The following is a 144,179-nucleotide window of genomic DNA, read 5'->3' as shown; positions in this document are numbered from 1 at the left end:
AATTTTTTTTAGGACACAATGCTAGGTAAGGGGAGGGTATGGAAAAGGGTTTATTTTCAATTGGTATAATAAATGCCAATTCATCCAATTACCAACTCATCGACTATAATTTGGTCTACCATCAGTTCGTCCACTATCCACAGGGTCTGATTGACAAGTTTTGTTCACACACCATTAACCAGTTAGCCTAATAGCCATTTAGTCCACATACCAATTGGTCTTGTATAAAGAGATATTTGGGCAAAATGAATGAAAAGTAAATAATAATACATGTAATAATAATAATAGCCAATTTTTATAGAACGTTTTTCCCAGAATGGCTCAAAGCGTGTTACAGCATACTACTACTTAGTCATTGGATTCATTTCAATCCAGCACGAAAAGTGCACAATTTCCACTCCCTGGGGAGCATTCCTTGCATTCATCGCAGCCTCAATATGGCGCTGGCAAAATCAAACATACAATATCTTTCGCATCCTACCGGGTACCCATTTAGCACCTGGGTCGAGAGTGGCAAAGTGTGGATTAACACCTTGCCAAAGGACGCTAGACCGTGGTGGGATTCGAACACACGACCCTCTGTTTACAAGGCGAGAGTCAGAACCACTACACCACGGCTCTTCCACTAGGTAAAGTAAAGACCAACTGGATATGAGACAAAAAGGTCACAGATGAAACTGGTGAGAAGACGATGTGATTATTGAACCAAATGGTTGGTAGACGAAACTTTGATGGCTGGAATGGCACTAGACTAAATGAAGGTAGACCATTTGATGAGTGGACAAGTTCGCAATAGACATATAAGTAATTCACCTGGAGCAGGTGGGTGTTTCATAAAGCTGTTTGTAAAGTTACGAACGACTTTACGCACGACTGGAACATGTTCTTAGGTCATAACTCAATAACATAGGGATAACACATAGCATAAGAGAGGATCACCAGTCGTGCGTAAAGTCATTCGTATCTTACGAACAGCTTTATGAAACACCCACCAGGACACCATGGTCGGGGAAAGCACAAGGTCAAAGGCAAAGAGGAAGACAAAGAAATAAATGGTAGTTAGACGTTACTAACGAAAATGCCAAATCGTTGGACACATTGTTTGGTCAGAGTATGGAACAAAACATCATGCTCTGGGATAGTACAAGGTCACAGGAAAAGAGGAAGAATAAGAAATAGATGGAAGGGAGGGGTTGACACTGCCCCCCCCAAAAAAAAATTAAAACATTGATCAAGACCAGGGTCCGGTAACACAAAGGCTATTGATTGATTGTACGCTTGATTTTTAGGATTGATTGTACATTTATGTCAATGCAATCAAATGTAGAAAAATGTTATACTATCATTGCTAAGTTTTGTGTTACAGCCCCAGGGTTCACTGTGATGGTCATATCAGTAGTAACTCTTTTAACGACCCCACTGAATATTCACTTGCGTGACAGTGAAAAGTATCATATAATATTTAATCCTGATTACTTTGAAGCTTTATGTACAAGATATTTAATACCCATGTGAAACGTGTTATACATAAAATACAGGGTTTACTGAATCTATCAACTGGAATAGTACTCCTGTCTGAAAGGTGCCATAGACGAAGTACAAGGTTCATTTGCCTTGTATTTATGAACTAGAATGATAAATAACGTATATCATTCCAGTCTGAAAGATGCCAAAAGCAAATACAGGATTCATTTTCCTAGTGTCTCAAATGGAATAGTTAAATAACTCATATTATACTTGTGAGAAAGGTGCTATAGACAATGTGCAGGGTTCATTCGCCCTTGTACCTTTCAACTAGAATAATCAATAGTTTGTCTAATTCCTGTGTGAAAGATGCCATAGATCATATAACGTTAATTTGACCTTGTACCTGTCAACTAGAACAATCAATACAAACCACCTGGCCCATCAACAATGAGAACACAAACCTGTGACCAAGTTTTCAAAATTTTCAATAACAATTGATGGAATCTTGTCTCATCCCATAAAAATACAGGTCATCAGTAGCTTTTCACAGTAACTTATAACAGCAGCTTGTAACCTAGCAAGACCTTGGTTCAAGACGTCAGGTGGCTGGGACCTGGGATCGCAGAAATTTACACTTATCACGACCTACTGCATAAATCTGCATCGTTAAAACTGCAGTGAATTAGGATATTCCAGGGGACTTATTTTCATTTTCTGGGAGTCTTTCAATCATTTGGGGTAAGTGTTCCCTGAAATTTTTTGTAAGAAATGGTTGTCTGTCTGGGATAATATTGACAACCATCATCTCTGAATCTCAATCAATCAATCAGAACTTATATTTTTAACAAATCATGTTGAAACTTCAAATAATAAACTAAGGCAGTAAAAAGAAATTGCAACCAATAGCAATTAAATTTTGGGTATTACAGAATGCAGTAGTGAAGAGTATTATTACCAACCATTAAGAGCTAAATTAGTGAGTCCCTGGAACAAGCCGATGCCGAAACCAAGACGGGATTGAAGACCACTTGCCCTTTCTAACTCCTGCCTAAAGAGGGCAGCCTCCTGATCCTCCATGGCAAAGGCTCGGACTGTTCTCATGTTTGCCAGAGCTTCGTCGGCCACAGACATAGCCCTCGAAGTCTGGGTAAGGGGATGACACATGGACAAAATCAAAAGGAAATTCGTAAATTAGCTAGATTGTTTCTTAAAAGAATATTCTTGTAGGCTTGCCAACATTTGAAAATGAAAAGGAGTCCTAATCGCACGCCACAAATTTTTCTGCTCGATGTCAGGTGTGTCCCCCTCAATATTAAAAAAAAATAAGACAAGTTTAAAGCATTCTTCTATTCAAACACTTAGAATTTAGAAGTGTCGAAAAACTACACGTATTACTCTTACATCAATACACACACCCATACCAAACACACAAATACAGACATGGGCTGATTATTTTTTATCTTACAGTTTAATACATGGAAAAACAGAGTGCTCCTCTTTTGGGTTGATAAAAAATGTTGAAAACAGGGCAACTCCTGGAAAAAAAAGGAGTAATTGGCGGGCCTGTTCTTGATGTGTGGTTTCAATTTAAACAGGACATAAAAACAGCCAAGACAATGCTTTATTTTTCTAAATAAGTCTTTAATCAAAACTTCTCCACAAAGTATATGACTTACACAAAATGCTTGTTATACAATACATACAGTATTATGCATGTATAGAATTCAACATTTTGAATAGAGCTTGGTGTGTCTCTCTCTATCAAATAAACTTATTTTGTTCCATGTTCATATTGCACTGAAATATCATCTCATGCTGATATTTTAACCTCTTTTAAAATGATGAAAATTATAAAAAAGGAAGAGTGGTTACCTGTTCTTGGGCATCCCTGGATAGCTTCCTCAACACAGCACCTATGGCAGCACCAGCTAAGACTATGACTGGTAAAGTGATAACCAGTACACCGGTCAGCTTTGGTGATAGGCTGTACATACAGATCACTGACCCTGCTATCTGCATGCAACATAAAAGGATGACAACATGAAGGGTGGGGTTTCACAAAGCTGTTTGCGAGTTACGAACAAATTAACAAATGACTTTACGAAGGGTCTACCAAGTGGTGGTCCCTTCTTGACTCGATTATGATGCGCTTTAGCACCTCCGCGATCTCGCTACGTAAGTTTTGAACATGTTCAAAATTTTGTGGCGACCAGGAAGATGGTGGCGATCCTTGCTGCTTCAGAAAAGATAAAGGTACGACGGAGAAGATTGAAAAGATCAAGCCAAGTTCAAGCTACGATATACCACGCTTTGTCGATTTTTGACGATCGCAGCGGAATCGCCATCTAGTGAGATGGGGGTATTAGAGGGTGACAAATACAAGGGAAATTCTCTAGGATAAGCTTAATGTTAATTTAGTGGAGATACCAAAGATCTCCTGATAAAAAGCAAAGCTTATCTGCTCAAAACATCGAAAAAACAGTTCTTCTCAGAACTATAATCAGAAAGTCCTTTTCAGGGGAGCATTTCATGAAAGGACTTGTCAGACGTTTTATCCGACAGTTACTATAGTAACAGTGCATCTCAACCAATCAGAATCCAGGAAAGTTGTCAGATCTGACAACTTGTCGGACGAAAATATTGATGAAACGCCCCAAGGACTAACCTACATGGTGTAACCACAAAACTCTCTTTTAAAAAAAAAAATATTTCTTGGTAGACCAATAATAGCCGCGTTCAGACTCAGGCCTATATAATTCTCTTGCGGGCAATATATTTGATATTCCCCTCAAGGCCAGTAAATATTATATAATCATATACAAGGATAAAGGAATGTGCTTACTTGTGTTGTTCCTCTTAATCCCTGAGAGACGCATAACTTGAATGAACTCTTGAAATCTTGTACATCAGCTGATAACCTAAACAATACATAATATTATTAAAAATCTGGTCATTTATAATGTGCTAAATAGCATAAATATGATGTATACACAGAAAGCCATCACGGTACCTCAATTCACAAAGCAAAATCAATACCATTTTCCATTCTTTGACATGATATATTTATATAATATTGACTGGCCTTGAGGGGAACATCAAATATATTGCCAGCAAATGAATCATATTGGCCCGCGTCTTTAGACGAGGGCAATATGGGTCATTTAAGGGCAATATATTTGATGTTCCCCGAAAGAACAGCCAGTCAATATTTTTATTATCATCCAAATCAGATATCTAGAGCAAAAATCATGAAAATGGGGATGTTTCTTTTAAAAATAGAGTTCTATTGTGTCATGTTAATATCGGTCTAGGCTCTGCACTTTACCGTTATGACGTACTTGCAAGCGCTCGGATCCAGCGTTGTCTTTATTATGACGTATATGGTTGGTGCGCGGATCCTTATGAAGCGCATCTCTTTATACGCATCCTCAAATGCCCGGATGTGAGACCAGGGAAAATACAAAGGTATATTTTGCGTCGTCTCTGCATGCAAAGTAAATACGCGCATTGAGACCGAGGAAAATACAAACAATACAGTTTTGTAAATGACCAGCACAGATGTCTGATACGGGTGATAATATGTGATATGCGCTATATAAGATCTTTATTACTATTAATATTATTATAAGTATTAATATTAATATCATTATAATTCTTCTCAGCATGTTCTTATCACCATTCCCTGATTTCAACATAGACAAGGCGATGTGGCTGTAAGAACAGGGACCTGTTGCACAGAGTTGCGTTTATAAAATGCAAGTCAAAATATCAAGCGCAAGTCCTGAATACAGGCAGAGATGCCCAGTTCAAAGACCAGCTATGCATGAGATTTTCTGTGAATCTGAGTGAGATCACAGACATTGTGTACAATGTATATGGGGATAGGCTTTGATAGTTGCGTGAGACAGAAATTTGAGGGGATGAACAAGAGTCCAAAATGCTTGAGTCTCACGCATAATGCGTGAGACTTGGTAGCTCTGTACAGGTGCTTCATCGGCTGAAAGTCAAGTTGCACAAGATTTTTTGATTTGCGTTTAATTCAAATCTTTCTGCAACAGTGGTATTTCAGAGGCCTTTTTTTACAGCGACTAAATTTCTCAGCTTTGATAAAAAGATACAGCTCTGACTACTGTGAAGGTGCCACAACAAAGAGTGCCTTTTTGCTTTACTTGCACTCAGCGTGTTTTCTCTGGTTATTCCTCAGTTTTTTAGACAAGGCACCATGGCTGCAGGAACGGTGCTGTGGAAAATGTGCAGCGTCTCTATACGTGTGGTCCAGTAGTTACAGCATTGGACTCATAATCGCAAGGTTGTGAGTTCGAATCCCCACTCTGCCATTGTCTCCACTTTGATAAAAAGGCCTGAGAGGGCGAGAGTAATATCTGTCGTCTAGAAGGTCAGCCACTGTGACTGAGTAACCTAGACGTAAAATATTTTGTAGGTAATTGGTTATATACCAGGTTGGCGTTTACCAGCAAAATGCTGTCCTGCCGAGTTCCTACGGGAGTTACCATAAAATAGAAAACATATATAGTGTGATTCAAAGAGCTGATTTTTGCAAAGGTACCTCTCTAATACCCCTTTCATAAACCCAATTATGCGGCTAATAGCAGCATAATTTGGTCGTAAAATTGGAGGAGGACCAGAGTTATCCGCATTATTTTGATGCTATTATGCGCATAATAGCAGCATCGGGACAAGATTTTGAGTTTATAAACGCATTTCCAAATAATGCAGATAATTGCCATGGTGCGGTCACAAGGTCACCCTTTTCCAACACAACCTGATCGGAGGGGGCGTGTCCAGTTGTCATGACGATTATTCGCCTTTTTCAGGACGGGCGCTCATAAAAGAATAATGCGGCTTATTTTTGGAGTTTGTGAACGCAATTTTTATTGAACTATCCGCATTACTCTTAGACGGCTAATTGGAGGATGGGTTTATGAACAGGGTATAAGTGTCAGTGAAAGGTGCTTAGAGGTATTCCTGCTAAAGACATAGATCTGTCTATTGTAAAAAAAATCTTCAAAAATGTGTCTTTTGGCAGGAATTCTATAATCAAAATGTTTTAAAAGACCCTTTGATGCAGCACCTGTTTTAGTCAGAGCTGTGCATTTTAGCAGGAATCACATCCTGCATCCCCTCACTGAAATCTAAAGGCCACCGCACACCTTACGACTGTTCGCGATCCGATTTTGGAACAAATCGCATTTTGCTCATTTTCTGAAAAAGTGAATGGAACATATCATTTTATTTGAGGTTAAAATTAATTGAAAGAATACTAATATAACAATTTTGAAAGATTGCAAGGCATTATTTAGGAGTAAGGGCCAAATTAGTTTCAAATCATAGCCAATCGTACAACTGCTATGACGTCATTACGACTAGATATTAGATTCGCTTTTATTATAAGAAGGATGACAGCATAGTCACTGATTTGAACATAGATATTCGCACGATGACGACTTAGAACATTACACAGTAAGAATATCCAAGTCGCAATAATAGCATCAAATTCTACTACATTTTATTCGGAAATCGGGTCGCAGACCAAACGTAAGGTGTGCGGTCGGCTTAATTTGGCACGTGCGACCTTTAATACCTGTTCACTAATTCACCCGTATGATGTATGTCAAAGAAGGCTATGTCTTGTTTGAGGAGAGAGCTAAAGAGAGCTGTTCGGAGCCTGGATGCCAACCTTTCTCCGACGGAGGAGAGGATAGCAATGTAACTACAGGTACATACTGCCTACACAAAATGAAGCAAAACAGGGAGAAAAGGGAGGAAAATGAGTTAGAAATGGATTAAAACGAAAAAAAGCATGAGAAATATAGGTTCAAAGTTAATAATAATAATAATAAATAACAGTTACATTTATATGTGTTGGGGCTTTATAAGCATGTTTCTAAGAGTTTTACATTGTTATTATCACCACAGTCTTCCTGTTCTGCCCAACACACAAAGTATGCACTTTCTCCCCTTCTGGGGAGTATTCCAACAAAAGTTCCAGAACCCAATTGCTCGGCATACTAAAACACCTGGGTGGAGAGTGGCTGACTGTGGATTGATGCCTTGCCAAAGGACACAAGGCAGTAGTGGTATTCGAACACACAACCCTCCGATTTCATTGAGTAATATAGTGTATGCAAGAGGCATATTATAATCAGGGGGTATATTAGTGTTATCCTGATTCAAATAGGGTTGGTATAATTCCATTGTTTGTTTGAACATCAATTTTAAATCCATTGTACTGATTAGAAATACTCAATTCCCAAAACACTTTTTTTATTAAAAAAAGCAATTCATGACAACTCCAATTCAAACCTGGATGCCATAAGCTGACGTAAGACGGAGGGCTGGCCGAGCAACGGCTTCGAGATAGTTCCCAGCATGCTCTCTGCCAGTGAACTCTGACACGACCTGCACGAGGTCACCAAGAAGCAAGGGAATCTGAACGTTGATGAAGGCAGCTAACATAGCGCTCTGTGATCACAGGGAATAATGAGAACAGGGATATCCGGATTTAGAAGCAGTACCAATAGTCTCGCTCTGCTGTGCAAGCGAGATACAAAATGAAATAACTTGTCAACTTTAATCAAAATAACCCAAAGAAATACTTCATTGAATGCAGACAAAACTAATGTAGAGTTTCAAAAAAGGGAAAATATCTTTTGAAGTTTGGGATTCACTCAAGCATGACTACGTGCACATGGAGCAGTTTCTGTCAAACTTCAAGACAGTTCCCGAAAACTTGTGTCAAAACTCTTTTATCTTGGTTTCTAATCAACATTAAATTTTGATGTTAGGGAGGTGAAGAGTAAATGAGGGCCCCGTTTCATAAGGCTTGTTAGAATAACAAATTTTCATAGCAGTTAAAAGCCACTGAAATCCTTCAATATGATTGGCTGATAGTGAATTTTGCATTTTTTGTTATTATAACAAGTCTTCATGAAACAGGAACAAAGTATTTTTTTTGCTTTATGAAGACCATAAATGACTAATTTTGGCTTTTATAGAGCTTTTCCTGGTGACTTTTTGTTGCTTTTGGGTGCCTCTTCACATATAAACCAAGAGTTTATTTCTAAAAGAACGAAATGATATCAACTTGAAGACAAAAATAATGAAAAGGATAAAACTGTTTGATACACAGAACATGTTTCAAGGTTAACATCTCATCATCAGCCTAAAATAAAAAAAACAGTCATTGGTATTTATACATTTTGGATATCAATGACATCAGAATAATGTAGAACTTGTAAGTTTACAAGAATACAATGGTATTTAACCTCACCCCTACTGACCTATCACCAACATAGTTTTACTTTCACTCTTTCTTTTCAATTAACCATGTTCAACATACCTTTGTATTCATGTAACTATATTCATAAAATTTTTCCAGATATCCAAAATGTATATATACTAGTGACGCTGTTTTATATTATAGGCTGATGATGAAGTGCGAACTTTGAAACATGTTCCGTTTATTAAAAATGTTGTGTACATGTACAGTACTCTTCATTATTTGTGTCTTCAAACCAAGAGTCCTGGCGCAACCAATGGGACACTTACTGCAACAGCTAACAGGAGATACAGAACGTCTTCCCTCAAGAACTTGAGGACCTCCCAGAAGTGCTCCCCGCCGTTGGTCTCCAGGTCGGATCCTTTGGTCTCCTTCTCCAGGAGCCTTGTGGCTCCAGTTGCTTTAAATTTACATTCTGCCTGATGTATTCTAGAACCAGTATGCAGAGCTACCCCGGCTCCTACCCCGAAGGCCAGGGTCCGAGAAGGCGTCCATGTCCCTGTTCAGATAACAAAATAAATTGAAGAACAGGTTGTTTGCTATGAACCAAAATCAATCAGAATTGCATTACTTGCTGAGCCTGATAACCAAGAACCAGCCAGCATGTAGAGCTACCCCGGCTCTGGCCCTAAATGCTTATGCCCCAGAAGACGTACATGTCCCTGTGCAGATCATGAAAACAAATTGAACAAATGTGCGGGTGAATCCAACCCCCCCCCCTTAACTTTCTGCAAATTTTCCCACGCGCAAAATTTTTAAACAGCGCCGCTCATTGACTTTTTACTCTCAAGTCCTGCACATTCTTCAAGACCAAATTTGCAACACGGGGGGTTCATAGTTCTGAAATTATGTAATATTAAGTATAAGTAAGAGCACATGAGACCCAAAATTGCTCCAAAGCATGATTTCATGAACAAAGTCAATGCAAATTCAATTCTTCTCATCTTATTCATAAAGATATGATTACTTCTACTTCCGTCAGCCAGGTGAAACTAATTAATATTAGCATGATTGTGCTTAAAAATGGTTCTGCAATAAATCTAGCGAAACAAAGATAAACAATTCATATTGAGAAATTAAAACATTTTTTTCAAACACAATTTTAAGGAATGCCACAAAGAATAAACATCAAAAAATTTTGGAAGCGTTATTTCTCAAATATGAACAAAATGTTTAATTTATCCATAAATTAGTTCAATTCAATTCAATTCAGGTTTATTGCAAAAAAACATGATTGGCAGTCACAGACTGAATTGTACATGTTTACACAATACCCATATATGAAAATAATCAAAATTAGTAAGCTTAACAATGAATATGTGCAGTTAAAAATGGAGTTAAAATTGATAAATTTAAACAAATCAACAGACGCCATATTCAAATATTGTGCCTAGCAGAATGTATGCATATCAATCAATAAAAACCTATTTGTTTCCAAAAATTCCACACACTACTATTATGCCCACTTTTGCAGAGCTTGCGCAAACGTTGGCTGATATCCTCCCCCCCCCCCCCCCGGGACAAGAAACAGTTGAAAAAATGTCCAGCCTGATTTATAGGGTTAACTCATGATCTTGCTAACCTTTAATTCCTCTCTCGCCCTTCAAGATACACCCTTGACCCTGAATCCTACGCACGCAATGTCTTAAGAGATGGCGGAAGGAAGGCGGTGTTGATCGAGCAGGCAGCGCCCTCAATTGGTGAAGAAGTGAAAACCTAAGCCTTGAGAGAAATCAAAGAGAGAGAATTACAGAATTATCATGTTAAGACTTTTCATAATGATACTGCATTCTCCAAATCATTTTACTTAATGAAAACATTTTTCTGAAAACCCAGCTATATGAGAAAAATTCCACAAATGCATCTGCCAATAAGCACGATCGTATCAAATTGACCAAGTAACTTTACCTTTTGTTACAAATATTAAATATTGTTATAGAGAGATATACTGGGGATAAAAACAATAAAATGTGATAACTTTTTTCAGGGGCTCGCAACACAAGGTTTAGTAATGATTGCAGAACAAAGCATAAATTTGTCCATTGTTCAGTTGGTTTAACCTAACACGGATCGGGGGGGGGGGGCAGAAAGAGAAACAAGAACTTCTTTTGAAAAAGAGGAAATAGTGGAAAGAGCAAAAGTAAAGATAGAAAGGGGAACAAAAGGGGGAGAAAGAGAGAGAATCAAAAGAAACATAAAGAAAAGCGGGAGAGACATGTATGGAACATTTAAAAGTTACAGAAACAGATCCTGATGCCTGAAGGGCCTACCTCCCCCCCCCCAATCTTCAATTCTGTTTTTTCTCTCCCCTCTTTTTTTCTTCGGAAGGGGAGGGTAAGAACAAGGCCATACCAGCCCCCTAGATCTGACTTCTCTGTTTCATCCTGTTTTTTCCATTTGTTTTATTTAAATTTTACTTTTATTCTTTTTTTATGTCTTTCCCCCTTTTTTTCTGGGGGGGGGGGGCAGCCAAGCCAAGGCCCCTCTGACCCCCTTAATCAAATTCTCTATCGGTTCTTTCTTCTCTCCCATTTTTCTTTTCCTCTTCTTCTTTTCTTCTTATCTGTCCGCCTATCTCATTTTTTTTGGGGGGGGGCCTTCCAAAGTTCCAGCCCCCTAGCTAGATCAGTTGTCCATCTTTATTTTTGTTCTTTCCCCTATTTCCCCCTTATCTTTATTTTCTTCTTCTCCCCCCCCCCCCCTCCCTCTTGTGGTGGGGGGGGGTGCAAGGACCCTCTGACCCCCATGGATTTGTGCTAGGTCAAACCAACTGGACAATTGACAAATTTCTTTGAAGGACACGAAAGGAAAATTGGCTGGCTCGCTAGTTTCCACTCCACTTACAAATTTACTTACACCATAACCCAGGAACCCTCCAAAAAAAAGAAAAGTTAGACATCTATGTCGCGTTTGTTTTGGTATCAATTGGCCACTTTGTTTTCAATTTTAACAGAAGGAGAAAGAACGAGACAGAACTTTTCCTTTTCTTGAGGGTCCAGTTTGTGCCTCGATGTCAGGATTCTGTGTCACGATAGACCTCATCCATACAATTTATTTTTCCCCCTTTTATTTGGAGTGCTATTGCGACCCCATTCGACCCCATTTTTAGAATATATGTTTGAATAGTATTACACAGACGAGTTCTGGGTTCCGGCCGGTAAAGCGGGCCGGAGCTCCCTGGGTTACTTACACCAGGTCTCGAAATTAGCAGTGGCCCAGGGCAACCAGTCAGGCCAGCCAAAATTTTAATAAATTGTAACATTTCTATTGTTTTAGGGCCACCAAAAATATGAAATTTATATCTTTATGATTTTGGTGGACTGATTGGGCCACCAAGATAAAAGTTAGTATGGAGCCATGCTTACACGGCCGTTTAATTTTTGCCCACCACAGTGCCCAGGCGGCATGGGTATAGAAATTTACCAGAAACTTACGGGCAAGGCTTCTAGCTTACTCAGCGTTTTAATCAAGCCTGGTCTTATCGGGAATTAGTCACCTCTCTTCGCGTGTGTGTGCACTCGTGTACAAAGTCAATGACAATGTCAAAGTTGAAGGGGGGTTACTCGACCAAAAAAGTAGTAGGTCTGTGCCGTGGGCGAGACGAAAAACAGGGGGCCTCGGAGTGGGCTTATCGTAAAAAGGAGGGTCTTCGGAACGGGCTTCAGAACTACAAATGTTTGTGAAAACGGGGGTCCCTGGTACGGGTCGCCTGCGTGTGAGTGCGTACATGTATGCATCCATATGGAACATCAACGTACTACATGCAGAGATGCCAAGTTCAAAGACCAGCTATGCGTGAGATTTTTCTGTAAATATGAGTGAGATCACAGACATTGTGTACAATGTATATGGGGATAGGCTGTGATAGTTGCGTGAGACAGAGATTTGAGGGGATGAACAAGAGTCCAAAATGCTTGAGTCTCACGCATAATGCGTGAGACTTGGTAGCTCTGTACATGCAGTTAGCCCGGCGGCACGGGCGCCAGGTGTGCTAGCGCGAAGGCGATGGTTAGAACGCGCTCTGGGCTGATTTTCACCAAAATTGCGGCTCATTGTAGCAGATCAATGCGGCCGGAACAGCGTAACAGAAAATATGCGAAGCTTTGGAATTTGGAGCGGATTTCTTTTTTCTCAATAAGAAGAAAATGCTAGTAAAGTAGTATAGTTTGGAGCAGATTTCTTTGTTCTTTTTCTCAATAAGACAAAAATGCTATGCCTTGGAACGGAAATTTGAGTGTAAAAATGGTCCCCTCCGCGGCACATACCCACAACTGAGTGCCCCCCCCCCCCGAGTCACCAGCCCTGACGCCGAATTAAATGGCAGTGATGGACTGTCCGACTGGTCACTGCCATGGACGGTGTCTGCACGTACACGTCTGTGACTTAAACCAGGAAAGATAAATAAATAAAAAGGGCGCCCAGTGACAGGGTAATCAACACCCGTCCAGTGTAAGTAAACTTTTTTTTTCAACTTTGCCATAATAATCAACACTTTTGATTGTGGGCATCAACGGAAAGATAAGAGGCTGTACTGCCTGGCGTAAATGCAGTTTCGCATCCCCCGACGAAACAATGTTCACATCCCGCTAGCCTACCCGCCTGGCGCTGGGCACGTTCAGCTCTACGAGTACAAGTTCAGAAGTGAGGATGCGAAAACGAACGAAGGTTCGTGCAGTGTCTGTCAGTAACTGATCGACTTACATGGTAACGTTTTTGTTGTTCTGTCCAATATCCAAGCCACAGAATTGCCTACTTTTTGGTAAATCTGTCATCCACTTCCATCCTGCCCTAAATGTTCTCGGTATTACCGATGGCGGCTTGAGTTTTCCGGCAAAGTACAGCATAATTCTTCGCTCTAAAAATGCCGAAGTCGTCGGCGGCATTAACTCAGATGTATGGAGCGCCAAATTGAACTAGATTAATTATTGATTTAGCTCAATCTATCTAGTCAAAACGATCATCGTGCGAAAAAAGGGTGATACAAAACTAAATTTGTTACAAAATACGTTTTGTCATTAAATTATAAATGATAATATATAATAATATTCCGCATTTATATAGCGCTTAATATATCAGAACGACGTCTCAAAGCGCTTTACAGACATATTATTACCCCGGTCATCGGATCCTTCATGCCCGCATACAATGTATGCACCTTCTCCACTCCCTAGGGAGTATTCCAACAAGAGTTCCAAGACTCAATTGCTAGGCATACTACATATAGGCTTTCACATCCTAACGGGTACCCATTTAACACCAGGGTGGAGAGTGGCAAAGTGTGGATTAACGCCTTGCCAAAGGACGCTAGGCCGGCCATGGTGGGATTCGAACACACGACCCTCTGCATTACAAGGCGAGAGTCAGAACCGCTACACCACGACGCTTCCATAATGCATTTATAAATGCAATTATAAATGCATAATTTTCTGAAAAATCTTCCATATTAATTATGTAAGAGAATTGTACTGTATGTACAAGATAGATGAGAGAAGGCCTCAATGCAGTCAAACTATGACCTGAACAGAAATATTTCATTAAAAATAAAAATATTTTACTTAGCATTTTGTAACAAGAGCGACCCTATTGAAAAATAATCATAACCAAAAGAATCACATTTTGTAACCATTCTTTTATGTAATGACGCCAACAACAAAATGAAAATTGTCTCCATTTCTTTTTGTATATTGCAAGGAATCTTGGATGCTAAAGCAGCCCTGATATTTGCAAATTAATAATCAAAACTTTCACTTTGCTCATCGATCATTATGTTCTTTGTCAGTAACCAGGGGATTAGTAAAAAGACATATAGTTTGTTTTCTCAGAAGATAATAATGATTTCATTGTAGTCCATATATTGGACTTTTATGAAATAACAATTAATATCATTAGGAAGTAAGAAGGGCCTAGCTAAGTAAGTAAATAAGTAAGTAAGCAAGAAAATAAGTAAGTATAGGTCAGTAAGTCAGTAAGTAAGAATTAGTAATTATGTAAGTAAGTCAGTCGACTAAGTAAGTAAGAAAGTAAGTTAGAAAGTTAAGTAAGTATTCAAGTAAGTAAGTAATTAATTAATGAAGTAAGTAAGTAATATCGGTCCACATCAGAGAAGCGTTGCATGAAGAATCAAACCGAGATTGGTTTAATGAAAGGTGTTAGGCCTCTATATGATAGATAGATAGATAACTGGTTTATTGATAAAAAACATCATTGCGACAGAGTCGAATTGCGATGAGTTTACAAAGGTATTTTAAAAAAAAAGGCATTACAAAATCATAATAATCCAAACAAAGTAAATAAAAATATTAGTTAAGAAAAAAATATCACATAATCATACATTCGTAATTTCATGAAAGTAATACATTTTAGACACAATTTAGATGCCAAATTGGTGTTAGCCTTACAAACGCCACACTGTTTTTTCAACAGCTTTCAGTTGTGGACCGGCCTACCAGTCTGGTGTAAGTTATCACCAGCGTCCAGTACTCCATGTTCATTTTCCAGTCCCTCATGATAGGCATGCATATGGCTAGTCAACAGCTGTCATTAACAGCGCTTCCCATTTGATAAAATGCTTCATTTATATCATAATAAAGGATCTCATGCCAAGACTGGTTACTTAATCTTTCAATTTTTTTTACTGGGGATGCTGACAAGCAAGAGACAAGTTTATTGTCTCTACAAAATAAAAGGTCATTTGGTTACATTTCTATATTTGTTTCCACATATTCCAGGAGGTGTTGCCCTGCCTTTGCACCCCCGCTCAGGGGCCGCAGAACCGGGGGCAGGGGGGCTTTAGCCCCCCCTCCAACACAAACACTTTTTTTTCCAAAAATGAGTACAAAAACGTAAAAATGACCATATGATTTTGATATTTTGCATGGTCAGCCCACCCCCCTTACTTTTGGCTCAGCCCCCCACCATATTTAGAAACTAGTATATAGCGCACTTTCCATCTTGATTAGATGCTCAAGGCGCTTCAGAGCAGAACAACAAAAACTATATTTACATACACATGTAATACATGAACAATAAGTCTATGTCTACGGATCGAAAAACACTTTTATTTACAGGTATGTTTTCAGGTTGCCCTTGAAGGTGATCACTGAAGTCTGGGTTTTCAGATAAAGGCCCGCTCCCCGAAAGATTTCTTAGCAACTGGAATTTGTAAGAGATTAGATGATGAGGATAGTAAATTTCTTGAGGGTTGGTATCATGATGCATCAAAGACCTATTGTAACTGGTTGAAGTTCCATTGCACTGTATGAAATTTCAAAAGAAGGATTTTAAAGACGATGCGTTCCTTCAGGGGCGACCAATGAAGAGTTTTATAGGTGTGATGTGGCTGCGCTTGCTATTTAGAGTTACAAAACTCGCAGCTGCATTTTGCAACCTTTGCAATTTTCCAAGTTGAGAATCTGGTAAGTTGTAAAGGAGGCTATTACGAATATCGAATCATGAAGAAATGAGTGAATGTACCAGTTTCTCTGTTGCTGAGCGAGTGAGATATTTTCTTATGAAGCCAATATTGCGCAATTGATGACGAACTGATCTGCAAATGTGTTATTTGGTTGGACATGGAAGCATAAAAAATAACTCCAAGATTGCGACATACAAAAGCAATGTTTAATTGAGATCAGTATATTGTTTTGAAGAAATATATTCGTGAATCAATAGTATATATTGTAAATATTAGAAAGAAATATTCTATTATGATAATATTGTTAATAATATAGCACAGAAACTATTTCTATATTCTACTGCGCTGCAGGCTTCCCAGTTGCTGTATACTGCTGAGAATTTTAATTTATGTAAAGTTGCTGAATTCCTTATGTCGAGGGGAAGTTTGTACCATAATTGTGGGTCTGATATAAGAAATTACCTCTTATATTGTTCCTTTGTACGTCTTGTGTGGGGGTACTTGCAGTATGTATTTTGTAAGCTATAATTATACGAAGGTGATGGTCATGAGATCGGGATTGTAATTTCAAGAGATCAGGGCCCGTCTTACGAAGAGTTGCGATTGATCCAATATGGACGGCCAGCAAAGTCAACAATCATATAGAATGCATGTTTGTTAAAAAAAATCTAGATATGATTGTATATCCATAAATTCATTGATTTCTGGACAATTTGGTGTGTACTCCTTTCTTTAACAAAGGACAGTTTGCAAATTTCCTGCTTCAGAAAAAAATATGACATTGATGGATTTCCATAGAGTTACGATTGATTGGATCAATTGTAACTTTTTGTAAAACGGGGACCAGGGGCTCGTCTTACAAAGAGTTGCGATTGATCCGATCAATCGCAACTATGGACGGCCTGCAACGTCAACATCTATTATGCATGTTTATTTTAAAGATTTTCTAGCTATGATGTATTGATAGTCTCATACATTTATTGTTTTCACTGTGCTTCAACCTAAAGAAAAACTTGTAAGGACAAAGAAAAATCACACAAGTTGATAGGTGAAAGTTTGAACAATATCGGACAAACAATAAGACAGTTATGATTTTTTAAAAGTTGTAAAAATAGGTAATCACTATACCCATGGAGACTTCAAATTGGCCACATATGTGATGTCATAGTGATGTAAGGCAATGACTACTCATCCATGTACTCCATTACATTCAAATGGCTAAAATGTCTTTTTTTTCAAAAGTTTTACTTCAAATTATATTTTTCTTTTATGAGGATATAAAACAATATAATACTTGGGTTATATTTAGATTACGACCCCCAGGGGAATGGTTACTTAGGAGAAAACCACAAATCCCTGATAAATTAAGTGCATGGCCTATGGGAAAGTAGTCCTTGCCTCTTGTCATAATTTACTTACCAAGTCCTAATTTACTTACCCAGTTGCCAATTTGAAATCTACATGGTATTAGTGATCTCAATTTTAAAGCACCTGTAACTTTCTTTTTGCTTACATGTCCGATTTCTTTCAAACTCTTACCATTCTGTTTTATTTATTTTTCTCCTTTCCCAAACAACATTTTATGACCAAGGTTGGATTCCCCTTTAACAAAGGACATTGTGCAAATTTCCTGTAGAAAAAAATTATGGCATAATGGATTTCCATGGAGTTTCAGATTGATTGAATCGATCGAAACTCTTTGTAAGAGTAGTTTTATATTGAAACTAAGTGAGGGGCTTGCCTCCTGTACAAGCTTTGCTTTTTTCGGCAAGTCCCTCCGTTTTACTTTCAAATACAAATGTCATTTTAGATGAATTTATTTACTCAATTGTGTTCTTTAAATTTATGATTATTTATATATATTTCGTAGTATTTTCGACCTTGTTTTGTTATGTTTATTATATTATTGTTAGGATTATATTATTGTGAAACGGAAATAAATAAATCAAATCAAATCAAGACTGGGCCCTGATATAATATAACCTAGGGCCTGACCATTACCGGGGGTTGGGGCAGTCAAATATATATTTGTAAACATGCGTGACCAAAAAAAGGGGAGTTATAAAGGGGGACTTTTTTAGTTTTGGACGTGGGCCGCGCGTATAAAAAGACCACCGACTTTTTTCTTTAAAAAAAAGTGGTTTTGAAAGACTGGGAAATGGTCAATCGCTGGGTCAACGTGTTTAGGGTATGTTTTTTCCCCAAGCTTTTTCCCCTGGGATTTTTCCTCCTCGTTTCTGTACATTGTATTCCTTTGTGGTATATTAACCCTATAATTGCACTATAGGGGGGCATGCAATACCCATGAATATTGTCTTGAATATATTCAAGCTTATTGTTAACAATTTATAGTCAAAAATTGTTTAGGGTGCATACAGTATTCTGGCGGCAACTTGTGTAGCAGCCAAAATGTGTAAATGAAGCCGCGAAAAATTAATTGTTTAAGGGGATACTTTTCACAAAGAGAAAAAAACTAGTTTTTTTTTTTTTTTGGGGGGGTGTTTGGAAATAATTTATAGTCACGCAAATACAGCAATACATTTGACCTAGCCCCCCCCCCCCCGGGAACCATTAAGACCTTTTTTGTAATTCCTTGCCGGACACTGTAACCAGTAATTCCCCTATAGTAATGCATGGGATATGACTGGAGATAATTTACAAAGACAATGATGAATGCAATACAGTGCAATGTAACAAAGATAAGTATGGTTTTGAAGAAACTATAGGTGAATTAAAGGGTGTATGTGTGTATGTGTAAATAAATTATGTTTATATAGATATTTATCTATTAATCATTTAATCATATTAATCTTTTTATCTATTAAAGCAGGTCTTTGCGCCCATCCTCTTCTGGCTTCCCTGTTATTCCAAAAGTTTAAAAAACCTGGGGGAAAGGCCATTTGCTTTTGCTCACCCCACCTTTTGGAATGGCCTTCCTGAAGACATAAAAATACACCTCTGTCGAAACTTTCAAAAATCTGCTAAAAACTTTTTTTATATTTCACTCTAGACTTAGCTCTTTATGCGCCTTGAGCACTCCACAGAGTGGATTTGGCGCTTTATAAGTCACATTATTATTATTATTATCATTATCATTATTATTGTTATTATCATCATTATTATTATTATTATTGATAACTTGATATTTATCAATATTAATATGTCGGCTCTATGTGAGTTTCAAATCAGGAAATGATAATGACAAAAGTAAAGAAAATATTGAATCATCATGAAATTGTAATTTCCACGACCTTTCAGCGAAACGTCAGCAGAACGTGCAGAGATAACGATAAGGCGTGAAAGACCCTGTATTTTAGAAAAAAATATTTCGCACAAAAAATATTGTTCTAACGGAAAAGCGGCGGATGTTTGTTATTGATTCTTTCTTTCTTCTGTGTGTGTGTGTTTACAAAAATGATGACATTACCCTGCTATTGTCTCAAATACCCGTCCTTCAGCGTTGACAAAACAACAGATTGAAGGAGACACACTCCCATGATAATTTTATTGTTGAAGTGTAATCGTCGATAATTTGACGGTAAAATTCGCTGATCCAGTTTTGTCTTCCAATAGAACAAAAGGATACGCCCCTTTCCCACGACACGCGAGTGTCGCTATAATCGAGTTGTTGATACACTTTATAGGATTGTTTAACAAATGTCTAATTTGTCACGATTTGCAAGGCCCATCAACCCTAATACATTAAATTATCGTCTCTTGTTTTTCAGAGTTTCGATCTATTTAATTAAGTTTTTTCTCTTTAACAGCAGACCTGGGATTACTATTTGAAAAAAATCATTACCATTTCTAATTTTGAAAGTACGTTTGATTTCTACTCTGTCCGTGAAAGGGGTTTGTGTTGCGTAACAGAGACGTAATGGAGATCTTCAATTAAAATCTATTTTCAATCAGTCATAGAAAATATATATAAATATATACAGATTTGGAAAACATGGGATTAGGTTAGGAGCCTCTGGAAGTTTTAAGAAAAAAACGGCCACGGGCGATGTAGCTATTCTCATTTGAATGATACGCGCCTCAAACCCCAAATAAACATCAACATCTGACTTCAAATCTTCGATGTCCTTAACTTGCCCCCCGCCCTCAAAACTAAAGATCCTGAGTGTATACGTCGATCTCTTGCATCATTTCAATGTATGTTTGTGTGTGTGTGGGGGGGGGGGGTGGATGAGGTCAGTGATGTTGAGACGGTTCAGACCTGTACAGACGAGGATCCAGCCTTCGCCAAGGGGGAGGGGCGGATATTTTTTTCATCTATATTTTCCCCTATCGGCCGCTCGAAATTGTTTTTTTTTTTTGAAGGGGCAGTCCTAATAATCACTTAGTTCTATTCTTATAAGTAAACATAAATTTGTAATAATCTTACAATCCTCATTTAAATAGTGAGAACGCGAAGCGCGAACCGATTTTTAAAAATGTATTTTGTCCTTAAAAAAATTGAGCATTCTGGGCAATGTTTGTGACCCTGAACAAGATGTATGCAACTAAATAACATTATTGCGAGCGCGAGCAGAAAATTTTAATTTACGTTTTGAACTGACCGAAGTCCTGTTAACGTGATTAAAGGACAAGTCCACCCAGAATTTTTTTATTTAAATAAATCGAACAAGCGTTATGCTGAAAATTTCGTCAAAGTCGGAAGTAAACTACATGTATAGGAACGTTTTAAAGTTTCGCATATTTTTCACAAAACGGTGATATGCAGAACTCAGTGACATGCAAATGCATTGCATGATGCCCCTCACTCACTGTTCCTTATTGTTTGGACTATACAATATTTCAATTTTTACAGATTTGATAATAAGAACCAACTTGATTGAACCAAATTAAACAACAATAATAATAATATAGGATATTTATATTGCGCACATATCCACCTCGTTAGGTGCTCAAGGCGCTCCTATATTACCCGGCTAAGCTAATTGCACATGTTCAGTGATGAAGTAATCGTTGTTTCACATGACAACAGGGAGAAAATTTGAATATTTCATATTCCATATGATAAAATACAAAAGAAATAGTGAGTGAGTGATGTCATCAGTCTCCTATTTGCATACCAACAAGGGTGTGAATATAACTGTTTTGTGAAATTAAGCGAAACTTTAAAATGTCATATCTTTCTTATTTAACATCCGATTTTGATGAAATTTTCAGTGTTATGCTTGTTAGATTTTTCCTCTATTTGTTCAAATCGACCGTTTGTTGGGGTGGACTTGTCCTTTAAGGACTACTTGCAGTTAGCCATGAAGACATTTCGTATGTCATTGAGAGCGCGAAGCGCGAGCTGCCATTGTTGACATTTCTGCCAAAAAATGGAAACTCTAAGCACTTTTTGTAATTGTGAACAGGATAGGTATATATTGACCTAAAAAGGGACACTCTATTCATGTTTTGTAAATCATGAAAAGGATGAGCGATTGGTGATCTTCCAATTTTGGTAATGCGAGCGCAAAGGGCGAGCAGAAAATGATTGATATTCTGATCTGAAACTGGATAATGATTTAGATAGAAAACAAGCTGCGTATGTGAATAAACATGCACGCACGTGTTTCAGATTTAGACCTAAATCTGGGCATTTTAAATACATTTATCATGAAAATCAATACAGCAAGCGCGAAGCGCGAGCTTGAAATATTTGGTATTGTGATCTGAAAAGGGTCAATCAAAGCTCTTTATTTAAAGCAGGTTGTAGTTAAATTGTAAGGTGGATATGGATCGCATAAACATGATAGAGAGTTGAAATTTCTCATTATTATTTACTTTGAGTTTTGACATAGGACCGGGACATCTTATAAGGACATAATGTCATCATATGAAAATGGTGAGTATATCTCCCTATTCCTCTTCATAACTGCGAGATGAAACTTGTCGATATTCCATTCTAAAAAAGGGACAACTTAATTAATAATTGATAACTCATCTAATTTATTAATCTAATAAGCCTAATGAGTGGACCGGTACAGCAGATCGTCCACCAAGATCGTCCGAAGATTCGGACCTGAAGAAAAATTGCAAATATGTCTTTTGTCCAAAATCCAGGTCGACACTAATGTTTTGATTCACCGATTTCTACAAAGGATGTTTTGTCATTGAAGGGCTTAAAAAAATCTCTGCGTTATAGAAGCGTAGTTATATACTGCGACAGTGTTCTAATTATCTCTGACGCGGGGCGGGGGCCGGGGGGGGGCATGAGCGGGAAACTTTCCACAAAGGTAGGGGGACCACGGGCGGATCCAGGATTCCCCCCGGAAAATTTGGCAAGCAAAAAAAGAAATGTAAAAAAGGTAATCACCCAAAATGTAAGGTCATTTCGTCATTTTCGAATGATACTTTGTTTTCCATCATTAAAAAACCACAAATGATAGGTAGGTCATTTTATATTTTGTCCCCCCCCCCGTTTGGGCCCTTTCCAAATGGTATATAGTAGAGACGCGCTCCCCTGGCATTTCCGCTCATGCGCAGGTACCAAGGGTCAACGTTCTCATTTTTAAAATCAAGAATTGAGGCAAGGTTTGTAGATTCAAAGGCCCGTTTTCTGCAACTTATACAATAAGTCTGTGCCGAAATTATGGGAGCCAAAATTCTAACATTCTGTTTATATTGTATGTTTCTTACGTTTACTATTTTGTTTCATTTTGCTTTCATAATGATGAAAAATACTTCAAAATACTTCAGTCATCATTCCTAGACAATTTGGGTGTTAATAAATTGGATGTGCGCTGTTATGGATTTGTGTCCCATTTGGCGCTCTTCATAAACCACAACTTTTAACCAGGGTTTAATTTAAATCCGAGTTCAGAATACGGGCCATTGCCTAAAAAGAGAGAGTTATTTTTTTTTCGTAAGTGCGTGCTTGGGGAAAAATACGCTTTCTGCACACCATTCCCCAAAGTCATACCCGCAGCTATTGGCTAAACCTGGCCCTGATCCAGCCAGTCATGATCAGCTATTGGCTACACCTGGCCTCGAACCAGCCAATCGCGATCGACCGTGTCAAAGCTGGTGGCAGTAACCCACCAATCAGATGCCGAGTTAGCAAAAGTGGAGACGCCCCGTGACACTTTCCCGCTCCCGTTCCTTTGTTATATCATATACCACTTCTCACGGAATCTTTCAGTTCACTGTTATTATCCTGAGAGACAACAGTGATAGATTGAAGCTGATTTTTCAAGTTCAGGAGTGAACCTCTCCGAATCAAAACGAATATGTGGAAGCTTGTTGGGCTTCTCGCCCTTGCGGCCTTGTTCGTCGACACTAATGCAAGTGTTCTCAATATCGGTAAGTAGTTTTTTTAATCTAGTAATCTTTATAGAAAAGTTTACATCATGTTAAAAGTAAAAATCATGGATTTTGCCTAAAATATATGGGACAAAATTTAACACAATTAACATACCCGATCTTATTTTTGTGCAAGCCCATCGAAGATAGTTTTGTTAAATTTTTCTTTACAATCTAAAGCTAAATGCCAATGACCAATTAACTTCCTCGTTGCTGCCCACTTTCTTTAAAATACTTACCAGGAACCAATCAGAGGAGTTGTTCCATTTTTTATTGATTTGATAGCATTTATTTCATTCATCATAAAAACAAACACAAGGCACATACAAAGTTTACATAAATTACATGGGAAAATTGCAGATATTACAATAATAAAATCTGGGAAACAGTTGAATAAAAAGGGTTAGGGTTATTATCGGTGCATTAATTCAAAAGTGCTATTGAATACACTACTTATCATAAAACGGAAATTCTCTCAAGAAACCAGTATTTTGTTCTGTGTGCTTTACGCTTAAAGATTGTTCCGATTTCAAGACTCCTCGCATACATTATTTGTAAATGTTTCCATTACTTGTGGAACATGATGATTTGATTATTTTCTGTTCGTAGTATTTCGTTTGCGAGTTTGACTTTTTAAAAAGGTATTATGTGTTTTTATGAATATTTTAAAGTTGTGACAATATCTCTGCCTCTTATACACAAACATTTGTGTAAATGGTCGTTACTTACTAACCTTTGATAATAACGTTATACTTAAAACTACAATTCCATAATTATATTGTTGATCCTCGATCTTGCTTACATTTTTCAATTTGTCTTTAGCTCATGGACAGGTTATACAGGTTCCCTAATAATAATTATAATAATTGGATAGCGCTTTTTCCAGAGGATACAAAGCGCTGTTAATTGCATAAGACAAGTTAAGGTTTATGGTTATATAAGTGTGTTTTGAGATGTTTTTTGAAGAGGTTAAGAGAAGAGAGGTTTCGAAGAGATGGAGGGAGTTTGTTCCAAAGACGGGGGCAAGAGATTGAAAGGAGTTGAAACCGGTCTGTTTTCAGGACTTTGGAATTACATAGGACCATTCATATACATAGGACTTTAGAATTACATAGGACCTAGACCATTCCTATTTTTAAGGCAGGAGATAGATTGAATATTAACAATTATTGATCCATATCCCTACTATACATGTCTTTCTAGAATTCTGGGGAAAAACTCGTTTATAGCCGAACAATTATTTTTTGTGTGTGATGATAACATTCTTTCAAATATTAAGTTTGGATTTAGAAAAAAATCCAGTACAATTCATGCCTTATCCTTTGTTGATAAATTGGTCATGCTGTCGATAAATGTTTACATTATGGTGGGTATTTTCCTGGACTTCTCCAAGGTATTCGAAACTATTATTCACATTCTACTCCATAAATTATCGCATTATGGCCATAGGCGGCGGAAGCGGGGGGGGGGGGGGGGGACGTGTCCCCCCTAATTTTTTTGTCTTCCGCCGCCAATGATTATGGCAAACGTGGAAAGGCCTTTGGAGTGGTTCAGGAATTACCTCTCTAACAGAAAACATTTTGTTTCTCGAAATAACAATTCCTCTGATTTATCTTATATTAATTGTGGTGTGCCGGAAGGGAGTATCCTGGGACCCTTTCGTTTATTTCATGTATGAATTATGTTAAAAAAGCATCAAATATTTTATCTTTCATTCTATTTGCTGATGACACAAATCTATGTTTTTCTCACAATGATCTTCTTACACAGTCTTGTAAAAATAATAAACTCCGAATTAACTAAAATTTTGAATTGGATCAGAGCTTACAAATTATCAATTAACCTTCATAAAACTAAATACAAATTATTCATTAATACTATAGATTCGTTGCCTTTTGACATTTGGATTGAAGATTTAAGTGTCTCGTCGATAAAATTCATATCGATAACAAACTCTCCTGGAAATGCGATATTGATAATTAATTGCAAAACAATATCTCGTCGTTTAGGAATCATAAACAGATTAAAAACATTTATTCCTGTTACTTCTCTACTTATATACATTTCTATTCTTCTCTTATATTACCATGTATCATCCATAATAGCTCCATGTTTCATCTATGGGAACCTTGTTTGGGGGCAATTAATACCCACCAAAATTTACTGAACAAAATATTATTACAAAAGGAAGCTCTATTATTTCATGTCCATCCCCGTTCTCACACTTATCCGCTTTTCCTTGATTATAAAATTAAAAAAGGAAGACTATTATACCAATTCCAGCTCTTACACTGTAAAAACTGTGGTGATAAAACTGACACCAATTGGTGTTAATAGAGGACCACACCCTGAGGTGTTAAAATGACACCCTAGAGATTGAACATAACACCAAAGAGTGTAAATGTAACAACCATAGGTGTTGTAATAGCACCTATACGTGTAAAACTAACACAACCAATTTAACACCGGTGTAAAATAACTGGTGTGGTCCTCTATGTAGACCGGTTAACACCACATTTTTGCTGTGTATGTACATGGATAAGAATTATGATTCCTTTTGCATTTCATGATATGTTTTTTCTTTCCTTCAAAATAACAATTATCATATACATGTACACAGCAAAAACTGTGGTGGTAACCGGTGTACATAGGAACCACACTAGTTATTTAACACCGGTGTTAAATTGGTGGTATTAGTTTTACACCTATAGGTGTTATTACAACACCTATGGTTGTTACACTCTTTGGTGTTATGTTCAATCTCTAGGGTGTTATTTTAACACCTCAGGGTGTGGTCCTCTATTAACACCAATTGGTGTCAGTTTTAACACCACAGGGTTTACAGTGTAAGTATCGGCTGCGAGACACGGCGATAACTTTCATCAGGCTATGCTAATTAACTCGTTTTGCTCAAAGTTTTTCACCGTCCAAGAATTTTGGAATCCCCCATAAAGATATTCAACAGGCCCCCTCCATGAAATCATGAAGAGAAAGCCAAAACAATATTTGTGTTACTGTCTTACCGAATTAAGTAGTTTGTATGTTTTTGTATCATCTAAGCAATCTATGAGCCACGCTTTCAGCCTTTTATCCACGCGTTGCACTCGCCGTGTTCCCCCTCTCCAGTAACGTACCTAGGATATGCCAGGGGGGGAGGGCAAAATCGCCCGCCAAAAAATTTGACAAGCAAAAAAAGGTCCTCAACAGGATAGAAAGGACATCTCGCACCAGAAAAAAAATGACAAGCAAAAAAAGGTCTTCAATCTCAAACTCGTCAGGGGGACTGCCAGTCTGCCCCCCGTTGGTATGCTAGTTTCCCTCTCTATTCCTCACCTTTCTCTGTATATTGCCGTTCTCTCCCCCCCCCCCCCCCCCCCCTCTGTCTGATCTCGCTCAGACTCACTCTCTTGCCCCCCCCTCCCTCCCCTGTATTCTTCGTCATATCTTTGTTTTCTTGATGTAGGCCTATCATATGTTTCACTTGTATTTCTTGATGGAATATAACGGGGCGCTTGAACTTTTATGCAAAAAAAAATACGACATGTACTTTTATCACGATCAAACTGTGTAGGGCCTATATGACATTCAGAAAAAAATAGATAAATATTATGGATAAATAAACATATTTCATGTCACTTTAATATGACTACATTGTATTGCCCGTTTAATGAGATGCATATCTTGCTCAAGATGCTTATAATGGAGGTCAAAACATTCAGTTTAGAAGCTCAATATACAAATCACATTTCAGCTCGGATGTCGAACCTTCATTATTTTGATTGATTTTAAAAGGTGCTCAGTAATGTCCCTTTCATACGTCACAATAGCAACAATTTTAAACTCGCATAATATTAAATAGGAACTTAATTATTACCCATGCATCCTTTTATGATGACAAAATGTACTAGAAATGCCCCTTCTTCGTCACTATATATATATATGCAATAAACGAGCTAATAATGTCATATATCTTCCCATATGTTATTTTGATATTTTTTATTACCCATTATATACGTATGATTTTTATAATTCATCAAATCCGTCATTTATTTTGTTACCTTATAGCCCATATGGCTAAATGGCATTTTCTTGTATTAGATAAGGTATATTTCATCCGTACAACTACCCAAATGTAGAGGAATAATTACAAAGCAATATAGCGATATGAAGATGATTGCTATACCTGTACAGTATATATATAGCAATCATCTCAATATCGCTACATATAACGTGCAGCTGGTATCGTCTAATATCCAAGAACTACAAGACGATGAAATCAATCTACTTTTTGGCTAATAAAAAGGCTCTTGGTACATTTATAGGACAAGTCCAACCCAACGAAAAGTTGATTCGAATAAAAAGAGAAAAATCCAAGAAACATAACATTAATATTTTTTTCAAAATCGCATGTAAGAAAAGAAAATTATGACATTTTAAATTTTCGCTTAATTTCACAAAACAGTTATATGCACATCCTGATCGGTATGCAAATGAGGAAACTGATGACGTCATCCACTCACTATTTCTTTTGTATTTTATTATATGAAATATTCTAATTTTCTCCTCATTGTCAAGTGAAACAACGAATAATCATCCCTGAACATTTAGTCAAGTTGGTCCTTCTTGTCAAATCTGTAAAAAAAACCGAAATATTGTATAATTCAAACAATACAAAACAAAAGAAATGGTAAGAGAGGGACACCATCGATTGTCTCATTTGCACGTGACCAAATTGTGCATATACCGGTAACTCTTTTGTGAAAAATAAGCGAAATCTAAAAATGTCATAACTTTCTTCTTTTACATCCAATTTTGATGAAATTTTCAGCATTATGCTCGCATGATTTTTCTCTATTGATTCAAATCTACATTTTTTTTACTGCCAGCCCTTCTTTGTGGAATAGCCTTCATGAATACATAAAATATGTACCTCTGTCGAAACTTAATGAAATAATAATAATGATAATTATAATAGTACTACTACTACTAATAATAATGATAATAAGATAATAATAGCAATAATAATAATGATGATAATAATAATAATAATAATGTGAATTATAAAGCGCCAAATCCACTCTGTAGAGTGCTCAAGGCGCATAAAGAGCTAAGAGTGAAACAAAAAAAAGTTTTTAGCAGATTTTTGAAAGTTTCGACAGAGGTGCAGTTTTATGTCTTCAGAAAAGCTATTCCACAACTGGGGCAAGCGAAAGAAAATGATCTTTCCCCATGCAGGTTTTTTGTAACTTTTGGAATAACAAGAAAGCCAGAAGTGGCTGACCGCAAAAACCTGCTTGGTCTGTATAGTGATTGATAAATGAAAGACTGTATGTGGTGCTGATCCAAGAATACTATATGAAAAGCGCAGGGTGACCACTGCAGAGAAAAAAGACCATCAAATAGATAAAAATGTGATTTTGGGGGGTTTGGGCGGCCATTTTGGATTTTGACCCGGCACACTTTGTTTTCTCGGACAAGATAAACAATATTGTCATTTCATGTTGAGATAAGGTAAACGGAACACACTATAACCAAAAGCCCACTCCTAGTGTATAGTCCTTTGCCAGGACTTCTATTTTTCATTTGATCAATAACATAATCCACGACCTCTACGTCCGAAATGAAAAACAGCCACACGATTTCCTACCCTCATCACCCTCATCACTGATCTCTCCCCTGGAGAGATCAGTGACCCTCATCCACTGATCTAGGGGAGGATCAGTGCCCTCATCCAGACTCGTCATATACCCCCTCGCGCGCCATCCCCTCGTTCACTGTTAAAAATACCCTGATTTTACAGAAAAAAGAAAGACTATTTTGCAAAGAGCAATCACAGAATCATTCTGTAAATTCATATAACAGGAATTTTTCTGCAATTTAACAGATCAGGTCTTTTTAAATAGGGGAAAAGTGTGTTATATTAAAGGAAATTTGTAAGGTTCCATACACCTAATACCAATTTCCTGTAAGATTACGCTATTTGGTAAGATTACAGGTGTTCTCGAGACTCTGCTGCAGGAACTTCTTTTATTTTAAGGACAAATTTTCTAACAGTGTTGGTGAGGGGCGTGAAAGAGGGCAATGACAATGAATTTTATTCTTGAACGGCCCCGCCAGGGGGCATGGAAGAATAACAAACAATTAAGGTCTTGATCACCTCATCCCCCTCAACAACTAGCTTGCAAAGAATCCTCCCCTCTGAGGGGATAGCGCGATCACTGGAGATGGCGCGCAGGGGAGAGAAATAACAAGTACACCGACGTCTAGAATCTAGACTAAGTGCATGCTAGCTTGACGCAATTGGTCGCTTTTTAAGGGGATGGTCCGGGCTGAAAATATTTATACCTCAATAAATAGAGTAAAATTCACAGAGCAAAATGCTGAAAATTTCATCAAAATCGGATAACAAATAATGAAGTTATTGAATTTTAAAACTTATCGTATTTTGTGAAAACAGTTACATCCCAGAAGGAAAAACCAGTTAGACCAGTATTTTTTTTTTACTGGTTTCCAGTATAATTTTACTGGTTTCCAGTATATTTTTACTGGGCCAGTTGATTTTTAACTGGACCAGTAAAAATCAACTGGAGACCAGTTCCAACAATTGCATTCCAGTTGAAGCAATTAGTAATACCAGTTAAATTGTTTTTCATTAATCTGGTGTTACTGGTCCAATAAATGGTTTCCAGTAGAATTTTACTGGTTTCTAGTATATGTTTACTGGACCAGTGAAAATGAACTGGAGACCAGTTCAAACGATTGCATTCTGGTTACTGGTCCAATAAATTTTCAAGTCAGATCATTTAACAAATTATGAAAAATGAATCTTGCAATTCAGAGAGTTATCATCGTTATCATTTATTGTTGTCACCATTGCTCTTATGATTATTACAATTATTGTTATTATGATCATTCTTGTAATCATTCTTATAACTGTTATTGTTATTGATATTGTAATTATTATTATTAATATTATCATAATTATCAATTATTGATATTATCATTAAAATAATTATTTCCTCTAATTATGATTAAGATCAAAGCAAGATGTATTCCTCTGATATATAATCAACTGGTCTAAAGTAATTCAATGTTTGAAATTAAACTGGTCAAGACCAGTAATACCAGTAATTCTGATGATGCTGATCACGTGGTTTACCTCATTTGCATATTTCCTGTTTTTTTAAAGAAAAATCAGGATTTATAATGGAATATCTTTGCAATAGCACTCATTGTTGTTTGAAAACCTTCAAAATAATTGTGTGAACTAATTCACAATGAAAATGTGTAATTTTATACATCACATTCAAAATAAAAGCAGAAAGATTAATTAACTAACCATCTTTTCCATCACATTTCACTGGCCATGGTATATAACAAACCAAATGCATGTAATAAATTGATCCAGTAAGACCAGTACGAGGACCAGTTCGACCAGTTTGAGGACCAATTAAACCAGTATGAAGACCAATTAGACCAGTATCAACCACCAGAAACAAGACCAGTATACTTCAAGACCAGTTTAATTTTTAACTGGACCAGTAAAATGTCATCTGGACCAGTAAGACCAGTAAACCGATGTTCCAATTTCCAGAGTTACCAGTTAAAATTATACTGGTCTAACTGGTCCAGTGGAACTGGTTTTTCCTTCTGGGATGCACATCGTCATGAATATTCATTAGGTGGGCTGATGATGTCACATCCTCACTTTCCGTTTTCTTATGTCATATAAAATCATATCTTCATTTTTTCATACATGCGTAAATGATGTGTCTCCATTATGATGAAATAAGTTGCGACAATGAATAACTAATGCACTTAATCACTTCTCAATTCAACTGTTTTAGTTAGTTGGTAATTTTTTTTAATAAACCAATACCGGTAATTTCATATAATAAAATACAAAAATTCATGTCATCAGCCCACCTAATGAATATTCATAAAGACATGCCTAGAACTGTTTCACCCGAATATATAATGAACTTCAAAATTCAATAACTTTGTTATTTGTTATCCAATTTTGATCAAACTTTCAACATTTTGCTCTGTGAATTTTACTCTATTTATTGAGCTATAATATTTCCATCCTCGACCATCCCTTTAAAGATACCTTACGGTACGCGGTTTATCTGAAACTAAAATGTAAATCCCTAAAATATCGGATCCGCGGATGGCAGAACTCAAAAGGAGCATTTTTGAAGTGGGAAGTGGCATTTTAGGTGAAAAATTAAAACCCAGCCCGAGGCGAGGCAGTCGGTCGACGACAGTCACCGGGGACATGCACCGGCTGCCAGTGAGTAGAACTAGAACTTAAGTTTAGAAGACATGGCCCCTACGCTACGGCTAACCCAGGGAACTGTCGAAAGGTAAAGGGTGGGTGTCGAAAGGTAAAGGTAATAGTCTGGTCTGTTAGCGTCAAAAATGCCCTACTTGTGGACACGGTGGACAAAAGCATGATTTTTTCTCTAGACCTTTGTTTATGTATAAGAATTAAGAATGGGGTATGCTCCAAAAAATCTGGCTGCAGGAACAGTGAAAAAAATGGGTGAAAATGTCAGAATTTATGAGTTCAGATTTGTCTGATATATAGACTAGCGCTAGTGCAAAACTCAATAGCAGTGCATTATTTTGCATTGGATTAGTTCTTGAATTCAGACCCTTTTTGAACAGATCTTCTGTTTGTCCTCGCATCTCAATGCACCAAATATCTGAATGAAGATGCTAACCAAGCCGATCAGGGTGACGGTGGAGGGGGTTGAATGTTGGTGTGTGTGTACATATTTTGGTCTTGGGGGTAAAGGTATGCAAGACACATTTTCTGCATGTGTTGGAAATTGTGTTGCCATGGTAACAGTGTATTATTGCAAAAATAAGGTAAAAATCTTGCAGTTAGAACCACTTCCTCTGTTTTTAACCGATTCTCATGAAATTTGGCACACACATTGGTCTTGAGGTGAAGATGTCTAAGACACACTTTTGTGTGTCTTTCAGAAATCTTGTTGCCATGGTAACAACATATTATCTGGTGAAAATTGGGGAAAAAACCTTACAATTCAAACTGTTTCATCAGTTTTCAATCAATTTTCATGGAATTTGGCACACACATTGGTATTGAAGTAAAGATGTAAAAAGCACTTTTTGTGTGTGTTTCCAAAATTGTGTTGCCATGGGAACAACATATTATATGGCAAAATTTAGGTAAAAACCTTGCAATTTGAACTACTTCATCAGTTTTTTTTTAGTTCCACCTCCCCAAGATGTGCACCCCTCCCCATACCACTTTTAGTTCTACTTCCCCATGCTCAAACCAGTCTACACCTTTGTCCCTCAGGGGTCAATGCATTTTTAAAGCTAGACATTACTCTTTTTTGGGGGGGTGGGGTCTTTAGAAAATGACCTCATTAAAATTACAGTTAAAGGATTATGACTAGGAACTTAACCCCCCCCCCCCGAAAAAATAGGGGGCTGACAATACTTTTTAGCAGAAAATCCCCCCCCCCCCCTTCAAAGGTAAGAAGAGTCCTTTGCACTTCAGACCATTCATTTGAAGCTTAATGCATTCTGATATGATAAAAAAATTGTTTACAGTACCCAATTAACCATTGTTTATTTATATTCTCCTACTCAGTCTTTTATTCATATTCATATTCCGTTCCTACTCTTTCTTTTTAACTTTCACATCACTCCTGATTTTGAGCTTCACCATGCCATCTCCTTCTGTTTCCTGTCTCTCTCTAAGTATATTTTTTTCTGACATATTTTAAAGTGTACCTTTAATCATGCAACTAATTATTATAGAAATATAAATATATACAAAAATATCTGCACTTGTTTTAGAAATTCACTTGCAAATCCATGACTCAGTAACATACCATATCAAAAATACACCTATGTGCACAATAGATTTTAGCCTTATATTTTCTTTCATTTAATTTTTTCAGTATATTTCTGTGACAGCCCCTGCTTCATGCTTCAAATAAAACATTGATTAATTGGACACCGGAAACTTTTTTTTTCAAAGCAGAATGTTTGAGGCTTTAAATTAATATGCTGAAGTGTAAAGGATTTCCCTTTTTTTTTTTGGGGGGGGGTTAAGTTCCTAGTCGTTATAATTTCATTTTAATCTTTATGTGGCAATTTTCTAAAGCCCCCCCCCAAATAAAAAATGTAAGGGGTGTTTTTTTAAGAGTGTTTAAGTTCCTCATGGTCATGGCCTTTAACTTCTATTTTTTATTTTTTTTATGTTGTCAGTTTTTAAGGACCTTCTCCGCCCCCCCCAAAAAAGCCTATAAATATTATTGAAGGTGATTAATACCCTGCGCTATTATATGACGTTATAAAGGGGAATCAAACCCAAATAAACACTTGTTTTTAGAGGAAAATGAAAAATCAGTCAAGTTTGTAGGTCAAAGTTTGAACAATATCAGACAAACCATAACAAAGTTGTGAACATATTAAAGTTATAAACATTGGTAATCACTATACCCATGAAGACTTCAAATTGACCGCTGTGATGTCACAGTGATTTAAGAAGGCAAGGACCACTCTTCCATGTACTGGAATAATTAATTAGCTAAAATTTCTTTTTTCAAAAGTTTTACTTCAAATTATATCTTTCTTTCATGAGGACATAAAACATACTACCGGGGTTTATATTACGGCCCCAATGGAATAGGGATTTAGGAGAAAACCAAAAATCCTGATAACTACTAGTCCTATGGGAAAGTTGTCCTTGCGGCCCCACCCCTTGTCATATTTACTTACCCTGTTGCCAATTTGAATTCTACATACTAGTAGCCTTAGGGATCTTAATTTTAAAGCAGCCATAACTATATTTTGCTTGTCCGATTTCTTTAAAACTTTCACCATTCTTATTTTTCTCCTTTTCCATGCACACAACATTATGACCAAGGCTTGATTCCCTTTTAATACTGAATATGAATCTTTACCCAAAATGAATATTTGTGTCAACTTTTATGAGCACAGGCTGAAAACTGAGAAGTAGACTGATCCACAATGAGTTTTCCCCATATTTCTGGCTAAATGTGGTTACCAAGGCAATGCACTCTCTGACAAAAGGTTCTTGCACATCTTTACCTCAAGGCCAATGTGTGAGCCATAATTATTTCATGAGAATTGGTTCAAAACAACAAAAAACTGATGAAGTAGTTCAAATTGCAAGGTTTTTACCTAAATTTTGCCATATAATATGTTGTTCCCATGGCAACACAATTTTGGAAACAACACACAAAAGTGCTTTTTACATCTTTACTTCAATACCAATGTGTGTGCCAAATTCCATGAAAATTGATTGAAAACTGATGAAACAGTTTGAATTGTAAGGTTTTTTCCCCAATTTTCACCAGATAATATGTTGTTACCATGGCAACAAGATTTCTGAAAGACACACAAAAGTGTGTCTTAGACATCTTCACCTCAAGACCAATGTGTGTGCCAAATTTCATGAGAATCGGTTAAAAACAGAGGAAGTGGTTCTAACTGCAAGATTTTTACCTTATTTTTGCAATAATACACTGTTACCATGGCAACACAATTTCCAACACATGCAAAAAATGTGTCTTGCACACCTTTACCCCAAGACCAAAATATGTACACACACACCAACATTCAACCCCCTCCACCATCACCCTTCGGCTTGGTTAGCATCTTCATTCAGATATTTGGTGCATTGAGATGTGAGGACAAACAGAAGATCTGTTCAAAAAGGGTCTGAATTCAAGAACTAATCCAATGCAAAATAATGCACTGCTATTGAGTTTTGCACTAGCGCTAGTCTATATATCAGACAAATCTGAACTCATAAATTCTGACATTTTCACCCATTTTTTCACTGTTCCTGCAGCCAGATTTTTTGGAGCATACCCATTCTTAATTCTTATACATAAACAAAGGTCTGGAGAAAAAATCACGCTTTTGTCCACCGTGTCCACATAATTCCGCTAACTGACCAGACTATAAAGGGTGGGTGCTGTCGCGTTAGGGTGCGTCAACGCGAGAACGCGAAGAATCGTCCAAAGCCCCCCCCCCCCCCCCCCCCCGATTTAGCCGAAAGGGTGCGTCGGGAGCTCCACGTCGCGTTCACTGGAACGGCCCTTTCGTCCAAAGCCCCCCCGGTTTGGACGAAAGGGTGTGTTTAATAATAATGAAAATAAATAAATAAAAATACAAATATTTATAAGAAAGCTGAATAGAAGGTATTTTGCCAATTTCCACGTAAAATAGTGAATTTTCAATCATTTAAAGCATTGACAATTTGAGGAAAAGAAAGAAAAGTTCAACTAATAATAATGATGATAATAATAATAATGATAATAATAATTATTATGATAATAAAATCAGATACCCACCCTTGCAATAAGCCACTTGGTGCCAATTTTTCACTCCAAATTCATTTCCATAAATTCACTCTTTGGGGTGAAAATTATTATTATTATAATGATAATAATAATAATAATTATGATAATAAAATCAGATACCCACCCTTGCAAAAAACCACTTGGCGCCAATTTTTCACTCCAAATTCATTTCCATAAATTCACTCTTTGGGGTGAAAATTATTATTATCATGATTATTATTATTATCATTATTATTATTAGTTGAACTTTTCTTTCTTTTCCTCAAATTGTCAATGCTTTAAATGATTGAAAATCCACTATTTTACGTGCAAATTGGCAAAATACCTTATATTCAGCTTTCTTATAAATATTTTTATTATGCATTTATTCATTATTATTATAAACACACCCTTTCGTCCAAACCGGGGGGGGGGGGCTTTTGACGAAAGAGCGCGTTCCAGTGAACGCGACGCGATGTGGAGCTCCCGACGCACCTTTTCGGCTAAACCGGGGGGCTTTGGACGAATCTTCGCGTTCGCGCGTTGACGCACCCTAACGCGACAGCACCCACCCTTTCGAAATAAGCCTTTCATAAAGCTGTTCGTAAGATAAGAGCGACTTTAAGAACGACTGGCGAACCTTTCTTACGCGCTTAACCATCGCCAATGTACATACCATTTACCACAAGAAAGGATCACCAGTCGTTCTCATAGTCGCTCTTACGTTTACGAACAGCTTTATGAAACACCCACCAGGTCAGGACCTTAATTTTTAAGCATGTTACGTGTAATTGACCATACTCACCTGACTAGCGTGAAGTATGGTCAAAATATTAATTCTCCGAATAAATCGTTAAAACAGAAATCAAGCACTTACCACGATTACATGGATGAAGGTCTAACGAGTGGCAGTTTCCTGACATCTGGGCACAAACTGAAACCTCAAAAAAACACGAAAAGTCTTGATCGGCCATTTTGTTACGATTCATAACAAAAATGGCCGATCGAGACGGGGGTAGGAGGAGAGAACTTTTCGTTTTTTTTAGTTCCCTGGGTTACGCTACGGCACGCTACGGTACGGTAACCCAGGGTCAGGGAGCCCATGTCGGGGGCTTACCAGTCATGTATTTGACCATACTCACGGGACTAGCGTGATTTATGGTATAAATATTTCTCCAATTGAATTGTGAAAATAGAAATTATGCACTTACCACGATTATAAGGATGAAGGTCTAACGAGTGGCAGTTTTCCTGACATCTGGGCACAAGCTCCCTGGGTTACTTCTACATACATGTAGCCAGGAGGCTTCTAGAGAGTAAAATTCATTTAATTTACTAATGTAAGGAAGGTTACTCTCATACGAAGCCAGGGATCCTATCTCATAGACCCACACAGAGGAAGCCAAAACTTGAAACTTTCACCCCCAAGATTTCTACTTTCCTTCTAAAAGATCTAGGGAGCCTAGGCCTAAATCATGTACATGGGATAAAACTTCATTTCCGACATTTCTACGCTCTCGTTATTTTTTAAAAAGAATTCATGAAAAAATGAGAAAAACATCATGAATAGACGGAAAAGACTTGCCCGATGTTTACGTCGCCATCTTGTTTTCTACTGTTCTTCATCAACGTTACCCAACGCACGCGTCTGTAACGTTGGCGAAGAACAATGTGGTTCATCACAAACATGTACTGCTTGACCAAGAATTGTAAATATGGAGCCCTCAAAGATAAAATGATGAGGGCCTGTCTGCATGATCCTAAGATGTCTGAAAAGTTACAACTTGACACCCAATTTACACTAGAGGAAGCAGTTGAGCAGTACTGTCAAACTACACCAAAATGAAGCAGTAAGGAAACAGCAATCAGTCAAGGGGGGTGTTTCACAAAGATTAAAGTATGACTTAAGTCGCACTTCAATGCCGACGCGTACATGATTGTATCGTGCAATCTTATTGATCAATACGCAATGCGGTAATGCCTTGTTTTATAATCCACGCTACTCGGCATTCAAGTGCGGCTCTAAGTCATACTTAAATCTGTGTGAAACACTCCCCTAATTGTGAGTTTAGCCTTGAACATACCACACATATTTCTTTCCTGTCACAAGTTGGTTTTTCCAACTTCTGCTGGGAGTTTTTCTTGAGAGCTTCTTGTACAATTATGGTCACGCCAGCACCCGAGTCCATCTTCATAGTTATTGGACTGCCATTCATCTTCAACAGCACTGCCCATGGCAGGGTGACCAGATTTCACAAAATGAAATATGGGACAATCGACAAAGATCAACAAAGAAGGCTACATAGTGTTAGATTTGAGAAAAAAAAATAAACAATTGGAAGGGAGGATGAAGGAAACAATGAAGGAGAGAAAGAAAAGACGATAGAAAAGAGATGAATAAAGAAAAAAATGAAGGGGAGAATGAGGGGGAAAAATAAAAGAAAGTTAGAATAAAAGAAGAATGAAAGAAAGAATAAAATAGAGGGGAAAAAGGTTTCCGTCAATCTTTGAAATGAATATAGAAAGAAAGAAAAAGAAAGGAAGGGAAGATGAATGAATTTGTGAATGATGAAATAAAGGAGAGAAGGAGAAAAAAGAAAGAAAAAGTGAGGAGGAAAGAAAAAAAAGGGAATGTTTACTCATTCTTTGAAAGAAAGAAACAAAGAAGAAAAACAGGAAGGAATGGTGAAGAAAGGAAGGAAGGAAAAGAAAGAATTTAAAGAAAGAATAAGGGAAAATAATTCAAAAGGAAAATAAAATAAAGAATGAAAGAAAGGAGGAAAGAGAGGGAGGAAAGATAAAGGGAGGAGAGAATAAAAAAAAGAAAATAATGGAAGGAGAGAAAGGACAAAAATAAAAAGGAGAGGAATTAAGGGAGAAGGAAGCAAAGAAAAGATTAAGGAAAGAAAGAATGAAGGATAATTATATTGAAAAGAAATTAATAAAGAAGCCAGAGAAAGAGGAAAGAAAGAAAAACGAACACTGAAAGGTTCAGGAAAGATAGATAGGAAATAAAGATAGATGGAACAAAAAGGGCAAGTAGGAAGGATAGAAGGATGAGGAAAGGATGTAAAAAAAGAAAGATAGAGGAGAAAAAGTTCAAACAAAAATATCCAATCTAACAAAAATCATAATGATATTTGGTGTTTTTTAAATATATTTTTTAAATTTTCAAAAGCCAAAATTAAAAGTGCCACCGAGATGTTGAGATGATTATCTTGGGAAGTCAGAAGGAGATCCTGGATCTCATCATGTCCACATCTTTTAGAAGAGATGATCAGATGACAAGATCGCGGATCTCATCATGTCTACATCTTTTAGAAGAGATGATCAGATGACAAGATCTTCGATCCATGATCATGTCATCTGATCATCTCTTCTAAAAGATGTAGACATGACGAGTTAATACAAGATCATGACATCTGATCATCTCTTCCACTTTTTGACTAGATGTAGACATGACGACATAGAAGATCTTGTCATCTGATCATCTCTTTTACAACATGTCGACATGACGAGATCCGGGATTTTGTCATCTGATCATCTCTTCTAAAAGATGTCGACATGACGAGATCCAGGATCTTGTCATCTGATCATCCTCTTCTAAAAGATGTCGACATGATGAGATCCGGGATCTCGTCATCTGATCTTTTGCTATCATGATGTCGACTTCCCAAGATAATTATCTCAACAGCTCGGTGGCACTTTTAAGCTTCCATACTAAAATGTTTGAGAAATGAATAAAATTTCAAAGTGAAACATTGCCAAACTTAAAAATCAGATGAAACATCATGGCATCATACACAATACTCAAAATAAAAGCTGAAACAAATACCGGGTAGATCTAGTTGTGAAAACTCAATAACTTCTTCCTTCGATTACATCTCCAAATCAGTAATCTGAGAATCCATAATATAATAATAAATTTCCCGCCGATTTTGTGATTATTTTGGTGGAAAAACTGTTTATCATGTGAGATTGTTTGCACCATTGAGAATCTGCTCTGATCCTACATGCCTACAATGTAGCTAGCTAGTAGCCTGTCACTCACAGGCAGAAGGCCAGTTAGTATGTACAGAGATGCCAAGTTCAAAGACCAGCTATGCGTGAGATTTTCTGTGAATCTGAGTGAGATCACAGACATTGTGTACAATGTATATGGGGATAGGCTGTGATAGTTGCGTGAGACAGAGATTTGAGGGGATGAACAAGAGTCCAAAATGCTTGAGTCTCACGCATAATGCGCGAGACTTGGTAGCTCTGTATGTAATATATTGGGTTAGCAAGAAAATCACTGCGAAACTTGCAAAAGTTTACAGTTATCGATTTTATTTTGTCTCTGCTTTGTCATCTGTTGGTTATTTGATGAAATTTGTCATTTTTGTTCAATATTCTGAAATACGGGACGAACAGGCGTCCCGGGAAGGGTTTGTCGGGACGCTGGGACATAGAAGCAAAATACGGGACGATCCTGGGAAATATGGGACGTCCGGTCACCCTGGCCCATAGGCTGGAATCATAGTCCAGAGGGGTGTTTCACAATGATTTAAGTATGACTTAAGTCACATCTAAATGTGGACGCATACATGATATGCAACGCGCGATCTTCTTATTGATACATGTAGATACGCAGTAGTGCGCGTCCTCATGACACAATCTGACCAATGCGGTCAAGCCTTTCATACCACACGCAACTCGGCATTGAAGTGCGACTCTATGTAATTCTTAAATCTTTGTGAAACACCCCCCAGTACACATATCAGTATCTAAGATGTCTTTGTTGTGAAAGAGCTAGAAAGAGCGCAACTGGGGAGGCCAGCACTCGAAGCACTAGCTCTTGTCAAAAGAATATATGAAATCACAGTTCTTCAGGAGGAGTTCCCAAAAGTTTGGGAAGGTCTTGGAAAGATGGGAGGATCATACTCTGTTGAACTGATAGCAAAAGCAAAACCCTTTGCAATCCAAGTACCAAGACAAGTTCCTTTCCCATTGATTGATAAAGTCAAGGATGTTGTAACACTTCCAACACTGCAGCCAGAAGAGAGAGAGTGTGACACAATAATGCACAGAAAGAAGCCATAGTGATGATCGGCCAGCACTCCTAGATCTTATAGCCACTGACAAAGGAACGCTTTGAAGGAAGCCACAGTGATGATCGGCCAGCACTCCTAGATCTTATAGCCACTGACAAAGGAACGCTTTGAAGGAAGCCACAGTGATGATCGGCCAGCACTCCTAGATCTTATAGCCACTGACAAAGGAACGCTTTGAAGGAAGCCACAGTGATGATCGGCCAGCACTCCTAGATCTTATAGCCACTGACAAAGGAACGCTATGAAGGAATCTCGGCACTCCTGCCATGTCAGGAGACGCAGCCAGACCCTCCAAACATCCCAGAGTGCATTCCTTCACTACAGACAGAGAAGCGCATAAAAACGCCCACAACCAGCATGTCCCCAACAAACCACAAAGCCAAAAGAAGACCACACCCTACACTACAGCAAGTGGAAAGGTTCAAAATCGCCAAAGAGCCTGGATATCTAAACATCAAAAAATAAAACTGGAAAACTTCAGAAGAGAGAAATATAGCTTGAAAATAAAAGATGTCTGGAAACAAATATGAAACAAGTACTGATTTATTAAACTAAAAAACGACGTGCGGAACTTTGGACAATTGAATCAGATCAGATAAACCTTGAACCTTCAGAAAGGGGGATGTGGCATGATTGTATGAGAGTCGCGATAGGTCACGATGGGCATTAAAGGACATGTACTGTAATAAGTTTGACTAATATCTTTCCCTATTGTAATCTGAACCTACATGTAAACTATACTTATGGAGAATGAAACGCTGAACAACCCAACGCATTCCCCCTCACCTGTTCTGTTCAAACCAGATTTTCGCCACTGGTGCATATAATTTTCACAAAATATTGTTTTACTTTGCTTCACTTACTTCATATAAAATTTTGATAAAATTTTCAGCATTTTGCATTGTGAATGTGTATTAATTCAACCCAGAGTAGACTACCTCATTAACCTTGAGAGGTCAGATTCTTGTTGATAACATCTATCTTTCTTTTTCATTATTTCAAAATATATATTTTGGAAAAAAATTCAGTCTCATCATAGAGATGTATACATGTATGTCTCATCCATGTGATGATTTGTAAAGATTTTATTGTCAGCTGCGATGTTGATTTTTTTTCAAAAATATTTTTAATCTCGTACAGGTCCAGAATGTCCCACGCTGTCACACGACGATCAGTTTTACTACATCCTTGATGCATCCGAACCTAGCATCAGTGTCACATTGACACCATGGGAGGGACTTGAGGGTTTTGACGTCAGTGATTTGGAATGCAACGTTGACTACAGTGCTGGAGCCACGCTTACCCTTGTCGCTGGGCCTTGCATTATTACCTGTAGCGTGTCAGGATGTGACGAAGAGTTTAAGTATACCATAATGGTTATTGGTAAGTATACTGTGAAACAGAACGGCATGTCCGATTCTGTTAGTTACAGTATAATCAGTCTTGACGTTTCGACGAGTGTATTCTTGTCGTCTTTAGGAGGATGAGCAAAAGTTGTGCACCTCGACAGAGTGGCCTGCTTTTACAACTCTTGCTCATTCTCTGAAGACAACAAGAACACACCTGTTGAAATGTCAGTCTTGGGTTGTTCTTAAAAGAATACATGGTCCCTGTACATGGTGGTTAAGATTCATTTATTTCACATCTCTATAAACCAAAATACAGACAGAACAGATATTAAAGGGGAATGAAACCTTTGGAACAAGTAGGCTTGTCACAACAGAAAAATTAAGAATAACAAAGAAAGTTTGAGAAAAATCTGACAAATGAGAAAGTTATGAACATTTGAATATTGCAATCACTAATGCTATGGAGATCCTCCCATTGGCAGTGTGACAGGGTTGTGTGATGTCACATGTGAACAACTTTCCCTGTGATGGACTATAAAATACCCCCCAATGTCTCTTTTTGCCTTTTCTTCCAAACTCTTTATCCATGATGTTTTCTTTGAAAATCTGTATTACATGCCCTTAGGTAGTGTATTTTTTGGAATGTATTTTCTTAGATTTGTAATTATGACAAAAATAATTGTATACTAGTAATTACTAGGCCTGGGAGTAAACATCGATTGATCGAATGTTTCGATTGGCATGCCGCCAATCACCAATCGATTAGCAAAATTTACACTAATCGAATGTTCGGCAGATCCCGATTATGACGTTGGGATAACTCGAATACCCAAGTAATAATAAAAAATGACAAGAAAACAATGATGACAACTGTTTTTGAATACTTCATACGGGTTTAAAAATTATGTTCCCTAGAGGTAATGTTTCAAAAATTATCAATGATTGTATCACTTTCACAGTCACACACCAACATGAAAGTGCTCTGAAAATATTAATCCAACCGGACCTTGCCCTGGATACACAAAACAATAAGTAAACACACAACCAGCTCACTTGAGCTGATTGGACCTTCGGATAGCCAATGAAACTTTTTGGGAAACAAAGTTTTGGGATCTCATTCATGAAACTTGGACATAATAGTAATCAAGTATCACTGAACATCCTGTGCAAGATTTAGGTCACATGATCAAGGTCAAAGGTCATTTAGGGTCAATGAACTTTAGCCGAATGGGGGTATTTGTTGAATTACCATCATGACTTTGAAAGTATGTTATTGTTGGTCTAGTTCATAAAACTTGGACATAAGAGTAATCAAGTATCACTTAACATCCTGTGCACATTTTAGGTCACATGTCCAGGGTCAAAGGTCAATGAACTTTGACCATAATGGGGGTATCTGTTGAATTACCATCATAACTTTGCAAGTTTTTAATGACAAACTTTTTTAGTTGTAGGGCGGCATAATTCAGCATTGTTTTGATCTAATCATGAGCTTTTGTAATATTTAGCGCGACTTTTCTTTGCGGGGCTGACATCGGGAAAGGCAAAACGGAGGCGCTGGTACGGACGGCCGAGCACCGGGTAAGGATCGGGGGATTATGGCTGTTCAAAGTGCATGGGATCAATCAACAAACACGGGCGATCGACCCAACGTCTTCTCAAAAACTAAACAGATCTAAACGCTCACCAATCAAACAGCAAAAGCAATTTATATTTCAACCAAAAGTCCAAAACCATAATATAAATACCGATCCGCTACTGTTAAAAAAATGATCGCATTGCTTTTAGAAATTCTCGCGATGCACCTGATATTGGAGCTCAAGCTTGCTTGCGTAAATGCCGCCCTCTTTAGATAAAATATGCAATCTCTTTGCCAAAACGACACACGCGATTGAACCGCGTTTCAAATCTTGCATTGAAATAGATGCTAATAAATTTGCTTGTTTTTAAATTCATGCTTGCTGCGAAATGCCCGAAAATTTCCATGCTGCGAATATTTCCACTTTTACAGTAACCAGGCAAGCTCATAATATCAACTGGCAGAATAAATGATATATCTTCATAGAAATTATGCTTTCAGACAATATTTTATCACTATGACATGCATTTATGGTACTCACTCCTGTGAATATTGATTTCCCACTTTGCATTGTACATACATGTACATGTAATACAGGTCTATGGTGGCCATTTTGAAAGTCAAAATGCAGTGGGCCTATTTTTTAGCACAAAATTGAAACCTGAATTATTATATTTTGTCAGAAAAGGGTGTATGCATTTTAGTGATCACACTTGTGAATTTTTTGGCTCCCATTGCCATTTTATGCAATACTGTTTGGGCCAGTGGTGGCTTTTTTAGATATCAAAATACAGCAATGTTCGCATAATAAATGATATATCTCGTAATGATGATTTGCACATATGACTTTGTTTATACATTGCGATATTTTGCAGTTTAGTGCTCATTTTGGTGAAAATTGGTTTTCCCTAGTCATATTGTACATATGTAATAGAGAAGACAAGGGCATATGGCAGCTTATTATATTCACTTGCGCTTGTAATCACTCTCGCCGCGTTGGAAATCACTCGCGCTTTTTTTTTCGGCTTTTTTTTTATTTCGGTGCGATCTTTTTTTCTAACGGTGTCTTCAATGGGACAAACGTACTTGGAAAAATACAATGAAATTGAAATTCGGGATTCGTTTTAAGCCGAAAGTGCGTTGTAAATAAAATGTTCTCGACTACTGTTTTAAGATAACAAGCAAATTTTGACTACTGTTTTAACATAATCACATTCCACATATTTGACCTGATTTCTGTTGATTTTGTGTACATCCCACATCGTTATCTCCCATTTACTCCAACATGTACTTCTCTCTCCGCACACTGATCAATTTGGTACCGGCACTGTACTGAAGTTATTGGTCACAAACACACAAACTTCTAATGTCTACAGTATCCTTAGATAGATTCTTGTGCAAGTTGTGTTTTTACTTTTTCGTGCTCTCTCGACACTCTTAGCCTCTTGAACTTGAATTTCTGTGAATCCCTTTGTTGTTTATTTTTGGTCGGTGAAAATTATCCAATGCATGAGCGTGCCAGCAAGTGCTTCAATAATAATAATAATAATATAGGTATATTTACCCAGGGAAGCCGCTTCAGTTCCGAAAACTGTTCTCCCAGCGGGCCCTGCTATTATTATTACCCCGGCTTTAGCTGGGCTGCCTAGGCGCTCAAAGCATTCAAGGAATTTCTTCCTACCGGGTACCCATTCATCTCACCTGGGTTGAGTGCAGCACAGTGTGGATAAATTTCTTGCTGAAGGAAATTACGCCATGGCTGGGATTCGAACCACGACCCTCTGTTTCAAAGTCCGAAGACTAATCCACTGGGCCACAACGCTCCACTTCTCCACTTCTCCACTTCAATGACACTAATATTCATGATTGAGGCCGAAGATGATAATACTGTTGCTGGAACACGAAGCGAACTGGAAGCATTCATTATTTCATTAGGTGAAATGATTCCTACACGTAAATTACGGTAGGCCATTGCACACCAGATTAAATCTTAGAGCCATAGGCAGCGGAAGGGGGGGGGCTCCTAAAAAAAGAGAGAGAGGGGGGAGAAGAGAGGAAGGGAAAGAGGGAAAAATAGAAAAAAAGACAGACAGAAAGAAAGAAGCTGTTGGTTGTTCCGCTGAACTCCGTTGGCTCCACTCACCAAATACAGAGACGCGAGTGTTTATAAACTGCCCATATGGCGGCCATTTTGAATATCAAGAAAATAAATATTTTGTCAAAAATTATTTTTTCAGAGTATTTCATACTATTTCATGGTTTTCATAGCCAATGTGCGGAAAATTTTATGATTTTCTTGGGTAATTTGCATATTTGGCGGCCATATTGGATTTTGCCAATTTGCGGAAAATGCTGAAGGTTTACACGAGTGGCATCATTCAGATTCGTAATCATCACCCTCGAATTGACAAGAAACCATAAAAAAATATTAAAACGAGGACAGGTTATGCCTCCTCTATCCTGGACTATATGGAGGCTACATGTAATTCCATTTTACTAATTTTCCTGTATATTATAAGCCTTGTGGTTCTGATAAGAAGTGCTTATATTTATACCTATCATTAGCATTAGGTGTGGAAGCGTCTTGGTGTAGCGGTTCCGATTCTCGCCTTGTAATCAGAGGGTCATGTGTTAGAATCCCACCATCCCACCGTTAATCCACTCTTTGTCACTCTCCACCCAGATGCTAAATGGGTACCCAGTAGGATGTGAAAGCCTATATGTAGTATGCCTAGCAATTGAGTCTTGGAACTCTTGTTGGAATGCTCCCAGGGAGTGGAGAAGGTGTATACATTGTATGTGGGCATGCAAGGATCCGATGACCGGGGTAATAATATGTCGTTCTGATGTATTAAGCATATAAAAGCGGATTACATGTATGATTAATATCTCCAGATAAGTCTTCTTGCGATGTCCCTGCTGAAGTCTCAAATGGCCAGGTGAATGGAGCTTCAACCGTCGTCCCCGTCGACACTGAGGTTACTGTTAGTTGCAACACGAATTATGCACCATCAGGAGGGCCTGGTGTATGTACAAGAAGTGAAGTCTTCGCTGAGAACCAAGGTGGGAGCACGGAGGTGGGTACCGATGAGCCGAGTGTGGTCGGTCTTGCAGAATGTAACGGTAAGTAAAGTCAGAGATTCCCGGACACTTCGGAGATTTTTCACAATGCTGCATTTTGCTCATGGGGAAGGGCGCCCAACAGGGTTGAGTAAGCAAACATTCGTACATCAGCATATGTGTATTACGTAAGGAGAAAATACTACATGTAGGGGATTTGGGATAAAGCACAAGTTCCACCTTTGCCTAACCAGAAAGTGTTTTTGACCCCCCAGTAATTGAAGAAAATTTAAATGTAAAAATTTTCTCCACCGATTCCCACATATGTTTTGTACAAAACCAAAAATGGCGATATGCGAAGATTTGCTTACTCACCGCTGTAGGGTGCTTTTTCCGAGCGTTTCATAACACACTCTATGTAGTGTCCAGTCTTACCCTTGTAGTGTCTTTGGTATAGTGAATACCAGTTTGACTTGTATTCCCGAACGCACATTTACGCATCAGAAAATAATTTCAAAAATGCTTTAAACTTTGCTACATCCTTCCAAATGGAATTTTGATAGAAAGATGATGAAAAAAGGGCCCAAAAACGTGTTTTTAGCTCATCCGGCCAGAAGGGCAAGATGTGCTTATGCTGTGGCGTGGCGTTCGTTGTCTGTCGTCCGTCGTCTGTCGCAATTTCAAAATGCTACTACTTCGCCATTTCAAGTCCGATTTCAATTCTGTTTGCTTTATATGATAGAACTAGGTGGGGCATTCAAAACTTCTACACAGAATTTTTAAATTCATTAAATATGCTAATTTATGCGCATTTTTCAAAATTCACATAAAATGCTAATTCTTTATTTGTTGAATGATTTTGATTTTTTTTTGCTTCCATCTGGTAGAGCTTCATGAGGGTCACCAAACTTCTACACAGAATTTTGAAATTTTGACCAGAACAATTTTTATGCTAATTTATGCGAAATTAATTTATGCATAAAAATTCACATAAAATGCTTCTTTATTTGTTGACCAATTTTGAATTTTTTGCTTCCATCTGGTAGAGCTTCATGAGGTTCACCAATCCTGTACACAGAATTTTGAAATTTTGACCAGAACAATTTTTCGGCTAATTTATGCGAAATTAATTTATGCATATTTTTAAAAATTCACATAAAATGCTTCTTCTTTATTTGTTGACCAATTTTGAATTTTTTGCTTCCATCCGGTAGAGCTTCATGAGGTTCACCAATCCTGTACACAGAATTTTGAAATTTTGACTAGAACATTTTTTATGCTAATTTATGCGAGAGTTAATTTATTCATATTTTTAAAAATTCACTTTAAATGCTTTTTCTTCATTAATTGATGACTGATTTTTGTCTCACCTGCATAGCAGAGTGAGACTATAGGCACCGCTTTTCCGACGGCGGCGGTGTCAACATCAAATCTTAACCTGAGGTTAAATTTTTGAAATGAAAAAGAACGTATATGGACCTAGTTCATGAAACTTGGCCATAAGGTTAATCAAGTATTACTGAACATCCTATTAGAGTTTCATGTCACATGACCAAGGTCAAAGGTCATTTAGGGTCAATGAACTTTGGCCAAATTGGGGTATCTGTTGAATTCCCATGATAACTTTGAAAGTTTATGGATCTGATTCATGAAACTTAGACATAATAGTAATCAAGTATCACTGAACATCCTGTGCGCATTCCAGGTCACATGACCAAGGTCAAAGGTCAATGAACTTTGGCCGAATTGGGTGTATCTGTTGAAATAACCATCATAACTTTGAAAGTTTATGGATCTGATTCATGAAACTTGGACATAAGAGTAATCAAGCATCACTGAACATTTTGTGCAAGTTTCAGATCTTGTGATTAAGGTCAAAGGTCATTTAGGGTCAATGAACTTTGGCCGAATTGGGGGTACATGTATCTGTTGAATTACCATCATAACTTTGAAAGTTTATTGGTCTAGTTTGTTAAACTTGGACATTAGAGTAATCAAGTATCACTGAACATCCTGTGCGCATTTCAGGTCACATGACCAAGGTCAAAGGTCAATGAACTTTGGCCGAATTGGGTGTATCTGTTGAAATAACCATCATAACTTTGAAAGTTTATGGATCTGATTCATGAAACTTGGACATAAGAGTAATCAAATATCACTGAACATCTTGTGCGAGTTAGAGTAGTTTTCAAAGTCAGCACTGCTGCTATATTGAAGTGCGTGATGCAGGTGAGACGGCCAGAGGCATTCCACTTGTTCTTCTTTCTTTGTTCAATCAATTATTTTGTATTCTGTTTTTAATTATTTTTTAAATTTTTCTATGAAATCTTATGTGTTTTCTTTTCTATTATCCATCATGTATTTCTTTGTTTCATTTCTTCTTTCTTCTTTTTAATCAATTTTCTTATGTATTTTCTTGTTTATAATTATTTGTTTTAATTTTTCTTTCATCTTTTAGCTTAGTTGGGGTAATATAGGAGTGCATAGAGCACCTAGCAAAGTGGATATGTGCTCTATACAAATCCTATATTATTATTTTATTACTTATATCATTGATATCGTTTTCATCACCATCATCATTGCAGTTCACATCACACCAGCATGAATGTACTATACTTTTCTCACATTGTTCAGTACTCAAATGCGGAAAGCCAGCAGAGGGCACGAACACAGTGGAAGTTCCCATCACTGAAGGGGCATTAAATGAAGATTTTTTCTATCAGTGCCGTCCTAACCATGTTGCGGATGGATCATTAGCGGTGTGGTGCAAGTTGAATGAAAATAATGAAGCAGAATGGATCCCATCGCCTGCTCCTTCATGCAGTGGTAAGGCAGGGCTCCACTCTAACCCTTTTTCCCTTACTGGTCCAACCTGTTTTTCCATTTTTTACTGGTTTGAACCTAAAATTTACTGGCCCCCAAAATAAAGAAAAACTTGAAAAAAACTAAGTTTATTGTATCCCCTGAACAGAGTTCATTAAGGATTTGTCACACTATTGATGATTGAAGTCCGTGTTCCTTTAAAAAGATAATTTATGTTTAAAAACTCAACCTTCAGTTAATTAAGAATTCAATACTTACTACAGCAATACAGCATGGTCAAAGTTTATCGAGCCTATATAGGGCGATTCCACACTAGAACTTCAAAAATATCGTAAATTTCAACATGCTTTCAATAAGTCATAAATGGTGAAATATTTTACTATGATATCTAAATTTTATGAAAATTATGAGTTTTAGCCTAAAGTGAAGTCAGATATAGCTGTTTTGGGGGGAAACAATGGAATTTTCAATATTCAATAATTTTGCTGATTAAATAGTCAAGTACAAACAGTGCCTGAAACCATTATTGGAAAAACACGAGAAGATTGAAAATAATGCAGGTCAATGGAATAATGTATCAGTAATGATTCCAAATAATATCTACATTTTCATGATCCATAATAGGGGCATCCTGATTTTTTCCGAACCTCTTTTTGGCAATGTCCCCTACGACACATGAAAATACCAAAGTTTTTCTTACAATTTTATTTTTGATGATGCAATTTCACAATATCAGTTTCTCTTTTTTTGACCCATGGGTGATCGATTTATCCTGTAAGGATCTAATTACTGCTCTTCATTTTTCAATAATTGTCCTATTAAAAGTTGTCCTGTACGACTCACAATATAGACTGCATTTGGATTCAGAAACTATAAACTCTCTACAGGCCTATTATGATTTAAGTAATTGATCTGACATTAAGTGAACTGAATAGGTACTTTTTTTTTATCTCTATACAGTGCGTATCAAAAAAAAGTTTACACTTTGAAAACGCCCTGGGAATTTAGAAATATGCAACATGTGGGTAATTTTTTCACATATAATTATGGGTTTGGGTCTCATCTATCAAATGAAAGTAAAAGTTTTGACAGAATGTTACACTTGAGTGAGCACTGTCCATTTTTGTAAAGCTCGCAGAAATCTGTTTGCGCAGAAATGCTTGTTTTCACGCTGTGTCAACGGGAAAGGGCGAAATCAAACTTACCCTGCGAAGCATTTCTCATAAATTTCCCTAGCACTTTTAGCCAATTGAAATAAAACAGATACATTCAAGCATTTTGTAACAATTTTGCCGCCCAAATTTGAAATTTTAACACTTAGTAAGCACAACCTCTACCCTTTTTGTGCCAGCTAGATCTGAGGACATACCTGAATCTGAACAAAAGTTTATATCAGCCATCTCCAGCACTTTTCACTAAGTTTTTATCATTTAAAGTGGCTTTACATTTCATTTTTCATTTAATTCTTGTTTCTCCACACTTTTCCCAAGCTTGGCAATGATTAACAATATGAAAATCAAGCCTAAGCCATTTCATGTAAATCACAGCTCAGTGTAAAGCAAATATCGTCACGATGGACTCGGTGTGTGGGGGAGTGGGGTGGGGCGCAATGCACTCTTCGAAGTGTTTTTGGCAAGGAAACAAGTTTAAAAAGGTAAAAGATATCTTCAAATCAATTTTACTAGCTAAATTCCACGTGTTCTTCATGATTAAGGTCTACTTTTATTCGCATAACTATTTCAAAGTTCTGCGCAAATCATTTTTCACCAACTTTTCAAAAGTAAGTGGTGCTCACTCAAGCGGAAATATTTTTCGACAGTTATATCGTCATTTGCTTAACTGGATCTGTACCAATGCTAAAATGTGGAAAAATCATTAGGATATTACAAATATATAATTTTACAGGATTTTTTCTAAGTGTAAACTTTTTTTTGATACGCACTGTAGAACATGAAATTGGTGATTCTAACCATTTTAATTGACTTCATGTAGGCATATTCTTTTGTGAATCCCTTCAGCTAAACTGGTGATTTTGTTAAATGCTTTTGTGAAATTGTTATAAGATGTAAAAAAAATATACATATCAGTTATCTACTTGTATCTATCTCCCTTGATGATCACTATTTTTCTTATATGCAGTATTGAAACTCCTTACTTTTCTCAAGTCGTTAAAAAAAATCTGGAAAATAAGAAAAACCATATAGTTTCATGAAATGCAGAAGGGCAATTCCACAGGTTGGTGGACATGAGCTTAAAAATTCAAATTCAATATTTTCTTGATTTTTTTTATTCTTTCAGTCCTTCATACATGATAATTTTAGGAACAAGAAATAAAAAGTTTATTTTCATATGTATACTTTGGAAAAAAATGGTCAAAAGTTGTGTCTTCCATTCTGTACCAAAATACAAGAAAAATAGTGAAAAATGAAATATGCCTTATTACCATTTCGCTATTGGTCATTTTCAAACGTGAGTGACACGACAATCGGAGAGGTTTAAGGGCTCATATCTTCAAACTTAAAGGTTATGAATCAATCATGACTACTATATTATATACAATGTAGGACTGGCATGGGCCACTGCGAGTTTGATTTGAATTCAACAATTCGTTTAGTAGATATGATTAAAAAACGGTGCGTGAGTGACACGACAAATTTTGGACATGGGTTTCTGACCACTAAGACATATGGTTGGATTCGTGCCCAAGTAGTTGTCATGGAGTACTGTGAGTACCAGTAAATGTACATAAATAGTGTACCTATCTAACACATATAGTCAAAATCAATCAAACCTTCTCTATGGAAAATGGTACCCTCCTATATACCGTGAGTGACACGACATCCAAAACGTGAGTGACACGACAAGTGCAAAAATACAACATTTATCTCAACATTGAAAGTATTTTTTGCATGATCTAGAAGAGTAAAATACCATTAACCAAAAAAACAAGCTTAATTACATAATAACTGCTTTCTTTAAGTTCATAATATGTCATCCTGATGTTTTATTCTTGGTTTATGGTCATATTTGCCCATCAACTCACATTCCCTATACCATACAACATTGTCACACTAGGGCTTCTACCACTCTCCTCTTTAGAGGAGGAGGGGACACTTGAAGGAGGTGTTATGAGGTCTTGGCATTGACATCAACTCAAACATTCTTTTTGTGGCCTGATATCATTCAAAACTTTAACTCTTTCTCCCTATCTGTATATGAAAGTTTACAGGTTCATATAATTCAGCATCCACAACGGATGGAATAATTTTTCCTTGTAAGAAAGGTATTCTCAATAGTCACTAACATCATCTGGCATGGTCTGGTAGCCAATGATGTCATGTATGGCTCCTTTTCTTAAAATATTGGATTACAATATTATCCTCCTTTAATATTTTAGGCATTGTCCAAATAGGACATGGCAGTTTCAATGTCTTTTTTGGTACCAAACCCCAATCACGTTGCTGCACACTTCAGATGGACTATCAGCAAATCCTTGAGAAACTTGGGAATTCATCTCAACAAGCATAGGTTTTCTCCTGAACACTGCTTGTATGTGGACCCTCCCAAGGCAGTACATGTACTGTAGGCACTGTACCAAAATTCAGAGCTATGCTTTTAGCTGGAATCTTGTAAGCACCTTTTCATTGCTAATTATTTGATCATATACCATACCACGGGAATCCAGGGAAAGCCACAAGGTGAAAGACGCAGTCAGTACCTGATTCTTGCAGTCTGCTACTATTACATAACAACTACAAGTTATTAGCCTTTCCTTTTCTAAGCCCTTGGATGTCACACTAAAATCCAATTCAGCATCCCAACCAGGCTCCCTTTATACCTCAATAGCTTTTTCCCCTCGAGGTCCAGCTCTGTTCTTACCAGGGTACCCCCCCAAAAAAAAAAATTGATCTACTGGTACATGGCAACCCATCCAAAGTTGCTCAAATCAAAATGCAGTCTTGGTTGGGACTTGTTGGGACCTACATGAACATGCATCATTTTGTTGTAATGAATATGTGTAAATGCAAACCTGCTCTGAACACACATTGGCCCGCTTACGGTAATTTGCTGTTCAGACCCTACATGTAGTTAATCACTAGCGGTATGAATGGTGGCCGAACAAATAATGATTTTTAACTTGGCATGTAGCTGCTTCAAGCAATATCCAAAATGTTCTATCAAATCTCAGTACATTCTCACCTGAAATGTTTATGTTTTCTTGCAAATTTGTTTATTTCATGTCCTGGAATACCAGCTTTATGGCAAATGAAAAGGTTGATTTAATCAATCAGAAGGAAAAGAAAAATATTTTCTTTTCCGAATTTGAAAAAATGTTTGGTGTTCATGGTGATCTCTTATATCTCATGTACACTACTTTACCACTAAATTTCTGCAAATTTCAAAAAAGGATCCCTGACTTTTCTAAAGCTCTATGAGTATAACAAAGAAATAACATTGCTCAAAAGAAAGGTGAACTTTCTGTTCATTTCTGTAAATGGAGACAGAGAATGTTTGAGTAATACCTACATGTAGGTATGACTTGAAACATCACCATCACCAACCCTTTATGCATTGTAAATATGTCCTTTGCTAAAGTATAGTGGTTTTTCTCTTGATACATTCATAATTTTGTGTTGATTGATTATGTTGTTATATTCTTAATCACAGTACATTCACCAAAATATGAATTAGGATCCGAGTCTTCACACCAATGGAAAATTGTCAGGATTTTTTAAACCAAGGCAACCACAGAGAGGAGAGAAAATAGATGAACTCAATGTCAAATTCAATATTTCCATAAAAAGGAGTAAAATTAGGAAGATGGAGGAAATTATTAGCCTAAAATAGGCCTAAATGATGTCAGGAACAACATTTTGACTGTATCCCTGGTAAAGCGCTTCAAAAATTACTGGATGTCCTTTTTTATACACAATATAATACCGTGAGTGACACGACATTTCGTGAGTGACACGACATTGTGAGTGACACGACACAACTTAACAGTTAATTTTAGCTTTACCTTAACACATTGGACCAAGTAACTTTATATACAATAAGGTACAGATAAACTGTATTTGCTCCAGTACTGGGATAAATTGATTATCAGAATACACAGCTCTAGAAAACTTTATGCATTTAAAACGTGAGTGACACGACAACCAGTTTTGAAAACTTTGAAACAAATTTTTTTTCAGAAAAACACTTCACAGAATTTTTTTTTGCTATTTAGGAGTTAGATACAATACACAGCTTGTATCTTGCCAACAAATGTGCTTCTAATACAAATTTTATATTGTGATGGGCAATATGTGAATTTTAATGCAAAAATCAAGATTTTGTAACATTTGATTTCCCTTGCATAAAATTCACTGTATCTCAAGACATAATTAATACTTTTATGTAAATGAAATGGAAAAATATACTTTAAGATGTCTAGTTTCAAAAAACATTGATGCCTAATGATTTCTACCAAGTTTTAATTTTCACCCTCATGTCCACTTTTGTTTGAAAATGACCTATTACAACAACATACCACTTTATATATTTCTGAAGTTTAGAAGAGTCAAATTACTTAAAATACACAACAGCTTTTCAAGTAAATTTGTAGTACTCATTTAAAAATGAATATTATAACCTGCTCAGGTGATGTAACGTGAGTAACCGAAAAAACTGACTTTGTTTTCTGAGAGAAAAATTCTTCACAGTTAATTGGAGGGATTTTAAATTATCTTCCTTCAAACAATCTTTGACACAGTGAGACTATTAAAATCATTAAAAAGTACAATTTTTAAAAAAAAAGATGAAAAAAACTGTAACGTGAGTAACTTTGTAACGTGAGTAACCATCATGTAATGTGAGTAACCAGTAAAAATTATTCAGTTAGGTAATATTTTCTGTGGGATGTCAAGTTTTAAGTCTCATGGTGAGTTGTGAAGTTATTTTTGATTAATTAAAAGCAAAATGAGGGTACACCTCTTTGATGTGACTCTTTGTTTATCGAAATATCAGTGGTCATACAATCACACAAAAAATTGAATATTAGTAGAAGTATTCACAATGCGAGAGTGCTTTAGTAAGACGTGGTTTCGATTAACCAAACTTTAAAGAATGTTCGAACGACACATTGAATTCCCTTACCTGTAACCCTATCTAGGCCGGGGTATTTTGGGAGTTGATATGGCCCGGGGGGGGGGGGGGGGCCTTGAGATCTCAGCCATTGGCCGCACGATCACGTCGAAAATTTGGGCGCAGGTTGTCTTGGACATAATCTACAATACTATACAGTAATTTATTTTATGCAAATTGGTATGAAGCGATTATGCTAATTTATGCATAATTAGTAAGCGAAATCATACTTTTCTCTCCTACTCCCTAATAAAGCTCCAATTTTCAAATTTTTTGTGTAAAATCTCTTTTTGATGTTCCTAGCAATGAATTTTACACACATTGAATTTTTAATGACATGTGTGTTGTTACCCATACATAGACAAATTGTAACGTGAGTAACCGTAACGTGAGTAGGGGAGGTAAGTTGAAACATTGTAATTTTCTTTAACGCCTGTAAAATAAATTTATGTGATACTGCCCTCAATTCATTGCAATAATAATTCCACACTGTTGTATTATTAATTGCAATAACTTGAGGGCAGTATTGTATAAATTTATTTTACAGGCTCTAAAGAAAATTACAATGTTTCAACTTACCCCACGTTCCAACTAACCCCAGTCTCCCCTAACCATATTATCTGCACCCCAAGTAAAAACCATGTGTTCTTTATTTTTTTAATTATATAAAAAGTTTGTCTCCCTAATATACTTCTTTGAAATGGATATAATCAACTTTCATTAAAGCCTTGTATGAGGAGACTTTTCACTTATGTCGACTTTTCATTTTATGCATGTCCAAATCATGTAACGTGAGTAACTGACACATTCCAAAGATTTGCCAGGAGCATAATAAAATTTCCCAAGTTTTGTTTTTATACAAAGGATAGTCAGATTGTGTACTTTGTTGTGATAAGGAGATGTTTAGTTCCTATCAATAATAATGGAGTTACAACTCCAAGTATGAGTCAAGGTGTCTCCAAATGTAATGTGAGTAACCGTAGAATAGCCCAGAAAAGTTTGAAAAAGTAGAATCGCATTTCTTTAGAATTTTTTTTTGGTGGAATTACAAGTGACAGTTGTGACATATATCATGTACATTTTATATGAAAAATCATAACATTTTAGCCCTATGATTTACATAAAACACAGTTTCTTTCATTCATTGTTTAAATAGTGTATTGAAAACCATCACTTAATTTACTAAAAATATAACTTCACACAAAACCTCAAGTTTTTTAGCTTTTAAAAATGCTGTGAACCATTGTATATTTCCCATCATAAAAAATGATGATATATTGCTCCCGATTGTATGTGTATATATATAACGGATAGATTTGGTTACTTAAAGGGGAAGTTCACCCTGAAGAAAACTTTCTTGTAAAAATAGCAGAAAAAATAGTAAAAAATATTGGTGAAGGTTTGAGGAAAATCCGTTAAAGAGTAAGAAAGTTATTAGAGTTCAAAGTTTTGGATTTGTGACGTCATAAACGAGCAGCTGTCCCATGTGTTATGTAATATAAAATGCATACATTTCAAATTTTGTATGGTTCCTGATGACTTTATTTTGTTTTCTTTTCATGATCGGGTGTGAAATGATTTGTCTATTGATATACAAAAGTTACAGTGAAAACCATTTTCAATTTTCTGAGAAAATGACATTTCATTGATTTTTTACCATTCGCTATGTAGGAATGCTGCTCGCATATGACGTCACAAATCAAATAATTGAAATTCTAATAACTTTTTAATTATTTGATGAATTTTTCTCAAACCTTCGGCAATATTTTTCATTAATTTTTCTGCTATTTTTACAATAAACTTTTTGTCAGGGTGAACTTCCCCTTTAATTATATTGTCCTGAATTACTACGCAAGGCTCATCATTAAAAAGGAAGAATCTAAGGGCAATGTTCCCCTTCTGATTGATAAAAAGCTCATTGTTCAACACACATTATTTTGTTTATGATATATTGACAGAGATATTCAGCCAATAGCGGTTTCTAACATAATGAATGTCTTTAGTTTGATAGGTTTATCATTATCAGCCAAATAAAGTGATTGAAGAAGTCAAAGAGACATAAAATAAGAAAGTTTGGCTTCAATTTAGAGATGTCCCATACAACACATTTTGAGTGTCCCGTACGCCACAATGTTCTCTAAAATTTTAATTTGCTTTATTTATTCATAAATGTTCATTTTGCTTTCTTTGTTCTTAGGTAATTCAATATCAATTTGAGTTCAGTTATTATGAAAATTATCTGTCCAACTCACAGACTCTATAGTACAATCTTGAGGTTTCTAAAAATGCCACCTTTTCTGCGTCTTGTACGACACATTTTAACCCTAAATCTCCCGGGGTATTTGATTCTTGTCATTCCCGGGAGGGGGGGGCCATTAAGATCTTGGCGGCGGATTACGCGATCACAACGAAAATTTGCATAATGGTAGAGAATGACGTAATCTGTGCAACTGCATTGGTAAATTTTACTGAATTCATATATTTTTATTTCATATGAATTTATTATGCTAATTTATAAATGAAATCATACTTTTTGCTCTAATTCACTAAATAAAGCTCCTAGAATGCTATTTTTGGCGAAAATATTCTTTAAAGCATTCCTTACAATTGTGAATGAAAAAAATTCTGGTACCAAGACCGATTTCTTATGTATTTTATTGCTTTTTTAATTTCTTAGGTTTTTTACTTTTTGTTTTTTTCAATATTTTTTCAATGGAAATTAATCCAGACTTAATTCTGATCATAAACAAGGCAAAATTAATTAAGTTTAATCAGTAAAAGTAGAAATAATGATACATTTATGAATTTTGGCTAAATACTAGTACACAATTTACATGGATTTGTACATGAAATAACGTTTATGAGCAATTACTTGAAAGTAAAAAGACAGTGAAGGCGAGGTCAAAAAATTTTGTGCAGCAGACATATAATTAGGGTTAAATCTGTATTATACAGGATGTGAATTCAAATCACGTTAAGTATTGGTTTTCCCAACACTCTGGAAGTACTTGATGATCACCTTAAGTTACTGGAATATTTTTTTATTTTCTTGTTCTCTAAATGTCCCGTACTACACGTATGGAATCACCCAATATTACATTTGTCCTTGATCATATTTAATTGAAACTCATACAAAAAAATTAGTGATACATGATTATTTTTATATCAAAGTTTCAGGATATAAATCTGTAGATCCATACTTTCAAAGTTATGCATTTCAAAAATGTAACTTTGGTTAAGATTTCAAATTGATAGCACAAGGTCGTACAACATGGTCAAAATTCATTGACTGACCATTTGACCTCGATCATTTTAATCAAAGTACATGGTAATGACGAATGAAAACATTTCCGACATCCTGGTGTAACATTAACCTTACTGAAAAGCAAAGTTTGGGCCAAATCATTTGCAAAAAATAATCTGAAATTTAAAATAAGTTTGAGTCAGGTATTTGTAGAAAAGACATAATATAAATGATATTTTTCTTTAAAAAATGTTTATTCTTACGATACTGGTCACTGGATTCTTTGACCTCAGAAATGGAGGTTTAGGTGCAAAACTTATGATTCTAGGGCATTTAGAAGCCGAGATATTGCAAAAAACCCCTTTCACAGCGGCCATCTTGAAAAATTGAAAATGGCATCCATATAGGGGTGGGTGGAAATGAAAACATTGTTTATCTGATACCTCATAGCATGATGTTTCAAAAATGTTTAGTTTTCAATTTATTATATTAATAATTATTGTCTTTATTGTTGATATCATTTTCATTATCATTATCTTCATACCTGATCGCATTTGCTTTCTTTTTTATATTGTGCAGAAATCAAATGCAGTGCGCCCTCATCTGTTGAAAACGCAGGATCTGTTATCATCGATGAAGGATCAATCGATGGGACGTACTCCTATACGTGTAATGATGGTTTTGCTGCGAGTGGTGACTTGACTATTACCTGTAGTCTTGATGATGGAGGAACGACAGCAAGCTGGTCTCCTGTGGCAGGCAGTTGCGATGGTAAGGATTCGTCACATTATCTTTCAGATTCAGAGGTTTGCTTTTTAAATTCTGTTTTGTCTTCCAAGTAAACATCATGCGTCAAAGAAACAGAAAAACAAAGAGAAGATTTGTTGTGCGGACCATGTACATTAGTGATGTGTTTATTGACATTAGGGTGTTGCAAGAAAATATTTTCAATCAGTTGCAAATTTTCTGTAGCAATTTTACTATCAATAGGTCAGTTGATCTGAGATTACATTCCTTGTCGAAAGAAGCACATCAGAAATTGATCAGAAATTTACACAACATTTGATCGATTTAGGGACCACAAGTAGACTTGCAATTGATCCCAAGTTTCTTGCAATACCCTGATGGAAACAGATAGAACGTAACTCTTCTCCCTCTCTCTCTTTCACTCCCTTGCTTTGAAATAACACTTGATTCCCTCAATGAAGAGGATAAGCTTGTAGGCTTCCTGAACACTTTTTTCGAATCAAAGAACTTAAGTAGTGAACAGGTTAACTCATTGCCTACTGGAACCAGGCATCTCCTGTGCAAAGCCCATATAAATCACAGAATTCAGTAAGCAGTAGGTTAAAGCAATATTTGAGTAGTTTACTTTAAAGGTTGATACAGACCAGCACAACATAGCATCAATATATGTCTTCAGGAATTTGAACCCTGGAACTTGTGGTTTGAAGTCTGGAGACATATCCACTGAGCCTCAACACCTTTTCTTTTATAACCAATCAACACATTTAGGACTTGCACTTTCTTTTTCGACTCTTTCTGAAATTGAAGCTTGATCCATAGGCATAGGCAAAGAGGATTATTTCTTTCTTTCTTTATTTCTTTGTTCATTTATTTATTTATTTTGCAAAATGTCGTAACCGCGTGCCCGGGCGTCACAAATTTGGTCTCAAAATTTGCGCGAGACTAGAAAGTAAAAAGACAGTGAGCGGCGAGGTCAACAAATTTTGTGCAGCAGATATATCGCAAAAATTGTTGAGGGGGGCCATTATGGCCCCCCCCCCCACCCGGGAGAATTAGGGTTGAATCTGTATTATACAGGATGTGAATTCAAATCACGTTAAGTATTGGTTTTCCCAACACTCTGGTAGTACTTGATGATCACCTTAAGTTACTGGAATATTTTTTGTTTTTCTTGTCGAAAAACTGTCAAATGTTCTCTAAATGTCCCGTACGACACGTATGGAATCACCCAATATTACATTTGTCCTTGATCATATTTACTTGAAACTCATACAAAAAAATTAGTGATACATGATTATTTTTATATCAAAGTTTCAGGATATAAATCTGTAGATCCATACTTTCAAAGTTATGCATTTCAAAAATGTAACTTTGGTTAAGATTTCAAATTGATAGCACAAGGTCGTACAACATGGTCAAAGTTCATTGACTGACCATTTGACCTCGATCATTTTAATCAAAGTACATGGTAATGACGAATGAAAACATTTCCGACATCCTGGTGTAACATTAACCTTACTGAAAAGCAAAGTTTGGGCCAAATCATTTGCAAAAAATAATCTGAAATTTAAAATAAGTTTGAGTCAGGTATTTGTAGAAAAGACATAATATAAATGATATTTTTCTTTAAAAAATGTTGATTCTTACGATACTGGTCACTGGATTCTTTGACCTCAGAAATGGAGGTTTAGGTGCAAAACTTATGATTCTAGGGCATTTAGAAGCCGAGATATTGCAAAAAACCCCTTTCACGGCGGCCATCTTGAAAAATTGAAAATGGCATCCATATAGGGGTGGGTGGAAATGAAAACATTGTTTATCTGATAGCTCATAGCATGATGTTTCAAAAATGTTTAGTTTTCAATTTATTATATTAATAATTATTGTCTTTATTGTTGATATCATTTTCATTATCATTATCTTCATACCTGATCGCATTTGCTTTCTTTTTTATATTGTGCAGAAATCAAATGCAGTGCGCCCTCATCTGTTGAAAACGCAGGATCTGTTATCATCGATGAAGGATCAATCGATGGGACGTACTCCTATACGTGTAATGATGGTTTTGCTGCGAGTGGTGACTTGACTATTACCTGTAGTCTTGATGATGGAGGAACGACAGCAAGCTGGTCTCCTGTGGCAGGCAGTTGCGATGGTAAGGATTCGTCACATTATCTTTCAGATTCAGAGGTTTGCTTTTTAAATTCTGTTTTTTCTTCCAAGTAAACATCATGCGTCAAAGAAACAGAAAAACAAAGAGAAGATTTGTTGTGCGGACCATGTACATTAGTGATGTGTTTATTGACATTAGGGTGTTGCAAGAAAATATTTTCAATCAGTTGCAAATTTTCTGTAGCAATTTTACTATCAATAGGTCAGTTGATCTGAGATTACATTCCTTGTCGAAAGAAGCACATCAGAAATTGATCAGAAATTTACACAACATTTGATCGATTTAGGGACCACAAGTAGACTTGCAATTGATCCCAAGTTTCTTGCAATACCCTGATGGAAACAGATAGAACGTAACTCTTCTCCCTCTCTCTCTTTCACTCCCTTGCTTTGAAATAACACTTGATTCCCTCAATGAAGAGGATAAGCTTGTAGGCTTCCTGAACACTTTTTTCGAATCAAAGAACTTAAGTAGTGAACAGGTTAACTCATTGCCTACTGGAACCAGGCATCTCCTGTGCAAAGCCCATATAAATCACAGAATTCAGTAAGCAATAGGTTAAAGCAATATTTGAGTAGTTTACTTTAAAGGTTGATACAGACCAGCACAACATAGCATCAATATATGTCTTCAGGAATTTGAACCCTGGAACTTGTGGTTTGAAGTCTGGAGACATATCCACTGAGCCTCAACACCTTTTCTTTTATAACCAATCAACACATTTAGGACTTGCACTTTCTTTTTCGACTCTTTCTGAAATTGAAGCTTGATCCATAGGCATAGGCAAAGAGGATTATTTCTTTCTTTATTTCTTTGTTCATTTATTTATTTATTTTGCAAAATGTCGTAACCGCGTGCCCGGGCGTCACAAATTTGGTCTCAAAATTTGCGCGAGACTAGAAAGTAAAAAGACAGTGAGCGGCGAGGTCAACAAATTTTGTGCAGCAGATATATCGCAAAAATTGTTGAGGGGGGCCATTATGGCCCCCCCCACCCGGGAGAATTAGGGTTGAATCTGTATTATACAGGATGTGAATTCAAATCACGTTAAGTATTGGTTTTCCCAACACTCTGGTAGTACTTGATGATCACCTTAAGTTACTGGAATATTTTTTGTTTTTCTTGTCGAAAAACTGTCAAATGTTCTCTAAATGTCCCGTACGACACGTATAGAATCACCCAATATTACATTTGTCCTTGATCATATTTACTTGAAACTCATACAAAAAAATTAGTGATACATGATTATTTTTATATCAAAGTTTCAGGATATAAATCTGTAGATCCATACTTTCAAAGTTATGCATTTCAAAAATGTAACTTTGGTTAAGATTTCAAATTGATAGCACAAGGTCGTACAACATGGTCAAAGTTCATTGACTGACCATTTGACCTCGATCATTTTAATCAAAGTACATGGTAATGACGAATGAAAACATTTCCGACATCCTGGTGTAACATTAACCTTACTGAAAAGCAAAGTTTGGGCCAAATCATTTGCAAAAAATAATCTGAAATTTAAAATAAGTTTGAGTCAGGTATTTGTAGAAAAGACATAATATAAATGATATTTTTCTTTAAAAAATGTTGATTCTTACGATACTGGTCACTGGATTCTTTGACCTCAGAAATGGAGATTACATTCCTTGTCGAAAGAAGCACATCAGAAATTGATCAGAAATTTACACAACATTTGATCGATTTAGGGACCACAAGTAGACTTGCAATTGATCCCAAGTTTCTTGCAATACCCTGATGGAAACAGATAGAACGTAGCTCTTCTCCCTCTCTCTCTTTCACTCCCTTGCTTTGAAATAACACTTGATTCCCTCAATGAAGAGGATAAGCTTGTAGGCTTCCTGAACACTTTTTTCGAATCAAAGAACTTAAGTAGTGAACAGGTTAACTCATTGCCTACTGGAACCAGGCATCTCCTGTGCAAAGCCCATATAAATCACAGAATTCAGTAAGCAATAGGTTAAAGCAATATTTGAGTAGTTTACTTTAAAGGTTGATACAGACCAGCACAACATAGCATCAATATATGTCTTCAGGAATTTGAACCCTGGAACTTGTGGTTTGAAGTCTGGAGACATATCCACTGAGCCTCAACACCTTTTCTTTTATAACCAATCAACACATTTAGGACTTGCACTTTCTTTTTCGACTCTTTCTGAAATTGAAGCTTGATCCATAGGCATAGGCAAAGAGGATTATTTCTTTCTTTATTTCTTTGTTCATTTATTTATTTATTTTGCAAAATGTCGTAACCGCGTGCCCGGGCGTCACAAATTTGGTCTCAAAATTTGCGCGAGACTAGAAAGTAAAAAGACAGTGAGCGGCGAGGTCAACAAATTTTGTGCAGCAGATATATCGCAAAAATTGTTGAGGGGGGGCCATTATGTCCCCCCCCACCCGGGAGAATTAGGGTTGAATCTGTATTATACAGGATGTGAATTCAAATCACGTTAAGTATTGGTTTTCCCAACACTCTGGTAGTACTTGATGATCACCTTAAGTTACTGGAATATTTTTTGTTTTTCTTGTCGAAAAACTGTCAAATGTTCTCTAAATGTCCCGTGCGACACGTATGGAATCACCCAATATTACATTTGTCCTTGATCATATTTACTTGAAACTCATACAAAAAAATTAGTGATACATGATTATCTTTATATCAAAGTTTCAGGATATAAATCTGTAGATCCATACTTTCAAAGTTATGCATTTCAAAAATGTAACTTTGGTTAAGATTTCAAATTGATAGCACAAGGTCGTACAACATGGTCAAAGTTCATTGACTGACCATTTGACCTCGATCATTTTAATCAAAGTACATGGTAATGACGAATGAAAACATTTCCGACATCCTGGTGTAACATTAACCTTACTGAAAAGCAAAGTTTGGGCCAAATCATTAGCAAAAAATAATCTGAAATTTAAAATAAGTTTGAGTCAGGTATTTGTAGAAAAGACATAATATAAATGATATTTTTCTTTAAAAAATGTTGATTCTTACGATACTGGTCACTGGATTCTTTGACTCAGAAATGGAGGTTTAGGTGCAAAACTTATGATTCTAGGGCATTTAGAAGCCGAGATATTGCAAAAAACCCCTTTCACGGCGGCCATCTTGAAAAATTGAAAATGGCATTCATATAGGGGTGGGTGGAAATGAAAACATTGTTTATCTGATAGCTCATAGCATGATGTTTCAAAAATGTTTAGTTTTCAATTTATTATATTAATAATTATTGTCTTTATTGTTGATATCATTTTCATTATCATTATCTTCATACCTGATCGCATTTGCTTTCTTTTTTATATTGTGCAGAAATCAAATGCAGTGCGCCCTCATCTGTTGAAAACGCAGGATCTGTTATCATCGATGAAGGATCAATCGATGGGACGTACTCCTATACGTGTAATGATGGTTTTGCTGCGAGTGGTGACTTGACTATTACCTGTAGTCTTGATGATGGAGGAACGACAGCAAGCTGGTCTCCTGTGGCAGGCAGTTGCGATGGTAAGGATTCGTCACATTATCTTTCAGATTCAGAGGTTTGCTTTTTAAATTCTGTTTTTTCTTCCAAGTAAACATCATGCGTCAAAGAAACAGAAAAACAAAGAGAAGATTTGTTGTGCGGACCATGTACATTAGTGATGTGTTTATTGACATTAGGGTGTTGCAAGAAAATATTTTCAATCAGTTGCAAATTTTCTGTAGCAATTTTACTATCAATAGGTCAGTTGATCTGAGATTACATTCCTTGTCGAAAGAAGCACATCAGAAATTGATCAGAAATTTACACAACATTTGATCGATTTAGGGACCACAAGTAGACTTGCAATTGATCCCAAGTTTCTTGCAATACCCTGATGGAAACAGATAGAACGTAGCTCTTCTCCCTCTCTCTCTTTCACTCCCTTGCTTTGAAATAACACTTGATTCCCTCAATGAAGAGGATAAGCTTGTAGGCTTCCTGAACACTTTTTTCGAATCAAAGAACTTAAGTAGTGAACAGGTTAACTCATTGCCTACTGGAACCAGGCATCTCCTGTGCAAAGCCCATATAAATCACAGAATTCAGTAAGCAATAGGTTAAAGCAATATTTGAGTAGTTTACTTTAAAGGTTGATACAGACCAGCACAACATAGCATCAATATATGTCTTCAGGAATTTGAACCCTGGAACTTGTGGTTTGAAGTCTGGAGACATATCCACTGAGCCTCAACACCTTTTCTTTTATAACCAATCAACACATTTAGGACTTGCACTTTCTTTTTCGACTCTTTCTGAAATTGAAGCTTGATCCATAGGCATAGGCAAAGAGGATTATTTCTTTCTTTATTTCTTTGTTCATTTATTTATTTATTTTGCAAAATGTCGTAACCGCGTGCCCGGGCGTCACAAATTTGGTCTCAAAATTTGCGCGAGACTAGAAAGTAAAAAGACAGTGAGCGGCGAGGTCAACAAATTTTGTGCAGCAGATATATCGCAAAAATTGTTGAGGGGGGCCATTATGTCCCCCCCCACCCGGGAGAATTAGGGTTGAATCTGTATTATACAGGATGTGAATTCAAATCACGTTAAGTATTGGTTTTCCCAACACTCTGGTAGTACTTGATGATCACCTTAAGTTACTGGAATATTTTTTGTTTTTCTTGTCGAAAAACTGTCAAATGTTCTCTAAATGTCCCGTGCGACACGTATGGAATCACCCAATATTACATTTGTCCTTGATCATATTTACTTGAAACTCATACAAAAAAATTAGTGATACATGATTATTTTTATATCAAAGTTTCAGGATATAAATCTGTAGATCCATACTTTCAAAGTTATGCATTTCAAAAATGTAACTTTGGTTAAGATTTCAAATTGATAGCACAAGGTCGTACAACATGGTCAAAGTTCATTGACTGACCATTTGACCTCGATCATTTTAATCAAAGTACATGGTAATGACGAATGAAAACATTTCCGACATCCTGGTGTAACATTAACCTTACTGAAAAGCAAAGTTTGGGCCAAATCATTTGCAAAAAATAATCTGAAATTTAAAATAAGTTTGAGTCAGGTATTTGTAGAAAAGACATAATATAAATGATATTTTTCTTTAAAAAATGTTGATTCTTACGATACTGGTCACTGGATTCTTTGACCTCAGAAATGGAGGTTTAGGTGCAAAACTTATGATTCTAGGGCATTTAGAAGCCGAGATATTGCAAAAAACCCCTTTCACGGCGGCCATCTTGAAAAATTGAAAATGGCATCCATATAGGGGTGGGTGGAAATGAAAACATTGTTTATCTGATAGCTCATAGCATGATGTTTCAAAAATGTTTAGTTTTCAATTTATTATATTAATAATTATTGTCTTTATTGTTGATATCATTTTCATTATCATTATCTTCATACCTGATCGCATTTGCTTTCTTTTTTATATTGTGCAGAAATCAAATGCAGTGCGCCCTCATCTGTTGAAAACGCAGGATCTGTTATCATCGATGAAGGATCAATCGATGGGACGTACTCCTATACGTGTAATGATGGTTTTGCTGCGAGTGGTGACTTGACTATTACCTGTAGTCTTGATGATGGAGGAACGACAGCAAGCTGGTCTCCTGTGGCAGGCAGTTGCGATGGTAAGGATTCGTCACATTATCTTTCAGATTCAGAGGTTTGCTTTTTAAATTCTGTTTTTTCTTCCAAGTAAACATCATGCGTCAAAGAAACAGAAAAACAAAGAGAAGATTTGTTGTGCGGACCATGTACATTAGTGATGTGTTTATTGACATTAGGGTGTTGCAAGAAAATATTTTCAATCAGTTGCAAATTTTCTGTAGCAATTTTACTATCAATAGGTCAGTTGATCTGAGATTACATTCCTTGTCGAAAGAAGCACATCAGAAATTGATCAGAAATTTACACAACATTTGATCGATTTAGGGACCACAAGTAGACTTGCAATTGATCCCAAGTTTCTTGCAATACCCTGATGGAAACAGATAGAACGTAACTCTTCTCCCTCTCTCTCTTTCACTCCCTTGCTTTGAAATAACACTTGATTCCCTCAATGAAGAGGATAAGCTTGTAGGCTTCCTGAACACTTTTTTCGAATCAAAGAACTTAAGTAGTGAACAGGTTAACTCATTGCCTACTGGAACCAGGCATCTCCTGTGCAAAGCCCATATAAATCACAGAATTCAGTAAGCAATAGGTTAAAGCAATATTTGAGTAGTTTACTTTAAAGGTTGATACAGACCAGCACAACATAGCATCAATATATGTCTTCAGGAATTTGAACCCTGGAACTTGTGGTTTGAAGTCTGGAGACATATCCACTGAGCCTCAACACCTTTTCTTTTATAACCAATCAACACATTTAGGACTTGCACTTTCTTTTTCGACTCTTTCTGAAATTGAAGCTTGATCCATAGGCATAGGCAAAGAGGATTATTTCTTTCTTTATTTCTTTGTTCATTTATTTATTTATTTTGCAAAATGTCGTAACCGCGTGCCCGGGCGTCACAAATTTGGTCTCAAAATTTGCGCGAGACTAGAAAGTAAAAAGACAGTGAGCGGCGAGGTCAACAAATTTTGTGCAGCAGATATATCGCAAAAATTGTTGAGAGGGGGCCATTATGGCCCCCCCCCACCCGGGAGAATTAGGGTTGAATCTGTATTATACAGGATGTGAATTCAAATCACGTTAAGTATTGGTTTTCCCAACACTCTGGTAGTACTTGATGATCACCTTAAGTTACTGGAATATTTTTTGTTTTTCTTGTCGAAAAACTGTCAAATGTTCTCTAAATGTCCCGTACGACACGTATAGAATCACCCAATATTACATTTGTCCTTGATCATATTTACTTGAAACTCATACAAAAAAATTAGTGATACATGATTATTTTTATATCAAAGTTTCAGGATATAAATCTGTAGATCCATACTTTCAAAGTTATGCATTTCAAAAATGTAACTTTGGTTAAGATTTCAAATTGATAGCACAAGGTCGTACAACATGGTCAAAGTTCATTGACTGACCATTTGACCTCGATCATTTTAATCAAAGTACATGGTAATGACGAATGAAAACATTTCCGACATCCTGGTGTAACATTAACCTTACTGAAAAGCAAAGTTTGGGCCAAATCATTTGCAAAAAATAATCTGAAATTTAAAATAAGTTTGAGTCAGGTATTTGTAGAAAAGACATAATATAAATGATATTTTTCTTTAAAAAATGTTGATTCTTACGATACTGGTCACTGGATTCTTTGACCTCAGAAATGGAGATTACATTCCTTGTCGAAAGAAGCACATCAGAAATTGATCAGAAATTTACACAACATTTGATCGATTTAGGGACCACAAGTAGACTTGCAATTGATCCCAAGTTTCTTGCAATACCCTGATGGAAACAGATAGAACGTAGCTCTTCTCCCTCTCTCTCTTTCACTCCCTTGCTTTGAAATAACACTTGATTCCCTCAATGAAGAGGATAAGCTTGTAGGCTTCCTGAACACTTTTTTCGAATCAAAGAACTTAAGTAGTGAACAGGTTAACTCATTGCCTACTGGAACCAGGCATCTCCTGTGCAAAGCCCATATAAATCACAGAATTCAGTAAGCAATAGGTTAAAGCAATATTTGAGTAGTTTACTTTAAAGGTTGATACAGACCAGCACAACATAGCATCAATATATGTCTTCAGGAATTTGAACCCTGGAACTTGTGGTTTGAAGTCTGGAGACATATCCACTGAGCCTCAACACCTTTTCTTTTATAACCAATCAACACATTTAGGACTTGCACTTTCTTTTTCGACTCTTTCTGAAATTGAAGCTTGATCCATAGGCATAGGCAAAGAGGATTATTTCTTTCTTTATTTCTTTGTTCATTTATTTATTTATTTTGCAAAATGTCGTAACCGCGTGCCCGGGCGTCACAAATTTGGTCTCAAAATTTGCGCGAGACTAGAAAGTAAAAAGACAGTGAGCGGCGAGGTCAACAAATTTTGTGCAGCAGATATATCGCAAAAATTGTTGAGGGGGGGCCATTATGTCCCCCCCCACCCGGGAGAATTAGGGTTGAATCTGTATTATACAGGATGTGAATTCAAATCACGTTAAGTATTGGTTTTCCCAACACTCTGGTAGTACTTGATGATCACCTTAAGTTACTGGAATATTTTTTGTTTTTCTTGTCGAAAAACTGTCAAATGTTCTCTAAATGTCCCGTGCGACACGTATGGAATCACCCAATATTACATTTGTCCTTGATCATATTTACTTGAAACTCATACAAAAAAATTAGTGATACATGATTATCTTTATATCAAAGTTTCAGGATATAAATCTGTAGATCCATACTTTCAAAGTTATGCATTTCAAAAATGTAACTTTGGTTAAGATTTCAAATTGATAGCACAAGGTCGTACAACATGGTCAAAGTTCATTGACTGACCATTTGACCTCGATCATTTTAATCAAAGTACATGGTAATGACGAATGAAAACATTTCCGACATCCTGGTGTAACATTAACCTTACTGAAAAGCAAAGTTTGGGCCAAATCATTAGCAAAAAATAATCTGAAATTTAAAATAAGTTTGAGTCAGGTATTTGTAGAAAAGACATAATATAAATGATATTTTTCTTTAAAAAATGTTGATTCTTACGATACTGGTCACTGGATTCTTTGACTCAGAAATGGAGGTTTAGGTGCAAAACTTATGATTCTAGGGCATTTAGAAGCCGAGATATTGCAAAAAACCCCTTTCACGGCGGCCATCTTGAAAAATTGAAAATGGCATTCATATAGGGGTGGGTGGAAATGAAAACATTGTTTATCTGATAGCTCATAGCATGATGTTTCAAAAATGTTTAGTTTTCAATTTATTATATTAATAATTATTGTCTTTATTGTTGATATCATTTTCATTATCATTATCTTCATACCTGATCGCATTTGCTTTCTTTTTTATATTGTGCAGAAATCAAATGCAGTGCGCCCTCATCTGTTGAAAACGCAGGATCTGTTATCATCGATGAAGGATCAATCGATGGGACGTACTCCTATACGTGTAATGATGGTTTTGCTGCGAGTGGTGACTTGACTATTACCTGTAGTCTTGATGATGGAGGAACGACAGCAAGCTGGTCTCCTGTGGCAGGCAGTTGCGATGGTAAGGATTCGTCACATTATCTTTCAGATTCAGAGGTTTGCTTTTTAAATTCTGTTTTTTCTTCCAAGTAAACATCATGCGTCAAAGAAACAGAAAAACAAAGAGAAGATTTGTTGTGCGGACCATGTACATTAGTGATGTGTTTATTGACATTAGGGTGTTGCAAGAAAATATTTTCAATCAGTTGCAAATTTTCTGTAGCAATTTTACTATCAATAGGTCAGTTGATCTGAGATTACATTCCTTGTCGAAAGAAGCACATCAGAAATTGATCAGAAATTTACACAACATTTGATCGATTTAGGGACCACAAGTAGACTTGCAATTGATCCCAAGTTTCTTGCAATACCCTGATGGAAACAGATAGAACGTAGCTCTTCTCCCTCTCTCTCTTTCACTCCCTTGCTTTGAAATAACACTTGATTCCCTCAATGAAGAGGATAAGCTTGTAGGCTTCCTGAACACTTTTTTCGAATCAAAGAACTTAAGTAGTGAACAGGTTAACTCATTGCCTACTGGAACCAGGCATCTCCTGTGCAAAGCCCATATAAATCACAGAATTCAGTAAGCAATAGGTTAAAGCAATATTTGAGTAGTTTACTTTAAAGGTTGATACAGACCAGCACAACATAGCATCAATATATGTCTTCAGGAATTTGAACCCTGGAACTTGTGGTTTGAAGTCTGGAGACATATCCACTGAGCCTCAACACCTTTTCTTTTATAACCAATCAACACATTTAGGACTTGGACTTTCTTTTTCGACTCTTTCTGAAATTGAAGCTTGATCCATAGGCATAGGCAAAGAGGATTATTTCTTTCTTTATTTCTTTGTTCATTTATTTATTTATTTTGCAAAATGTCGTAACCGCGTGCCCGGGCGTCACAAATTTGGTCTCAAAATTTGCGCGAGACTAGAAAGTAAAAAGACAGTGAGCGGCGAGGTCAACAAATTTTGTGCAGCAGATATATCGCAAAAATTGTTGAGGGGGGGCCATTATGTCCCCCCCCACCCGGGAGAATTAGGGTTGAATCTGTATTATACAGGATGTGAATTCAAATCACGTTAAGTATTGGTTTTCCCAACACTCTGGTAGTACTTGATGATCACCTTAAGTTACTGGAATATTTTTTGTTTTTCTTGTCGAAAAACTGTCAAATGTTCTCTAAATGTCCCGTGCGACACGTATGGAATCACCCAATATTACATTTGTCCTTGATCATATTTACTTGAAACTCATACAAAAAAATTAGTGATACATGATTATTTTTATATCAAAGTTTCAGGATATAAATCTGTAGATCCATACTTTCAAAGTTATGCATTTCAAAAATGTAACTTTGGTTAAGATTTCAAATTGATAGCACAAGGTCGTACAACATGGTCAAAGTTCATTGACTGACCATTTGACCTCGATCATTTTAATCAAAGTACATGGTAATGACGAATGAAAACATTTCCGACATCCTGGTGTAACATTAACCTTACTGAAAAGCAAAGTTTGGGCCAAATCATTTGCAAAAAATAATCTGAAATTTAAAATAAGTTTGAGTCAGGTATTTGTAGAAAAGACATAATATAAATGATATTTTTCTTTAAAAAATGTTGATTCTTACGATACTGGTCACTGGATTCTTTGACCTCAGAAATGGAGATTACATTCCTTGTCGAAAGAAGCACATCAGAAATTGATCAGAAATTTACACAACATTTGATCGATTTAGGGACCACAAGTAGACTTGCAATTGATCCCAAGTTTCTTGCAATACCCTGATGGAAACAGATAGAACGTAGCTCTTCTCCCTCTCTCTCTTTCACTCCCTTGCTTTGAAATAACACTTGATTCCCTCAATGAAGAGGATAAGCTTGTAGGCTTCCTGAACACTTTTTTCGAATCAAAGAACTTAAGTAGTGAACAGGTTAACTCATTGCCTACTGGAACCAGGCATCTCCTGTGCAAAGCCCATATAAATCACAGAATTCAGTAAGCAATAGGTTAAAGCAATATTTGAGTAGTTTACTTTAAAGGTTGATACAGACCAGCACAACATAGCATCAATATATGTCTTCAGGAATTTGAACCCTGGAACTTGTGGTTTGAAGTCTGGAGACATATCCACTGAGCCTCAACACCTTTTCTTTTATAACCAATCAACACATTTAGGACTTGCACTTTCTTTTTCGACTCTTTCTGAAATTGAAGCTTGATCCATAGGCATAGGCAAAGAGGATTATTTCTTTCTTTATTTCTTTGTTCATTTATTTATTTATTTTGCAAAATGTCGTAACCGCGTGCCCGGGCGTCACAAATTTGGTCTCAAAATTTGCGCGAGACTAGAAAGTAAAAAGACAGTGAGCGGCGAGGTCAACAAATTTTGTGCAGCAGATATATCGCAAAAATTGTTGAGGGGGGGCCATTATGGCCCCCCCCCACCCGGGAGAATTAGGGTTGAATCTGTATTATACAGGATGTGAATTCAAATCACGTTAAGTATTGGTTTTCCCAACACTCTGGTAGTACTTGATGATCACCTTAAGTTACTGGAATATTTTTTGTTTTTCTTGTCGAAAAACTGTCAAATGTTCTCTAAATGTCCCGTACGACACGTATGGAATCACCCAATATTACATTTGTCCTTGATCATATTTACTTGAAACTCATACAAAAAAATTAGTGATACATGATTATTTTTATATCAAAGTTTCAGGATATAAATCTGTAGATCCATACTTTCAAAGTTATGCATTTCAAAAATGTAACTTTGGTTAAGATTTCAAATTGATAGCACAAGGTCGTACAACATGGTCAAAGTTCATTGACTGACCATTTGACCTCGATCATTTTAATCAAAGTACATGGTAATGACGAATGAAAACATTTCCGACATCCTGGTGTAACATTAACCTTACTGAAAAGCAAAGTTTGGGCCAAATCATTTGCAAAAAATAATCTGAAATTTAAAATAAGTTTGAGTCAGGTATTTGTAGAAAAGACATAATATAAATGATATTTTTCTTTAAAAAATGTTGATTCTTACGATACTGGTCACTGGATTCTTTGACCTCAGAAATGGAGGTTTAGGTGCAAAACTTATGATTCTAGGGCATTTAGAAGCCGAGATATTGCAAAAAACCCCTTTCACGGCGGCCATCTTGAAAAATTGAAAATGGCATCCATATAGGGGTGGGTGGAAATGAAAACATTGTTTATCTGATAGCTCATAGCATGATGTTTCAAAAATGTTTAGTTTTCAATTTATTATATTAATAATTATTGTCTTTATTGTTGATATCATTTTCATTATCATTATCTTCATACCTGATCGCATTTGCTTTCTTTTTTATATTGTGCAGAAATCAAATGCAGTGCGCCCTCATCTGTTGAAAACGCAGGATCTGTTATCATCGATGAAGGATCAATCGATGGGACGTACTCCTATACGTGTAATGATGGTTTTGCTGCGAGTGGTGACTTGACTATTACCTGTAGTCTTGATGATGGAGGAACGACAGCAAGCTGGTCTCCTGTGGCAGGCAGTTGCGATGGTAAGGATTCGTCACATTATCTTTCAGATTCAGAGGTTTGCTTTTTAAATTCTGTTTTTTCTTCCAAGTAAACATCATGCGTCAAAGAAACAGAAAAACAAAGAGAAGATTTGTTGTGCGGACCATGTACATTAGTGATGTGTTTATTGACATTAGGGTGTTGCAAGAAAATATTTTCAATCAGTTGCAAATTTTCTGTAGCAATTTTACTATCAATAGGTCAGTTGATCTGAGATTACATTCCTTGTCGAAAGAAGCACATCAGAAATCGATCAGAAATTTACACAACATTTGATCGATTTAGGGACCACAAGTAGACTTGCAATTGATCCCAAGTTTCTTGCAATACCCTGATGGAAACAGATAGAACGTAACTCTTCTCCCTCTCTCTCTTTCACTCCCTTGCTTTGAAATAACACTTGATTCCCTCAATGAAGAGGATAAGCTTGTAGGCTTCCTGAACACTTTTTTCGAATCAAAGAACTTAAGTAGTGAACAGGTTAACTCATTGCCTACTGGAACCAGGCATCTCCTGTGCAAAGCCCATATAAATCACAGAATTCAGTAAGCAATAGGTTAAAGCAATATTTGAGTAGTTTACTTTAAAGGTTGATACAGACCAGCACAACATAGCATCAATATATGTCTTCAGGAATTTGAACCCTGGAACTTGTGGTTTGAAGTCTGGAGACATATCCACTGAGCCTCAACACCTTTTCTTTTATAACCAATCAACACATTTAGGACTTGCACTTTCTTTTTCGACTCTTTCTGAAATTGAAGCTTGATCCATAGGCATAGGCAAAGAGGATTATTTCTTTCTTTCTTTATTTCTTTGTTCATTTATTTATTTATTTTGCAAAATGTCGTAACCGCGTGCCCGGGCGTCACAAATTTGGTCTCAAAATTTGCGCGAGACTAGAAAGTAAAAAGACAGTGAGCGGCGAGGTCAACAAATTTTGTGCAGCAGATATATCGCAAAAATTGTTGAGGGGGGGCCATTATGGCCCCCCCCCCCACCCGGGAGAATTAGGGTTGAATCTGTATTATACAGGATGTGAATTCAAATCACGTTAAGTATTGGTTTTCCCAACACTCTGGTAGTACTTGATGATCACCTTAAGTTACTGGAATATTTTTTGTTTTTCTTGTCGAAAAACTGTCAAATGTTCTCTAAATGTCCCGTACGACACGTATGGAATCACCCAATATTACATTTGTCCTTGATCATATTTACTTGAAACTCATACAAAAAAATTAGTGATACATGATTATTTTTATATCAAAGTTTCAGGATATAAATCTGTAGATCCATACTTTCAAAGTTATGCATTTCAAAAATGTAACTTTGGTTAAGATTTCAAATTGATAGCACAAGGTCGTACAACATGGTCAAAGTTCATTGACTGACCATTTGACCTCGATCATTTTAATCAAAGTACATGGTAATGACGAATGAAAACATTTCCGACATCCTGGTGTAACATTAACCTTACTGAAAAGCAAAGTTTGGGCCAAATCATTTGCAAAAAATAATCTGAAATTTAAAATAAGTTTGAGTCAGGTATTTGTAGAAAAGACATAATATAAATGATATTTTTCTTTAAAAAATGTTGATTCTTACGATACTGGTCACTGGATTCTTTGACCTCAGAAATGGAGGTTTAGGTGCAAAACTTATGATTCTAGGGCATTTAGAAGCCGAGATATTGCAAAAAACCCCTTTCACGGCGGCCATCTTGAAAAATTGAAAATGGCATCCATATAGGGGTGGGTGGAAATGAAAACATTGTTTATCTGATAGCTCATAGCATGATGTTTCAAAAATGTTTAGTTTTCAATTTATTATATTAATAATTATTGTCTTTATTGTTGATATCATTTTCATTATCATTATCTTCATACCTGATCGCATTTGCTTTCTTTTTTATATTGTGCAGAAATCAAATGCAGTGCGCCCTCATCTGTTGAAAACGCAGGATCTGTTATCATCGATGAAGGATCAATCGATGGGACGTACTCCTATACGTGTAATGATGGTTTTGCTGCGAGTGGTGACTTGACTATTACCTGTAGTCTTGATGATGGAGGAACGACAGCAAGCTGGTCTCCTGTGGCAGGCAGTTGCGATGGTAAGGATTCGTCACATTATCTTTCAGATTCAGAGGTTTGCTTTTTAAATTCTGTTTTTTCTTCCAAGTAAACATCATGCGTCAAAGAAACAGAAAAACAAAGAGAAGATTTGTTGTGCGGACCATGTACATTAGTGATGTGTTTATTGACATTAGGGTGTTGCAAGAAAATATTTTCAATCAGTTGCAAATTTTCTGTAGCAATTTTACTATCAATAGGTCAGTTGATCTGAGATTACATTCCTTGTCGAAAGAAGCACATCAGAAATTGATCAGAAATTTACACAACATTTGATCGATTTAGGGACCACAAGTAGACTTGCAATTGATCCCAAGTTTCTTGCAATACCCTGATGGAAACAGATAGAACGTAACTCTTCTCCCTCTCTCTCTTTCACTCCCTTGCTTTGAAATAACACTTGATTCCCTCAATGAAGAGGATAAGCTTGTAGGCTTCCTGAACACTTTTTTCGAATCAAAGAACTTAAGTAGTGAACAGGTTAACTCATTGCCTACTGGAACCAGGCATCTCCTGTGCAAAGCCCATATAAATCACAGAATTCAGTAAGCAATAGGTTAAAGCAATATTTGAGTAGTTTACTTTAAAGGTTGATACAGACCAGCACAACATAGCATCAATATATGTCTTCAGGAATTTGAACCCTGGAACTTGTGGTTTGAAGTCTGGAGACATATCCACTGAGCCTCAACACCTTTTCTTTTATAACCAATCAACACATTTAGGACTTGCACTTTCTTTTCCGACTCTTTCTGAAATTGAAGCTTGATTCATAGGCGTAGGCACAGAGGATTATTTCTTTGTTTATTTTTTTGTTCATTTATTTATTGATTGATTTATTTATTTATTCATTCATTTATTCATATTTTAATGTAATAATTTGTTTATTCATTTATTTATTGATCTATGTATTGATCTATAATAATAATTTTTAAATAGCGCAAATTACAGTCAAGTCTCTTAGCGCTCTAATAGGAAGTATGCGAAAGAATGAGAGAGATGGAAAAGAAAAAAAGAAAATCATTACATTATCAAACTTAACCCCAAAACATCTCTGAATTTTGACGATTTAGAACTACGTAATACATCATTAGGAAATTTGAGCTTATTTTTGAAAAAGGTAACACTTTAACATAGACTTAAAGAAAAACCTTCCATACTTGTGGGGGCATTGTGGTCTCGTCTTTCAATGGAAATACGTGGGTTCGATTCCTAGCCATGGCAGATTTCCTTCAGCAAGAAATTGTACCCACTTTGTGCTTCACTCAACCCAGGTGAGGTAAATGGATACTGGCAGGAAGTAATTCCTCAAAAAGCTGTGCACACCAGAATCGGTAGCAGTGTTGAAATTACTTTTTGTATCGCCCACCAGAGGTGAAGGCGAGACTTAGGGATCCAAATGTCGTCCGTCCGTCACAAATCTTATGACACCTAACTCCGCAACCGTAGGTCACTTTTCAACCAAACTTGGATGGTGGATGGACTTGGGGGACATGCATGTTATGCTGCAGTCGGAGGTCACACAATAAGGTCAAAGGTCATTTTCAGGTCAACCTTACCTAACTCTGCAACCGTTTGCCCCACAAAGCTAAACATAAAGTAATGAAGCAAAAAAAATTGTTTTTAGTAACCAACATTTATGGCAATCCTGTAAATCATGAGCATGGCACCTGAGTATTGTCATTTCTGAGAAAGAAATCTCTGTAATAAAGTAAAGATGCGCCAGCCTGTAGTGCATGCGCATTTGAATTCAATAAATTGACGCTCCTTTACCACACCCCCTGGCAACTAAGGTGCCAGGTAAAAATGGCAGAGGCAAAAATGGCAGAGGTAAAAATGGCAGAGGTAACAATGGCGGAGGTAAAAATGGCAGGGGTAAATATGGCAGAAGTAAATATGGCAGAGGAAAAAAATGGCAGAAGTAAAAATGGCAGAGGTAAAAATGGCTGAGGCAAAAATGGCAGAAGTAAAAATGGCAGAGGTAAAAATGGCTGAGGTAAAAATGGCAGAGGTAAAATGGCAGAGGTGAAAATGGCAAAGGTAAAATTGGCAGAGATGACAATGGGAGAGGTGAAAATGTCAAGAGTTAAAAATGACTTGAGGTAAGGATCATGACATACTATACATCAGCAAGGAAAGACGTAGCCTTTCCAATTATTATCAGTCATAATTATTGACCTTGAATGGAATCCTATCAACGGAATGAGCATTATGAACTGAAAAGATATTATTTAGATGTTTTAATCATTTTAGGTCAGCTCTATACTTTATTGTTGATATGATTAAACTCAAACATTTTTATGCCAGAATAATTTCAATTAGTGATGAAATGATTTATTTTGGAGTAGAACAGTACTTAATTACATACATACCAAACAAATTTTATGTAAACACCAAAATGTGCGCTACCATTAACACACTGAAATAGACAAGTTCGGGATTTTTTCGAACCACTTGCAGTACTGGGATAACAGAAAAATAACAAACCGTTCTGTAATAAAAAGTTATTTTCATATTTCAACATCATAATGGATCCGAATAGATATTGATATGATACGCATATATTTAATAGTAAATGATATAATAATAGCAATTAATGTTTAATTTTTCAGAGCAATACCCCATTGCGACTAGTCAAGTGGATAGCAGGTTCCTAAACTAGTTTCTATGGTAACAGTTACCGCATGAATTTGGAAATGTGTAGCGAATCAAGGATTTTATTTCAAATTTATAGGCTTTTCTTAGGTATAGACTATCGAATTGTTTTGAAGGAGAAATTCATCCTGACAAATGTTTTACTGTAAAAATAGCAGAAAAATTATTGGTGAAGGTTCACGGAAAAACCATCAAAGATTAAGAAAGTTTGAGTTTTTTATCTGTGACGTCATATACGAGCAGCTGCCCCGTATTTTCAAATTTTTAATCCGTGGTTCATGATTACTAAAAAATCTTTCAGGAGCGGATATGAAATGATTTGTATGTTGATATACTACAGTTATTATTTAGAGGGGTTCACACAATACACTCTAAAAAATTGAATGTTAAATCAACATTTGAAAGGTTGGAGGAGTGGCAACCTTTTCAATATTGGATGGTTTTCATAGACATGCAAGTTGAAAATTAGTTAATATTTTGTCTCTTTGAAACAACCTCGCAAGACGTAAAAATATATCTGCGTCTCTAAAACCCTACATCTAAATAATATTTATCATTATTAAAAAGATCAAGAGAAGAACATTCATTAATATTATCAGGAAATTTATTTATTTATCAATCTCTTTGTTTACTTATTCATTTTATGTTGATTGATTGATTGATTTATTCATTTATTGCAGTATTTCAGTGAATAGTTCTAGGCATTTCGTCATGAATATTCATTAGGTGGGCTGATGATGTCATTTCCTGACTTGTTCTTGTGGATTTTATTATATTACATTACGTTTATTCAAAAATTTTCTACCAAAAACTAAAACAATTCAATTGACAAGTGAATGAATGCATTAGTTATTTATTGCCGCAACTTATTTCATCTTGATGGAGACACATCATTAACACATTTATGAAAAACTGAAACAATTGTGATTTCATGTACATGTACTAACGTGAGAAAAGGGAAAGTGGGGATGTGACATAATCAGCCCACCTAATGAATATTCATGAAGACATGCCGAGAACTGTTTCACCAGAATAATGCAATTATTTAAAATTCAATGACCTCGTGATTTGTTACATTACGTCCAACCCCCGTTTGGAGAAAGACCGCAGTTCAGACTGCAAACTGCAGTATTAGACCCCAAATCGTGTTTGAGATCATGGGGCCGTTTCATAAAGCTGTTTGTAAGTTAAGAGTGACTTTAAAAATGACTGGTGATCATCGCCAATGGTGTGTACCATTTACCGCAAGACAGGATCACCAGTCGCTCTTAACTTACGAACAGCTTTATGAAACACCCGCCTGATCAACCCCGCTTGGCCAGGTTATCCCCGCTGTCTCCACAGGCCAGATTATGAGTGTTGGGCCAGGGACGAAATGATAAACAATAGCTGTGCTATTACGTAAGACTTCTCTGCCTGTAGTAGTGCTGCAAGTCAGTCGGCATTTTCGGGTTCGGTTCGGCAGGGTTCAGCAATTTTTTTCCGAACTTTGGTTTGGTTCGGGGTTCGGCAATAAATGCCAAATTAATTTTAACATATAAAAAATAAAGATCGCCGACCCACTAACAAGTAATCTATCGGATGATCTGTCATATATTTATAATAAATTTTGTTTCTAAAAAGAATAGTTATGAAAATTGTTGAACTTTCTTTTGTTTTAATCTTTAAACAAAAAGATAAGTCATTTCTACTTTCATTTTTAAAATGAAAATTTAAAAAAATCAAAAGAAAAAAATATTGATAACGAGAGTCAGGACAGAAACAGAATTACAAAGATCAGAATATTTTTTTTTCATGATTATTTTATGTAGCTATGATCATGATCGATTACGATGTCATTGCCAACGCAGCTTCTCAAATTAGAAAGTGTTGATAGGGAATGTCGAAACAGTAGAAAAACAACCTCCACTCAATGTTATTATACCGGTAAAATTCACATTCCAAAGAATATGAGTGTTTTAGAAAGTCCCTATTTTCTGAAAAGTGGTAAAATCTGGTCAATGAATTACTTTAAAAAGATAAAATATCAGTCCATTCTTGGTCCAGAAAGATCGACGCTACATGACTTCAAACATTTCCAACACGAAAATAAGTACATGGGACTGTACTGTGTATTTTACTGTTGTGAAATCACTCGGCGTTGATCGTCAGAACTAAGACGGAACTGATACTTTATCATTTCATTTTCAGTAATTGACCAGGTTAAACCACTTTTAAGAAAATATTGAAGACGGAAAATCGTTTCAAGTTCGGAATACGAATTTTACCTGTATAATAGCAACCGAGAGCAGGTTGTTTGGACTTCCTGTTTCAACTTTCCTTACCAACCATTTCCGGAACATCGATCAGGGAACATGCGTTGATTTGGTTTGAATTTTTATCTTTTCTGTTTTTTCACCCTCATTCCTTCATCTCTTATTTATTTATCTTATATTAATATGGAAATTTCAGAAGGTGGAATATATATACTTTACCATTACTTTGTCAGTCACAAGGAATTAATTTATGTCTTGTCTTTTTCTTTTTTAAATACAAAACAATGAAATGTACGTCCGATTACAGCAATACGTAATTCAACTACACTTTTTAACGGAGTTAAGCTTAAAATGTCCCCACATTTTTTAAGGAAAAAAATATATTCATGTTTATAAAAAAAAATTGAAAATGATAAAAATTTAATCAAACAAGAGACCGAAACTGTCATACTTTGTCATTTACAAGGGATGAATTTATGTCTGGTTCTTTTTCTTTATTAAATACAAAATGATTACGTCCAATTACGATCATGATCGATTACGGCAATACGTAATTACACCACACTTTTATACCGAGTTTAGCTTCAAAATGTCCCCTCATTTTATCAAGAAAAAATATATTTATGTTAATAAAATATTCTTAAGTTGATAACAGTTCAATCAAAGACGAGATGGGAGCTATCATAGTGGATTTTAAAAATATATTTAGTGGAATTCTCTTTGTGCACAATCACTAACCAATTTTTTTTTTTTTATTTTATATTTAAATCTATGTAGTCATCGCACTTACGCATTGCATATTAACATACTTTTTTTTTTTTACCGAACTTCCGAACCAGGCCTTTGTGTCCGGTTCGGAAGTGCCAAGTTCGGCGAACTTCTGTTCGGTTCGGCGGTTCGGCTGCAGCATTAGCCTGTAGTAGGACCTTTGGAATGAAATTATTGTATTCGATATTTAATCACGTTTTCAAAGGCATATTGTATTCAGAAATTCAATGTTTGTCCATTTTCAATTTCGCACGAAGAAAATCGACCTCGAAATAAGGAAAGTAGGTGAATAAAAAATGGTGGCATGCTTTGCCGGGGACCACGCTCGGGCTATTAAGTTATCTTCGGACCGAGGTCAAGAAACAGGTGTATTGATACTTACTTGGGGCAGTAATTGATTGAGAAAAACCATGGAGTAGGTCCATGGAAAAACTGGGGTATAGTGTTTTCAAACGGAGGTTTTCGTCATGATCCGATTTTGATCAAATTTTCAGCATTTTGCTCTGTGAATTTTATTCTATTTATTTAGATATAAATATCGTCAGCCTGGACCATCCCTTTAATGAGATGGAACACACAGTAGTCAGTTTACTGCCAGTTGTGTCAATGATCTCAAAATGAGTTCGAAAAGAATCCAATAAAATGACGACCAAAGTATTTCTATGCATTAAGGAAAAATATGTGGCAATTGGCTCTGGAAAAAAAATGTTTTAGTGCTGAGAAATGAGTAAAATAAGCATGGAATTCCATTAATGTCAGATTGTCGGGTCTCTGTCCAAGCATTATTAATAAACTGTTATCAGCAGAATCATCGGTTTTCAGGATTTCACATAGATGAGTTGACTCCATGTACCAGACCTTGATCTATGATAACATGATACCTTGATTTTAAAGGCTTTCTCCTGAAATAATTGTTTGCTGCAGTTAATTTTCTTTTATTATGTTTAAATACAACGTGTCTTTTTTTTCCAATTTCAGAGCCTGCTTTAACGCAAAGACAGGAAAAGCCTGTGTGTCCAGAAGGTTTTACCTTCCTAGCAGACAGGGAAACCGGACAATGTGTCAAATATCAACCTGATAATCTGCCTTGGGAAATGCACGCAAGAGTGAGTATTAGTGAACATTGTGGGCACCTCAAACATTTGATCTTTTCAGGATTTTCTATTCTCACTAAATCGAGATCAGTGACAGAAAAGCCCACATTTTATTTCAAATTTGAACGTTGGAACATCCTTTCAGGCTGGAAATATTTATAGCTCAATAAATAGGGTAATATACACAGAGCGAAATGCTGAGAATTTTGTCAAAATCGGATCACAACAAAGTTATTGAATTTTAAAGATTTGCATTATTCCGATGAAGCTGTTCTAAGCATGTCTTTATGAATATTCTTTAGGTGGGCTGATGATGTCATATCCCCACGTGTTCTTTTGTATTTCATTATATAAAATTAGATTTATTCACCTTTTTTTCTACCAAGAACTAAAACAATTGGATTGACAACTGATTATGTGCATCAGTTCCTTATTGCCGCAACTTATTTCATCATAATGAGACGCATCATTGACACATGTATGAAAAAATGAAATTTCTACCTCATATATACCACACAAACATTGTTTTTTTCTCTTGCACTGTGTACAAACCTTGTTTTTTCTGTCATTGTAGCGATGCAAACGAAGTGGTGGGCGGCTGGTGGTTCCCGTGTCTGCAGCTGATCTCAAAGCTGTATTAGTGTATCAAGCTACTCAGACCAAGGAGGTCGTGTGGTATGGGCCTCAAGCGGTTGCCGGAGATGGAGTGTTCAGAGATTTGGACCAGCGACCGTAAATAGCATATTTTCGTTTATTGCAGATTAGTAATGTTAAAAGTAATAATCCCTTCCCCTTGACGGGATTTTTGAAATTTTATCACTATGCTGTGGCAGAATTTTTGTTACCGCGTTGTGGGTGGATTTTTACTCTTATGTCTTGCACATCTTTCAAGATTAAGCGTAATTTATATAGGAATTCTGCATAAACCATGGACTCAACCGTGGGTTTTCAAAACCACCTTTGTGAATTCTGGCCATTGCGACTTTCTTGAGACAGGGGACTCCGTTCTCCTCACATTATTTTGGGATATAAAATGACATATGCACATATCATTTTGTGCACAGGTAAATTTCTTTCCTTTTGGTTCGTATGGGTGTGATTTGATTCGTCATGTTCGTAGCTTCAAAAAATTAAATGAGTTTGACTGACGCTGACAGTGCACAATCTGTGTCGCCGATTACACGATTTCGGCGTCGCCCAAGCCTTGCCTAAAGCTACGGCACTGACGTAGATGGGATGCGGCCCTGTCTAAATTGCTGTGGCGCTTTTAATTCTACCTCAAACAGGCCTATTAATAGAATGTTATTTTATCGATAGTTGTCGATATTGGTAAAATATTTTTAACGATATATCGACAAAGAATTTTCTTACCGATAACAGCACTTATTCATAATGAAATTAATGCATAAGCAATTGAGTAGATTGTTAATTTAAGTTCAACTAGATAATGTCATTAAATTATTTCTTTTTAGCCTGTGTTCTCTGTTGGTAATTATGTTTTGCGATATTTGATTGGATGGGACTGTGATATGCAAATATTTATATTATATTAGATGGCTCAGAATGGAATACAAGAAATATTCCAAGAGTTTGGGAAAATATTCCACGAATCGCCGATGAGTGGAATATTAGCCCTAACGAGTGGAATATTTATGGTATTTCATGAAACAACGCCATCCAATATAATCATTATCATCTATCCGACCTCCCCCCCCAAAAGAAGGGAAAGAAATTTGATTTATTAAGTCATATCACTTATCGCATTATGCCATTATCACTTCATAAGATCAATTTTGGTTGTTGACATGCGACTTGCATGTAGTTCATTATGATGTCATAGATCGTAGTTGTGCTCTATGCTGCGCATCGCATTGCTTTCATTGTTGTATGCGTTGTATATTTCACGCATTCTTGCATGCACCCTAAAATGTTGAATATGCTCTCGTATTCAATAGCAAATTTTGTACAGGAGCCTATGGGAAATTCGTCGGATTTCTGTCATTTTTTAGCTCTGATACTGCACGGGCAACTGACGCAGACCAAAATAATTGCTTTTTTTATGCATCGCCTGAACACTCTATATAGATGATAATAAAGCATATTTTTATAAAATCTATATCTCTAGACTCATATACAACAACTTTGGAGAAAGTGGAGATGGTAACTGTGCGTATGTGCAGTTGGATGGCAAATTATATGTCAAAGATTGCTGCTGGAACCTCCGCCCAGCCATGTGTGCAATTGATCTACCTGGTCCCAAGGGTAAGTACAATGGTAAAGATAATGGTCATGATGATGGTAATCATGGTGGTGATGGTGATGGTGATGGTGATGATGATGATGGTGATGAGGATGATGGTGATGATGGTGATGATGACGGTGATGGTGGTGATGATGATGATGATGATGGTGATTATGATGGTGATGGTGGTGATGATGGTGATGATGATGATGATGATGATGGTGATGATGATGATGATTATGGTGATGATGATGATGATGATGATGGTGGTGATGATGGTGATGATGATGGTGATGATGATAATGGCAATGATGATGGTCATGATGGTGATTGTGATGATGATGATGATAATGATGATGGTGATGATGGTGATGATGATGATGGTGATGGTGGTGATGATGATGATGATGATTATGATGGTGATAGTGGTGATGATGGTGATGATGATGATGATGATGGTGATGATGATGGTGGTGATGATGATGATGGTGATGATGATGATGATGGTGATGATGATGATGGTGATGGTGGTGATGATGATGATTATGATGGTGATAGTGGTGATGATGGTGATGATGATGGTGGTGGTGAGGGTGATGATGATTGTGGTGATGATGATGATAATGGCAATGATGATGGTCATGATGTTGATGGTGTTTGTGATGGTGATTATGATGGTGATGGTGGTGATGATGGTGGTGATCATGGTGATGATGATGATGATGATGATAGTGATGATGATGATGGTGATGTTGGTGATGATGGTGATGGTGGTGGTGATGATTGTGGTGATGATGATGATAATGGCAATGATGATGGTCATGATGTTGATGGTGATTATGATGGTGATGGTGGTGATCATGGTGGTGATGATGGTGATGATGATGATGATGATGATGATGATAGTGATGATGATGATGGTGATGTTGGTGATGATGGTGATGGTGGTGGTGATGATGATGATGATGGTGATGAAGATGATGGTGATGATTATGATGGTGATGATGATGATGGTGATGATGATGATGATGGTGATGATGATGATGATGGTGATGATGATGATGATGGTGATGATGATGATGATGATGGTGATGGTGGTGATGATGGTGATGATGATGATGATGATGATGATGATGGTGATTATGATGGTGGTGATGATGGTGATGATGATGATGGTGATGATGATGATGATGATGATGATGATGATGATGGTGATGGTGATGATGATAATGATGATGATGGTGATGATGATGGTGATGATGATGATGATGATGATGGTGATGATGATGATGGTGGTGATGATGATGATGATGATGATGGTGATGGTGGTGATGATGGTGATGATGATGATGGTGATTATGATGGTGATGGTGGTGATGATCATGATGATGGTGATGATCATGATGATTAGGATTTTGGTGATTTTTTTAATCAGTAAAAGTAAAATAATTGTACATCTATAAATTTTGACTACATACAGAATTTTCATTGGATTTTTAAAATGAAATCACATTTTTGAGCAATTTTCAGTCTGACATGCTCTTTAGAAATGGTGGGTAACTATGAGACCGTGTATGCCCACGTCAGAAATTTGGTCTGAAAATTTGCGGAATCCTAACGGGGAAAAGGGTCAGAAAAAAATATTGAGGCGTGGTGATTTTGCATTACCAGTTTGTCATGAAAAATGTGGAGGGAGGGTGGTGGGGCTAAAAAAGCTCGGGGCTAGATAGGGGTAAAATGGTTCAAACAAGTGGTCAGAATCTTCAATATCTAAGTTGAATTTTGATATTCAATTCTGAATGAATTATCCCTAAGGTTTATATAGTGAACAGCATTGTATACAAACTTTAATTTACGTTTTTACTGTGTTGTTGTCATGCTGTTGTAAACAGGGATGAGAGTCTTACTTTTCCAAGCTGGTAGATGTAGTTGAAGCAGTTAATCAATCGAATTGAAATGAATAGTTTTGAAAAGGAATAATACTGAAATCCTTCAATCTGTTTGGCTAATAGTTAATTTCTCCCCATGTTGAATATCTAGAATGTAACGAGGTGGGCGGGTACGAGCTTTCCAACGGCCGATGCTACCGACTGATTGATAACGAAGGTTCATTCGAGGAGCAATGTAGAGTAAGTTTTATTTCTGACTGGTCAGTTCAAGTAGTAGTTTGCTAGCATTATATTTGCTTGGAATTTAGTTTTATTTTTTTTCTTATTGTGTCAACTTCCCCCCCCCCCCACCTGTAATTGGTTTGATTAAAAATAATGGGTATTTAGAGGTGCTAAAAGCAAAAAGTACCATAGCTCGTACAGTGTAGGAATAACATTTGAAATAATTACTACAATATTCAAGATAAAAAGGAAAATTAATTATTGAGGAAAAAGGTATGTCTTAAGGGAAGATTTGGAGCCAAGAACACTGGAAGCATTTCTAATTGAAAGAGGGATAGCATTCCAAGTCTTGGCAGGTGCTACAGAGAACCGTTTTTCGGCAGAGGAGAGTTTTGACAAGGGATTGCAAAGTCTGCATCTGTCAGTGATTGAGCGAAGATTACGAGAGGGTGTGTATAATTTGATGGTGTTATTAAGATATTCAGGTTCTAATTGATTTAGAGTTTTATATACATATAAACAGACTTTAAACTGAATGCGTTGGAATAGAGGTAGCCAGTGGAGTTCCTTAAGTAGGGGTGTAGTATGAGTTCGGGATCCAAAGCCAAAAATCAAACGAGTGGCACGATTCTGTATAACCTCAAGTTTTCTTCTATCTCTAGTTGACAAAACAGTATATAAACTATTACAATAATCTAATCGAGAAAGAATACGTGCTTGCACAGCATGGTGACATGTCTTAAGATCAATGAATCTACGAATCCTCCACAAATTGCTAAGATGATAATTACAATTACGGACATCCTGATTTACTTGAGCAGACAGTGTGAACATGTTATCAATGGGATGACATTAAGATGGTGTTTCCGGTCACTTTATGTTTCGATTTTGGAAGCACTAAATAATTATTTTCGAACGCAATTTTTTCTGGGCTTCATTTTTGTAACATATCACAGACACAGGTGAGAAGTGTGACCTTCTAGCTCAGATTTTTAAAAGTCATACCAATGTTAAACAATCACTTTAAGCGTTTCGTGCATGCAACAGAGCTTCTGATTTGGCATAAGAACTTAAGGTGGGATTTTTTTTAAATAAGTCTATTCAATGCACTTCAATTCAATGTTTTATCCAATCCAATAAAAATCAATACAGGGTTATTCCACGGTTACTCACGTTACATTTGGAGACACCTTGACTCATACTTGGAGCTGTAACTCCATTATTATTGATAGGAATTAAACATCTCCGTATCAAAACAAAGTACACAGTCTGACTATCCTTTGCATAAAAACAAAACTTGGGAAATTCTATTATGCTCCTGGCAAATCTTTGGAATGTGTCGGTTACTCACGTTACATGATTTGTCCCAACCTGTGGAATTGCCCTCCATCCGCGACACACAGAGTATAGAATACAGTAATAAGAAATACAATGTGAAATAATAAGGCAAGATAATGTACGGTACATGTAAAACAAGTATTAAACAGATCCGACTGACAATAAAAAGATGTTATATTGGAATGGGGTGGTCATAAAAACCTATCAAGGTTTGTCGAGATAACCACCCTTATAAAATAAAATAAGCCGCATTGAAATTACAAATTTAGTAAAATGCTAATTTGAAATTAAATTCAATAATTGAAACATTTGATAACACATGTACAATTAATACTATAAACATAAGTTAAAACGCGTTTAACCCAACAAATCAAACACATAGGCCCATATTCTGAAGTCGGGTTTAACTCAGACTCAGGTTTAAAGTTGTGGTTTACGTATGGGAAACCAAAAGTATCAACATTTTTATTAAGTTGTATGTTCCTTATGTTTACTGTGCTCTTTCCTGATTCATCAATGGTGAAGAAAATCATCTATTTATACTTCCTACACAATTATGAATGATTTGAGAGCCGAATGACCTGAAAGTATGATATCTCTACTGTTAGTGATTATGTAACAATTGGCTGTCCATACTTGAACCACAGCTTTAAACCTGAGTCTAAGTTAAACCTGACACACAAGGTCAGTGAATATCTATGCTTTCACACTTATTACTTTATCCTCATTTGATGATTTCATTTTCATTTTGAAGAGTTGTCATCGATTGAATGGCCAGCTTGCTCCAGCCTTGGATGAAAAACAGAACGAAGCTCTGACAAACTTTTTCCTGAGCAAGCTACCAGACGGCGACAACTTCGAAGCTTGGATCGGCATGCACAACATGGTTGATGAGCACCGTCTCCAGAGCGTCGATCTCCGCTCGTAGGTTTAATTTTCTTTGTTCCGATTTTCCTAGTTTCAAAGTGTTTTCAGCCACATGAAAATGTCCTTTGTAAAGATGAATTGCTTAGATTCTGTAATGTTCTCTTGAATATACTAGTGAGAGAAAATACAACTGTGTAGGAAGACTGATAGCCCTAGTAAAAAAGTACCATACAGTATCATGGTATTACTATGATACATTACTATCATTACTATGGCATTTCTATGGTACATTATGACACTTCTGTATTTTCAAATAGTACTTTCCGATTCCGTATGGTACTTCTGCGGTACTACTATAGTACTAATGAATTTACCATGGATACTATGGTAATACTATGGTAATACCATAGTAATACCATGGTACTGTATGAACCTTTTGTACAAGGCAGTCCCAAAAAATAAAGGTAAAATGATACAACTTAATGAAAATAGAGGCTTGTAGGAAACAGCAGAACACAGAATGAACATGTAGTTAGTAACGGGGATGCTTCACACACAGTTATATATGAGTAGTTGAGATATTAACCTGAAGAGGAGGATACATACGATTGTATGTTTCTTTTAATTGTAGCTTTAATCCCACCTTTAATCCAAAAATAAAATGAATATATTTTTTTCTAGTTCCTCATTCACTGCTTTTGCTCCATCTACGGATTCAGCGAGTGGCAGGTGCGTTACCGTCGGAAGAGAAGGATGGGGAAAGAAGTGTTGTTTTGATCGACTTAGAGCTGTGTGTGAACTGAACCGTAAGTAAACATGTACTCTCATGGAAGGAACACAGTATGTGCCACAGTTAATGTGAAATTGCCCTACACACTGTTGCATTTGAACATTTTAACAGTGTGAATCACGTGTTCACATAATCGACCATGTGAACACACTTTGAAGAGTTACACCGTCGAGGTGTCCACAGTGTGAAAATATCTTCACACTGTTGAATTTGAACATTTTAATAGTGTTAATCACGTGTTCACATAATGGACCATGTGAACACGCTTTGAAGAGTTACACCGTCGAGGTGTCCACAGTGTGAAAATATCTTCACACTGTTGCATTTGAACATTTTAACAGTGTGAATCACGTGTTCACATAATCGACCATGTGAACACACTTTGAAGAGTTACACCGTCGAGGTGTCCACAGTATGAAAATATCTTCACACTGTTGCATTTGAACATTTTAACAGTGTTAATCACGTGTTCACATAATGGACCATGTGAACACGCTTTGAAGAGTTACACCGTCGAGGTGTCCACAGTGTGAAAATATCTTCACACTGTTGCATTTGAACATTTTAACAGTGTGAATCACGTGTTCACATAATCGACCATGTGAACACACTTTGAAGAGTTACACCGTCGAGGTGTCCACAGTGTGAAAATATCTTCACACTGTTGAATTTGAACATTTTAATAGTGTTAATCACGTGTTCACATAATGGACCATGTGAACACGCTTTGAAGAGTTACACCGTCGAGGTGTCCACAGTGTGAAAATATCTTCACACTGTTGAATTTGAACATTTTAATAGTGTTAATCACGTGTTCACATAATGGACCATGTGAACACGCTTTGAAGAGTTGCACCGTCGAGGTGTCCACAGTGTGAAAATATCTTCACACTGTTGAATTTGAACATTTTAATAGTGTTAATCACGTGTTCACATAATGGACCATGTGGACACGCTATGAACAGTCACACTGTCGAGGTGTCCACGGTGTGAAAATATCTTCACACTGTTGAATTTGAACATTTTAACAGTGTTAATCACGTGTTCACATAATGGACCATGTGAACAAGCTTTGAAGAGTTACACCGTCGAGGTGTCCACAGTGTGAAAATATCTTCACACTGTTGCATTTGAACATTTTAACAGTGTGAATCACGTGTTCACATAATGGACCATGTGAACACGCTTTGAAGAGTTACACCGTCGAGGTGTCCACAGTGTGAAAATATCTTCACACTGTTGAATTTGAACATTTTAACAGTGTTAATCACGTGTTCACATAATGGACCATGTGAACACGCTTTGAAGAGTTACACCGTCGAGGTGTCCACGGTGTGAAAATATCTTCACACTGTTGAATTTGAACATTTTAACAGTGTGAATCACGTGTTCACACAGTCGACCATGTGGACACGCTGTGAACAGTCACACTGTCGAGGTGTCCACGGTGTGAAAATATCTTTACACTTGAATTTGAACATTTTAACAGTGTGAATATTCTTTTCACATAGTTCACTGTGTGAACACACTGTGATCACACTGTTTTTTCTAGCACGTTACCATGTAACCTTACACTGTTAAAAATAAAACAGAAGATTTTGCAGGTTACGGGATCATTCTGTAAATTCTTATTACAGGAAAATTTTCTGGAATTTATCACTACAGGTGCCCTTTTTAAAAAAAAGGAAAACAATGTTTTATTGCATAAAATTTATAATGAAGCTTAGAAACATTCTATCGAGTACTGTATAAATGTTTTATATAATTATTATTTTGTTTGTTGTTGGTGTTAGTATTATCATTGAATTTCTCTTATTTTTAAAAAAAGTTTGCGACAAGGGCTATGTCCAGGTTGGGAACAACTGTTACAAAGTAGTTGGATCGACTAATCCAGGAAGCACATGGGAGGATAATTGTCGCGTGAGTGAACTTTGTTTTCTGATCCACTACACACTCAAACCAAAGTCAATTGAATCAATTGTTTGGAAATTTGATTATTACCTTTGCTCGTTCTTCACAGTCATTCTTCAACAAATCTGAATAATCAAATTCATTCCCAGAAAAATTAAATTTGCAGTTGTTGTCATTATTATTATCATCATCATCATAATCATCATCATTATTATCAATATTATTATAAATGTTAGCATCATCATCATTATTATCATCATCATTTATATTACTATCGATATAATTATCTTTATTATTGCCGGTATCATCTTTATCATTATTTCAATTAACCATTAACATTATAATCATCATCCTTACCATCATTTTCTTTTTATCATCTATTCACCATCAATGAATAGACCTGTCACAGAGATGAGGCGAGCTTGGTGTCCTTCTCTCAGGCGAGTGATGTAAGTGACTTCCTTGGATACATAGGTGACACTGCCGGTCGTTACGTCGGTGGCAGTGATTTGTGGATCGGATGCCATGACCAGGCCACCGAGGGTGCATTCCAAACGAGCAGTCTCCAGGAGTGAGTATTCAAATTCACATTCACTTTATTCACATCCATTAACCCTTTGAACACGATAGGCCGGAATACCGGCCTACCAGTAAATGCGCATATACCCTACAGCCATGTGACTTCAAAAACATGGATTCTAAATGTCAGGTGATCTTTTAAAATGACGTCATCTTTCTAGTAAGTGTAGGAATATTTAGTCGATAATTTCAGTCAAGATCGGCAATGATTTCGGAAGGACTTAGCATAAAAATTGCCAAAATATGCCACTTTTTTGTGGTTGCTCGTGTCGTATGTGCAGTAACGCACGATGTAATATGCAGCGAGTCACATGCTTACTATGGGGAAGCAATTGGTGTATCTGACTTTAGTGAAAACAGTGATTTTGAGCCCAAAACAGACACTAAATTTGATATTTCTGTTTGTAGAGTAGGTCTAAGAGAAACTAAACCACTTCAGCCGGCTCGGTCTGGCTTCCAGTGGGGGAAGATGCCGATAATCCCGTTGGGTCTTGAATCATGGGAGTTTGTGAATGTGGTTGATATGTGCAAATAATTCAGGGTCAAGGTCACCGCCGCCCCTAATAATTTAGGGTTCAAAGGGTTAAAAAGGAACAACACATATAAGCTTTTTCGGTATTGATATTTTCAATACCGGTATTACTAATAGCTTCAATACCGGTATACCGACTAATACCGAGTAAATTCCCAATTTATTGTACAAACAGTGTCCAATGTTTGTTTAGCCCTGATATGGCCTCGGATAAAGAGGGGATGCTTGTGGTCAGCTGAGGAATGCTCAGCATGGTCCGTTCTCATTGACAAAAACTTTCTCTTTCTTTACCAAAAGTTATACGATCATGCTCTCTCCCCAACGAGAGCTGTGAATTACCTGTGCATGTGTGCAAAATTATCTCAGCAAGCACATGGTACGAAATCAATAAGTCAAGTTGCCAAATGCTACACGGCACAAACTCACTGCTACTTACTTTGCTAAACGTGTGTACATGCCCTAACTTCCAAGCACCAAAATTCCCTGCTAAAACTGTCAAGGATATATGCGTGATTTTCCCTTCACCGGTCTGACCCCACTCATTCACATTCAGATTCGCCCCTTTTGTTTACCACTCACATCAACACGTGTTCGTCGAAGGTTCAAAGTTTGTTGACCTCAAATTTTGACGTCTCGTACATAACTTTTCTTATAAATGTCCATTGTGTTGAACCCCCCCCCCCTCTTGTGAATCTCCACGTTGTCTAAAAGTAACCCCCCCCCGAAAACAAAACTTCTTATCCCCGGCTGCCTCTTTCTCACTCATTTTTTCTTGCTTTTGTTTTTCTTTATCTCCCCAGCCCCTTAATTCTTCACTCTTTCCCATCGGCCCATTCTCTCCCCGTCACCACCCCTCTCTTACCACGAACAATCAACATCCTCCTCTTCTCCAAATCTCGATCTTCCCCTCTTTTTTGTCATTTTCATCTTTCACACATGCCAAATTTTAGTTGATCAACATCTTATCACGCCACGAGACCATCATACAATCAATCCAATAATTAATTTTATTTTATTCATGACCGCACATGCACAAAACGGATACAACACCCATCACAAATCACACAAATATTCTCAGCCACTTTCTTCCATTTACAATCACTTCACAGATCAAAATAAACAAAGAGGGATGGCGTAACATTTTTTTCCTGTTAATTTTATCAACATTTTCTGTCATTTTTTTATTTTCATATTTAATTTATTTATTCATTAATGTATTATTTTTTTCTTTATGTATTTATTTAATTTTTCTTTTGGGGGGTCAGACGGTTTTTGTAGCAGGCTTATAGTATAAAAGTAAACTTGTCATAATTGAAACAAGTCAAGAGCAGTCCAGAAAAAAAACATTGCATAAAGAAAAAAAGTGTTAATCCCTGTGGTTTGTCTGTCAATGCACAGCACCCCCCCCCAAAAAAAAAAAAAAAAAACTCAGTGGACATTCCCATTGATACAAGTTAAGAGCAGTCCGAGAAAAAAAACTTGCATAAAGAAAAAAAAGTGTTAATCCCTGTGGTTTGTCTGTCAACGCCCCAAGCCAAGGTTGATACTTTGTTGAAGCCCGCAATACACCACGTGGTCAAAAGGCAGGCTAGGGAGTGTTTCAAAAAGAGTTTTGTCAGTGATTTTGTTTGTGTAGAGGGATGATACAAGCTATGAAACCCTCGCATGTGATTGGCGGAAAGCAAATCTGTTGTTGAAACCACTGAAAAAAACTCTTCATGAAATGCTCTCCGTCTCAGTCGACTTCGTTGTTTACTGTAGCTGTGTACACGAGTGCATGGAGCTGAGCGGCATGCACCCCAGTATCAGTAGCGGTGGGGCCGAGGCCTTATGCAGCGGCTAACGGAGCTCAGACAGTAGTTAAGGGGCGATGTATTCATTTCGAGGTTAGATTATTGGATTCTGATTTCATTAAATACGTTGAGAGAGCCAAAGAACTTATTGTTTTGGCTTAATTTTACTGTAAAAATACCCATAAACGACAATACAGAAGAAAATACCGGTATGATATTTTCAACTTTTGGTATGACGGTATTTCGGTATTGAAATTTCAACGGCGGTATCCATACCGGTATGACTTTCATACCGAACGGTATTACTAATACCGGTATATCGAAAAAGCTTAAACACATAATAATCATATAAACAATGATTAAATCATACAATACATAATTAAAAATCAATATGACAAAAGAAAAGGGTAAAACCAATATGTAGTGGATGTAGGGGATTGACAAAGACCTATCGTGGTCAATCCCCCTTAGTTCTGCGCAATGGTTGAAAACAAACTTATACAAAGTAACGGTAATTGAACAGTCTTATGTACAGTAAAAAAAACATTAACATAAAACAAACAAAAGAAAAAACATTTAAAAAAAAACTAAACAAAATAAACATAGGCTCCATTTTAATTAAAATCTGATGGAAAATTGGCAAGATATGATTTATATTTATGTTTAACAGTCAATAGTGAGGGGCAAGTTTTAATTGCTGATGGCAAAAGATTCCAGATAAAAGGGCCTTCATATCTAATAACAGTTCTAGGAAAATTATATATATATATTGGGAGATAAAAATCATTAATATTACTTGTTGAATATGTATTCACATTACTATTAATTGTGAAAAAATTGTTAAAATTACTCTGGTAAAGTCCCTTTGGTATTGATGTCATTGACTTGCACAGCACAATGTGCGCTTTGCGATCCAATGTGACAAAATTTTGTAATATATCGTATTTTGCATTAATTGCAAAAGTTCCTGGAAGTGTACTTATCTTATTTGAAGTTCGGCATTATGTTAGGATTGATATATTCATAATAATGCTTTGCGGCAAGCCCTATGGTCGGAGCAAAGTCCATTAAGACGCAGCCGACGATGATATCTTTACAATTCGGATTTGAATTTGCTCTCATTATTACAGGGATTCTCAAACTAGATTCGAACTAGAAATAGTCTTACCAGTATTCTGAACTCTGATTGCTAAGATTTTATTGGCTGGGGCATTCATATCAAATGTTATCACAATTTCTATGATTTTGGGATTTCAACGACTTGCATAGTGTGCGCCGGGCTTAAGAGAACAGGGCCCCATCTTACAAAGAGTTACGATTGATCCAATCAATTATAACTCTATGGCATTCCACTAGGGTCATAATTTTTTCCTACAGGAAATTTGCACAATGTCTTTTGTAAGCAAAGTGAAGCACTGTGAATTTTCAAGAAAACAATGAATGCATGAATATTACATCGTAGCTAGAAAGTATTTTGAACAAACATGCATAATAGATGTTGAGGTTGCTGGCCATCCATAGTTGCGATTGATTTGATCAATCGTAACTCTTTGTAAGACGGGGCACTGGGGTTAAGATGGAGGGGATGGGGACCATTACTACCTCCTCAAAGAAAAATTAATGATCAAGAAAAATGAAGAAAAAAAAGGATAGGAAGAGGATGGATATTATGTGAAAATCTATACAAAAAAATTGTTTGGTATTGATAATGTCAGATTTTTTGCTCATAGGCCCATAGTCTTCATGAGAAGTGTTTTTGTTTGATAAAGAGTAAAATAAATATAGACTGAGTAGAAATAGACTATCTGTACATTTGACTTATTCGAGAGTTCAGGCATACACTACAGAGCTGAGAAGCTCTTGTCGGAAATTAGGTGGACCGGGACAGCAGATCATCTAAAGATGTGCACCGGACAAACAATTGCAAGTGTGTTGTTTTCCTTAGTCAAGAGATTCCGCTACTGTCCCGTTTCACCAACTTTCAACAAAAGCCCCTCAGCTCTCCATTGCGATTTGACTTGCATTTTCAAGGGAATTGGTGCATTGTAGTGAGCTGCTTCGTAGTAAATGCGAAAACTCCCTATTAGCAATAAAAGCATGCAAGTGGTGTGTTTATCTGAAACCACATAGAAACAAAGTACAGACCAACTAGATGCCAACTATGACTAATATGTTGAAGACATTTATTTATTTCTGTGTTTGAACCAATGTCAGATTCAATAAAATAGTCTCACGAACAAAATTTCACACTGAACACAAACTGTGAACACAACATATTGTCAAAACACTGTGTACACTGAATCATACTGTTACCACACGCTTAACACATTGAAGACACTGTCTAGACACTTACAATACACTGCACTCACTGTAAACACATTTTCAATACACTCAACGGACTTAGCACACTTTCAATACACTCGACACACTGAACACACATTAAATACACTCGACACACCGAACACACATTCAATACACTCGACACACTGAACACACATCCAATACACTCGACACAATGAACACACTTTCAATACACTTGACACACTGAACACACTTTCAATACACTTGACACACTAAACACACTTTCAATACACACAGAACACAATGTCAGTACACTCGACACACTGAACACACTTTCAATACACTTGACACACTGAACACACATTCAATACACTCGACACACTGAACACACTTTCAATACACTTGACACACTGAACACACTTTCAATACACACTGAACACACTTTCAATACACACTGAACACAATTTCAATACACTCGACACACTGAACACACATTCAATACACTCAACACAATTAATGAACTCACATTCAATACACACTGAACACAATTGCAATACACTCGACACACTGAACACTTTCAATACACTCGACACACGGAACACACTTTCAGTACACACTGAACACAATTTCAATACACTCGACACACTGAACACACATTCAATACACTCGACACACTGAACACACATTCAATACATTCGACACACTGAACACACTTTCAATACACTCGACAAACTTTTAGAACACCATCAACATACTTCGAAATACACTGTCGACATTCTTCGATTACACTGTAACACACTTTCAACACCGTGTGACCACACTGTGAACATGCTATCCTTTCAACCAGAGATTTCTTGTGTGTGAATAGTGTGTAATTCTCTTTATTTCATTGTTTTCTTAGATTCTTGTTCTTTGGTGGGGTGTCACGGCCTTCGAAAAACGCAGACGCGGAGGATTGCTGTGTCCTTAATGAGCATGGCGTGTCCGCTGCGTGCTGCTATTCGTGTCTTCGGGGAGTGTGCTCCAAGCCACTCAATAAGTAGTGGCATGGTGAATAGGTAAGTTGTCGTACTTAACTCACGTTAACAGAATGTATGGAAGATGCAATTTTGGGGTTATACCTAGTAATTGGAACGCAAACTCGATCTGAAAAATATGTCAGCAAAATCCAGAAACCAACAGGATTTCAGGATTTCTCTTTATCGGTAGGCCCATATGGCCTTATACTTGCATCCAAGATAAAAAACATACATATAGTGTGATAAACAATATTGGAAAATAATATGAAGAGGTAAGGGATGTCCTGGGCTGAAAATATTTATATCTAAATAAGTAAAATACACAGAGCAAAATGCTGAAAATCTCATCAAAATTGGATAATGGCGAAGTTAATGAATTCTCAAATGTAGCAATACATTGTGAAAACAGTTATATGCACATGATCATGAATATTACATGGACTGATGTCACATTCCCACTTTCCTTTTTCTTATGTTATTACGTGAAATCATAATTGTTTCATATATTCATGCATGTGTGAATAAAACTTCCCCCTTTAAATGAAATGAGTTGCAGCAATAGTGTCTAATAATAATCAGATGTTATTCCAATATTCTTGGCTCTTGAAAGAAAAAAAATGAATAAACCTTATGTGGAGCGTTGTGGCCAGTGGATTAGTCTCCGGACTCAGGGTCGTGGGTTCGAATCCCAGCCATGGCGTAATTTCCTTCAGCTAGAAATTTATCCACATTGTGCTGCACTCGACCCAGGTGAGGTGAATGGGTACCCGGTAGGATTTATTCCTTGAACGCTTTAGTGCCTGTTAATATGGGAGCTTAGCTACAGCTGGGGTAAAAATATGATACCAAGTATCAAAGCGCAGTTGAGTATATGCACATAGTAACTGCGCTATATAAATGGACATATTACTATTACATAAACCTAATTTTGTAAAATGAAATAAAAATAAAGTGGGGATATGACATCATCAGTTTGCCCAAGAAGGGGAATAAGATTGCATTTTGTTTTAATTCATTTTCCCATTGACCTCGGGCCATACAAATCCTACCAAATTAGTAATATTGATGACAACTTTATTTATGCAGTCTCAAATGTTTTTTTTTTCTTTCAGCTGGCATTTGACATGACTGACTACTAGTGTGCAGGCCTATTCTACTTAACTTCTCTATCGACTCTCATCTTCCTTCATTTTCAAAAGCTATAATCGATCTGACCGTTATTAACTCAGAGTTCGGCCATCTGACCTGCTGTATGTGACCTTTGACCTCAAAGGGTCAACTCGTAATTCAAATTCTTTGATTGTAATTGATAATGACATCCATGCCTGGATCTTGAACATTGGACGGTAATAGAAGTATCATAATAATGATGAAGATAATGATTATTCTGTTCAGTATTTTGTTCAGACATCAAGTTTCTCCAAGATTGTATTGAATTAACTGGGTTAAGTGCAATAGTGGAAATAAAGTATTATCAAGCCTGATTTAACTGTAATGCAATCTCTTTATGTGTAGTAGACTTAACTGTCCTTTCCGTAGCCTGTTTAAGCATTTGCTACAGTGCAATGTCTTGACTGTAAAATCGTTCCCTGGCATTTTCCATTTTCTCAAATATTAATGGTAGAATATGGTTTTATTTCACCATGTTGGCATTCCTCCTTTAATTGGATTCAGTCCAGTTGATCATGCAAGTTGCAAAGTATGACATTGGTCGACCCTTCTTAGTTTAATTCAAGCTAATGTCCACCAGGGCCAGGTGTGGGACTTATTAGAATGTTGCCCCCCCCCCCTCCAATCCTCATACGTTTGTATTGATGGCAATTGTCTCAGTATGAACCAGATGGTCAAATTCCTTTTAAAGTTCAATAAACCACTAAATTGGGGCATCCCATATCATTTCATTAGAATATTCATCATCGTTATGATACCCATCACTGTGATAATCGTCAGTATTCCTGATCTTTGATGTCCTCCCCAGCGAGGGCGGTATTCCATCCTGGTAGTAATATTTACTTCAGATTTACAAAATATCTCCCCAGTTGAGCGACACAAAATCGTAAATGATGAAACTATAGGCATGAATGATCATTTCATTTGAATCCAAAACTATATGTATCATTTTACATGGAACGTAAGACTTTTCTTAATAGCAGGCCCTCTATGTAAAGAAATTTGTGTTCTATTCTACGACTATTCTCCTGTGCATGGTCAGCCCATTGTACTAGTGGGAGTTTCAATCCATTCTTTCGTGTATAATACTTTTGTTCGCATTTAAAGCCTGTGTATAGCTTTGGTAAAGGGTCAATAATGTGATTGATAATCGAATATCATCTAATATGACAGTCTTACTGAAGCGTAGAGACCGTTAGATATTTTTCCAACTGCACTTCTCTGAGAAAATTTCAAGTATTCAAATCTTGGATATATAGCGCCCTCTCTCGGCGATGCTTGTTTTAAATAAAAAAATGGGCATTCAAGCACTTATCTTATAAATTTAGTGATTAGATATCCAAAAGTTACAGACAAAGAACATATCTTGAAAGTTTCAGCCCATTCCATGATTTGGAATGGTATTTAATTGAAAGAAAAAAACACACAGATATTTTAATTTGATCGGGTGACCCGATCAAGTTAAATTTCCATGTAAAATCGCAAAATTTATCCTGTAAAACACATTTTCGTTTCATATCCTCCACATCATAACTGTTATAGGGCATATCCATTCATATTAGCTAGCAATGAATTGGAATAGTGATAGGTGCATTTTGGTGGATTTACCAAAACTATACATAAGCTTTAAAGTTGATACAAAACAGGATCTTCATTCTCTGTGTAATAACCAAAAAAAAATTGGTATTTCCTTTCCTTTGTTTTCAGTGATTGAAACGTTGCTCCCACTAATCAAATGTCAAGCATGAATACGTTGGTCCGCGAGACCAACCCTAAGAAAAAAAAACGAAAAAACATCAAGAGTCTGTAATGTGTGTGTTGGGAATCTAACGATCCCGTTTCCGACACTGTAATATGTGTCCGGCTATGTAGACATCTGATAATGACATAACTAGGTGGTCATGATCTTAGCCATGTTGTGAATATGTCTGCCAATAGCTGGCGTTATATCATTACAGAGCCCTTATGTTTATTGCCTCGAGCAACAGTTCCCACATGAAATTTTCACTAGTCTTGGCTGGACCGGATTTTGTTTATTCCATCGGTGGTGTTGCCTCCATGACGAACCTCAACATTTTAGCAAAAAAAAAAGAATACCCGAAATCGTATAGCAGGAACTTTAGGCAGAGAAATAGTGTTTTTACGTTAAAGACATCATACCAATGTTTCTCCCTTGAACATCATGTCTATTGTTATACTGTTAGTATGATTCAGATTTGAGGCTGTAATTTTCGTCAGTGCTTTAAAAAAAAGTTTAACAGCTCTAAGGTCATCCTTTCATCTGAATTCAAACGTTGAATTTATTATCATAATAAAGAGTTTATACAAAAATATTGTTTTTCCTTCGGGATCGTACTATTCCCCTTTCATTCTTCCATTAAACATTTAAGAATACATTCATGTAGTAGTGCAAGTAAGATAGTTTTGACGAGGTATTTACCATTAAAGGTTTTGATTCGAATCGTGAGATAATCAGTATATTCATATAGTGTTGCAAGGGTCGGGCTGTATATTTTTTTTGTGCTGCGACGTCTGCTTCAAATGTCTAACCCCCACATTTATCAATGACTTATGGCTTTATGAACGTGCAATAAACTTAAATACTTGATGTTACATATCATGCATTGTTACATGTCTTCTGTTCTGTTGGGTGTTTCATAAAGCTGTTACGACTGGTAATACCTTGGTCACATTTGCTCTACGGCGGCCGTACGGTGAGTCAAAAACAGCCGTTTTATTAATTTTAATTCAAACCACCTATGTAGTTGGTACAAACAATGTTAAAACGGCTGTTTTCGACTCGCCTTACGGCCACCGTAGAACAAATATGACCAAGGTATTAACCTTTCTTAAGGCCTGGTCACACCGCCCGAGCGTTGTTGGAGCGGTCGTGGAAATAGGGAAAGAGAGTTGAATTTCGCTCACAAATTTGGGGAAAGAAATCGAAAAAAAAAAAAAAAAAAAAAAATGACGATTTTTTTCTCTCCGATGAACGTGTAATTGTGAATATGATTTACCACAAGAAAGGATCACCAGTTCTTAAAATCACTCTTAAATTATGAATGACTGTATCTAATGGTCCCTGGTATTAATTAATATACTTTTTTTTTCAATTTCCCATAAAGATGTAAAAGGAGGTAAATTGGCCCCTTAAATTGGATTTGAATGAGAGATAAATCAAACCAGCATCATGCTTTAAAAAAAAATGTATTGAAATCAGATGTCAAATAAGAAAATTATGAGATTTCAAAGTTTCAGTTATTTTTCACAAAACATTCATATGCACAAACAGGGACATGGAAGAGAGAGTTGGTGATATCCCTCACTATTTTTTTTTATTTCATGACTTTAATGAAACATCTTCATGAATCACAAGCTTGCAAAATTGCTAATCTCAAATTTCAAGGAGTCCATCCTTATATTACATTAATATGAGTAGGCATATAAGTATTGTATATGCCATGTAATGAAATGAAAAAAAAAATGAATTGGAAATGTAACTGGTACCCTTTTTTAAAACTAAACCCCTCAAAAAATGTTTGGAAAATCTGTGTTTGGCCATTAATTTCTCCTAACTCCCAATTTTACACAATGCATATTTTACATCATTCAAAAGATCATTTAATTTTCTTAATAATAAAATGATAACATGCTTGTAATGATCATGCCTTCTACGAAAAGAGTAGGATTCAAAAGTGTTGGATGAGGTCAGAATTGAAAGCTGCAAAACGAGCAATAAAAGTTTGGATATCTGACTTTGGCCATTAATTTTTCACAACTCCTAATTTTACACAATGCATATTTTACATCATTCAAAAGAGCATTTAATTTTCTTTAAAATGATAACATGCTTATTATGATCATGCCATCACGAAAATAGTAGAATTCAAACGTGTTGGATGAGGTCTGAATTGAAAAGCTGCAAAACGAGCAAAAAAAAGTTTGGAAATCTGATTTTGGCCATTAATTTCTCATAACTCCCTATTTTACACGAGTTATATTTTATATGATTTACAAGACCATTTAATTCTCTTTAAAATGATACCATGCTTGTTAAGATTACCATCACGAAAAGAGCAGGATTCAAAGTTGTTGGATGAGGTCTGAACTGAAAAGCTGCAAAAACATGAAGGGTCAATACAGAACATGATTCTTTTGACGGTCGGTGTCAATACAGATAAAAATCCATTCAAATCAAGCCCCTGCTTCTGCAGTGATGGTTCTGTGAGATAACGGTTTGAGTCGTGGTTCGAAATACCCATTCATGTGTATTTGTTTGTTGTGTGTCTGCTTGTGCAGAGTTGTGTTTGATTCCATGTCAATGTTGATATTAAGGTGCATGAGAATATTAAAAAAAAACGCAAACTCGTCACCAAGGAAAAAAGAACAGTGACTTTCAATATTGTGTCATTTTGCAGCTTTGGAAATTTGACCTTGCCCCACATTTCAAGGCACTGCACCTCCATGTGAACCATTATCATATCATGGAGGGTATCATTTTAAAGAGAATTAAATGGTCCATTCATTAATATTAATTACACATTGATACTTACTAAAACCGATGAGGGATTATCGATCAAAGTCAGATTTCCAAACTTTTTTTGGAGTTTATTTGGTGAAATTAAGCGAAACTTAAAAACAACTTAAAGGAAAGTTCGCCCTGACAAAAAAGTTGACTGTAAAAATGGTAACTTCTAATAAAATTATTGCCGAAGGTTCAAGAAAAAATCCATCGAAGAATCAAACAATTATTAGAACTTTAATTTTTGCTTTGTGACGTTATTTGCAAGCAACTTCCCTATATATTGTAGGTAACAAGTAATTGAAATGTCATTGTCTCAGAAAATTGACGAAGGTTTTACTGTACCTTCAGTATATCAATAGACAAATCATTTCAAACCCATTCCTAAAAAGAAAAAAAGTCATCACAAACCATTAATGAATATGAAATTTATGCATTTTACATCAAATAACATATGGGGCACCTGCTCGTTTATGACGTCACAAATCCAAAAGTTGAAATTCTATTAAGTGCTGCGAAGGATAGGAATCTCTTCGCGGGCTTTAGTACCAGCCTGCTTTAACCCCATCTGACGAGCCGACGACAGGAAATTGTCTTAAAACATGTGTTTTAACAATGTCTTTTCAGGTGTTTCAACTATACAGGCATGTTCATTTGCCGACAATTTCTCTTAGCAACAAGAGAAATTCGAATTTCGATTTGGCTGGTGGGGTGTTTGATAATGATTAGTAGGTATAATTGGTATCAGCGAACAGAAATCATCATAATTCGAGTAATATTAAAAGCTTATTATCTGAGAATCACGCATGACCACGAATGAATTGTGATACAAACTATGTTCATAATCATGTATTTTTCAAAATGAGTGAGCTCTAAAATAGCACGAATTGTCGGAAAATGCTGAAATTTGTCGATTTTGGAAGTAGTTATGAACTTAAATGTCCTTTTTTCACGATTCTTTTCTATCATGTTGGCATGAAAACATCACAAGGGCATCTCTTTTGCTGTCCATAACTAATTTGAAATTTCAAGAGATTGATGAAAAACAATGCTTTTAGAGACAAAAGAGTAAATACTGATATTTCGCTTCGGCAGAATCCATTCGGATCCGAAGGGTTAACATCGGCACGCCACATGGAATATCAAACCCCGTGGAGTGCTTTGTCAGTGATTGGGATGTTTTTATTTTAATCCTGTAGATTTTCGAATGTATTGAGCTTTAAGTGTCCTATCCTTTCGAACACATCCCTGATGAAAGAGAGGATGAGAGAGAGGGAGGGGGGGGGGTGTAGGACAGAAACGACCGGGATAATGAGGGAAAGACAAACTTAATCGTATGGCACTCATCTACCGCAGACGAGTTTGCCTCCAAAAAACGTATATGCAAATTAGCTAATTAATTATGCCACATGCATACTTAAAACGAAAAATATACTTTTTTTTGTTTAATTTAAATGCAGTTAATATTATTATATAGATATATTTTTTCAAAATTTTTTGTTTTTAATATTTTATATTTAATTTTACATTTGATTTTTTAAATTTACTTTTATAGAAATATGTATACGTCATAAACGTAAAATAAAGACTAATGCTCGCTTTTTCTTGGGATTTTGAATGTAAAATGAAACGTAGAGATCGATTATAACGTGAATCGATTCAATTGAATTTAAGGAGAAAAAAGTTATCTGGCGCACTCTGGACCTGAGGCAGTCTTCGTCCCAGTGATCTGGGGGGCGTTTCATGAAAGGACTTGTCGGACGTTTTATCCGACAAGTCCCATTTCATCCGACATTTACCATAGGAACAGGGCCTCTCAGCCAATCAAATTCATGGAAAGATGTTCGTAAGTTAAGAGTGACTTTACGCACGACTGGTGACCATTTCTTGTTCTAAATGATATCCCTATATGCAACTGACTTAGCGCCTGAGAACAGGTTCCAGTCATGCGTAAAGTGAAACGTAACTTTACGAACAGCTTTCTGAAACACCCACCAGGGGCCCCCCTCTTACAATGAGTTCCAATTTATTGACCCGATCAACAACTATGGAAAGCCAGCAACATCAACATCTAAAATACGTGTTTGTTCTAAACATTTTCTAGATATGATGTATATTCATACATTCATTGCTTTCTTGACAATTCAGTATGCTTCTCTTTGTTTTCGAAAGACATTATTATGACATTGATGGATTTCCATAATTATATTGAGATTGATCGGGTCAATCTTTGTCAGGCGGGGCCCAGGGTAATATACAGATCAGTGGTACGCCCTTGATGACATAATTGTGTTTCGCCGCGAAAAGGGGGATTTGAAGTGGGTGAAACAAAAAATCACAGGGAAAATGGAATCTTACAGAATTAGCGGAAACGAGGATCTTCCCTCCCCACCGACATGGCCAAGAAGATGAGTGGACTGATGGTGTCTTCCGTGGGTGTCAGGCACGTAAAACATTCCCCGTAGACTTGTATGATAAAATGACACTTTTGAAAAATTCATAAAAAGTAAAAACGTGAAATCAGAGGGTCGAATGTTTACTACCATTGGATAGGATAAATATCTAACATTCCATATCTGACCAGAGAAGGTATCGTAGCCAGCTTATTTTAAAAATAAATCGCCATTTATGAAGATAACTGAAACAGTAAATCATGAGACCTAATTCTTCCGCCAAAAACAGTTCCAAAGTCAATTATCTTCCCAATTTGGGCAAAGGCAGTTCAGAAGTTACCATTTCAAGAATCAGTGTTAAATTTTTAATTATATTAATACATTTTTGTCAATCAGCAATATCGAATTGAAATCGCCCAATGAAACTTATGTATTTAATATTACATTATGTACTCTCTTCTTATACTCGCCTTGTTGCCTCATCCTTCCCCCATTTTCCCTTTTCCCAGAAAAGCTTTCAAGAACCGTTTATTTACCATAAATTCGAATTCGAATTGAAATTTATTCATGTCCAACAGAAAAAAATATATATACAATATGACGACGTTCCGTCGTATAACTGAGAATTAACATAATAAACATAAGTGCACAAACAAAAAATTTTGATTATAGACAATTCATATATTCTAAATATAGATATGAGGATATCTGGCATGGGGGTGACAAACGTTATGCTTCATCAGCCTTCGAACACTCAATTGCACGATTCAAATAATGTTTAAAGTTCAAGTCCACCTCAGAAAAATGTTAATTTGAACCAATAGAGAAAAATCAGACAAGCACAATGCTGAAAATTTAATCAAAATCGGATGTAAAATAAGAAAGTTATGACATTTCAAAGTTTCGCTTATTTCTAACAAAATAGTTATATGAACGAGCCAGTTACATCCAAATGAGAGAGTCGATGATGTCGCTCACTCACTATTTCTTTTGTTTTTTATTGTTTGAATTATACAATATTTCATTTTTTACGAATTTGACGATTAGGACCTCCTTGCCTGAAGCACAAAATGTTAAAATAATGGAATTCCACGTGTTCAGGGAGGAATGAAACTTCATTTCACATGACAATGACGAGTAAATAAAGATATTTCATATTCATATAACAAAATACAAAAGAAATAGTGAGTGAGTGATGTCATCAGTTCCTCATTTGCATACCGACCGAGATATGCATATAACTGTTTTGTGAAATGAAGCGAAACTTTAAAATGCCATAACTTTCTTATTTCACATCCGATTTTGATAAAATTTTCACTGTTATGCTTGTTGAATTTTTCTCTTTTTATTCAAATCAAGTTGTTGGGGTGGAATTGTCCTTTAATATCCGCTTTGCCTGTGGATAGTCTTGGGGATAACCAATTCAATATATTCGAGAATTCGGATATTATCTTGGCCCGACTACTCTTTTATCAGAATGGATATCGGGTAGCTCTGTCGAATTCCATCATGTACTAGTATAACCAAATGGGTGAAATTATTTTTGTGTATCTCCCGGTTAGTCCTGTCTGGGTACATGTATATCTGCCTGGATTTCGTGCATACTGAAATCAATGATCTATCCAGAGATTTAAAGGGTATTTAGCATTATGAGCCCCATTTTCCGGTTATAATCATTGTCCTATCCGACTGGATTTCGGATAGCCCTGTGTCTGGTTACTTGTATTGCTGCTTGGATTTCGGATTTTCCTGCACGCTGAAAGCTGCAGTGATCTATCCATCGTTTTATTTTAGCATCATTTGCATATTAAGCCGGTTATTCGGTGTTCGGTTTGCTCTCGACGGATACATATTTGATGGTGCTCTTTCTGTCGTCCCACTGAAGAGCGCTGTAGAAGGAAAGGAAAGTTTTTAAAGAAGTCAGTAAAAATATACAAGTATGATTTCATCTTTATATTCAGTGCTTTATGGGTAATATATCATTGACATTCCTATTATGTTTTTTTTTATTCTTCTCCTTCTTCTTCTTTTTATTGTTATCATTATCATTACTACTATTGATGTTATTATTATTATTATTGCTCTTGCTCTTGTTATCATCATCATTCATCATCGCCATCATCACATATCGAATCCTACGGGACACTAACTGCGCGTGCTTTCCGCGCGTGTCTACCACTCTATGGAAATACCATTGGAAATGTCATGTTTTGTTAACAATTTTGTCATTCCTGAAAAAAGTTCCCACTTTTATCCCTAGTTCCCATGATATAATGCTGATGATATCATATCATTTCCATTAAATAATTGAAATTTTTGCAAAGATGTTAATTACATTCGCGTTTTGGGGTCAAAAACATCCCTTTCATATCAAAAATAGGATGAAACTCAACGTAAAATCCTACTTTATGTCACCACAAACGATTTCCCACTCTTCCAATTTCGCTTGATGGTATCGTACAGCTTAGTTCCCATGAGTCATTGTGCAGTTTTTTCTAAGCTTTACGATGATGTAAGAATGATGTTCATTGGTCAAACTTTGCGTTCGCGTTTTAGCTTTAAATAAACATGTGTCAGCCCACAAGCCAATGGCAAAAGTTGTCATATTCGGGCCGGGCGCGTACTGTACCTAATATGCAGTGCAGCAGGCAGGAGCCACGGATGCCGTGCCCTAGCGTATAGCCCTAGCGCTAGCCGGCTGGGCTGCGCTTGTGCGACTGTGCGTGCGCCGCTGAGCATTGGCGCGCGCAAGGGGTCCAAAAGGCGTGAAAGGACTTGATATGGCATCACCATCATCATCATCACCATCATTCATCATCATCACCATCATTCATCGTCATCATCATCATCATCGTCACCATCATTCATCATCAACCATAATCATAACCATCTTCGCAATCATTATCATCATCATCACCATCATCGTCATTATTATTAGCTTATATTATTATCATAGTTGTTATCATTGCTACGGCCTACATCAACTTACAGGGTCATCAGGACGGGGATGATAAAAGTCATTGCCATGACAACGAAAACAAACCCAGATGACACGTTCAAGGTCAGAGGATAAAGGGCGTTGAAGATCACGGGGGATAAGAGAGTCCCAATGCTTTGTATACATCCGCTGCAGGCGAACAATATTCCTAAAGGAAAGGAATGAAAATGATAATAATATTGATAACAATACTATTAGTGTTATACATAAGAAGAATTGTAAAAGCAATGACATTCATCTATTAGTTATTTCCCCTTTAAGGATTGCTTAGAATGATCAAGAACATTCCACAACATGTTTGTTAAAGCTTTTGTTAAGCAGGCCTCTGCCTATTTAAAGGCCAAGGATTATTGTTATTTGTGAATAGAGACTGCCAAACAATAGGATTAGCTATGATTTTACTGAGGTCATTCAAGAGTGTGATTGCTCCTGAAAGAAGGAGAATGTTCTTTTAAAAGACAATACTATAGAAGCTTCCATAATAGTGAATACTAGAAGGATCTAGAATAGTTGTAATTAGTATATAAAGCTGGCATATTCTTCAAGGACATCATCATATCATACCAGATCACTTCACCAGATCAGAGCTAAGAGTTTCACGCCAGACTTTATGTCAGAGCAGACTTTATTTCCACCTGGAATATTTATTTTCTGTGGAATCATTTGCCCACCATCGATGAACTGTTCGCAGTCATTTTGAGAGAGGAATTCTCAGTTCTCACCGAGATCATCAACATCATCAACCTATTCAATGAACGCTTTTCAACCCATGGATTGCTGAAATTGACTGTTAATCATCATCAACATCGTCTTCACGGACATTTCAACTCGTTACAGTGACTCTTATTATTCACCGTGCTTCAACATCAGTTTCATCATCACCATCATTGTGAATTTTCGCCAGCCAACTTGGACTTTTATCAGGATACTATCATTTGGAATACCGTAATTGCCAGAACTGATTTCAAGAGACGTAAGATCATTATCATTTATGATTTGTTTGTGTATACTTAATCATTTCCTGTAATAAAAAGAGGAAAATCCTAAATTTTACTTGTTATTTGTTGCAGTATCGTAACAATAGTAATAATAATAATGATAACAACTATAATAGTAATAATAATAATAATAATAGTAATAGTAACAATTATAATAATAATGATAAGAAAGAAAGAGAAGAAGAATGATGATAATAATAAGAAGAAGCAGCAGCAGCAGTAGTGTAGAAGTAGAAGTCGTAGAAGAAGAAGAAGCAGTAGTAGTATAGAAGTAGTAGTAGAAGAAGAAGCAGCAGCAGCAGTAGTAGTACAGAGGTAGAAAAAGAAGAACAAAAAGAAGTAGTAATATAGAAGTAGTAGTAGTAGAAGAAGCAGCAGCAGCAGTAGTAGTATAGAGGTAGAAGTAGTAGAAGAAGAACAATAATAAGAAGTAGTAGTATAGAAGTAGAAGTAGAAGAAGAAGAAGAAGTAAAAGAAGAATATTAATTTTCTGTACTCTTACCTTGTTCGTCCGGTCCAATCAGTTTTGACATCTTTGCTCTGCAAATTGGCATCGCAAGCATACGTAATGCACCAACGGCAGTGACTGGAGTAGGGGGAAAAAACAATATATTTACACATAAATAACGTTTGGTATATATATATATATGTAGATGACTACTAGTGATAGCAACAGTTCCGATCATCAGAACTAATACAAAATAGATAAATAATTATAATAAATTAAATAATAATAATAATAATCATTCAATTCAATTCAATTTTATTCACATCTCTTTAAAAACATCAAAAGATCAAGTTCAATACAAAATACAACATACATTATACATAACATTATAAAATAAATGGTAAAGATGAAGTGAGGATGTGGGGGGTAAACAAAAGGCCATTGGCCTGTCAAGGTAAATCCCCGAATTTACCCCACTTCTAAAAATAATACAAAATGATACATTACAAACACAAAGCTAACAACAATAAAACAACATGAAAGGCAATAAATAAAAATTAAATTATTCATATTCAAACTTAAATAAATACAATTCATATTTCTCCTCAAAGAACGTGTAGTTTGACTTTCTTTGAGGTCATCTGGCAAGAGATTCCAAGACTATGATGATGACAACTACTTTCCGTTACCCTAATCCTTATCAGAGCGTAGCTCCAGATACGCTTCTGTCAAAATTTTGTGTGTGTGTATTTGAGTTTTGTCAGACGTGTATCAATCAGATACAATTATTTACGTCTGGGACCGACCTTTAACGTCACCATCCGAAAGACGTGACCAGGGCTCGAACCTCTGTATCAATTTGTAACTTCCCCACAGCTTGGATTACAGGCGCACGCCACAACGCCCAGTTATTGATTCACTGTATCAGCGTCCAAATATCTGTTTATTGGTAGTGACACACACAGAGCATGATTCAAACAATAAGAAGGTAAATAACAATTAACTTTTTTTAATTATTAAAACTTATATTTGAAGTTTAATTCAATTACGATACTTACGATTTATATTAGTGTTGAGTATTATTTAACAAAAAGGCTTAAACTCAAACTTAAATTAGGTAGTACCCTTCTATTATTTTTTTTTCATAAATGAAGATAGTTTTGAGGAGAGAATATGGTAGCTTAAATTATGCAAATGAGAGTAAGGCTGGTATATGAATCGATTACATGATTTTTCATGTTTTAAAATACTAGACCCCTCAATAAAAGATTGAAAATCTGTGTTTGGCCATTAATTTCTCCCAACTTCCAATTTAACACAATGCATATTTTACATCATTAAAAAGATCATTTGATTCTATTTAAAATGATGCCATGCTTGTTATGATCATGCCATCATGAAAACAGCAGAAGTGAAAAGCGTTGGAAGAGGTCTGAATTGAAAAGCTTGCAAAATGAGCAAAAAAAGTTAGAAAATCTGAGTTTGGCTATTAATTTCTCCCACTTCCAATTTTACACAATAAGTATTATACATCATTAAAAAGATCATTTGATTCTCTTTAAAATGATACAATGCTTGTTATGATCATGCCATTATGAAAAGAGCAGGATTCAAAAGTGTTGGATGAGATCTGAATTGAAAAGCTGCAAAACAAGCAGAAATAGTCATGAAGGGTCAATACAGAACATGATCCTTTTGTCTGTGTTAATAGAGATGAAAATCATGTCTGCTTCTGTAGTGATGGTTCTGTGAGATAACATGGTTTTAGTCGTGGTTTGAAATACCCACATGTTTGTTTGTTATGTGTTTGCTTGCAGAGGTGTGTTTGATTCCATGTTAATGTTGATGTTAAGGTGCATGAAAACAATAAAAAGGACCCGCTGAGAAACTCACTCATGACTGAAAAAGAACAGTGCCTTTCAATATTGTGTCATTTTGCAACTTTTGAAATTTGGCCTTGCCTCATATTTCAAGGCACTGTACCTCCATGTGAACCATAATCATATCATGTAGAGAAACTGATGTAGAGTATCATATTAAAGCAAATCAAATGCTCTATTCATTAAAGGTAATTAAACATTGATATTTGGTTAAACCGAGGAGAGATTATCGATCAAAATCAGGTTTCCAACCATTTTCTGGAGTATGCTAGGCATACTCCAGAGGGTTTCGCATCCACCAGTTCCCCTTTTTAAGTTTATATGCAATTGGTCTAATGCCGATTGGTCCAATTGCCAACTCGTCTACTATCATTTGGTCTACCATCAGTTCGTCCACTCACCACATGGTGTACTTTCATTCAGTGCAATGCCATTCCGTCTTATAAGCAGTTGGTCCAATAGCCATTTAGTCTATATACCATGTGGTCTAATCAAATTAAAGTATTGTATTGTGCAAAATGAATGAACGAAAATGGGCATTAGACCAACTGGTTATTAGACGAAATGGTAATAGACGAACTGGTGACTAGACGAAGTGATGATTGGACCAAATGGTTATTGGACCAAATGATTGTTAGACGAAATGTTGATGGATGGAACGGCATTAGACTAAACGAAGGTAGACCATGAGGTGAGTGGACGATTTGGCAAGCTACCCCATTTTACACCTGGGTGGAGAGTGGCAAGGTGTGGATGGACGTGTTGCTCAGGACAAAGTGGCAGGCGACCCATTGCTAGGTTGTGAACTTTTGCTTGCGTGAAGCGAAGGCAAGGAGAGATGCCTAAGCACTACTCCATTCAAAATTGGAAGTGACACTCTGCATCCAAACCAACCTAGTCAGAATGGTGTACAGAGATCGTCGACAGTGCAGTGCCAGTTTGCTGCTGAGTTATACTATGAGGGCAGTAATAACTATAGATAATTAAACAATATTATTTTTAAAAGGTTGGACTGCACATAAATCTATTTTAAGATATATCAGTTGAAAGATCAAATTCCCTTTAATAAAATATTTAAAATAAAAATATTGATATTTGTATCAATATACATGCATCAAACATAATTTTTTAAAGGCATCCCTCTTTGGTTGGTAATGTTGGCACGTCGAGAAAATATTATGTAATCGATTCTGGATAAAAAAAATAATCGGAGATCAAAAAAGCAATCGAATGAGGGATCGGGAAGATCCGAGTCTGCAACCACAGTATTCATGGATGGGTGGGTGTGTGTACAAGGGTGTTTGGAGGTGCCGTGGCCGAGTGGTCTAAGTCTCTAAGGCATCTGACTATACATGGAAAAGTATTTCCCCTTCTACTTCTTTTTTTCTCTCTCTCTCTCTCCTTTCCTCCAAAAACCTTTGTTCATTTGGGATGGATTTCCGTTAATCCCATCTTTATCAATTTTCTCGTATAACCAATGTTGACTGGAACTATACAGTGCGTCCCAGAAAAAAAGAAACGAAAAATTCAGTGTAATTTGTTACAATCATAATTATGAATGCACTTCATGAGATGCACATCTCTTAAAAGATGTACTTCCCCTCTTTCATTAATCGAAGCACATCTCAATGTTCCTAATGCACGCATAATTGAGTTAGATCAAATTTCCATTTGCACGAGCAAATCACGAATTTGAGTGAGTGTTTCTGGCTTTTACTGTTATGTATTCTGAAAAGAAAGCTTAATTTCAATATTCATTTGTTCATCTTTCATATGAGTCTTCGTGATTGAAATATTATACAAATAATGCACGTAAGCGCATGCAAGCACCTGCATGGGCCCAATGAAGAAGGTTGTGCGAGAAGAGACAATGAATACATCGCACCGAGGTCCACAGGACCGAGTGCGGTATATCCATTTGGCGAGTCTATGCACAAGAATTGTTTGGTTTATACACCCCATGTAACTGAGATGCCCCGAATGCTATATTTTATCTAAATTCTAGACGAATATTATTCTAGATAATTCCCGACCTCGCACTATCCTGCACTCTGACGTCACAGTGCAGGATAGTGCAATTTGGATGCCAGAGTGCAATTCGCTGAATATCATGTGATCAGATTTGGACCAATCAGATTGCAGAACATTCTTGGGAGTTGTATAAGATTGACGCATTGTCGAGTTAATGTTGCATGAAAACAGCTTTATTTTCACTCGAAGCGGAAGACAATGGGCTACTGGTAAAAGCACTGAAAGTGGTTTTATGGTTGACTTGAATATTATGTTTGAATGCTTTTTGTAAGCCTTGTAAAAAAAATGCTTGAAATGGTGAGACGAAGCAGGGGCGGTTGATTGATGAAGGGGGGGGGGGGGGGTGGAGGGGTGACCCACTTAAACAAGTGGAATGCCTCTGGCCGTCTCACCTGCATCACGCGGTTCAATATAGCAGCAGTGCTGATTTTGAAAACTACTCTAACTCGCACAAGATGTTCAGTGATACATGGTTACTCTTATGTCAACTTTTTATGAACTAGACCAATAAACTTACAGAGATATGATGGTTATTCAACAAAAAACCCCAACATGGCCAAAGTTCATTGACCTTACATGACCTTTGACCTTGATCATGTGACCTGAAACTCGCACAGGATGTTCAGTGATACTTGATTACTCTTATGTACAAGTTTCATGAATCAGATCCATAAACTTTCAAAGTTATGATGATAATTCAACAGATACACCCCATTCGGCCAAAGTTCATTGACCTTTGACCTTGGTCATGTGACCTGAAATGCGCGCAGGATGTTCAGTGATACTTGATTACTCTAATGTCCAAGTTTAACAAACTAGACCAATAAACTTTCAAAGTTATGATGGTAATTCACCAGATACCCCCAATTCGGCCAAAGTTCATTGACCCTAAATGACCTTTGACCTTAATCATGAGACCTGAAACTTGCACAAAATGTTCAGTGATGCTTGATTACTATTATGTCCAAGTTTCATGAATCAGATCCATAAACTTTCAAAGTTATGATGGGAATTCAACAGATACCCCCAATTCGGCCAAAGTTCATTGACCCTAAATGACCTTTGACCTTGGTCATGTGACATAAAACCCATGCAGGACGTTCAGTGTTACTTGATTAATCTTATGTCCAAGTTTCATGAACTAGGTCCATATGTTTTCTAAGTTATGATGACATTTCAAAAACTTAACCTCAGGTTAAGATTTTGATGTTGATTCCTCCAACATGGTCTAAGTTCATTGACCCTAAATGACCTTTGACCTTGGTCATGTGACAAGTATGTCTAATAGGATGTTCAGTAATTCTTGATTAACCTTATGGCCAAGTTTCATGATCTAGGTCCATATACTTTCTAAGTTATGATGTCATTTCAAAAACTTAACCTCAGGTTAAGATTTGATGTTGACGCCGCCGCCGCCGTCGGAAAAGCGGCGCCTATATAGTGTCACTCTGCTATGCAGGTGAGACAAAAAGCCCCAAGAAAATGGCTTTCTTCCCCTCAAATGTAAAATAAAATAAGTGATGCACCCCTTTTCTGCTGCGCCCCACCTCTTCAAACATAATTCTGCCGCCTCTTTGAAATTTAACACGAATAAAACTACTGAGACAAGTTTGAGATAAAAAATGATTAGCATTGAATTCCCATAGCCAACTAAAGACTCCAGTAAGCTACAATAAAGGGATTTCCTTCCCCGGCCCGAAAATCATTCACTGTTAGACGATGGTCATTTTGTTCTACGGCGAGTCGAAAACAGCCGTTTAAACATTTTTGTACCAGCTAAATATAGGTGGTTTGAATTAAATTTAATAAAACGGCTGTTGTCGACTCGCCGTACGGCCGCCATAGAGCAAATGTGACCGAGGTATTAGCCTTTTGTTTGCTGCTTTGTTGGGGAAAATGATTGTCCTGTTTTCCCACGATCCATCGAATAGGTAGATTTCAAGCATGTTTTCATGCATATTTTACTCGACCATGCATCATTCATATTTTATGCATTAGGTCTCATATGTAAGAGAAAAAGATTTATTATTTTTTTATTTTTTGGGGGGGTTCCGAATAGATAGCTGTAAAAGCAAGCAAAAATCATATCATAATTTGCTCGTGCAAATGGAAATTCGGTACCACCACTTTTCATTGTTCTTACTTAGTCACGCGTGTATTATGAACGTTGAGATGTGTCTCAATATTAAAAGAAGAGATGTATATCTTTCGACATGTACATCTCATGAAGCAAATTCATTTATTATTACGGTTAAAAGTATAACGGTGTAAACGCCATGGTGTAGCGGTTTTAACTCTTGCCTTGTAATCAGAGGGTCTTGTGTTCGAATCCCACCATGGCCTTGGCGTCAGTTCACACCGAAGGTGTTAAACGTGTACCCGGTAGGATGAGAAAGCCTGTGTAGTATGCCTAGCAATTGAGTATTGGAACTCTTGTTGGAAAGTTCCTCAGGGAGTGGATAAGGTGCATACAATGTATGCCAGCATGCAAGGATCCGATGACCAGGGGAATGATATATCTGCGAAGCGCCTAGAGACGTTGTTCCGATGTGTTAAACGCTATATAAATGCGGATTATTATTATTATTTAAAAAAATGCACTGAATCCATGTTTCCTTTTTCTGGGACGCACTGTATAGGCCCTATTCTTTAAAAGTCTATGCCTTGTAAGTTATTTTCAAAATGAAACTTCCTGGATTTTACTCTGAAAGTTCTTGGAATCTTACAAAATGTAATGGAATTTTCTAAACGGTTCTCTAGTCTTCCAAAAGTGATAATTCTCTTCTATACACACACACACAAATGAAATATACGGCCAAGTGCCGTAATCGAGCCAAAAATTTGAGGGGAACAAAACATGACGTAACGGGGAAAGTTTATAAAGAGTTGCGAGCGAGCAAAAAGTTCGGCCCTTCAATTAAAAGATCAAATTTTGTGTTAGATTTGACATAATGTTCAGCAAAAAATATAATTCCCAAATATGACAACTTCTTGGAAAGGTCTTGGAGAGTAATATTATATAACTTCCTGGAAGTTCCTGCAACATTCCTGGAATTTTATGTCTACTTCTTGATAGGATAGGAGCAGTGCAGAAGCATTACTCCTTCTAAAATTGTTGGTTGTTCCTCCTGCCCGAATCCGACCTAGTCAGAAAGGGCAAGAGTCGCTGACCGCGGAGCGGGCCTTGGCCTGTCGTATGCTAATTAACATAATGAACACTAAATCTAAATTAAAAGTTTACTTTTAAAGAGTAGTTACTTAATTTGTGAAAATAGGATATGTAGTGTAACAGTCATTTGGTTCTCATTATAACAATACTTCATATTCTTTTGTATATTTCAAAATTTCAAATGACATCAAAATGTTACGATGTTTTAATGAAATTGTATCCATGTACTCATATTGTTTTGGTTGGTTTCGAGAATAATAATCGATTCCTGAGTAAGGAGGAATCGATTATTTCTCCAAGAAATGCCGTGGCCGAGTGGTCTAAAGCGCCTGGCTATTACATGGAAAATCCGGGGTTCGATCCCCGGCCGCGGCACCTTTGCCCGTGAGCAAAGCGTTTAATCTACAATCCTCTTTTATCCTGCTTTTAAATAAGTGGAAATGCTATATGCATTATTAGTAACTAGGTATGCACTTATTTGGCGGCCGTACGGCGAGTCGAAAACAGCCGTTTTAACATTTTTGTACCAGCTAAATATAGGTGGTTTGAATTAAATTTAATAAAACGGCTGATGTCGACTCGCCGTACGGCCGCCATAGAGCAAATGTGACCGAGGTATTGGCCTTTTGTTTGCTGCTTTGTTGGGGAAAACGATTGTCCATCGAATAGGTAGATTTCAAGCATGTTTTCATGCATAATTTACTCGACCATGCATCATTCATATTTTATGCCTTAGGTCTCATATGTAAGATAAAAAGATTTTTTTTTTTTTTTTTTGGGGGGGGGTTCCGAATAGATAGCTGTAAAAGCAAGCAAAAATCATATCATAATTTGCTCGTGCAAATGGAAATTCGGTACCACCACTTTTCATTGTTCTTACTTAGTCACGCGTGTATTATGAACGTTGAGATGTGTCTCAATATTAAAAGAAGAGATGTATATCTTTCGACATGTGCATCTCATGAAGCAAATTTATTTATTATTACGGTTAAAAGTATAACGGTGTAAACGCCATGGTGTAGCGGTTTTAACTCTTGCCTTGTAATCAGAGGGTCTTGTGTTCGAATCCCACCATGGCCTTGGCGTCAGTTCACACCGAAGGTGTTAAACGTGTACCCGGTAGGATGAGAAAGCCTGTGTAGTATGCCTAGCAATTGAGTATTGGAACTCTTGTTGGAAAGTTCCTCAGGGGTGGAGAATGTGCATACAATGTATGCCAGCATGCAAGGATCCGATGACCGGGGGAATAATATATCTGCGAAGCGCCTAGAGACGTTGTTCCGATGTGTTAAACGCTATATAAATGCGGATTATTATTATTATTAAAAAAATGCACTGAATCCATGTTTCCTTTTTCTGGGACGCACTGTATAGGCCCTATTCTTTAAAAGGCTATGCCTTGTAAGTTATTTTCAAAATGAAACTTCCTGGATTTTACACTGAAAGTTCTTGGAATCTTACAAAATGTCATGGAATTTTCTAAACGGTTCTCTAGTCTTCCTAAAGTGATAATTCTCTTCTATACACACACACACAAATGAAATATACGGCCAAGTGCCGTAATCAAGCCAAAAAATTTGAGGGGAACAAAACATAACGTAACGGGGAAAGTTTATAAAGAGTTGCGAGCGAAGCGAGCGAGCAAAAAGTTCGGCCCTTCAACTAAAAGATCAAATTTTGCGTTAGATTTGACATAAAGTTCGGCAAAACATAATTCCCAAATATGACAACTTCTTGGAAAGGTTTTGGAAAGTAATATAACTTCCTGGAAGTTCCTGCAACATTCCTGGAATTATATGTCTACTCCTTAATAGGAATTAGGAGCAGTGCAGAAGCATTACTCCTTCTAAAATTGTTGGTTGTTCCTCCTGCCCGATCTGACCTAGTCAGAAAGAGCAAGAGTCGCTGACCGCGTTTGGCCTGGCTTATGCTGGTTAGCGTAATGAACACCAAATATAAATCAAAAGTTTACTTTTAAAGAGTAGTTACTTAATTTGTGAAAATAGAATATCTAGTGTAACAGTCATTTAGTTCTTATGATAACAATAGTTCATATTCTTTTTATATTTCAAAATTTCAAATGACATCAAAATCTTACGATGTTTTAATGAAACTGTATCCATGTACTCATATTGTTTTGGTTGGTTGCTTGATATGGAAAAAAATAATCGATTCCTGAGTAAGGAGGAATCGATTATTTCTCCAAGAAATGCCGTGGCCGAGTGGTCTAAGGCGCCTGGCTATTACATGGAAAATCCGGGGTTCGATCCCCGGCTGCGGCACCTATGCCCGTGAGCAAAGCATTTAATCTACAATCCTCTTTTATCCTGCTTTTAAATAAGTGAAAATGGTATATGCATTGTTAGTAACTAGGTAGGCACTTATTTTTTTTTTTTTAAAGTCCGATACAGCTTTGTATAGAACGGAGAAAACAGTAATCGATTAATACCAAGGAAAAGTTTTCTAAGTTTATATCATATTCAAACTTACAAAAACGCCGTTGTAGTTACTAATACAAGATTTATATAATTTATTAGATTGCACCATGAAAAATCAACAAACTAAAAACAATATGTATGGTAGCAAAAAACATTTCAATTTATAAATAACTACAACAATTTTATGCTTTAAAATAAATATATAAAAATCTTCGCACAATCTCGTAATTGCGTTTAGTGCCAATATTGTATACATTGGAAATTTTGGCAGGAGGAAAGAGCTAGTGTAGCTGCCTCCTCATTGACATCGGTCCATGGTCACATGCCATTTCGTTTATTAACCTTCTCGTCTGTTGTCGTCCGGTCTTTCATCAATTCATCAACTAACCACTTGGTCTCATTGCCATTTTGTTACCATTTCGTCTAATAACCAGTTGGTGCAAATAGCCATTTTATCCATAACCCAAATTGATCAAATTTGATAAGTGTTAATTGGGCGAAATCAAAATGAAAAGAAAATGGATATTAGATCAACTTGATCTTAGACGAAATGGCCATAGACGAACTGGTGTTTAGACGAAGTGATTATTGGACCAAATGGTTGTTAGACGAAATGTTGATGGACGGAATGGTATTAGACCAAATGAAGATAGATCATGTGATAAATGATTGGTAATAGATGAATTGGCAGTTTACCAACACATCTACATCAGAAAATCTATATTATTGAAAAGTACTTAGTAAAACCTCGGTCACGGCAGCCGTACGGCGAGTCGAAAACCCCGTTTTCTGTACCAGCTACATGTAGGTATGAATATAAAAATTAATAAAACGGACGCCGTATAGCAAATGTGACTGAGGTATAAGCTATGCACCGTTGCGCCATGGAAGTGGGGGGGGGGGGGGTCTAAACTTCCTACTTCTCCGATTGTACTGAGTGATGTCGTAAACAATTAAAGGGATGGTCCGGGCTGAAAGTATTTATAGTTGAATAAATAGAGCAGAATTTACTGAGCAAAATGCTGAAAATTTTATCAAAATCGGATAACAATTGAACGAAGTTATTGAATTTTAAAATTTATCAATATTTTGTGTAAGCAGTTATATGCACAACGTCATGACTATTCATTAGGTGGGCTGGTGATGTCACATCTCCGCTTTCCTTTTTCTTAAGTTATGACATAAAATCATACATGTTTCATTTTTATACATGTGTAAATGATGTGTCTCCATTATGATGAAATAAATTACAGCAATAAATAACTTATGCTAGAACTAATGCTCTTAATCAGTTTTCAGTCTAATTGTTTTAGTTCTTGGTAGAAAATTTTTGAACAAACCTAATTTCATATAATGAAATACAAAAGAAAAAGTGGAGAATATATATCATCAGCCCACCTAGGTAAATCCATGGACCTATAAGGTAAATCTAATTAAATACGCGCTTTCGGCAAAATGAGCGTAAAATTGAGCGGGTTAGTGAAATACAAAACAAATAATGAAAAAAATACGAGTGCAATGGACAGAATTCTTCATGAGGTGAAAGATGAGATGATCCATTAAACGAGGCGTACCGACTTGAATGGATCTTTCATTTCATCGAATGAAGTATTCTGTCCATTGAACGATGATAAGAAAATTCATTATTTGTTTTATATGACAATGACACTTAAATATATATTTTATTTTTCATATAAAAAAATTATGAATTTCGATTCAAATTACGAAGAGCTGAAGGAGAGTCCTTGATGGCTGGGTAAGCATTACGTAACACAGCTACATAAAATCACTGTCATTGCAAACAAGGACACTATTAATGACGTATAGTGAGTCTAATAAGTGTAAGTGATGGCGCAGGACTTGAAGATAAGTTGTGATAATGTACATGCAGATCTATACTCAAGTCAAGGGCATAAAAAAGTATGTATAGATTCAACGTCTCCGGAGGAAAAACAAGTTTGTAGACAGTTAATGTGAAAGACAATGTGTGCATATAAAAATAGTTATAATGTAACTTGGTGTAATACCAGATCTCCAACTGTGAACTGTGTAGTGTAGAGTCTAGTGTAGATTCAAAAATGTCTCACGAATCCTGGCATACATGTAGACATCTCTGACACCAAATGACAGAAGTTAAAACTTGGTAGATCAAGTCAAGAAAGTGCAGGCAAGATGTGGTTAAAAATGGAGGCAGTTATAATTACATGTAGTTAAAAAGTTCAAGTTTCTGGGGGTGAATCCAGAATAAAATTTGTAAAAAGAGATGAGTGCGCACGCACACTAAACCAACGTGTACTGCAGGTCTGTACAAAGCACCGTTTTCTCATAGGTACCGGTACTGTGTAGGAAGAACGAAATGAGGCATACATACATGCGCTATACCATGGATCCTACATGGCTATACAGGCTATGACGTTGTACCATACCGCATTGTCCATACATGTACCGTACTACTGTAGTTGAGAAGAGTTCTTCAAAAATGTAGTAAAATGTTATTATTGTTGATAAAAGGTGCACCGAAGTAATCCTGAGTAGTAAAAGTGAAGCCATATAAGCTTGAGTTGATAAAAAAGATCTCGGAAACAGTAAAAAAAAAGCTAAAAATTCAAGACCGTTACTGGAGGGGCAACCTCAATAGGTGCGCGCCATCTACACAATTGGTCAAAATTACCATAATTATCATCAATTTTATTATTATTACCAACATTATTATTCATATCATTATCATTATTGTTATTATCAATATTATTATTATTATTATTAATATTATTATAATACTTTCATGTCCCCGCGACTAACGTCCGAGTAATGTGTGGAGACTGCACATAACATTCTGATTTCTCAATACAAAAATGTGATCGATACCATTATCATGTCCGATACTGGTTTGTACAGAGTTGATAAACAATAATCGATTCATAACCTGAGAGTATTTTTAAACTTGAAATCATGATTAAACTTTAAAAAACGACTGTGTACTTGTCAATTATAATCAAAATTATTTATTTTCTTGCATTATGAAAATGGAATAATCTAAAACAATAACAATGATAGCAAAAGAAGTTTAAGTAAATACTAACTATGACAATTCTTGCTTTAAAACAGATATGAACAGATCTTCACTATAATCATTACACTCTAGGCGACACGCCTAATTATTATTTTGGCAGGTGGTAGCATTACTGAAAACGCCACCCAAAATGCTCCAATTCTATTTCATCAGGAAATATGGAAAATTGCAAAGTAAGGTCGCAGTATTTTTACGGTGGTCCAAAAGTCGTTTTTAACATATGGTATCAGCTACATGTAGTAACAAAAGCATACCTTGAAGAATCAAGTTTTCATGCCAAGAGGGCGGGCGGCCAAGAGGGGGGGGGGGGGGTGGTCACATATATTGGGGGAGGGGGCACAACAAAGCTTCTTCAAAATCACACTCCATCCCTACATGATCCACATAACAAAAATACACAACATCATCCTACTACGCACTCTAGTGGGTCCATGCTCATTGTACGAAGCTCGCAGTGGAATTGTATTTGTAGCGTTATTTTCTGTCGTTTTATTTGATACAAGTTTCTATAGGCCTACTTGTGTGTGACATGTATGTCGCCAAAATACCAATTGATCAAAATATCAAAGTCTATGAAGTTCATCATAAGGCATCAGGCGCGTACGCAGGGGGGGGGGGTTAGGGGGTTCAAACCCCCCCCCTTTTTTTTTTTTTTTTTTTTTTGCTTGCTTGTCTCACTGGAGGTCGGTCTGGTCAAGGAGTTATCGGGCAAGCGCCTGATAACTCCTTGGTCTGGTTACGCTCGTAATTATTCATGACATTTCTCAAGTTTCTAGTGTTCTGATCAAGGCCATATCATGTAGCATCGACTATGATACCAACAAACTATTGACAAAAAGGTTTTCAACGCAAAAACGAGAACATTTCTGCTCGCTCGCGGGTCATGACCGCGCTGTTACATACCCCATCCCCACTTAAATGTTATTCTCTTATTTGCAGCGCTGAAAAAAAAAATCATCACCTCCCCCCCCCCCCCGCTTACATGCATCACTTTTTAGAGACTGGGCGGGAGATTTAAAAAAAAATCAGCTCGAACCCCCCCCCCCCCCCTTTCAAAAATCCTGCGTACGCGCCTGTAAGGCATACATGTGGCTTTGACCTAGGCTTCGGAGCTTCGCCAACAAAAAGTTTTAGACCAATGACGGAATGGACACTCACGAGTATTATACACAGCTACAAACATTCACACGATACAGGCAAGATTGAATCAATGTACTAATGGATTCGGGCATCGGGTGATCAAGTAATATTTTGGAGAGATGCCATTTTCAAAGAGCAATATGATATTAGTGAAATTATCCCATCAACCTTGGTAAAATTTGGATATTGAGTCCCCCAACATGGTCTAAGTTCATTGACCCTAAATGATCTTTGACCTTCGTCATGTGTATCGGGTGATCAAGCAGTGTTTCCACAGCTCCAAAATAAATTTCCCGAAATTGGATTCCAAATTTCCTGAAATTCATAAATATTTCCTGGAATTTTCAAGTTTGATTTTTAACGAAAAAATATGTTCCAGGTGGCAAAAATCAGGGAATTTAGCATTTTTTTTGTCCCCGCCCTCTTTAAAAATAGGAACAACATTACGAAATGCGAGCGCGGAGCGGGAGCGAAAAATTTTTAGCTACGTATGGAGGTTAAAAATCATGTAAATATAACATGAATATTAATAGTTGCTATATTTAATTGTTGTTTCATTGTAATTTTCGGATTTCCCGGAATTTCCTGGAAAACGTCTGGATTTCCCGGAATTCGGGTAATTTCCTTCAAAGTGGAAATACTGTGATCATGGAATATTTCGGAGAGATGCTAGACCATTTCCCCGATCAAAATTTACCCGTTTCCGGTCTGACCTAGTCAGGCCGAAATAAGGGAGCTCCGGCGAATGCGTAAGCAGCTACGCCTGTCCAAATTCTAGACGAAGACCGTTAATTATTTATGAAAAATAATATAATTTTTTTTAAATGTTAGTACGTCAAAAATGGTTACAATTATATAGAGTGAAATTTCTGATAATTCTAAAATCAAATTTTCTTTTAATTTTTTAATGTTTTTTAATTTTATAATCACGATTTAAAGAACAACGCACGAATGTAGTATTTGAAGGTATAATTATGGTTGCCCCCCCATGATTTTGTAATCGATTGTGCCCTTACAAGGGCAGATATTTGTCTGCAGGAATATACCTTAATTGATTTTTTTATCAACAAATGGGACTTCACAAAAGACTGAGTCATAGCCCTTTCCATAAAATGTTGCTTTGAATCAATAGCAAAAAATCGAACAAGCGTAACCATAAAAAAAATCATGAATATCGGACACTAAAGGAAGAAAATGATACTATTTGATTTCGCTTAGTTTTCACAAAACAGTTATTATGCACAACGCACTGACATGCCAATGAGAGGGGGTCGATGATGTCCCTCACTCGTTTTTTTTTCTTTGATTTTTATGGTTTGAATTTATGTAGTAAACTGGGCTGGGGTGGTAGTATGGGTTGGGGGTTGGGTACTCAGTCAGGAAAACCATAGAACCATAGACAAGAAGTAGGGGTGGGTCAGCCATTTATTGACAGCCGGTGGATCATGCAAAACAGGGAAAACAAACCCCTGTAAATAAGGGAACAATGAATATAAAAAATTAATCAATACTGATCCAAGATCACATGATCATCATATCATATCTTGATAAATGGTATATCATTAATCGTTAAATTGTATTTCATTAATCAATTGCATGATTATGGATTTAATTCAATAACAATTTAATTCAAGTACCAGAAGAAATTATACAACATAAATTGTATGTAAGTATACATAATTCATTTCTTGCTCATAAGGCTATCACATTACTAAGAAGAATTATTGATCACTTTTCATTCAATGAAGTCTTATGTTCACAAAAATGTATTCCAATTAACCAATGATAATAATCACAATAATGTAGCACTGATTTTAAATCATTCTTTCTAAGAACATTATATCATAGTATTTAAACAGTTTGTAATTATTATACATGTAAATCACAACAAAATAACCATAACTTGGCCATCCTGACTAACTCACCCTACTATAGGCCAAGAGAGAACAAGGGTACATCCACCAATCACGTACCTCTGGAGACCTCACTCGGCATCACTCATACATGGTAGTACGTCAATTGAAATTCCCTAAAAATGGACATAACAAAATTGGCTAGTATGGTTCCTTAAAACTCATCTAATTCAATCGAGTCTGAATTTCCAAGACTACTACTACCACTCGGCAATTATAATCAAAATAAACAAAGTTCATTCACTTTCTACGTACGGCGAAGGGGGGGGGGTATACAAAACTGATCATGGCAAAGTACTGACAAGAATATCAACTTCGTCTAATGTACTCGATCTCATCATAGAAAAGAACATAATATAATTTCATTTTATAAACTGATCATAAGAAATCTTCACCTTGTAATGTGAAATTGACTATAACAATAACATGAAGCATATAACGATCATGTACCAGATATACAAAATTGAATTGACATATTCAACCCTACTCACTGTGATAATTGTTTTCTTAAGAATAATATCAACGTAGTCAGAATCTTAGCTGCTAAATTGATAAAACGATGTAACTTAGAATCAAACTTACATGCCTCCTTGTCGAACTTGACTTGGAAGAACGAACATAGTACCCCTAACGTACACTGTCGTCACAAATCGCTTTCTGATTTATCCTACCGCCGTAACAACATAAACGCTTATTCTTTCGCGCCAACTACACTTGAACGCTATCTGATGTAAATATCCTTCCACAACATCACAAATATTTATGACATATCACTAGATTCAGTATAAATGAAAAGTATAATGAAAACAACTATGAATTTAACATAAACATCATTCACATCATGAATTTATGAGAATAATCAGCTATAAATCTGAGGAACTACTTTCACTTCTTTGAGTAATAACATCATTGACGTTACGTAACAGGTGAGTAACCAACGGAACATATCGACCAAAAAGAAATACACTTTCGCTTTAATTTCTCGTAAGGTGTCTCCGCTAAAAAAATGATTTTGCAATAAAATTCAATTTACCACAATCCATCCTGACAGAATAACATTTTTTTCCATATTACAAATAATATTCATCCTATTAGAATTTTTTTTTCAATTCTTCAAATAGACATACAATTTTTTTTTACAAAATTGCATTTTTAACAGATGTATTATGTAAAATGCTCATATTATTAAATATTTAAATCTATACCTATACTTCAAGCAAAACAATCCTCATCTGAGTACTTTTAATATCTCCAAAATGAAAAAATGTAAATATCCAACATCATGGAAAGAAAAATGACAGAAGAGAAATAGGAAAAATCATCTCACTGCCGTCCTGGGCAGGTTATAAGGGTTACTATGCATTCCCTTGGTTACTCTCGTCGAGCGTCGTAGTTGCCTCTGACCTACTTCCTCCCGAACTGGAAGTCTATCATTGAAGTTAGGGAGCATGATATGATTTTCGTCATCTTCATCATTACTAGAGGTGTCTGACATTTCATCATCTTCTACTGGAGGCCATAATTCTGGTGGATCCCCTTCTTCTTCAGGTTCTCTCGGGTACTCCAATAGATATTTCTTGTTTACTGTCTGTACTTTGCCTCCATGTAAAGGTCTGATGCTACACACATCCTCTTCAGGATTGATCCAAACTACGACATACTTGTCTCTATGATAATGATCAGCTAGTTTATGTCTTCCCTTGAATGCGATCCTTCGCAATAATACATGTTGCCCAATCGTGATCTTCTTTTCCTTCAGCCCAAGATCATGTCTACTCTTGTTATACTCTGCTACCTTCTTCGTGTTGCTTTCTACTATTGCATTCATCTTAGTAAGAGCATCTGCTTGAGCTGCAACATAGTCTTGATCCCATTCCCCTTGCTGCTGAGATAAGAGTTGATCAAGAGGTATTGATGGGACCCTCCCATACATCAGTCGGTAAGGTGAGTAACCAGTAACTCGGTGTGGTGTACTATTATATATGTACACCAAATGGAATAACATCTCTGGCCAGTGTCTGCGCTCACTAGGTTCCATCGACCTAATCATAGTACACAAGGTGCGGTTGAAACGCTCAATTTGCCCGTTTCCCTCTGGGTGGTAGGGGGTGGTTCTGGACTTGCTGATATTGTACAACTTACATAACTCCTGTATCAATTTCCCTTCAAAGTCCCTGCCTTGGTCAGAGTGTATTCTCTGTGGTATACCATAATGTGAGAACCATGAGTCACGAAGCACTCTTGCTACTGTCACCGCTGTTTGGTCCTTACACGCAACAGCTTGGGCGTACTTCGTGTAAACATCAGACATGACTAAGATATCTTCATAGCCTCCTCTCCCCTTGTCAACCTTCAAGAAATCTATGGCCAACACTTCCAATGGTCTGAAAGCTATAAGATGCCTCATGGGTGTCTTCACTGTTGGTGATGGAGCTTTGGCCACATTACAATTCAAGCAGTTCCTCACATGACGTCTAACATCACCATGTAGACCAGGCCAGAAGCACCGTTCACGCAACAGGCTCAAGGTTCGTGTCACTCCTTGGTGTCCCCATCTGTCATGAACGGATTCAAGAATTGTCTTCCGAAGCTTTTCAGGAACTAACAATTGTAAGACGTTCTTCCCCATCACTTGGACCTGTCGATATAGTACTCCTTTCTTCTCAGTCAAACTTGTCCACTCTTTCAGCCAACTTCGCACCTCTTTATTATCCTCAGAGACCACTTGACCTGGTTGCCATCCTTTCCGGTAACAGTCCCAAATCACCCCAAGTGATTCATCCTGCTCTTGGAGTTTCTTCAGTTCTTCAAGGCTGAACGAAGGGAAGATTCCAGGGCCAATTGCTTGCAATGGCTCTTCCTGTAGCTCTTTCCTCTTGTTTTGAGGTTCATTCGACAACTCCACTGGAAGAACTGAACACCTGCTAAGTGCATCAGCACACCTATTGGAACGCCCTGACCTATATCTGATTTCCAAGTCAAAGGGAGCTAGTTGGGCGATCCACTTCTGCTCCGTTGCTCCTAACTTGGCTGTCTGTAGATGGGCGAGAGGATTGTGATCCGTAAGTATCACAGTGTGGCTCCCAATCAGATAGTCCTTAAACTTCTCTGTGACTGCCCACTTTAGCCCTAGTAACTCAATCTTAAAACTAGAATAATCTGAATAATTCTTCTCGGCCTTTCTCAAACCTCTACTAGCAAATGCTAATGGGTGTAACTTCCCATCATCGCCCTGCTGAGAAAGACAGGCTCCTAAGCCCTTCAGAGAAGCGTCGATCTCTACAACAAATTCACGCCCAAATACTGGATAGCTCAAAACTGGTGTCGATGTCAACAATCTTTTGAGTGTGGCAAATGATTTCTCTGCTTCATCTGTCCATTCAAACTTTGCTGATACGTCACCTTTCTTCTTCTGATACCGCCTGGACTTCTTCGATGACTTCTGTGTCTTTCCGACTAAGGCATGTAGAGGGGAGGCAATCTGTGCAAAACCTGTGATAAATCTACGGTAATATGATGCCAAGCCCAAAAATGACCGAAGTTCCTCAGGTGAGTTGGGGGTTGGCCAGTCCCTGATTCGTTCTATCTTCCCTGGATCTACAGATATGCCTTCTGCCGTCACCACATGACCCAGATGATTCACCCTTTCCTGAAGGAACTTGCACTTCTTCCCCTTGAGCTTAAGACCATTGTCAGCCAATCTGGTGAAAACAGCTTGAAGTCTCTCTATATGTTCCTCAAACGTGGTTGAATAGATAAGTATGTCATCTAAGTATATGATTACTTGTGTCATATTCAAATCTCCAAGGACCAATTCCATCACCCTCTGGAAAGTACTGGGACTATTAACTAAGCCTTGTGGCATCCTCTTGAACTCAAACAGGCCCCAAGGAACACGAAACGCCGTCTTGTCTATGGAATCCTTGTCCATGGCTACCTCAAAATATCCGTTAGCCAAATCTAAGGAGGAGAAATATGAAGCTCCTCCTAGGGCCTCAAGGGTTTCCTCTATACGTGGTAAGGGAAAGGAATCCCGAATTGTACGAGCATTCAACTGTCTGTAATCTATACAAAGCCTTAACGAGCCATCTTTCTTTCGCACTGGAACTACCGGACTTGCATACGGACTCCTGGAGCGTTGGATTATCCCTTTATCTAACATTTCTTGCAGTAACTTCTTCATCTCCGCAGCCTGATTAGGAGGAACACGACGGTATGGCAACCGGATAGGTGGACCTTCTGACGTCTGGATTTCATGCGGAATGACTGTACAGCAACCCAAGTCCATCTCCGATTCAGAAAATGCAGCCGCATTCTTGACCAAAAGTGAAGCAATAACATCGGCTTTCTCAGCTTCCAGTCCATCTAAGTTAACGCCCATAGGTAGTTTGAGATTGCGACCATCCAGGCAAGTGTGTGCTCGACTATCAGTATCTGGTCCGTCAACCGCATCACTCATTGGAGCCTCATCATTAACTGCGCCAGGCTCAACTTCTATCTCAGTGACCATGACTTCCATTGTATTGTTCAGTTCTTGTAGTACTATTTCACTCTTTCTTTCAATCCTTGTAGCAGATGCCAGTGTCGTATTGGGCTCAATGACAAGTTGCTGCTCACTCCGGTTGGCTACTGTCACATGAAGTCTTTCTCCCTTCACCTGAGTGCAACCATCAAAAAGATCAATCGAGTTCAGTTTTTGACTGTCTTCTGACTCATCGCGTATAACTTGGACGAGAACATCTCGACCATCCCACTGGGCAGCATTGTCCACGTGACACTCTAATCTCCTGACAGTGAGCGGTGGTATCACCTCATCGTTATCTCCTGTCTTCAGCACAGTTGAAATCTCCGGGTTCGACACAGGCTTAGGAAATGCCTTTAAGACCTCCGCAACCATCTGCCAGGCAGTTTTTCCACTCTGAGACTCATCATCTCCTACAAAGCTATAAAGAGCATTGGAGCCTAATAAAACTGGGTATTCCTTTCTCTTACTAGGGACTACATCCTTAATCACAAGAAATCCTACTTCGTCAGTCTTCCCATTGGCTGTAACTGGTGCCCTGAAGTAACCTACGATTGGGACGGCTCCTGAGATGCCAGTCACTGTTAAACCGCTACCAGTGCCTTCGAGATCCCCAATGATCCCCTCTAAACATCTCTCGTAGTAACTCAGTGGAACCAGACTTGATTCGGCACCTGTGTCTAGAATACATCCAGTCTCTACTCCAGCTATCTTGACTATGGCTTTTGGACTTTCTGATACCAGCGATGAAAGATAATTTGAAGGGTTGGATACTGCGAGGACTTCAGCGGATCCTTCACTCGGTTGATTTCCAAGATTACCCCTCACCGTTTCCATAACCTCTGGACAATCTTTCTTGAAGTGACCTGGCTTGTCACAGCCATAACATCTAGGTGGTTTAGCACAATTTTTCTGTACATGGCCCTTCTGTTTGCAATTAAAGCAATGTAACTCTCCTTTCTTCTTTGGCCTTTGTCGAAGATGAGGGGGGAGCTGTAGGGCCTGAATTTCCTTGACAACTTCACTAAGTCCCTCTTTAAGAAGAGATATTTCCTCCCTCATTGTTTTTATCTCAGCTGTCTCAGAAGATGCTTCGACCCTAGCAGTCTCTACTTCACATTCTCTCACCCTAGGTCTTGGGACCGTATCTGTGTCTTGAAATAAATTCAGGACTTCTTCTCTCATCGTCAGGAATGTCCCAGATCCGCTAGAAATTAGGATCCTCCTCAGCTCTCTCTGGATCTGTTTGTCCCGCACCCCTCTCACGAATTTTTCCTTGAGGGTCATGTCTCTCAATCTTTGCAGAGCTTCCTTCTCAGGTATGGAAGCGGCTGCTTCCATCCTATCATGCAAACGGATGAGAACACTACTGAAATCCGCAAGTGATTCTCCGTCAAGTTGGACACGGCTGTGAAGTTCACTACTCAGCTTTGGACACTCTCTCTTAAGCCAAACCGAGTCATCAGAACCCTTCTCAGGCCGGTCGGATCCTCACGAAGGCTTGCCTCCCTACACATGATTTCATCCTTGGCAGGACCACTTAGATGAGTCACAAGAACTTGTGCTTTCTCTCTCTCCGATAACTGGTAATATTGGCAGTATTCATCGAATTCATCAAACCATTCACGTACAGTCAAATCACCAGGCTTCTGTGGAGTACCCTTAAACTTAGGCAACTTCATCGAGGGCATTGACCTAGCCATAGACATACTTCGAAACGCGCCAGTCATAGAAGCAATCATGTCTTCGAGGCTAGTGCTAGGGGTCGCACCAGCCCCAGTCCCAACATTACCTCCAGGCATCCTGCTGGTTTATTTGGGGAAAGAAATCTATGACAATTCTGAACAATACAACTTCTTACAGAATATAGTTACTATTTCTTAACTTGTTTCAATTATTTCAACCAAATTACCTTTCAACCTTAATATATCTTATATCTAATTGCGTCTTCTTATCCTCTTGACCTGCTGGCGTCCTCTGACGTAGTAGGGGGTTGCATCAATCTCAAACCGGTGATCCCACTCCTGACACCATTGTAGTAAACTGGGCTTGGGTGGTAGTATGGGTTGGGGGTTGGGTACTCAGTCAGGAAAACCATAGAACCATAGACAAGAAGTAGGGGTGGGTCAGCCATTTATTGACAGCCGGTGGATCATGCAAAACAGGGAAAACAAACCCCTGTAAATAAGGGAACAATGAATATAAAAAATTAATCAATACTGATCCAAGATCACATGATCATCATATCATATCTTGATAAATGGTATATCATTAATCGTTAAATTGTATTTCATTAATCAATTGCATGATTATGGATTTAATTCAATAACAATTTAATTCAAGTACCAGAAGAAATTATACAACATAAATTGTATGTAAGTATACATAATTCATTTCTTGCTCATAAGGCTATCACATTACTAAGAAGAATTATTGATCACTTTTCATTCAATGAAGTCTTATGTTCACAAAAATATATTCCAATTAACCAATGATAATAATCACAATAATGTAGCACTGATTTTAAATCATTCTTTCTAAGAACATTATATCATAGTATTTAAACAGTTTGTAATTATTATACATGTAAATCACAACAAAATAACCATAACTTGGCCATCCTGACTAACTCACCCTACTATAGGCCAAGAGAGAACAAGGGTACATCCACCAATCACGTACCTCTGGAGACCTCACTCGGCATCACTCATACATGGTAGTACGTCAATTGAAATTCCCTAAAAATGGACATAACAAAATTGGCTAGTATGGTTCCTTAAAACTCATCTAATTCAATCGAGTCTGAATTTCCAAGACTACTACTACCACTCGGCAATTATAATCAAAATAAACAAAGTTCATTCACTTTCTACGTACGGCGAAGGGGGGGGGTATACAAAACTGATCATGGCAAAGTACTGACAAGAATATCAACTTCGTCTAATGTACTCGATCTCATCATAGAAAAGAACATAATATAATTTCATTTTATAAACTGATCATAAGAAATCTTCACCTTGTAATGTGAAATTGACTATAACAATAACATGAAGCATATAACGATCATGTACCAGATATACAAAATTGAATTGACATATTCAACCCTACTCACTGTGATAATTGTTTTCTTAAGAATAATATCAACGTAGTCAGAATCTTAGCTGCTAAATTGATAAAACGATGTAACTTAGAATCAAACTTACATGCCTCCTTGTCGAACTTGACTTGGAAGAACGAACATAGTACCCCTAACGTACACTGTCGTCACAAATCGCTTTCTGATTTATCCTACCGCCGTAACAACATAAACGCTTATTCTTTCGCGCCAACTACACTTGAACGCTATCTGATGTAAATATCCTTCCACAACATCACAAATATTTATGACATATCACTAGATTCAGTATAAATGAAAAGTATAATGAAAACAACTATGAATTTAACATAAACATCATTCACATCATGAATTTATGAGAATAATCAGCTATAAATCTGAGGAACTCTTTCACTTCTTTGAGTAATAACATCATTGACGTTACGTAACAGGTGAGTAACCAACGGAACATATCGACCAAAAAGAAATACACTTTCGCTTTAATTTCTCGTAAGGTGTCTCCGCTAAAAAAATGATTTTGCAATAAAATTCAATTTACCACATTTACAATATTTCAAATATTTCAACTTTTACAGATTTGGCAAAAAGGAGCCCCACCATAAAGTGTTTAACAATAGTTTGTTTGTTTTATTGCCGTCATAAAAATACATAACAATATATATATACAAGACATACAAGGAGTAACATCTACATACATAATGATTCTAAACATTGATTAAAAAGAAAAGAAAAAATGATTGATTGAAACATGTGAAGAAAGTTAAGAGATCAAACTTAAGACAAGAGACGGTTGGATAACCCATATTCAGCTGCACCAATTATACATGTATGTGCGGCTGGTCTTCCATGGGGACCAAGTAAAAAGAGAGTTATACCATAATTCCCCCATGTTCGGGGCGGAAATAAAACTTTGTCTAAAAGGACAACGAGGAGAAAATCATTAATTTTCCATGTAAAAGGATACAAAAGAATAAAAGTGAATCGGTGACGTCATCAGTTCCTCATTTGCATACCGACACGTCTTGTGAAATTTAGATAAACTTAAATATGTCATAACTTTCATACTTTATATTGGATTTTATTGAAAATATCAATGCTATGCTAGTTGGATTTTTATTTTTCACAAATCGACTTTTTTGTTTGGGTTGACATACATTAAAAGAAAGAAAATGGTGCAGTCAGCTCCTTTGGTCGCTTTCAACTGAATTATTGATACTTGAAATACAAGTACACAAGTACACGTATTATTTTCGAAGTCCGCCGTGACACACCTCCTGAACCCCTGTTATATAATTTACACAGGCTACAAATTGGGCAACGTATTATTTTTAAGTTACTACTCCTTGTATACAAATCACTCTACAACCAAACCCCAAAATACTTGTCTGATCGTTTAGAAATTTATGTCCCAGGTAGAAGAACTAGATCCTCTGAAGACCCACTTAAATTAACATATCCAACAAAAAGAAAACAGACTGGAGATAAAACATTCACTGTTGCATCCTCAATGGAATGGAACAAGCTCCCTCTCGCAATAAGACAATCACCAACAATCAAGTCTTTTAAGAAAGTCACTTAAAACTCTCTTGTTCTAGGCAATCGCCTTCATTTAATATGTCATTCTGATTTTTGTTTGTATTTTTTATATGTTAATTGAAATTATGAGCGTTTTGGGCCATTTGGGAAAAGCACATAATAAATATTGAGTATTACTATTATCATTATTATTACACCCCAGAAAAACGTTGATTTGAATCAATAGAGAAATATTCAACAAGCATAATGTTAAAAATTTCATCAAAATCGGATGTAAAATTAAACAATTATGACAGTTCAAAGTTTTGCTTATTTTTCAGGTATACGCACAACTCAGTGACAGGCAAATCAGAGAGATGATGATGTCCACAAATCATTTTTTTCGTTTGTTTTTATGGTTTGAATCATACAATATTTATTTTTATGGTTCAGTCAAGTTTGAACTTATTTTTTTTGCAAATTTAACAAAATGAATAAGGACAAACTTGACTGAACCATCAAATGTTATTATTTATATCTTAATAAGTAGAATAAAATCCACACAGCAATATGCTGACAATTTGATTAAAATCAGATAACAAAGAAATTGAATTTTAAAGATTTGCATTATTCCGGTGAAACAGTTCTAAGCATGTCTTTATGAATATTCATGAGGTGGGCTGATGATTCATATCCCCACTTGTTCTTTTGTGTTTTATTACATGAAATTAGGTTTATTCAAAATTTTTCTACCAAGAACTAAAACGATTGAATAGACAACTTGTTAAATGCATTAGTTATCTATTGCCACAACTTATTTCATCATAATGGAGACACATCATTTACACATTTATGAAAAAAGGGAAACATTTATCGGATTTCATGTAATAACATTAGCAAAAGGAAAGTGGAGATGTGACATCATCAGCCCACCTAATAAGTATTCATGGCGATATGCATGTAACTCTTTTCGCAAAATACTGATAAACTTTAAAATTCAATAACTTCGTTATTTTTTATCCGATTTTGATGGAATTTTCAGCATTTTGCTTTGTGAATTTTACTCTATTTATTAAGATAAAAGTATTTCCAGCCTGGACCATCCCATTAAAGGAAACCAAAACCCAAGAAGAGAAGTAATCTTATTGGAAAGAGTAAAATGAGAGGAACAATTTAAAAAAAAGTTTCATCAAAATCGGCTATGAAATAAGCAAGTTATGGGAGTTTAAAAAGTCTTGTTGTACTTACTATGTGGATCCTCAAATTGGCAAACATGCTTCAAAATGACTGATTTTGTGGGCAACTCTCCATTTGTTTTGTACACAAATATTCAGATTTTCCTCATTATCTTTCAAATTGCATCTTGCCTCCTTCTGAGCACAACATATGTCATGGGAAAATATAATCCACACCATATATGTCAAGGTCAGGAGGAGATAATGTGAAATATGTAAAATAAAGGGGAAAATCTGAAAATACGTGTACAAAACAAAAGGAGAGTTGTCCACAAAATCGGCCATTTTGAAGCACGTTTGCCAATTTGAGGATCCACATAGTAAGTACAACAAGACTTTTTAATCGTGCATAACTTGCTTATTTCATTACCGATTTTGATGAAACTTTTTTTTTATTGTTCCTCTCACACATTTTACTCTTTTCAATAAGATTGCTTGTCTTCTTGGGTTTTGGTTTCCTTTAACACTATACCTGTATACCTTACCCTTAAGCTAACATGAAACCCTATAGCAACCTTACTAACCGTAATACCTCAGTCACATTTGTCCTACGACGGCTTCAAACCACTTATAATGTAGCCGGTACAATAAAAGTTAAAGATAAATTCCAGTAGGTGCAGTAAACACTGATTTCATGAGAAAGTCTGTAAAACAAGGGTTAATTGTCAGTATATCATCGAGGATCTAGATCTGGTACAGTTACATTAACTGAACTTTGTGAAATCTTGACATCTACGCTGAAAAATGTTCACACCGAAGATCCCCAGCACAGATAAGCGCACGTGGGACAATGTATAATTATTGCTTCGAATGTCGGGCCCGACGCTCTACCCGAATCCGGTTATTTGCTGATTTCTGAGCAATTACACAATTTCTTCCAGAATCCTTTGGCACATGCGTTTTATTTATACAAACAGACACTTTGGTGGTCATTTCATCGGATTCTGTACGAACTCATTTTGATATCGTTACCAAAACTAGCATTTACCTTTAATTTACGACCGTCTTTGATTCGCTGTCGAGCAAATGTAACTGAGGGAATACCTTATATCCTAGACGAAATAGAGCATGGAGCGATCAATGATTGTCGCCAGAGCAAATATCTTGACACTTGATGACTGGTAAGGATAATTTCAGGAAAATGCTATCGTAGCATTCTCCCGCACAAAATTTGAGTAGTGCGACTCCGTATCTGAAAGACCTAGTCAAACAGATAGGAGCTAGGCTCCACTCCACTTCACAACGAACAATGATGTCGATAATTATCTATACAAATATATTATTATTTTATTCTAGTTAGCGTGCTTTAGAGATTGTTTAATATATAAGTGAACATTTTCGATTTTTTTGTCGAAAATTACTGTTTTGATATATATAAATAAAATTTTGTAATAAAATTTGCAAAAAATATTAAAATATCTATGATTTAGACAATTTCAAGGTATCTTTGTTGACATTTCATAAAAATAATGATATTGCTAATAATGGTAAAATAAAGGAATCGATTCTCTCTTTTTTTGTCTATTTAGCCTATCGCAAAAATGAGGAGCCAAGTCTGCATGCACAGACCAAATCGATTTTTATTCATCACGGGTGACATAAAAAAAAAGACTAGAACAGATATTAAATGTCGAAATCACTCAAGAAAAAAACGTGGATTTGAATCAATAGAGTACTACGATATCAATATCAAACGAATAACCCAAAAAATACTATTTTGCTCGTTTTTGTTTACAGGAAATAGAGCACAAAGTAATTGAACAAAATAATTATTATATTAATCGGAAAATATGATGATCCAAATAATCCGAATTGGCTGGCAAGAAGTTCTTTACCTAAAGTCCACAATGCTGGCGATGATGATTTGACTTTTAAGTGTACACCTCCTTTCAATAATGCGTGAAGTATTTTCATTTATTTGAATGCAGGATTAAAGAGGTGCCGTGGCAGGGATCGAACCCCGGACTTTCATGTTTAGCCAGGCACCTTAAAGCCCTTTCACACGGTACAAAAATCGTAAATTGAATGATGATTCCAGTGAAAAATAATTCTAAGGACGAAGTTTTAACCAAACTAGAATCATGAAGGCTAATCACAAAATTCAAATTCTACTCTGGAGGTGAATTCCAGTTAACATGGTTAAGTTTCACCAAAAAAAAACGGTAGGAAGTTTACGTCTGAAAGGGTTGACATCAACATCTTTTTGAGGGGCGGAGCTTACGTGACCTTTCAAGCACTTCCGTAGGTATTAAATACATTCACTGAACTCTCAAGATCAGGAGAGATCAGTGAACACAATAAGCCAGTTCGTAGTTCCACTCTGCGCATGATCAGAGGAAGGTCATTTGTACTGAAGTGACACGGGGGTTCAAAATTTAATGAGACTCCCACAGTCCACTAGCCAATGGAAGTGCCCCCCCCCCGACTTCCATTGATGTTGACATACGATTTCAACGTAACTTTCGATCTTAGTATTACTGTATGTAATTAAACAGAGCAGAGAGAGACCGGGTGGGTGTGTCATAAAGCTGTTTGTATGTTAAGAGCGACTTTAAGAACGACTGGTGATCCCTTCATGCGGTAAGTGGTATATTGTATTGGTGATGGTGTAGCGCGTAAGAAAGGTTCACCAGTAGTTCTTAAAGTCGCTCTTATCTTACGAACAGCTTTATGAAACGGCCCCCAGGAGAGAGAAGAGAGACAGATCATCATACAGAGATAAGAGAAATAGAAAGAGAGAAGGAGGGAAAGATAAATGTCCCTAACTTCCCGGATAAAGGGCTGGGTCATACCCTCGGCTCACCAAAAATATAGAACACTAAATTTACCAATCCATTGCCAAAAAGTATCATGTAATACTGTCATATATTGCGACGAATTCCAACTGAAGGTAGATGATATCAACATCTAAATATCTAAAGGGATTAGTTATATTCAAAATTCTGTTAATTGTGTATAAATCATTAATCGGTCAAGCCCCACTGTTTACATTACAGAATTACTAAAAAACTTAAAACCCGATCCCACAGTCGAAGCCTGCGAAGTACTACAGATAAATTGTTTCAGATCCCATTTCAAAAACAAGAGTTACACTTGGTGATCGTGCATTTGCACTTGCTGCCCCCCAAACTATGGAATAGCCTGCCAATTGATATAAGAAGCTCTCCATCCTTGGCTCTCTTCAAATCAAAATCAAAAACATATCTCTTTAGTTAAGAAAATATGCTGTGCAGACATAAGTAAAAAGAGCTCTGAACAAGCGCAGCTGAATATATCCATATAAAAGCTGCGCTATATAAATTAATGCTTATTATTATTATACAGTATTGATGAAGCCAGAGTTACATAAATCATTGTTGCATAATTATCTTAACACAGTTCCGCGTTGACTGCGGGAACAAGACATCTCAAAATCAATGTATTTTTCTTTTCTTTTTTTTTTCAATAAGCCCTTTTGTTTTTTATTATTTGAATTATACAATATTTCAATTTTTACGAATTTGATGATTAGGACCTCCTTGCCTGAAGCACAAAATGTTAAAAGAATGGAATTCCATGTGTTCAGGGAGGAATAAAACTTCATTTCACATGACAATGATGAGAAAAGAAAAATATTTCATATTCAATATAATAAAATACAAAAGAAATAGTGAGTGATGTCATCAGTTCTTCATTTGCATACCGACCGAGATGTGCATATAACTGTTTTGTGAAATGAAGTGGTTTTGATGAAATTCTCAGTATTATGCCTGATAGTATTCTATCTTTTCATTCTAAGCAAGTTTTTGTTGGGGTGGACCTGTCCTTTTACGAAGGAAGCTGTTCAGGAGTGATGCTAAGGCATTTCTCCGTCCAAAAGATAAATAATTTAAGGCTACGCATCCGATCCGACCTAGTCAGAACGGCTATATGGTGCCCCAAGTCTGCGGTGACACTTACTAATGTAATTGAATAAAAGTATTTAAATTATATAAAAAAAAACAGTTAGCATTCCACGAAAAATTTATAATCGTTAGCATTGAACTGTTTTTGATAATCCGGAATTAAAGTGTCATTTTCATTTGTAATAATTTTTTTTAAAAATAAAAAAAAAAGAATACGCATAAAACATAGCATTATGATAATAAAGTTGGTACTTTTAGAAGTTATTAATTATAATCGATTTATAATTCAAGCTATCGAACAATCGAACAAGGGCATGGCGTATTCTGCAGTTACATATATATATATATATATATATATATATATATATATATATATATATATATATATATATATATATATATATATATGTAACTGCAGACTATATATATATATATATATAATGAGAGGGGCGTGGATATATGGACCAATCGCTTTGATCATTGTTTATATTATATATGTGTGAAGAGTAGAGTAGAATCAAGAATGAAGCAAAGTATACACTATGTTGTAAAGCTTTCGGCCCTGGCCTTCTTCAGTTTTTATTTGCTAAACAAAACAAACAGTTCATACATGCATTTCTACGCCATTTTGTAAATATATCGAAATATGAATAGAGAGTAATATATTTTTTTACCTTATATCCTATATTTCCCACGGAAAGTCACTCCTATCCAACTTGTATTGCTCATTAGTTCTGCTCAAATACACACATTTTTCTGAGTACGCCCTCTTCGCCTTTAATACGTTCTACTTTGTAAATAACACACGCACGGTAAACAACACCACCCTAATTTAGGAGAATTTGCTATGACCCATGTCATGTACTATTCACTTTACGTTTTATTTCTGTTGAGTATGATCCTTAGTTTGTTATTCCGTGTATTACCATTTGATTTCTCTTATTCTTTTGTTTTGGTTTTGATTCAATTTGCTATTATTTGCATTACGTTTGTTCTGTTGCTAATATTCTATGATTTGCTTTATTTGTTTTGTTTAGCAAATAAAAACTGAAGAAGGCCAGGGCCGAAAGCTTTACAACATAGTGTATACTTTGCTTCATCCTTGATTCTACTCTACTCTTCACACACACACACACCCGCACACACACACACACACACACACACACACACACACACACACACACATATATATATACTTATTTTTATTTTTTTTGGCTTCGAATGTCAATAATTTATTCCGTTTATCCGATATTAATTTCATTAAGGGGCTTCTTTCTCAAGCTCTAGCTGCTTCTATGGGGTCCTAAACTTTTTTTAAATATTATTTTTGCCAACCTTTGTACTTAACATTTGCAACATTTCTCCTCATTGGTGTGAATAAACTCATATATCACTTCTCACTTATACCTTGGTCACATTTGCTCTACGGTGGCTGTACGGCGAGTTGAAAACAGCCGTTTTAATATTTTTTGTACCAGCTGCATACAGGTGATTTGAATTAGAATTAATAATACGGCTGCTTGGATTCGCCGTACGGCCGCCGTGGAGCAAATGTGACCAAGGTATTAAAGAGAAATTCCAGTAGTTGCAGTAAACATGAGAACGTTCCATGAGAACGTCTGTAAAACCCGGCTTAATTGTCAGTATATCATGGAGGATCTAGATCTGGTACAGTGAACTTTGTGAAATATTGAAATCTACGCTAAAAAATGTTCACGCTGAAGATCACCAACACAGATAGGCACACGTGAGACAGTGTATTATTATTGTTGGAATAAAGACCCGACGGAAGTGACCGAATCCGCGATTATTTTGCTTGTTTCTCAGCAATTACACAATTTCTTCCAGAATCGTTTGGCACATATTTTTTTACTCATACAAACAGAAACTTCACTTGGGTGGTCATTGTATTAGATTCTGTAAAAAGTCATTTCGAGATCATTACCATTACTGGAATTTATCTTTAATACCATCATAGAGATGTATACTAATAGCATAGACTTATAGTAAATAAATCTGTAATCGATAGAGCCTTTAGCTCGTGCACGAGATGTATTAAAATGTCACACCTTCTACCCAACGAAAGTTCCATACTAATTCAAAGGAACAAGGATCGAGCCCTTATTAGTAATTTCATCGGGTCAATTTAAATTTATATAAAGTCTAAACACTTACATTTTATCACATATACATATGTAATAAGAATCTTTTACACAGATTTGTTGATTTATAACTAACCATCTAAGTTAATTATTTGTATACAAATAATTGGATATATTTCCTGTGTTGTTGAACTTTCAATTAAAAGTGATGAATTCCAGAGAAATTCTACACATATTTTGAAAGGAGACAGTAAATATATCTCTGTCTCCTATACTTACAATACTGTATATCAAATTTGCCGCTAATGGACAAGTTAAAAAGAAATGCCAGTAGTTGCAGTAAACACTAATTTCATGAGAAAGTCTGTAAAAGCAGGCTTAATTGCCAGTATATCATTGAGGATCTAGATCTGGTACAGTTACATAAACTGAACTTTGTGTGAAATCTTGAAATCTA

The 144,179-nt window shown here is 36.5% G+C and overlaps 3 protein-coding genes and 1 long non-coding RNA gene across 4 annotated transcripts in view; 1 reads left to right on the top strand and 3 right to left on the bottom strand.

The window, feature by feature from the left end:
* LOC121417015 (mitochondrial potassium channel ATP-binding subunit-like) overlaps positions 1-13,673 on the bottom strand; it is a 17,539-nt gene extending 3,866 nt beyond the window's left edge. The window contains exons 1-8 of the mRNA XM_041610555.1: positions 13,469-13,673; positions 10,350-10,489; positions 9,037-9,266; positions 7,792-7,950; positions 7,070-7,215; positions 4,310-4,385; positions 3,340-3,480; positions 2,427-2,610 (exon numbers count right to left, since the gene is read on the bottom strand). Of these exons, the coding sequence (XP_041466489.1) occupies positions 2,427-2,610; positions 3,340-3,480; positions 4,310-4,385; positions 7,070-7,215; positions 7,792-7,950; positions 9,037-9,266; positions 10,350-10,489; positions 13,469-13,650 (1,258 nt within the window). The 5' untranslated portion in view covers positions 13,651-13,673. The remainder of the gene's footprint in view (positions 1-2,426; positions 2,611-3,339; positions 3,481-4,309; positions 4,386-7,069; positions 7,216-7,791; positions 7,951-9,036; positions 9,267-10,349; positions 10,490-13,468) is intronic.
* A 9,638-nt stretch (positions 13,674-23,311) lies between these two features.
* On the top strand, positions 23,312-101,253 carry LOC121417014 (sushi, von Willebrand factor type A, EGF and pentraxin domain-containing protein 1-like). The gene is made up of 21 exons (XM_041610554.1): positions 23,312-23,480; positions 42,070-42,312; positions 46,753-46,980; positions 49,552-49,743; positions 59,690-59,881; positions 61,821-62,012; positions 65,365-65,556; positions 67,489-67,680; positions 71,035-71,226; positions 74,582-74,773; positions 76,714-76,905; positions 83,581-83,708; positions 84,271-84,428; positions 85,822-85,958; positions 87,979-88,067; positions 90,142-90,311; positions 90,936-91,060; positions 92,873-92,964; positions 93,354-93,526; positions 99,062-99,218; positions 100,292-101,253. The coding sequence occupies exons 1-20, from the start codon at positions 23,408-23,410 to the stop codon at positions 99,201-99,203; spliced, it is 3,294 nt and encodes a 1,097-aa protein (XP_041466488.1). The 5' UTR covers positions 23,312-23,407; the 3' UTR covers positions 99,204-99,218; positions 100,292-101,253.
* Positions 101,254-108,573: 7,320 nt separating this feature from the next.
* Positions 108,574-111,868, bottom strand: LOC121416511 (proton-coupled folate transporter-like). The gene is made up of 3 exons (XM_041610004.1): positions 111,763-111,868; positions 110,254-110,410; positions 108,574-109,153 (listed from the first exon to the last, which is right to left on the bottom strand). The coding sequence occupies exons 1-3, from the start codon at positions 111,821-111,823 to the stop codon at positions 109,081-109,083; spliced, it is 291 nt and encodes a 96-aa protein (XP_041465938.1). The 5' UTR covers positions 111,824-111,868; the 3' UTR covers positions 108,574-109,080.
* Positions 111,869-133,720: 21,852 nt separating this feature from the next.
* LOC121417013 lies at positions 133,721-135,366 on the bottom strand. The gene is made up of 3 exons (XR_005970294.1): positions 135,075-135,366; positions 134,506-134,609; positions 133,721-134,049 (listed from the first exon to the last, which is right to left on the bottom strand). It is a non-coding gene; the product is annotated as an uncharacterized LOC121417013 (long non-coding RNA).
* Positions 135,367-144,179: the final 8,813 nt, after the last annotated feature.

This window comes from Lytechinus variegatus, chromosome 6, assembly GCF_018143015.1.
Source record: "Lytechinus variegatus isolate NC3 chromosome 6, Lvar_3.0, whole genome shotgun sequence".
Lineage (NCBI taxonomy): Eukaryota > Metazoa > Echinodermata > Echinoidea > Temnopleuroida > Toxopneustidae > Lytechinus > Lytechinus variegatus.
Note: the sequence above shows the minus strand (reverse complement) of the source record. Positions and strands in the feature narration are given on the sequence as shown.

Bases quoted from the DNA above. Each gene is read 5' to 3' on its own strand.
- LOC121417014 (XM_041610554.1), top strand. From the start codon at position 23,408: ATGTGGAAGCTTGTTGGGCTTCTCGCCCTTGCGGCCTTGTTCGTCGAC. The intron at 46,981-49,551 runs GTAAGTAAAGTC...CACATTGTTCAG, and splicing joins CGGTCTTGCAGAATGTAACG to TACTCAAATGCGGAAAGCCA. The intron at 67,681-71,034 runs GTAAGGATTCGT...TATATTGTGCAG, and splicing joins TGTGGCAGGCAGTTGCGATG to AAATCAAATGCAGTGCGCCC.
- LOC121416511 (XM_041610004.1), bottom strand. From the start codon at position 111,823: ATGCTTGCGATGCCAATTTGCAGAGCAAAGATGTCAAAACTGATTGGA. The intron at 110,411-111,762 runs GTAAGAGTACAG...CCTTTCCTTTAG, and splicing joins GATTGGACCGGACGAACAAG to GAATATTGTTCGCCTGCAGC. The intron at 109,154-110,253 runs GTAAGTTGATGT...TTCCTTCTACAG, and splicing joins ATCCCCGTCCTGATGACCCT to CGCTCTTCAGTGGGACGACA.